The following is a 144,179-nucleotide window of genomic DNA, read 5'->3' on the forward strand; positions in this document are numbered from 1 at the left end:
AAAGTCATATTCTCCGATGAAGCCTCTTTCCGATTGTTTGGGGCATCTGGAAAAAGGCTTGTCCGGAGAAGAAAAGGTGAGCGCTACCATCAGTCCTGTGTCATGCCAACAGTAAAGCATCCTGAGACCATTCATGTGTGGGGTTGCTTCTCATCCAAGGGAGTGGGCTCACTCACAATTTTGCCCAAAAACACAGCCATGAATAAAGAATGGTACCAAAACACCCTCCAACAGCAACTTCTTCCAACAATCCAACAACAGTTTGGTGAAGAACAATGCATTTTCCAGCACGATGTAGCACCGTGCCATAAGGCAAAAGTGATAACTAAGTGGCTCGGGGACCAAAACGTTGACATTTTGGGTCCATGGCCTGGAAACTCCCCAGATCTTAATCCCATTGAGAACTTGTGGTCAATCCTCAAGAGGCAGGTGGACAAACAAAAACCCACTAATTCTGACAAACTCCAAGAAGTGATTATGAAAGAATGGGTTGCTATCAGTCAGGAATTGGCCCTGAAGTTGATTAAGAGCATGCCCAGTCGAATTGCAGAGGTCCTGAAAAAGAAGGGCCAACACTGCAAATACTGACTCTTTGCATAAATGTCATGTAATTGTCGATAAAAGCCTTTGAAACGTATGAAGTGCGTGTTATTATATTTCACTACATCACAGAAACAACTGAAACAAAGATCTAAAAGCAGGTTAGCAGCAAACTTTGTGAAAACGAATATTTGTGTCATTCTCAAAACTTTTGGCCACGACTGTACACACAGGAGGATGGCACACGTAGTGACAGGGTTAATTTTTTTAAATTTTATGTAACTTTGGAGTGTGTGACGGGTGTCTTGACGGACAGACAGGCTGGAGTGACGGGTGTCTTGACGGACAGACAGGCTGGAGTGACGGGTGTCTTGACGGACAGACAGGCTGGAGTGACGGGTGTCCGGATGAGGTGATGATGACAGGACTGATCTGTCAATGACTGGGGCAAATCAGGCACAGAAGAGTGGCAAATCGGAACTGAAGGGGTTAATTACGTGTGAGGCAGGGGATGAGGCACAGAACTGATGATGATAGATGAGGCACAGAACTGATCTGTGTCACTGATTGGGGCACAGAAGAGCGGTGTTTCCACACTGAAGGGGTTAAAACTCTGTGGCATGTGGATTCTGACAGTAGCTCGTTCTCTGATCGCTTCCCTGACAGGAATTGGGACGATCAGAGAAAGAGAACAGCGTCAATGCGCTACGATTGTCCATTACTGCAGACAGACCAATCCCAGCGATTGCCGGACAGTGAGCGATGTGATTCGTTCCCGCCGGCGTCACTTGTTGCCTAGCAATCCCTGCGTGTCGGCTTCACTGAACTGTCAGCGCATTGCACCGTGCGGTGACAGTGTAACCACATCACGTACATGCACGTGGAAATGCGGTAAGGCACCACATTCCCCCACGTACATGTATAGGATATTGCGGGAAGGTGTTAATCAGATTATGAGAATGGAGGAATTTAGGGCTGAGGAAGCAAGCTCACACGATGTCTTTCTAAAGCATTGGCTGCTGTGGTCTGAGTTCAGGGCATCCCAGCGGTATACTCGATGGGTCGAATGGGGTTCGTCTTTTAGAGTGTTAATGAGTCACATGCTTTTGACATTTTTTCAAAGATACAGCAGTCGAAAATTAAACCTCAGGTTATTTTACTATGAGGCTGCTGGGATGTTCCACCGTCTGTTCTATTCCTTCCCTTATCTGTTTTTCCCTGGTGTCTCTTTCCCTTGTGAAGTAGCGTCTTACCCTCCAAAATTTCTGCCTCAGTTTTAATTTACAGTCTTTATGTGCTGGCCGAAATATGTATTCTTGACATACTTTTGATATTATACACTGCTCAAAAAAATAAAGGGAACACAAAAATAACACATCCTAGATCTGAATAAATTAAATATTCTTCTGAAATACTTTGTCCTTTACATAGTTAAATGTGCTGACAACAAAATCACACAAAAATAAAAAAAATGGAAATCAAATCCAGACCTCCATGGGTTGAAAATTTTGGAGTCACACTCAAAATTAAAGTGGAAAAACACACTACAGGCTGATCCAACTTTGATGTAATGTCCTTAAAACAAGTCAAAATGAGGCTCAGTAGTGTGTGTGGCCTCCACGTGCCTGTATGACCTCCCTACAACGCCTGTGCATGCTCCTGATGAGGTGGCGGACGGTCTCCTGAGGGATCTCCTCCCAGACCTGGACTAAAGCATCTGCCAACTCCTGGACAGTCTGTGGTGCAACGTGACGTTGGTAGATAGAGCGAGACATGATGTCCCAGATGTGCTCAATTGGATTCAGGTCTGGGGAACGGGCGGGCCAGTCCATAGCATCAATGCCTTCGTCTTGCAGGAACTGCTGACACACTCCAGCCACATGAGGTCTAGCATTGTCTTACATTAGGAGGAACCCAGGGCCAACCGCACCAGCATATGGTCTCACAAGGGGTCTGAGGATCTCATCTCGGTACCTAATGGCAGTCGGGCTACCTCTGGCGAGCACATGGAGGGCTGTGCGGCCCTCCAAAGAAATGCCACCGCACACCATTACTGACCCAATGCCAACCAGTCATGCTGGAGGATGTTGCAGGCAGCAGAACGTTCTCCACGGCGTCTCAAGACTCTGTCACGTCTGTCACATGTGCTCAGTGTGAACCTGCTTTCATCTGTGAAGAGCACAGGGTGCCAGTGGCAAATTTGCCAATCTTGGTGTTCTCTGGCAAATGCCAAACGTCCTGCACGGTGTTGGGCCGTAAGCCCAACCCCCACCTGTGGACGTCGGGCCCTCATATCACCCTCATGGAGTCTGTTTCTGACCGTTTGAGCAGACACATGCACATTTGTGACCTGCTGGAGGTCATTTTGCAGGGCTCTGGCAGTGCTCCTGCCGTTTCTCCTTGCACAAAGGCGGAGGTAGCGGTCCTGCTGCTGGGTTGTTGCCCTCCTACAGCCTCCTCCACGTCTCCTGATGTACTGGCCTGTCTCCTGGTAGCGCCTCCATGCTCTGGACACTACGCTGACAGACACAGCAAACCTTCTTGCCACAGCTCGCATTGATGTGCCATCCTGGATAAGCTGCACTACCTGAGCCACTTGTGTGGGTTGTAGACTCAGTCTTATGCTACCACTAGAGTGAAAGCACCGCCAGCATTCAAAAGTGACCAAAACATCAGCCAGGAAGCATAGGAACTGAGAAGTGGTCTGTGATCACCACCTGCAGAACCACTCCTTTATTGGGGGTGTCTTGCTAATTGCCTATAATTTTCACCTGTTGTCTATCCCATTTGCACAACAGCATGTGAAATTGATTGTCACTCAGTGTTGCTTCCTAAGTGGACAGTTTGATTTCACAGAAGTGTGATTGACTTGGAGTTACATTGTGTTGTTTAAGTGTTCCCTTTATTTTTTTGAGCAGTGTAGTATGTATATGCAGATTTCTAACAAAAACCTTTTGATTATAAAAAAAAAAATATAAGAAATAGTACGGAATGAACAACTTTAATGGTCTTCCAGGGCTTTGTGGCATAAAAATGCTTTATGTGATAGCTTCTTTAATCTGATTCACTGCAGTTGTCAAAGCACACAAACCTGCTGTCTACACACAATGCAGGAGGGAGGTGCGGCCCTACAATATGACAAACTTTACATTCACATTTTGAGGTCATATCGCAGTTTCTGCAAAACAGCTACAACATTAAAATAATAATTTACTTATAATGAAAACCTTAAAAGCATTTGAGGAATCCGTTATTTATTCACAGTAAAAAAAATTAAAAATAAAGTCTATAGGAGTATGTGCATGTCTAAACTGAGAAAAAGGAAAACGCTAAAACAATAGTTACAGACAAAAGCTTGCTTAGAAAACAGGGAGAATGGATTTATAAAATATGTGGTTGAAGAGGGGCATTCCTTAAAAGAGGAGTCTATTTTTAGTATCACTATAGGGGAAGGGTTCTTTTACAGAACAGAAATTTTACAGAACGCTGTGTTTACAGGAGATTAGATTTAGCTCCAAAAAACATGACCAGATTCCACCACACAAAGCAGAAACCTTTACCAAAAACCCCTGGCAATCACTTTTCAGCCAGCCTCTGGTAGAATTTTTTTTATTTTTTTTCAAATCACAGCATGCTCTGAGGTGTGGCCATTTTCACATAAACGTCCAAATGGGGAAAAAAGTATAAAAAACAAAAACAAAAAAACATGATTAAACAATGCCACCCCAAAAAATGCTTGTATAAAAACACATGAACAAAATGGTGGTTTTTTAAAAGCCAAAAAAACACCATAAAAAGTAAAAAAGTGTAGTGGGGCAAAACCCTAACTACAAAATGTGTTTGGGGCCTGACAGGGGTTTTTAACATTTATTACTGGCTTTATACACCTGTACAGATTCTATACATCTTCATCATCACTGCAAGCTGCTTCAGCAGCAACGCAATCGTCACTTTCCATCGACAGGTCTACTTCAGTTCCAGCACATGGGTCTGTGGAGGAAACAAGCAGTGATATTATAACAACATGCAAAAGTCAAATGTAATCACAAGATTCATTAGTCCTGCGATGGCGAACCTCCGGCCCTCCAGCTGTGGTAAAACTACGACTCCCAAGATGCCCCCTTGCTTGGCTGTTTTCAGAACTCCATAGAAATGACTGGAGTATGCTTGGAGTCGTAGTTTCGCCGGAGGTTACCCATCACTGGGATTCGTCAGTCAGATTTTCTCTACGGACAGCTTCTTCCCTATAGGAAGTATAACGGATGCAGCTCATGAATACATCTGGCTTCATAAAACAGCACTGTGACACAAGAAAGTCTGAAATCTTTGCACATTGCTCACAGGGTCCCTAAAGCTATAAAATGGTGTCCTTGAAGTTGGTTTCTTTAGTATGACACTTACTGTCATTTGCCGGGTTTGTTGCGGATAGCTTGTTTGAGGCGTCACTGTCCTCACATATGTTTGTTGGTGATCTTGAAGCAATGGATGAGGTGTCTGGATTGTTTGGCTGATTTCTGATAGGCGAGTTTGGCTGGCAGTCTGCAGGAGATGTGGGACTGGAGATGCATTGCACTGGTAATGAATGAACTGGAGAACCTGCTGCTGAATTTATTCTTTCATATTCAATCGTATTTGTTGCTTGGGGCAGAAAAGAATTTGTTTGCTCTGAAATGAAAAGTGTAAGATATCATAGATGGGTTAATTTTTATCCCTCCAAATCACAGTCTCCGTGTAAACAACAGCAAATAAAAACAAATGAGCAGGATCTCTAGTAAACTGCAGCCCACGTCTGTGACGAGGATTTGCTACAAACCTTCCTCAATTTTCATATACAGACTCTGTGTGCTCATTAAACAGCCTCTGTCACCATGATCAACCCTATTAAACCAGATAAACTGCGTGGTAGGGCTGATTAAACATACAAACGAAAGGTATCGTTTTAAACAGCTGCAGAGATGTCTGTGCTTTTAAACAGTGTATATGATATCATGGTATGACAGCTCTAGGATGAATCTTACGTCTTTCCTGATACTCCTACATAATACACCTATATCTTGTTCAAGATCTGTTTCTTAGTGCAAAGTTTGAGCCAAGTGTCGCAGATATGAGAGTAATGATTAGTATTGAGCAAAGCGAGCTTCGGATGCTACATCCTAAGTCGCTTCATTCAAAACTTCGAAATAATAATGTACGGAGATCCGTCTCCATACAGTATTAAAATGTATGGGCTCCGATGAGCCGAAGTAAGTTATTTGCGAAGTAGAGAGTTACTTCATTAAATAACTTCGGCAGTTGGAAAACAACTTTAAAACTTGAAACCGAACTCTGCTTCGGTACCGACTAGTTAGTGAAACAGATTTCCGCTGAATTTTCTGCCACAAAATCTGCAGTGTGACGGCACGCTAACTTGGCTGCAAGATAGGTGTATTTATACTATTTGCATTATGACCGCAATATCTAGACCACCCATTGCTCAAATGATCGTACAATTCATCTGGGAAAGTCTTCAGGTCTTTTCACTTTTTCCATATTTTGTCATGTTGCAGCCTTTAGTGCTAAAATAAAAAAACTAAAAAATTCCCCCCCCCCCCCATCATTCAGCACTCAATGCCCTATAATGACAAAGTGAAAACAGAACGTTTAAACTCTTTGCTGATTTATTGAAAAATAAAAAATATTGCATTGTCACAAGTATTCAGACCCTTTACTCAGGACTTGAAGCACCTTTGAAGCAGTGATTACAGCCTCCAGTCTTCTATGATGCAACAAGGTTTGCCCACCTGATTTGAGATTTTCTGCCATTGTTCTCTGCAGATCCTCTCAAACTTTGTTAGGTTGGATGGGGACAGTCAGTGGACAGCCATTTTTCAGGTGCCCTTCAGAGATGCTCAATTCAAGCCAATCCTCTGGCTTAGCCACTCACTCAAGGGCATTCACATAACTATTCCTAAGCCACTCCTTGGTTGTCTTGGCTGTGTGCTTAGGGTCATTTTTTGGAAGGTGAACCTAAGGCCCAATACTTTGCTCCATTTAACTTTCCCTCAACCGTGACCAGCCACTGGAAAACACCCCCCACAGCATGATGCAACCACCACCATGCTTCATTGTAAGATTGGCGTTGGTCATGAGCAGTGCTTGGTTTTCTCCCACCATTTACGTTTAGAATTGAAGCCAAAAAGTTAAATATTGGTTTTGCAAACTCCAGGCAGGCTTTCATGTGTCTTTTACTAATTAAAGGCTTCTTTCTGGCCACTCTGGCATAAAGCCAAAATTGGTTGAGTGCTGCAGTGATGGTTAATCTTCTGAAAGTTTGGTCAATCTGCACACAGGATCTCTGGAGCTCAGCCAGAGTGACCATTGTGTTCTTGGTCATCTCTCTCATCTTTCCCCTTTTCCCCTAATTACTTAGTTTGGTAGGGCAACTAGCTCTAGTAAGAGGCCTAGTCCAAACGTCTTCCATTTAGAAATTACAGAACCAACTGTGCTCTTGGTAACTTTCAGTGCAGCAGACATTTTTGGACCCTTCTCCAGATCTGTGCCTCCAAACAATCCTGTCTCTGCGAGACCTTACATAGACAGAGGTGTGTCTTTCCAAATCATGTCCAGTCAACTGAATTGACCACAGGTGGCCTCCATTCAAGTTGTAGAAACACCTCAAAGATAAGGAGACATGGGAGTCCCACAGAACTAAATTTCAAGTATCATAGCAAAGAGTCTGAATACTTTTGTCCATATGATTTTTTTTTTCCAATTTAATACATTTTCAAACATTTCTAATATTCTGTTTTCACTTTCTAATTATGGAGTATTGAGTGTAGATTAATGGGGAGAAATTGACATTTCTTGTATTCTAGCACAAGGCCGCAACATAATACAGTGTGAAAAAAGTGAAAGGGTCCGAAGACTTTCTGAATGCATTGTAAGTTAGGATTCTAGTAAATTCTTTTTACTTATTTATAACAAATTATGAAAGAAAAAGAAAAAAAAAACTAAAAAAAACGGAGGTCTAAGTCTCTCTACAGTGGAAATGTATAGCCAGCCATTGCTTCTGCAGGCCCCTTGGTGTTAAAAAGGTGTGTCTTATAGTCCAAAAAATACTGTAATATAAAAATAAGCAGATGACAGCAAAAATGCTTAAATGTAAAAGTCAGAAAAAAACATTACATTATCCATCACATGGTAAATGAGAACAATGTGACGGAAGCTGGATCTTTACACATGGCTGCTGCCAGCAGCATGGATGTTGATCAGTGGCTTGTGTCACCATAGCCTAGGATAGGCCATCATTAGTTGAACATATATGTTAAAGCAGCATTCCCACGAAAAAAATAAAAATCATTATTCTTTGACCTGTTAGAAAGGTACATGAACTTTAGTAAAGTTAATCTCTTTACCAGTGGCTGTAGTTGTGAGTTATAAGCTCCCTTCTGATCCTCAGCTGTGTCATGTGACCAACACTGACTCTCCAACTGACACAGGACAGGAAGTCAGTGACTTCTCTATTCATTCCTATGAGACGACCATTAAGGCTCCCATATGAATAGATGGAGAAAATGGCTTCCTGCCCACACATAAGATCTTGTGGTGTTTGGGCAGGAAGCCAATTTCTCCATCTATTCCTATGGGAGTCTTAATGGTCATCTCATAGGAATAAATAGAGAAGTTACTGTTGGTCACATGACACAGCTGAGGATCAGTAGTGACGTTATAACTCACAAATGCAGTCACTGGAAAGACAACCTTCACTACTGTTTACATCATGTACCTTTATAACAGGTCAAAGAATAAACAGTTTTGTTGGAGTGCTCCTTTAAGACCACAGTAACCAAGCGATGACATGATATGTTTACTGCTAATTTTCTTCATGAAGAATTAACATTTTGTATGGTTTTGAATAAAAATGAAATGATTGAAAGAGTAGCCTATGCAAAGATGGATCTCTGTTTAAATTTCATGTTGCTGTAAAAAGCAAGACTTTCATTTTACTTGTAAAGTGCATGCATCCAAAGGAATAATGAACATAAAACATCAGTTGTGTCAAACTTACCATGATCATTGTGATTATCAGAAGACCCCACAAGTTCCTCAGGTGAACTGTGCTCCGCTTCTGTGCAGAACTAAACACAAACAAAATATACTACAGGAAATATTTCCACAGAATATTATAATAATGACAACACCCCAGTATAATACTAATAAGGAGACCTGTGAAGATGGGGCTTGGATAATGTGAAAATGTGTAATTCCATCATTTTTATGTCAGTAAGGCTCAATGATCATGGTTTCTAATTGGCGGTTTTAATATCCCTAGCCTGAGGAGTTTAGTTCTGTGCACATCAAATGACCGCTATCTAAAGAGGGGCATGTTTACAATTAAAGGGGTTGTTCCACTAATATGAAATGTATCCTATCCAACAGATATCGCTGTTCTATCACTTTGTCCAAATACCACTATTTATAAAAACTTAGGGCTCACTCAGATGATTCTATCCATTTTGCAAATTGCGGATCCTGGCCACGTGTGTTCCACATTGCACGGAACAGAACAGCCAGCCCTATGATACAAATGCCTATTCTTTTCTGCAAAAACAGACAAGAATAGGACATGTTCTATATTTTTTGCGGTACCACAGAATGGAAGTACGGAAATGAATGGGTCTGCATCCGTTCCACAATGAGTATTGAAATGAATGGGTCTGCATCCGTTCCACAAAATTGCAAAACGGATGCGGACACAAATATACGGTCATCTGAATAAGCCCCATTCTAATGTTATTAGCCTACTGCGGCAAATCAGTTTTGATTTCAGTTGCTGTTGGCTATGTCCTGTAGTGGAGCTGTGTAATACAGGATGCACAAGCTTCTCCTTCCCTTCAATAACTACTCCTCTACGTGCAGTGTCAGGGATAGATAACAGACAGATAAACATAATGATGACTTTTTCACTAACAAATGATAGACATTAGCAGAAGTTACATCTGTTATAAATCAAGTTACACAGGGCATTTTCAATATGTGGAGGTAGAAAATAAACTGGTTAGTCTCACATGCCCTGATTCAAGTATGGGTGGATAAAACTGCAAATTAGATCAATTTGGAGGGGGGAAAAAACAAAACAAAAAAACAACCTAAGGCCTGTTTCACACTGGTGTTAATGTCCTGCTAGAACCATTAACACCAATGTGAAACAGGCCTGAGGAGGAATGAGAGCTAGAGTACTTGATGAAAAGCTTTAGAGCACGGGTGTCAAACACAAGGCCCGCGGGCCGAATCCGGCCCGCCAGACCTCGTCATGTGGCCCGCGCAGCCGCCGCCGATATGCGGCAGGCGAGCGAGCTGGCGGCGGCGGCTGAGCACAGGGAGATGAGCGCTTCCATTGTGGAAGCGCTCATCTCCAGTCATCTGTATCGCCGTCCTCAGGACAGCGATACAGATGCCTGCCTGTGCTGCGGTAGGGAGAGGCGTGTCCCTTTCCCTTCCTCTGATAGGCTGCCGGCCTAGTGCCTGCAGACTATCAGAGGCCGGAACAGGCGACGCGATGACGTCATCGCGCTGCCTGAGCCATACAGCGTGGGACACAGGCCAGAAGAGGCCTGCATCGCATCACTCACATGGAGGTAAGTATGTGTTTTTTTTTATTATTTTTATTATGTACAATACTTTTACTGGCAAAGGGGGGGCTGTTTGTTATTACTGGCGGCAAAGGGGGGGCTGTTTGTTATTACTGGCGGCAAAGGGGGGGCTGTTTGTTATTACTGGCGGCAAAGGGGGGGCTGTTTGTTATTACTGGCGGCAAAGGGGGGGCTGTTTGTTATTACTGGCGGCAAAGGGGGGGCTGTTTGTTATTACTGGCGGCAAAGGGGGGGCTGTTTGTTATTACTGGCGGCAAAGGGGGGGCTGTTTGTTATTACTGGCGGCAAAGGGGGGGCTGTTTGTTATTACTGGCGGCAAAGGGGGGGCTGTTTGTTATTACTGGCGGCAAAGGGGGGGCTGTTTGTTATTACTGGCGGCAAAGGGGGGGCTGTTTGTTATTACTGGCGGCAAAGGGGGGCTGTTTGTTATTACTGGCGGCAAAGGGGGGGCTGTTTGTTATTACTGGCGGCAAAGGGGGGGCTGTTTGTTATTACTGGCGGCAAAGGGGGGGCTGTTTGTTATTACTGGCGGCAAAGGGGGGGCTGTTTGTTATTACTGGCGGCAAAGGGGGGGCTGTTTGTTATTACTGGCGGCAAAGGGGGGGCTGTTTGTTATTACTGGCGGCAAAGGGGGGGCTGTTTGTTATTACTGGCGGCAAAGGGGGGGCTGTTTGTTATTACTGGCGGCAAAGGGGGGGCTGTTTGTTATTACTGGCGGCAAAGGGGGGGCTGTTTGTTATTACTGGCGGCAAAGGGGGGGCTGTTTGTTATTACTGGCGGCAAAGGGGGGGCTGTTTGTTATTACTGGCGGCAAAGGGGGGGCTGTTTGTTATTACTGGCGGCAAAGGGGGGGCTGTTTGTTATTACTGGCGGCAAAGGGGGGGCTGTTTGTTATTACTGGCGGCAAAGGGGGGGCTGTTTGTTATTACTGGCGGCAAAGGGGGGGCTGTTTGTTATTACTGGCGGCAAAGGGGGGGGCTGTTTGTTATTACTGGCGGCAAAGGGGGGGCTGTTTGTTATTACTGGCGGCAAAGGGGGGGCTGTTTGTTATTACTGGCGGCAAGGGGGGGCTGTTTGTTATTACTGGCGGCAAAGGGGGGGCTGTTTGTTATTACTGGCGGCAAAGGGGGGGCTGTTTGTTATTACTGGCGGCAAAGGGGGGGCTGTTTGTTATTACTGGCAAAGGGGGGCTGTTTGTTATTACTGGCGGCAAAGGGGGGGCTGTTTGTTATTACTGGCGGCAAAGGGGGGGCTGTTTGTTATTACTGGCGGCAAAGGGGGGGCTGTTTGTTATTACTGGCGGCAAAGGGGGGGCTGTTTGTTATTACTGGCGGCAAAGGGGGGGCTGTTTGTTATTACTGGCAAAGGGGGGGCTGTTTGTTATTACTGGCAAAGGGGGGGCTGTTTGTTATTACTGGCAAAGGGGGGGCTGTTTGTTATTACTGGCAAAGGGGGGGCTGTTATTACTGGCAAAGGGGGGGCTGTTATTACTGGGGGCTGTTATTACTGGCACAGAGGGGCTGTTATTACTGGGGGCTGTTATTACTGGGGGCTGCTATTACTGGCAAACGGGGGGCTGTTATTACTGGCAAAGGGGGGGCTGTTATTACTGGCAAAGGGGGGGCTGTTATTACTGGCAAAGGGGGGGCTGTTATTACTGGCAAAGGGGGGGCTGTTATTACTGGCAAAGGGGGGCTGTTATTACTGGCAAAGGGGGGCTGTTATTACTGGCAAAGGGGGGCTGTTATTACTGGCAAAGGGGGGCTGTTATTACTGGCAAAGGGGGGGCTGTTATTACTGGCAAAGGGGGGGCTGTTATTACTGGCAAAGGGGGGGCTGTTATTACTGGCAAAGGGGGGGCTGTTATTACTGGCAAAGGGGGGCTGTTATTACTGGCACAGAGGGGCTGTTATTACTGGGGGCTGTTATTACTGGGGGCTGCTATTACTGGCAAAGGGGGGCTGTTATTACTGGCAAACGGGGGGCTGTTATTACTGGCAAAGGGGGGGCTGTTATTACTGGCAAAGGGGGGGCTGTTATTACTGGCAAAGGGGGGGCTGTTATTACTGGCAAAGGGGGGCTGTTATTACTGGCAAAGGGGGGCTGTTATTACTGGCAAAGGGGGGCTGTTATTACTGGCAAAGGGGGGGCTGTTATTACTGGCAAAGGGGGGGCTGTTATTACTGGCAAAGGGGGGGCTGTTATTACTGGCAAAGGGGGGGCTGTTATTACTGGCAAAGGGGGGCTGTTATTACTGGCAAAGGGGGGGCTGTTATTACTGGCAAAGGGGGGGCTGTTATTACTGGCAAAGGGGGGGCTGTTATTACTGGCAAAGGGGGGGCTGTTATTACTGGCAAAGGGGGGGCTGTTATTACTGGCAAAGGGGGCTGTTATTACTGGCACAGAGGGGCTGTTATTATCTCTAAATACTTATTATGAAATCTTTCTCATTAGGATAAAACACCTCATCAGCTCCACCGAGCCCCCGGCCAAAGTGTGGAAGTGGCGTCCGAGATCCCCAAGGGCCAAGCCAAGTAACTGTAAGTTTTCCGGCCCTTTGAGGGTGACTAAACTGCTGATGCGGCCCCCGATGAATTTGAGTTTGACACCCCTGCTTTAGAGTGAAAAGTCCTCATATGAAAACAAACACAAATCAAGGGAATACAGAAGAATATTCACATACAGTTAGAACTAAAGATAACAGAACAAAGGGAGACTTACTATTTCTTCGAGTTTTAGCTCTTTGTATTTCGTTAGTGCAACGGAGAACAATTCTTTAACCTTTTCCGCAAATGCTACATCAGACTCATTTGCAACTGCAAAGGTTTTCTAACAAAATAAAACCATTCATTCAAGACATAGGTTTTAGAAAATCATACAGTTATACGTCACAAAACATATAAAAGATTATTTCCTGTAGTATTTACGCTATTCAAAGACAGCAGCATTATGTAAAACTTACCGTAAGAAAACTATGATATGAGCTATGAACACTATGGAAAACGTGGTCTGTTCTGCTTGTACTGCAGTGCAGACATAAATTCAAATATACCCTTTTGTCCTATACTTAAAGAACGTTATGAATATGATAATCGGTCATCAGTATCTGATCAGTGGGAGTACGACACAATCGGGAACCCCACCAATGAGCTGTTAGAGAAGGCAGTGGCGCTAGCAGTAGTGCCACTTCCTTCTCTCTGCTTTCCCTAGGCCAGTGACGACCAGTTCATTGGTCACGTGGCATAGGTGCAGCTCAGTGAATGAGGCCGAGCTTCGATACCAAGCACAGCTGCTGTGCAATGTATGGCACTGTGCTTGGTGAGCACTGAGAAGGCCACGGCACTCACAGAAGCGCTAATGTATTCTCAAACAGCTCATTGGTGGGAGTCCTAGACTTTTGACCCCCACCCTTCATATATACAGTACAAAAATCCCTTTTAAACTGGAATATATCAACAGAAAATGATATACATATTTCTGCTTTCATTTGGTATTTTAAAAGAGACTACCCAAACAGTATTAATTCTTTGAGGCACATTTGCACACAGTTTGTGACTGAAGTCGGCAGGAAGTTGTTCAAAAAAATCTTAGAAAAACTAACCACAGATTTTCTGTGGATGTAGGCTTGCCCAAATGCTTCTGTCTCTTCATGTAATCCCAGACAGATTCGATGTTGAGACCAGGGCTCTGTGGGGGCCATATCATCATTTCCAGGAGATTTGCTCTTTTTACATTGAAGAAAACTTTTTTGACATTGGCTGTATGTTTGGGGTCATTGTCCTACTGCAGAATAAATTTGGAGCCAATAAAAAGCCTCCCTGATTGAGAACATGAGGGTTAAGTATCTGCCTGTATTTCTCTGCATTGAGCAGACCATTAATCCTGACCAAAACCCCAACTCCATTTGCTGAAATGCAGCCCAAATTTGCAATACACATCATACTTACTTATCTTCAAAATCAGAAGATGTCCAGCAGTGCCATCAGCTCAGAACTCACAGAAACCAGTGTGACCCAGGCATGCCCATCTAATGTTTGGAGAGGTCTGGCCAGAAGTGGTCTCAACTCAACTATGCATGAAAACTGCGGTGCAAAAAATGGCAGTAGGTGCTCTGTACTGATGAGCCAAAATTTTAAATATCTGGCTGTAACAGAAAGAAGTTTGTTTGCCCAAGCATGGCGGAGGTTCCTTGCAAGTTTGATACTGTATTTAAGCAAATGGAGTTTAGGATTTGGTCCAGACTAATGGTGTCCTCAATGCTGAGAAATAAAGGCAGATACTTATCCATCATGCATTACCATCAGAGAGGAGTCCGATTGGCTCCAAATTTATTCTGCAGCAGAACAACAACCCCAAACATACAGAATGTCATTATGAACTATCTTCAGTGTAAAGAAATCATGGAAGTCCCCCCCCAGAGCCATGATCTCAACATCATCAAGTCTGTCCAATGGCAGCGGACTGTATCACAGCGAGGAAAAAGGTGAGCTGTTCTCGGGAGATTTACCAAATATCACAAGAACAGCTCAACTTCTCCATGGCTGTGACGCAGTCTGCTCCGACTGGATGGTGTCACAGACAGGGAGGAGATGCCCACTGAGGAAACTAGATGTCTTCTACTCCCTGTACAGATGGTCCTAATTAACATACAGGGCACCAAAAACTGTGGAGGACACAGCAGAGGGGTATTTATAAAAATAAAAAAGCGTTTGCATCTACTGTGGCCTAAACATACCAGTTTGTGCTACAAAAACCCATGAAAGGTCCTTTAAAATGGTCCCTGTTGTTTCAAGAAACTTTGCAGAAATCATCAGTACAGGTAAATAAGAAACTTTGTAACATCTTTGCAGAAAAAAGTGTTTTTCTCTGCTAAATCCTTCTCGAGAGACCAGGCTGGCTGCCAGCTCACTGACACTGGGTTCAGACCTGAGCGTATTTGATATGCGCGTTTAACGCGCGTTTTTGTCCATAGTCAACGCACGTATTACGCGCGTTTGTGTGATTGACAGCAGTGTCCTATGGCCGCAAACGCGCGACAAAACGCCCCAAAGAAGCTCAAGAACTTGTTTATGCGTCGGGCGTTTTTCAGCGCGTTCGAACGCGCTGTAAAACGCGAAAATGTGAACCAGTCCCATAGGGAAGCATTGGTTTGCATCGGTTATGCGTTTTACAGCGCGTTTGAACGCGCTGTAAAACGCGCAAGTGTGAACTTAGGGTGAAGGATTAAATTACATGCTGGCCATAGAAGTTTAAGAGGGGAGGAAGCCTGAAGAGGGGAGGGTTTATTTAACAACTTCATTACCGGAGTGTTTATCCCCCTTCTTTACCAGGCCAGTTTTTCAGTTGTAGCAATGAGTCTATCTTACTGCAAATAACAGATTCATTTCTGAGCTAGCCTACATTTATTTGATATTAATTTTTCTCTGGACACCTTACACCTTTCTTTTGTGCTATTAGATGATGGAAATAATATATATTTTTTAAATTAAGATTTTTTTTGGAAAATTATGAAAAAAAAAAAAAAAGTTTTTCCTTTCTTATAATTTTTTTTTTATATTACAAAAGGTTTCAAGACAAAACATTTCTAAAACCATTACCGTACTATTGTACTCTGAAAATAAGCACTATTTATGTAATTTATCTACTGGTGGGGCCGGCCGCAAGACTTCAAAAGACTGAAGCGCATTTTGGTATTTGGCGGCCTATTTTCCTATTGCTGGTTCTATAGCACCGTACTGCCAGAAAAATGTTGTACAGTGTCAAAACGCTATAAGCCCCTTGAAAGTTACTTTTTTGTTTATGTCATTCGCCTAAGGTATTCATCTTGGGGAAATTTTTACATTTTAAGGTTTATTTTTATTATACATTTTTTGTATATTTTAAAAACAGAAAAAAAACTGCTATATAAAACATAGCCAAAACAAATACCTAGATTTTTTAAATAAACAAATGTGTGTAGGTTTGTATATTTTACAAATACAAATTCCACTATACTATTGCTAAAACTAATAAATATATATTTTATATGAATGAAAAAGGTACAGGATGTTTGTATTGGTGTCTAATTACTATTGCTAATACTGGTAACTATTGTTATATCTCTTACATATTTTTTTTTTTTTTTAAGTGAATGCCACAGTCAAGGAAGAGGTTAATTCCCAGCCTGCAGGCTGACATTTCATTTTTAAAGCCAGCAAGTGGCGCCTTACATAAGAAAAAGTGCTCCCTGCCGGCTTTCAACTTCCTCAATGTAAGGCTACTTTCACACTGGCGTTTTAGCTTTCCGTTTGCGAGATCCGGTCAGGGCTCTCACAAGCGGTCCAAAGCGGATCATTTTTGCCCTAATGCATTCTGAATGGAAAAGGATCTGCTCAGAATGCATCAGTTTGCCGTCTCCATTCCGCTTTGGAGGCGTTTTGGTGTCCGTCTGACGAAACTGAGCCAAACGGATCAGTTCTGACACACAATGTAAGTCAATGGGGACGGATCCGTTTTCTATAACACAATCCGGCACAATAGAAAACTGATCCGTCCTCCATTGACTTTCAATGGTGTTTAAGACGGATCCGTCTTGGCTATGTTAAAGATAATACAAACTGATCCGTTTAGAGCGGATGCAGACGTTTGTATCATTTGTATTTATTTTATGCAGTTATATAGCGCTACTATATTCCATAGCACTTTACAGACATTAGCATCCAACTGTCCCAAATGGTGCTCACAATCTAAGGTCCCTAACAATATGTCTTTGGAATGTGGGAGGAAACCGGAGTACCCGGAGAAAACCCACACAAACACGGCGAGAAAATACAAACTCGAGTCTGAAAGCCTTAAGCCTCATGCACACGTCCGTGAAACACGGACCGTGTGATACCGGCCAGTGTATCACTGTACTGCGGCGGCAGCAGGAAGCGCACGGCGTCATAGCAACCAATGGCGCCGTGCGCTCCTGCACTCAGAAGAAATCCAGGCCGGTATCACACGGTCCGTGTTTCACGGACGTGTGCATGAGGCTTTATACACGCTTGTAGCAGAGTGCTACAAGCGTGTATTACAAGCACACCGCTCCAGCTGGCCACAGCACATCTCCCTGTGACTGCAGCTGTCTAATGACAGCGTGATCACAGCAATCTGGGCCGGTACGGGCATCCGGCAGATCGCGATGTAACCCGCCGCTTTTATACGTAGGGTTACAGATAGTAGCCTACCGCCACGGCATAGAAAGTCGTGTGGCGGTAGGAAAGTGGTTAAAGAGACAGACATAGAAAGTTGGTCAATCTGCAACTAATGTACGAGTACATACCAGAAGTTTGAACACGTCTTCATTGCTTTTTACTGGCGTTATATGAAATGTCTGTAAAATACACACAAAGGATATTCTTCTTCATATCTTGCAGGATAACGCTATATTTTAAAAATACAATAATGTGACTGACAAAATGAGACAACACATGACATGTTGTAAGCTGTAACCATGGTGGCACACAAGTATGTATAGGAAAAACGGTATAGTAAAATAGTTAGAATACCAATGCAGGTAATTTGGCAAAGTAGTTGTTTAACCCTTTTCTGACACAGTCATTTCTCACCTTCCTGACCAGGGCTATTTTTGCAAATCTGATGCGTCACTATATGTGGTGATTACTGAACTGCATTAAAATAACTTAAATGTTTTTACTTATCCAACCGATTCTGAGACTGTTTTCTCGTGACACATTTATTAAAAAGTTTACGCCACACTTGTGGCATAAAAAAAATAGCACATTATGGTGCATGCTATATGTGCACCATAATTTGAGTCTTTTTCGGCTTTAGAAAAGTGGTGACAAAAAGGGACAGGAGTTAGCAGGAGGGGCTTTGCGCACCCCGACAAATTTAGTATAACTTTCGCCAGAAACTGGCTGGAGTAGACTTCAGTTTTTGGCTCAGGGCAGAGATGAGCCTAATTTATTAAGAGATATCTGCCTCTTAATAAATTAGGCGCAACCCACGCCAATGCAAGAAGATCAAGAGTTTTGATAAATCTTCCCCACTGTACTTCATGTTAGTGATAAATCTGGGTCGGTTTTACATTTATGTATGGAGAATTTGGAAAAAGTCACAATTTTCTACATTTGAATGTCTCCGCTTTTAAGGCCTCATGCACACGACCGTTGTTTTGGTCCGCATCCGAGCCGCAGTTTTTGCAGCTTGGATGCGGACCCATTCACTTCAATGGGGCTGCAAAATATGCGGACAGCACTCTGTGTGCTGTCCGCATCAGTTACTCCGTCCCGTGGTCCGCAAAAAAAAGATAACCTGTCCTATTCTTGTCCGTTTTGCGGACAAGAATAGGCAGTTATATCAATGGCTGTCCGTGCCGTTCCGCAAATGGCGGAATGCACACGGACGCCATCCATGTTTTGCGGATCTGCAATTTGTGGACCGCAAAACACACAACGGTCGTGTGCATGTAGCCTAAGACAGATCGCGATACCTCAAAATATCTACCTTATGTTGGCATAATTTTGTAAATGTTATTACATTTTTTTAGGATGTCAGAAGGCTTACGATTTTAGAAGCAATTTTTCAAAACCAACTTTTTTGAAGACCCATATCAGTTTTGAAGTCACTTTGAAGGGCTTACATAATAGAAACCACCCCATAAATTACCCTATTTTAGAAAAAACAACCTTTAAGTTATTTAAAACTGAATTTACAAGCTAATTAAAGGGGTTGTCTCACTTCAGCAAATAGCATTTATTATGTAGAGAAAGTTAATACAAGACACTTACTAATTTATTGAGATTCTCCATATTGTCTGCTTTGCTGGCTTCATTCATTTTTCCATCCCATTATACACTGCTGGTATCCAAGGGTAAGGCCTCATTCAAACATACGTGGATTTTCACGGACCACGGTCCGTGAAAATCCATCTTTCTGAGTGCACGGCGTCATTGGTTGCTATGACGATGTCTGCTTCGTGCCGCCGCTGTACAGTAATACACTCGTATGATAAGAGTGTATTACTGTACAGCGGCGGCACTAGGTGCAGGGTGTCATAGCAACCACTGACGCCGTGCGCTCGTGCACTCAGGACGGGTTTTTACGTATGTGTGAATGAGGCCTTATGACCACCCGTGCAGTCCAGCAGCAGTAGCTGTGCTTACTACACACCATAGGAAAAGGCAGTGCAGTGAGATGGAAAAATGAATAGATACCGAACAGCATATATAGTTTTAGAGTAGGTCCTGCCTGACTGAGACCACCTTGACGCTGGTAGGCGGGCACAGGTGTTTTAGGGTCCATTCACACGTCCGTGGTGTATTCCGAATCCGCAAATTTCAGATCCGCAATACACACGGGCAGCACCCCCATAGAACTGTCCATTCTTGTCCGCAATTGCGGACAAGAATAGGACATGTTCTATTCTTGTCCGCAATTGCGGACAAGAATAGGACATGTTCTATTTTTTTGCGGAGCCGTGGCCTGGAAGTTTGGGGCCGCGCTCCGGAAATGCGGAACATAGTGTGCTCTCCGCATCCCATTCTGCCCCATTGAGAATGAACGGGTCTGCACCCGTTCCCGATATTGCGGAACGGATGCGGACCCATTTTCGGATGTTGAATGGAGCCTTAATCAAAGTATACTGGCTGAGAGTCTCAGATTTTAGCATATCAGAATGAAGGCTTAGTCTATATATAATATTTACATCTACTGTGTACATTATTTTCAATGATTTTTTATTTTTTTTTTAAGAAATGTAGCCATGCAAATCTGCATATTCATTTATTTCATTGTGCAGGATTTTTTTTTTAAATCTTTTTTTGTTTCCATGGTTACAACCACTCTGCAACACATCAGCAGTGGTTGTGCTTGCACACTAAAGGAAAAAGCACTGACTTCTCTGGTGGCCATAACCATTGGAGTGCATAGGCTAGTGCTTTTTCCTGTAGTGTGAAAGCACGACCACCACTGCAAGCAGTGTATAATGTGAATGAAAAAAGAATCCAGCTAGCAAAGGAAGAAATATGGAGAATCTCAATACATTAGTAAGCGCCTTGTATTAACTTCCTCTACATAATAAATGCTATTTGCTGAAGTGAGACAACCCCTTTATATTCTATGAAACGCCTGTGGAGTCAGTACACCCCTCGATAAATTCCTTTTAGATAGTGTTGATCGAAGAGAGCCTAGGGTAATTTTGTACGGAGATCCATCTCTGTACAGTATTAGAATGTATGGGCTCCAATGAGCCTAAGTAAGTCATTCGCGATTTCGTTGAATAACTTCAGGAGTTGATTTTTAAAGTGAAAACAAAACTTTGCTTTGGTTCAGACTAGTATCTCGGAACCAAAGCAGAGTTCGGATTAAAGTTTTTAAGATGGTTATCGACTTCAGAAATAACTTACTTTGGCTCATCGGAGCCCATACAATGTAATACTGTACGGAGACGGATCTCTGTACAGTATTATTACCAAGTTTTGAATGAAGCGACTACAGATGAAGCATCTGAAGCTTGCTTCGCTCAACACTAAATCTAGAAACACGTGGCTGTGAAAATGAAAAATTTCTTCTAAAAAATAAATATAAAAAATGTTCCCCCAAAGGGTGACAGAAGAAACAGGACCCCACAAATTTGTTACCTTCGGTAACGCCCCATTTGGAGGGCAGATTTTCCAGGAATAGTTTTCGGGCGCCATTTCGCAGTTGAAGAAACCCTGAGGTACCCCTAGAGTGGAAAACCCTTAAAAAGAGACCTCATTTTGGAAACCACACCACCCAAGCACATTTTTTTAGGGGTGTAGTGAGCAGTTTGAAACTAACAGTTGTTTCATAAAATTTTGAAACACTTTCTAGGGCTTCCAGGTGCCATGCAAACCCGAGAACACGTCGTGGGAGCCGACAGAGAGAGGAAGCACCCTCATTCTGTAAGCATCTTAGATGCTGTGGTCAGCACTGACTGCAGCATCTAAGGGGTTAATCCACCCGCACTGGCGTTTTCAGCAATGCTGGCGGATACAGCCAGGCACCAGTACTGAAATAACACAGCTCTTGTGCCACCCCAATCAGCACATCTTATATACGGTCAGTCACTTCCCACTGCGCCATACATGTGCAGTGGATGTCGGGAAGGGGTTAATAACCCTATGGTGTCCAAATTGTGAAGTGGGAAACAAATAGAAGAGGTAAGTCAATACTAAATTAGCTCTGCATTAATTTTCTCATCAGGGTATATTCACACAACAGATTTGTCCACCTGAAAATCTGCAACAAAATCCAAGAAATCAGAGCCCAACCTTTAGATTTCTGCCATGGATTTAACTGCACATCCATGTCACTTTGCAATGTGGATTTCAAATCTACAAAGCAACACAAACTCCCATTGGAAACAACCAGACGCGGATAAGCATGTGAAACACTCACCAAAAAGTGTGAAGTTTCTGCCATGTGAACATACCCTTAAAAGTGATCTGAAGAGTGAATATTTATGCTAATGGAATGAGTGTTCTAGACACCTTTCTTCACAATTCTACACAGCAAAAGATATTATCCAGTTTTCATACCTTTCTTGATTCTTTATGCCTGGTCTTGCCACTCTTTGAATGATGTTTCTTGCTGTAGTACAGATTTTAAAATAAGCCTTATTCAGTAAGCAGTGTGACATATGGTAGACATCATGTTATGTACTGAATATACAGAACAAACTTTAGTTTAGAAAGTCATGCAGAATTCTACTAGATTCCACTTGTCACCTATTTGTTGTCAGACCAACATCCTGAGATTTTAATATACAAATCATTTACATCAGATTATTGTGAGAGAGTATCCTATAGAAACATAGAATGTGTCGGCAGATAAGAACCATTTGGCCCATCTAGTCTGCCCAATATATCTGAATCCTATTAATAGTCCCTGGCCCTATCTTATATGAAGGATAGCCTTATGCCTATCCCATGCATGCTTAAACTCCTTCACTGTATTTGCAGCTACCACTTCTGCAGGAAGGCTATTCCATGCATCCACTACTCTCTCAGTAAAGTAATACTTCCTTATATTACTTTTAAACCTATGCCCCTCTAATTTAAAACTGTGTCCTCTTGTGTAGTTTTCTTCTTTTCAATATGCTCTTTACCGAGTGATTCCCTTTATGTATTTAGCAGTTTCTATCATATCCCCTCTGTCTCTTCTTTCTTTCCAAGCTATACATATTAAGGTCCTTTAACCTTCCGTGTAAGTTTTATCCTGCAATCCATGTACTAGTTTAGTAGCTCTTCTCTGAACTCTCTCTAGAGTATCTATATCCCTCTGGAGATATGGCCTCCAGTACTGCGCACAATACTCCAAGTGAGGTCCTCACCAGTGTTCTGTACAGCGGCATAAGCACTTCACTCTTTCTACTGCTTATACCTCTCCTATACATCCAAGCATTCTGCTGGCATTTCGTGCTGCTCTATTACATTGTCTCCCACCTTTAAGTCTTCTGAAATAATTACTCCTAAATCCCTTTCCTCAGATACTGAGGTCAGGACTGTGGTCAAATATTCTATATTCTGCCCTTGGGTTTTTTACGCCCCAGGTGCATTATCTTGCACTTATCCACATTAAATTTCAGTTGCCAGAGTTCTGACCATTCTTCTAGTTTTCCTAAATCCTTTTCATTTAGCGTTTCCCTCCAGGAACATCAACCCTGTTACATATCTTTGTGTCATCAGCAAAAAGACAAAACCTTACCATTGAGGCCTTTTGCAATATCACTTATGAAGATATTAAACAAAATTGGTCCCAGTACAGATCCCTGTGGAACCCCACTGGTAACATGACCTTGTTTTGAATGTTCTCCATTGACTACAACCCTCTGCTGTCTGTCACTCAGCCACTGCCTAATCCACTCAACAATATGGAGTCCATGCTCAATGACTGCAGTTTATTGATAAGTCTTCTATGTGGACAGTGTCAAAAGCCTTACTAAAATCTAGATATGCGATGTCTACTGCACCTCCACCGTCTATTATTTTAGTCACCCAGTCAAAAAAATCTATAAGATTTGTTTGACATGATCTCCCTGAAGTAAACCCATGTTGTTTTTCATCTTGCTAATCCATAGGATTTTAGATGTTCCACAATCCTATCCTTTAATAGGGTTTCCATTAATTTGCCTACTATTGATGTCAGACTCACTGGTCTATAGTTGCTCGATTCCTCCCTACTACCTTTCTTGTGAATGGGCACGACATTTGCCAATTTCCAATCTTCCGGGACGACTCCTGTTACTAATGATTGGTTAAATAAATCTGTTTAATGGTTTTGCCAGCTCACCCACTAAGTCTTTAAATAATTTTGGGTGTATCTCATCAGGCCCCTGTGACTTGTCTTCACTATATAGCAATCGCATCGCTCTGACTGGACTCGGATGAGGTGATGTGTGACTAGCTGGGCTCTGTGACAGTTGAGAGAGGGGATGTCAGATTGCTGGGGGTCTGACTGAGCTGAACTCCAGCAATTTCAACGATGGGGGGCACAGAGTGACGTGTTTGAATGGATACACATGTTGATCCACTGCTCCTTTCACTCAGGAGCTGAAACTCAAACTGAAACTGTATTCGTAAGGTTAATACATTTACATTGATAACCTTTGCTTAAATTACATGTAGCAGTCAAACCCTGCTAACATTAATAGTATATCATAACAAAATATATAACATCATTGTAGTTGTTTTGCTATGCATGTCCCTTAAAGGGAGCGTCTGTCTCCAAGTTTTCATGTTTTGGACTACTTATATAGCGTTCTTGCACACACACACACAAGTATAACAGTACCTTTGTTGTTTTTGTCCCATCTATTAAGGCAAAAAAAAAAAAAAAAGTTTATAAAGTTCATGCCGTGGCTCATTGTCCTCTGCTGGAGAGCTGTGGCATTAACCAGCTCACGAGCACTACCCATGCCTGTACCTCTGCCCATAGTGAGCAGAGCACTACCCATGCCTGTGCCCGGCAGTGAAGTGTGCAGGCGAGAACTGAAGAGGATGACACAAGATCATTACAGGGTGGGCCACAGGATACAATGGGGAGGGGTTGGGCGTGCAGATCACAGAGGGGTTTGGGCACTTGCAGCCAGAACACTGCCCCTGCAAACTCGTTTTTTCAGCCTTTCTTAGATAGGACAAAAACAACAAAGGCACTGTTATAAATGTGTGTGTGCGCAAGAACGCTATATAAGCAGTCCAAAACTATTCAATTCCTCACAAATTCCAAGATAATAGTTTGCTGTGAGTGGATTGTAGCTTTCTTTACATCCAGGACGAAGTGCAGAGCCACCTTAAAGCAGGGCTGTGGAGTTGGTAGATAAATGGTCTGACTCAGACTCCTCAGTTTTGGGTACTCCGACTCCTCTGTATTTAATATGCAAATGAATTTTATACATTCCTTGAAGGAAAGAAAGGCAACATTCATGTCATTACCACAGAACTACTGGCTAGGAAGCTGCTGCCTTCTCCTTTGTGTGCTGAAGATCGGGCAGTGGGAGGATCCAGGAAGGGGCATTTATTGTAAAACATGATTTCCCTAGTAGAATCCCATAGTCATGTTTAAAGTTAAGCTAACAATCTGAGTTTACAAGTTTTATAGCCTTAGCTGAATGACAGCATTTTTCAAATGGTTTACAGCTTGAGTCTTGTGCTACTAACTATCCATTCCGTCACTTATACAAGTGTCTCTAGTCCTGCAAAAAACATATTTACTTAATCAGTTATCAGTGAGAGGCTAGGTTAACCATGGGCGTTGCGTTCCCTGTAACAGCGGAACACAACACAATGGAAAGTATAAGTATTGCCGCTCTTAACTGTGCGTTGCGTGCCATATAGTGAAGCATATGAAAAGCATGCTTCTTCATGGTCACTTAACGTGTTCGTTTTGCGGTAACGTGACGCCCTGCATGCATTGGCCTTTATTCTTACAGTAGAGAAGTACCGTATTTTTCGCAAAAGTGGGGGAAAAAATAGCAGTGCGTCTTATGGGGGCGAGTCCTGCGACCGTCCGGTGAATAGGCTGAGGGGGAGGAGGGGCTGGGGGCCGGCATCTGTTTCTGTAATGGCAGCGGGGCCCGGTGCAGTCACTGTATTCTACTACACCGGGCCCCGCTCTCTGTAGTATACGGTAATCATATCTAACTTGTGGGTATTGTTTAAGTATTCCAATCATCTTAAATCTAGCGCTGTACTACTTACTACTAACTTATTGGCAGTCAGGAGGCCGGGTAGGCGCTCGTAGCGTAGCTCACTAAGTCACGCACCTTCTCCGCCCACTTTATAAATGAAGCAGGCACCGGGCCCCGCTGCCATTACAGAAACAGATGCTGGCCCCATTCACTACACAGGGACACTGTTATGGGGGGGGGGGGGGGGGGGGGGGAATCTGTGGATGACACAAAATAAGATGCTATATATGTGTCATCCACAGATGCCCCCATAACAGTGCCACCCACAGATGCCCCCATAACAGTGCCACCCACAGATGCCCCCATAACAGTGCCACCCACAGACCACCATTAGTTCAAAACCCACCAAAAGCACACCTTTTGGTTCAAATTTTTTTTTCTTATTATTTTCGTCCTCAAAAACCTAGGTGCGTCTTTAATAGGGCGAAAAATACGGTAATTATTATAACTTTTTGTGAATTGGGACATTTAAACTTGTTTTTTTTATTTTTTTATTCCAATTTAAATCTAGTCGGAGTCTGTTCATTTTTTGCCGACTCCAGGTACCTAAAATTGCCTCCTACTCCAACTCCACAGCCCTGCCTTAAAGGGCCACTAACGTTTCACACAGATAATGTGCTCTCTCTCCTCACTACAGAGGATGGTATTAAGACTGGCCCACAGACTTCTAAGGAGAAAGGAGAGAGCATGCTTTCCGCACTTTTCTCTCCACGAGCTCTAGATATTTTCTAGATTTTGCGAAAAGTTAGTGATCCTTTAACCCCTTCGGGACCCTGCCATTTTTAGCAAATCTGACATGTCACTTTATGTGGTGATAACTTTAAAACGCTTTTACTTATCCAAGCCATTCGGAGATTGTTTTTCTTGTCACATATTATACTCATGACAGTGATAAAATGGAGTCAAAATATTTCATTTTATTTATAAAAAAAATAAAGAATACCAAATTTACCAAAAATATGGAAAAATTATCAAATTCCAAATTTCAATTTCTCTACTTTTATAATAGATAGTAATACCTCCAAAAATCGTTATTACTTTACATTCCTCATATGCCTACTTCATGTTTGGATCATTTTTGAAAATTACATTTTATTTTTTGGGGACGTTAGAAGGCTTGCAGTTTAGAAGCAAATCTAAAAAATTTAAGAGAAAATTTCCAAAACTTTTTCAGAACTAGTTCAGTTATGAATAGACTTTCTGGTGCTTACATATTAGAAACCACCATAAAATCACCCCATTTTAGAACTACACCCCTTAAGCTATTCAAAACGGATTTTACAAACTTTGTTAACCCTTTAGGTGACCCACGAGAATATAGGAAAATGGAATGGAATTTCAAAATTTAAACTTTTTTTAGCAGATTTTAAATTATCATCTATTTTTTCTGCAACAAATCAGGGTTAACAGCCAAACAAAACTCAAAATATTTTACACTGAATCTGGAGTTTACAGAAACACCCCTGTGTGCTCAAAAACGGAAGTATGGGCGCACAGCAGGCTTAAAGGGACACTGACAGGCCTTCTGAGCATAGTTAGCTCTTTATATGCCCCCCTAGGTCTTATAATAAGTTCCCAATTCATATAAGTATTATCCCTGTGCGCATTATAAAACGTTAAAAATAATCTTTATAATCACCTCTCCTTTCTGCCCAAAGGGGGAGGGGGGCGTTCTTTGCGGCGCATTTGTGCCCAGCCGCGTCCCAACTGCCGGATCCTTAGACACGCCCATCTCATTAGTATTCACTTCGCTGGGCGGTATTTCTCAGTCCCCGACATTCGGAGATCATGCGCATGCGCCCGGCAACCTCGCTCGCCGGAATCACATTGCGCCAAGTGAATACTAATGAGATGGGCGCGTCTAAGGACCCGGCAGTTGGGGACGCGGCTGGGCACAAATGCGCCACAAAGAACGCCCCTTGGCAGAAAGGAGAGGTGATTATAAAGATTATTTTTAACGTTTTATAATGCGCACAGGGATAATACTTATATGAATTGGGAACTTATTATAAGACCTAGGGGGGCATATAAAGAGCTAATTATGCTCAGAAGGCCTGTCAGTGTCCCTTTAAGAGTGGAAGGAGCACCATATGGCTTTTGGAGAGCGGATTTAGCTGGATGGTAATTGGGAGCTATGTCGCATATGAAGACACCCTGAGGTGGCCCTACAGTGGAAACCCCCAAAAAGTGACCCCATTCTTGAAACTACACTCCTCAAGGAATATTTTAAGTTGTGCAGTAAGCACTTTGAGCCATCAGGCGTTTCACAGAATTAAGCCTCATGCAGAATTCAGTGTTTCACGGACGTGTGCTATATGTGTTCTCCACGGACAGCACACTTCCCTATTCATTTTAAAGTGTGTATTCACACATCAGTGTTTCAGCATGGTCCGTGGGTCCGTTTTTTTTACTACGGATGCATGCTCTATTTTGTCCGTGTTCACGGATCCATCACGACCATTATAGTCTATGGGTCCGTGAAAACCACGGAAGCCATCCGTGTTTTCACAGATCATTAACAAGAGATTCTTTGAAAAATTATTTTTCAGCTGTTGAGTGTTAGTGAAACACGAATGCAACACGCACAGCTAAAAACAGACCCACGGACCCAACACGGACCTGTCACGGGAGAAAACACGGATTGAACACTGTCCATGTTACCACTGACCCAAAACTGACACCGACGTCTGCATGAGGCATTATAAAACGCTTGGCTGTGAAAATGAAAAATTACAAATTTTTCCTGAAAAAGTTGCTTTACACCCACATTTTTCACTTTCACAAGGGGTAACAGGACAAAATGCACCAAACATTGTTACCCATTTCCCCCCAAATATGGCAACACCCCATATGTGCTCAAAAAATGATATATGGGCGCACAGCAGGGCTGTAGAGTCAAACAGCTAAATATGGATTTTGCTGACATAAATTGGCTGACATTGATTTTAGGCGCCATGTCGCATTTAAAGATTCCCGAGGTCCCCAGAAATTAAAAAACCCTAAGAAGTGACCCCATTTTGGAAAGAGCACCCCTGAACTAACATTTTAAGTGGTAGAAATGGTACTTTTCAGCAAACCGATATCTCACAGAAGGCAAAAACACTTGTTAAAAGGATTTCAAAGCACACATTTGTGAAAAAAACAAATAAATTACAGGCAGACCAATTTTCTTTTCACAAGGGGTTAAAGGAGAAAATGTAGTATGTGTTCCCCATTTTTTCTCCATTCAGGAAACACCCCATATGTGCTTGTAGCCTGCTCTATGGGTGCAAAGCAGGCAAAAAGCTAAATGTGAATTTGGCTCAGCAAACTTGGTGTTTAGGCTACTTTCACACCTGCGTTCAGGTGTCCGCTCGTGAGCTCCGTTTGAAGAGGCTCACGAGCGGTCCTGAACGCAGCCGTTCAGCGCTAATGCATTCTCAGTGGAGGCGGATCCGCTGAGAATGCATCCGCCTGCCAGCGCTCAGCCTCCGCTCCGCGAGCGGACACCTGAACGCTGCTTGCAGCGTTCAGGTGTCCGCCTGGCCGTGCGGAGGCGAGCGGATCCGTCCAGACTTATAATGGAAGTCAATGGGGACGGATCCGCTTGAAGATGACACCATATGGCTCAATCTTCAAGCGGATCCGTTCCCCATTGACTTTCAATGTAAAGTCTGAACGGATCCGCTCAGGCTACTTTCAGACTTAGAAAATTTTCTAAGTTATAATGCAGACGGATCCGTTCTGAACGGATGCAAACGTCTGCATTATAGGAGCGGATCCGTCTGGATCCGCTCCGAACGCTAGTGTGAAAGTAGCCTAAAGTGGTCAATGACAGGCCTAACTTTGAACAGACGGTCAAATGTTGGGTCGTTTTGGGGTGGGCACTGTGCATTGTCGTTGTAGTGAAGGAATTTCCTAATTGACTTAAAATCGCTTCCGGGTCATAGTCTTTCTGTAAATTGGAGTCTGGTAGACAACACCCATATGCAGCACGAGTCCCCAAAACTTCATCATCTCTGCTGCACTTACTGGGGTCCAACCTAGGGGTCTAGTGTATGGCGATGTAGGGTTCGGATCAATAAATTGTTGGGCATATAAATTGGTTTGGACCACCATTAAATTTACAAAATCTTCAGAGAATAAGATTTTGAAAAAATCTAGTTCAGTGAAGCCCGCACAGTCCATCTGTATTCCGGAGCTGCCCTCTAAATCAGGAATTTGGGGCTGATAATTGTCAGGGGTGGGGTCCATAAGGGTTCACTCTGGGGAGCTGCCTCCGCTGCTACCCTGGGGCGCCTTCTAGAGCGTCCCTCATCAGCGGATGATGATGATGATGATGGGGTAGAGGAAAGTGGCATCCTCTTCTCCCTCACTGGCAGACTCAGTATTGGAGGTATGTAAACCTTTATTTCGTGTGAGGGGTGTGTATTTAAATTTAGAAGAAAAAAAAAAAAAAGTGTAATATTTTTATATATATATATATATTTGCTGCACACACACACAAAAAAAACTTGCAGTGCAAACTGAGAAGACGCGATCAGTAATGGACACTACAGAGTACTCAGTGGTTGCAAAATGCACGTACGCAGATTGTGTCAAACTTTACAATTCTAAACTGACACTAACTGAAATATATTATATATATATATATATGTGAGAATTCTGGGTATTTATGCAGTCATAATCAGTGCACATTCATAATTGACAATTAGCAAAACTTTACAAAAAACAGAGTATCAATACATATCATAAATATATATTTATGATATGTATTGATACTCTGTTTTTTGTAAAGTTTTGCTAATTGTCAATTATGAATGTGCACTGATTATGACTGCATAAATACCCAGAATTCTCACAGTATTGTATTGCTTGAAAATGGTCCCAGCAAGCGGACCGAAACGTCGCATGGGTGAATAAAGGGTCTCACTTTTTTCACTAAACGGATGTGCCGCGGTGTCTTTCTTCATCTACATTGTACACCTTGGTAAGGTGTTTCCACTGCTGGCACCCTAACATCTAATACTGAGGAGTGCTGCCTTGAACTTCCATTTCTATATATATATATATATATATATATATATATATATATATATATATATATATATATATATATATATACACACACACACATACACACACACACACACATATACAAATATATGCACTATTATCTGTAAAGATAATACAGATATCATCACTGTACACTGTATTGTTCGCCCTATAAGACGCACCTCGGTTTTTGAGGAGGAAAAGAAACAAAAATATTTTGAACCAAAAGGTTTGCTTTTGGTGGGTTTTGATATAATGGTGGTCTGTGGGTGAGGCACTGTTATGGAGAGGGGGGGATCTGTGGGTGAGGCACTGTTATGGAGAGGGGGGGATCTGTGGGTGAGGCACTGTTATGGAGAGGGGGGGGGATCTGTGGGTGAGGCACTGTTATGGAGAGGGGGGGGGGGATCTGTGGGTGAGGCACTGTTATGGAGAGGGGGGGGGATCTGTGGGTGAGGCACTGTTATGGAGAGGGGGGATCTGTGGGTGAGGCACTGTTATGGAGAAGGGGGGGGATCTGTGGGTGAGGCACTGTTATGGAGAGGGGGGGGATCTGTGGGTGAGGCACTGTTATGGAGAGGGGGGATCTGTGGGTGAGGCACTGTTATGGAGAAGGGGGGATCTGTGGGTGAGGCACTGTTATGGAGAGGGGGGATCTGTGGGTGAGGCACTGTTATGGAGAGGGGGGATCTGTGGGTGAGGCACTGTTATGGAGAGGGGGGATCTGTGGGTGAGGCACTGTTATGGAGAGGGGGGATCTGTGGGTGAGGCACTGTTATGGAGAGGAGGGATCTGTGGGTGAGGCACTGTTATGGAGAGGGGGGATCTGTGGGTGAGGCACTGTTATGGAGAGGGGGGATCTGTGGGTGAGGCACTGTTATGGTGGGGGGGGGAATCTGTGGATGACACTTATCGGGGGATCTTCCTGTAAGTATAGAGTCCTTAAAGGGGTTGTCTCACTTCAGTAAGTGGCATTTATGATGCCGAGAAAGTTAATATAAGCCACTTACTAATGTATTGTTATTATTCATATTGCTTCCTTTGCTGGCTGGATTCATTTTTCCATCACATTATACACTGCTTGTGGTGGTCGTGCTTGCACAATATAGGAAAAAGCACTAGCCTATATGCGCTCCCATGGTCCCGGCCACCAGAGAGGTCGATGCTTTCTCGTATAGTTTGCAAGCATGACCACCAGTGATGGATTGCAGGGTGGTCTGTAACCATGGAAACGAGCAGTGTATAATGTGATGGAAAAAATAATCAAGCCAGCAAAGGAAGCAATATGGGTAATAACAATACATTAGTAAATGCCTTGTATTAACTTTCTCTACATGCTAAATGCCACTTACTGAAGTGAGAGAACCCCTTTAAATATCAGAAATAAGGGTCTGCTATGAAAATACTTAATTCTTTGAGGGGACGGGGGTGTATGCCATCTGGTCCTGGCGATTTGTCTATTTTAATCTTTTAAGACGTCGCTGTACTTCTCCCTGGGTCAGACAGGGCACTTAATGGGGAATTTACTTTTACATTCTACATTTCATCTGTTTATTTTTTTCAGTGAATACAGTGGAGAAAAAAAATATTTAATAGCTTTGCTTTCTCCTCATTGCTCTCTGCAACTCCCCCCTCATTACTCTGTAGAGGGCCAACACCTTCAGATTTAAACTTTTTACCATTTATATAATTGAAGAACATTTTAGGGTTAGTTTTGCTCTCTTTGGCAATTAATCTCTCAGTCTCTAGTTTGGCTGCTTTTATTTGTTTTTTACATATTCTATTTTTTTATTTATAGTTTCAGTGCTTCCTCACTACCCTCCTGTTTTAGGGATTTAAAAGCTTTCTTTGTCATTTATTGCTTTATTTACAGGCTGTGAGCTGTGCGCTGCGATTGGCCAGCGCTGCAGCCTAGGAGGGGGAGACGCCCACAGGACAAGGGCAGACACCGCCTACTATAACTTAGTGAGTAAAGATACCGGAGGGGATAACGGGAGAACGGAGCGGCGCCCAGAGATAATAGTAAGTGCAGTGAGATCCCCGGGCGCCGCTCTCCATGGCAGCATACTTAGTTCAATGTTTTTCAAGGTGAAAGGTCCTCTTTAACCTTTTATTCCCATAATGTATGTACCGTATTTTTCGCCCCATAAGACGCATCTCCCCCCCCCCCCTAAAAGTGGGAGGAAAATGCCCCTGTGTCTTATGGGGCGAATACTAATGAAAAGGAAGCGCTCATTAGTACCGGAGGACCGGGAAGCGGTGAAGGCTTTGTATTCGCCGCTTCCTGGTCCTCGGCTGTCGGCTGCGCAGTGTGACTGCGCTCTGTGATCTCATGCTGTGCGCAGCCTTCACAGCACAGCCGGAAGACAGAGCATGCTGGAGGAGAGGAGCGGCAACATCCAGGAGCAGGAGAGGTAAGTGGTTTATTTAGGTTATTAAACATGAGGCGCTGGGGCAATATAAGAGGCAATATGAGAGGCAATGGGGGGCTACAAAGGGCTGATATGAGGCAATAGGGGCTATGAGGTCTGATTTGTGTCTGAGGTCTGATTGGGGGGTCATTCACATGACTTGTTGGGGTCTTATTAACATTGGGGGTCTGATCTGAGGTGTAATGGAAAATATTTTTTTCTTATTGTCCCTCCTCTAAAACCTAGGTGTGTCTTATGTGCCGGTGAGTCTTATAGGCTGAATAATACGGTACCTCTCAAATTTAGATTTTAGGATGCTTTTAAAAATATCCCATTTTGTGGACTTTGTCCCAGTTAGTTAGGCCTATAGCCTCTCTCAGTTGGCTAAAGTTAGCTTTTTTTGAAGTTTGGTATTTTCGTCCCTCCTTGAAGAAACACTCTTTTGAATGACAATTGGAATGTTATTACTTTATGGTCACCATTTCCCAACCTGCACATCTGTTGTTCTATCAGGTCTATTGGTTAATACAGAATCCACAATAGGTTCCAAACGAAGCCTCCAATGCAAATGTGAACAAATCTGAAAATGATATCCAATCAAAGCAATGCTCAGTGATCTAAACAGAGCAGCTGCCCAAATCTCTCTGGTAGCCTGCAACAACATATTCATTTAACTCCCAGAGCGCTGCCTAGACTAGGCACAAATATCTCACAGCTGAGAGCACAAATACATAGTGTAAGGACATGCTTTCAAGCCTCTGCATGTAAATAAGCATGTTCTTATTCACCTACAGCAAACTAAAACCTTAAAAAGATGGTGGGAAATTGTGTAATGAATCTAATTTACATAAAACTAGAAAACCTGTTAAAAAGCGCAGGGTTCTGATAATTACACATTTTTTTATGCTAGTTAGGTAAGAAACAGACTGATATATAAATACGCTTAAAATAAGTAAAATAAAAGTATTTCTTAGTGAACACTAAAATGATATCCAGAACTAGAGCTACCCCATAAGGTTGCATTTTATCCACAAAAACTCAATTGCAATGTAAATATAAATAGATAAAAAGAAACTGATTTACCTGGTGGATTCCTTTGCTGTGCTGTGAGCAGATTCCGCCTCTGCCAAACACAAAGCAAAATACAATGAACAAAAAGGGTTATTCACTACCGTCATAAATACACTGCTCAAAAAAATAAAAGGAACACAAAAATAATACAGATCTGAATTAATTAAAATATTCTTCTGAAATACTTTGTTCTTTACATAGTTGAATGTGCTGACAACAAAATCACACAAAAATAAAAAAAATAAAATCAAATTTTTCAACCCATGGAGGTCTGGATTTGGAGTCACACTCAAAATTAAAGTGGAAAAACACACTACATCAAAGTTGGATCAGCCTGTAATGTCCTTAAAACAAGTCAAAATGAGGCTCCGTAGTGTGTGTGGCCTCCACGTGCCTGTATGACCTCCCTACAACGCCTGTGCATGCTCCTGATGAGGTGGCGGACGGTCTCCTGAGGGCTCACATCCCAGACCAGGACTAAAGCATCTGCCAACTCCTGGACAGTCTGTGGTGCAACATGACGTTGGTGGATAGAGCGAGACATGATGTCCCAGATGTGCTCAATTGGATTCAGGTCTGGGGAACTGGCGGGCCAGTCCATAGCATCAATGCCTTCGTCTTGCAGGAACTGCTGACACACTCCAGCCACATGAGGTCTAGTATTGTCTTGCATTAGGAGGAACCCAGGGCCAACCGCACCAGCATATGGTCTCACAAGGGGTCTGAGGATCTCATCTCGGTACCTAATGGCAGTCAGGCTACCTCTGGCAAGCACATGGAGGGCTGTGCGGCCCTCCAAAGAAATGCCACCCCACACCATTACTGACCCAATGCCAACCGGTCATGCTGGAGGATGTTGCAGGCAGCAGAACGTTCTCCACGGCGTCTCAAGACTCTGTCACATGTGCTCAGTGTGAACCTGCTTTCATCTGAAGAGCACAGGGCGCCAGTGGCGAATTTGCCAATCTTGGTGTTCTCTGTCAAATGCCAAACGTCCTGCACGGTGTTGGGCTGTAAGCACAACCCCCACCTGTGGACGTCGGGCCCTCATATCACCCTCATGGAGTCAGTTTCTGACCGTTTGAGCAGACACATGCACATTTGTGGCCTGCTGGAAATCATTTTGCAGGGCTCTGGCAGTGCTCCTCCTGTTCCTCCTTGCACAAAGGCGGAGGTAGCGGTCCTGCTGCTGGGTTTTTGCCCTCCTACGGCCTCCTCCACATCTCCTGATGTACTGGCCTGTCTCCTAGTAGCGCCTCCATGCTCTGGACACTACGCTGACAGACAGAGCAAACCTTCTTGCCACAGCTCGCATTGATGTGCCATCCTGGATAAGCTGCACTACCTGAGCCACTTGTGTGGGTTGTAGACTCAGTCTCATGCTACCACTAGAGTGAAAGCACCGCCAGCATTCGAAAGTGACCAAAACATCAGCCAGGAAGCATAGGAACTGAGAAGTAGTCTGTGGTCACCACCTGCAGAACCACTCCTTTATTGGGGGTGTCTTGCTAATTGCCTATAATTTCCACCTGTTGTCTATCCCATTTGCACAACAGCATGTGAAATTGATTGTCACTCAGTGTTGCTTCCTAAGTGGACAGTTTGATTTCACAGAAGTGTGATTGACTTGGAGTTACATTGTGTTGTTTAAGTGTTCCCTTTATTTTTTTGAGCAGTGTGTGTGTGTGTGTATATATTTTATATATTTATTTATAATATATATATATATATATATATAAAAAAGTGTGGCAGCACCAATTTACAATATACAATGGCGGGTGCTATGGCCACAGTGGCACAGTAAGGCGACGTTTCGGCTCAAAACACAGAGCCACTGAAAAAGGCTCTGTGTTTTGAGCCGAAACGTCGCCTCACTGTGCCACTGTGGCTGAATAAAATTTCCACTTTTTTCTATTGGATGTGCTGTCCGTTTTCCTCTAATATTAAATTTTATATATATATATATATATATATATATATATATATATATATATATATATATATATATATTTATTATTTTTTAGGGGAGACACTAGCAAAAAAAAAAGGCAATTCCATCAAGTTTTTTTGGCTTTGTTTTTACAGCTTTCACTGTAATCTAAAAGACATGACAACTTTATTCTTCGGGTCAGTACCATTACCGCGATACCAAGTTTATATAGTTCTTATTATGTTTTCTGGTAAAAAGAAAAAAAAAAAAGAAAAAAGAAAGAAAGCAGTCAGTGTGAAAAGGAAGCCTATTCTGAAGAGAAAATATTACGTCTAACTGCTTTTTTCTAATATACTTTATTACAGAAAATAGGATTTTTGTGACTAACCTGTAAAATCCATTTCTCACTGAGTACATTGGAGCCACAGGAGACTGGTTATAGCTGCTGCCATTAGGAGGCAACACTAAGTGAAGAAAAAGTGCTAGCTTCTTCCCTCACAGACACTGAGCTAATGAGTTTGTGACAAGCAGTAGGAGCAGCCAGGTGAAGCCAACAGAAGATAAACCAGTGAAAACTCCAGACAGGTCATATCCACAAACAGGGAAACCTATCCTGAGAACAAGGAAAAACAAGTAGACGAATTTCTCATTAATTCAATGAGAAAAGGATTTTACAGGCGAGTCACAAAAAAAAAAAAATCTTAGTTTCTTGCTTGTGTCATTGTGGGGAAGGGAAGTTAACAAGAGCCCATTGAATGTTCCAAAGCAGTCCGGGGTAAGGAGAGGAGCAGAACCCAGTGAACGTGGATTCCAAGAGGAACATGCCATAAAAAATAAAATAAATGGAGTAACAGGGTCTAACATCTCAGAAGAGTGGCTCTGAACCCCGCATGGAAGGAGGGAAGACAAGTCACACCAGTGGAACAGCAGAACTCAGATCATGCCCCAGTCTGAGTGTGGGTCAAACAGCTTGCCCCAACAGATACCCGTCGAATGACAGCCCAAATGACCAAGCCACCAACCAGAGAAAGGACTGTAGTAGAGTTTCCAAAAAAATGAGTGAAAGACAGTCATGGAACCCCGATGGACAATCTTTAAGGGAATAATTCACCCGCCAGGGGGGAGACTTGTTTAAAAACCCCGAACCAACCCCGCTGGCAAAATAAATAAAATTAATATCTATCTATCTAAACCTGGAATATCATGAATAGGATTAGAAAATCTCTCCATACCCTAAGAAAGGTGAACATGAGGACTAACCAAAATCGCTGAAAGGAAGTCCAGTGGGAATCCCAGGGAGAATGGAGCCTGCAGGGGACCAGAGTCTGCACATGAGGAATTACTGGTAGTTGTCACGCAGGTCACCAGAGATAGAAGTGCTGCAGATTATCCCTCCAACCATAGCGGAGATAGGACTGCAGAAAAGATTACACGCTGGTGGGCTGCTGGAAGACACTTCAGGAACAGGAGAAGAAGCAACAGGGTGATCTCCAGGGGGACTGCAGAATAGACAGCAGGCCAAAGCAGAGGCTTGCCATAACTGTGTGGGCATCAGCCTCTGGAGGACAGTACAAACAAACGGAGTAGGCTGTAGTTCAAAAGGCAACCTGCAGACAAATACATCGAAGAAAAACTGATGCATCATTGCTGAAAAGGGAGGACCCTGCATGCAAGCAAAAGATGTACAGGAAAGGCCAGATGGGCATGACCGTAATAATCCGCTAACCTCAAGTTTGAGGAAATAAGATGAAGGACCGCTTGAAGACCTGAAAAACTGAGACCTAATAAAGCCCTTATTACCCCCAGAGGTAGACTAACATGCCTCAAGGGCCTGGATCTGTGCTATGCGAGATATTTGGGAAGTGAAAAAGAAAACTTGCTGCTGGGAACTCAGTTAAGTTTAGGACCAAGGACAGAAGGGGGATACATTCTTCAGAGAGATTCCAACAGTGAAAGGGGTAGAGGATTCTGAATTGATAGGAGAGGAATATATGTGCAGGCAGCAGTGGGACAACAGCTGGACTGTCAGGTAAGCCCATCAAAGAAAATATAGGAAAAGCATCGCTAGAGCCAAGTGACACGACTACTGCAAGGATGGCCTGTATACAGAGGCGTCCCCTCTTATCAGCAAAAAGGCAGATAGAAAACGTCCAAATGTTCTGGAGGGGGAGAAGCATGTAGATAGACATGTGCCCAGGACGATACCAAGGAGAAAGCAGGAGCAGATAGAAGCCTGTACTCAGGGACTATGCAGTGTTATTAAAGTATATTACCTAGTAAGAAAAATACTCTGCAGTGTCCATACACGTAAGGCTGATGAAAGAAAGAAAGAAAGAAAGAAAGAAAGAAAGAAAGAAAGAAAGAAAGAAAGAAAGAAAGAAAGAAAGAAAGAAAGAAAGAAAGAAAGAAAGAAAGAAAGAAAGAAAGAAAGAAAGAAAGAAAGAAAGAAAGAAAGAAACAAAGAAAGAAACAAAGAAAGAAACAAAGAAAGAAACAAAGAAAGAAACAAGACAACTACTCTAATTACTAGACCACATAACTGCCCAGCGTGCATCAGGGACTGAGCTCACTCATTGGTGCGGTAACAAGCGACTGCCCAGAGACTGGATATAGCAGCGGAAATGCCTCCATCCGATGCAAATAAGAAGTATCTATGCTCGACAGATATGGCCTCTTAACTGCACAACCAGGGTGGATTTGATTTAAATCACGATTTAAATCACTAGTCAGTAAGGATTGATTTAAATCATAGTTTTCTACATAAAGACTAAATCTTGCTGGTATAACTTATAATATGCAAGTAGATGAAGATTTAAACAACTTTTCATATTAGTTTAATTAGGTTGATTCTGCATTCATAGGTTTGTTGAAGTTAGCATTAAGGTATTTTTCTCAACTCTGTTCATGTTATAACATTTTTGCTGTGAAGAAGAGGCATGTGATCTCTGCTGAGTCAAGTCAAAAGTAAACCAAGCATCTGTGATAATATCTTGTAGGCAGAGAAACTGCCCAATAATCTTACAAAAAACTCTGGAAGAGCATGACATTGTGAATGGATTAATGGAATTTATTTACCAAAAAAATTACACATATAGAAACATAGAATGTGTCGGCAAATAAGAACCATTTGGCCCATCTAGTCTGCCCAATATACTGAATACTATGGCCCTATCTTATATGAAGGATGGCCTTATGCCTATCCCATGCATGCTTAAACTCCTTCACTGTATTTGCAGCTACCACTTGTGCAGGAAGGCTATTCCATGCATCCACTACTCTCTGAGTAAAGTAATACTTCCTGATATTACTTTTAAACCTTTGCCCCTCTAATTTAAAACTGTGTCCTCTTGTGGCAGTTTTTCTTCTTTTCAATATGCTCTTTACCGAGTTGATTCCCTTTATGTATTTAAAAGTTTCTATCATATCCCCTCTGTCTCGCCTTTCTTGCAAGCTATACATGTTAAGGTCCTTTAATCTTTCCTGGTAAGTTTTATCCTGCAATCCATGTACTAGTTTAGTAGCTCTTCTCTGAACTCTCTCCAAAGTATCAATATCCTTCTGGAGATATGGTCTCCAGTACTGAGCACAATACTCCAAATGAGGTCTCACTAGTGCTCTGTAGAGCGGCATGAGCACCTCCTTCTTTCTACTAGTAATGCCTCTCCCTATACACCCAAGCATTCTGCTAGCATTTCCTGCTGCTCTATGACATTGTCTGCCTACCTTTAAGTCTTCTGAAATAATGACCCCGAAATCCCTTTCCTCAGATACTGAGGTTAGGACTGTATCACTGATTTTATATTCTGCTCTTGGGTTTTTATGCCCCAGGTGCATTATCTTGCACTTATCAACATTAAATTTTAGTTGCCAGATATTTGACCATTCCTCTAGTTTTCCTAAATCCTTTTCCATTTCGTGTATCCCTCCAGGAACATCAACCCTGTTACAAATCTTTGTGTCATCAGAAAAAAAGACACACCTTACCATCGAGGCCTTCTGCAATATATATTAAACAATATGGGTCCCAGAACAGATCCCTGAGTTACCCCACTGGTAACAAGACCATGGTCTGAATATACTCCATTGACTACAACCCTCTGTTGTCTGTCCCTCAGCCACTGCCTAATCCACTCAACAATATGGGAGTCCATGCTCAATGACTGCAGTTTATTGAGAAGTCTTCTATGTGGGACAGTGTCAAAAGCCTCTACATACAGCCTTATTCTACATAATTAAAAAACTAATCTTTATTTCATGATGGAATAACCTTTGGATGGTAATATATTTTCCTCAAAAAGCATTTTATATAAAAAAATCTGATTTAAAATCAAAAAAATCTGATTTAAAATCAAAAAAATCTGATTTAAAATCAAAAAAATCATTGATTTTTATCCACCCTGTGCACGACTATGCCACACTTACTGTGGTAAACAGCGCTGAGCAGAATTTGGCAAAGCAGAGGAGACTCGCCACATACAACCAACTGCTCCTCCAATAAAAGGGGATACTGCTGTATGGTACATGTAAGTCCTGTGTGGACTGACAAACAAAATATTGAGATGGTGCAAGAATGCCGCTTAATGAGGATAGAAAACAACTGTCTAGGTATATGCCAAAGCGCTCTAAGTTTTCCAGATAGTGCCTCTAGCAACAGCACAATCCCACTGTAAACTGACAGATAAATGTATGCGCCAGGAAATGTCAGCATCCGGGAGCAGTTGCAACAATCTACCTATTGATGAGAGTAAGGGCCATCTAGTGAGTGGCAAAACTGCATTTTGTGATAGCGATAGCATCACTCCAGTAACTGAAAGTGGTGTGTTGGCTTTTCAAAAAGCAGAATGTCATAGGCTTGACTGAAACAGATTCTGATACTAGTGTGGGAATTCCATCCTAAAAGTAAGTAATGCACATCAGTACAATATATGGTTGTTAAATACAGCAACTAGCATAGGGCAATTATTTCACCCTGTAAATGGCCTGAAGCACCTCAGAAGTGCGTGGGATATCTAGTGCCGCAGTAAGGGGATGATGGCAGTATTCTAGCACTTGAAGTGAAAGATGATGCTGTCTGGGATGCATAAGAACTACACAGGCTTGCCAAGTACAGAAGAAAACTTGGAGGACCTTTCATGTGTTTTTATTAATTGAGATAAATACATTTACTTGTGGACCCCCACGATCGAATAGTTATCTGATGCCACCCTGCCTGATTTTTTTTTAAATACCGCTTCTGCGCCCCCCTGTACTTTTTGCACTCAGTATGCCAATGCTCCGCAACGGTACAGGGAGGAGGAGATGCCAGGGCTTCTCAATGGGCGTTTCCTTCTCCCTGGCTGTGCTGCGATCCAATCACACTGGAGAGCGTCAGTTTTTTTCTCCTTGGCTGTGATGCTCTCCACTGTGATTGAATCGCGGCACAGCCAGGGGGAAGGAGACGCCCATTGAGAAACCCTGGCATCTCCTCCTCCCTGTACTGATGCTCAGTATTAGCATACTGGATAGGGGATCAACAGGATAGGGGATAACTATTCGATCGTGGGGGTCCTACTGCTGGGACCCCCACCGATCACGAGAACGGGGGCCCCATATCCCCTGCAGCTCCCTAGAAATGAACGTGGCCAGTTGCACACGCATGTGGCCGCTCCATTAATTTCTGTGGGAGTTCAAGAGATAGCGGAGCGCTGTACTTGGCTATCTCTGGAACTCCCTCAGAAATAAACAGCAGTTACACACATGTGTGACCAGCTACCCTGTTCATTTCAGGGGGACTGCAGGGGATACGGTGCCCTCATTCTTGTGATCGGTTGGAGTCCCAGCGGTAGGACCCTACAAACTAATATCCCCTATCCAGTGACTTCTATTAACTGGAATATTTCTTTAAAGTGTGCCTTTAAAAGCTTACAAATTAACTTTAATCGAAACCTATTCTAAATGTGATTAAATTTAACTTTGTAATATGCTTTTATGAGGTGTGTGTGTGTATATATATATATATATATATATATATATATATATATATATATATATATAGAAGAAAAAGTGGTTTATTCACCCATAATATGGCAAGTCTGACTTGCCATATTAGGGGTGAATAAACCACTTGCTGATTTTATCACTATCTTGGAGTGCAGTCCTACTTCTTTGTTCAGGGGTCTATTTTGCTCAGGAATTTTTAATAAATATATATATATATATATATATATATATATATATATATATATATATATATATATTTATTAAAAATTCCTGAGCAAAATAGACCCCTGAACGCTGTGAACGGAAGTACAGATTTACCAAAACTGCACAGAGTACTGTACAGTCAAGAGCTCAATAGCACATGGCTGCTCCTGCCTGTACCAGTGCTGCATTAGTAGAGTGGCACAAGCAGCAGGAGCAAAGTGCTATGGAGGTCCTGCCCTGCGCTCTATCCTGTACAGATATGTTACGCAGGCTTCCCCTCTGTTCCCTGTTAGCTACAGAGCGCAGGGGAGAATAGGACTGCCAGAACTTACAACCTATAATACATATATAGGACATAACACCTACTGTTAGTGCTAAGCACTGCCTGTCTCTTCCCTGCACTCAGTAACTAACAGAGAAGTGCAAAAAAAGAGCGATATGTACAAAGCTGCAAGTCATAGAAGACACATATAACCAGGGGATGGGGTTACAACTTGTCGTCTTCTGCATTCAGTACACTGATAAATATAGTAAAAATAAGCATTTCTCTAATAAAGTATATTATAAAAAAGCTTTATATTCCTGTCCCTACACTACAGTAAAAATAAACCACAATGTCAGTTACACTTTAACCACCTCAGCCCCCAGTGCTTAAACACCCTGAAAGACCAGGCCACTTTTTACACTTCTGACCTACACTACTTTCACCGTTTATTGCTCGGTCATGCAACTTACCACCCAAATGAATTTTACCTCCTTTTCTTCTCAATAATAGAGCTTTCATTTGGTGGTATTTCATTGCTGCTGACATTTTTACTTTTTTTGTTATTAATCGAAATTTAACGATTTTTTTGCAAAAAAATGACATTTTTCACTTTCAGTTGTAAAATTTTGCAAAAAAAACGAGATCCATATATAAATTTTGCTCTAAGATTATTGTTCTACATGTCTTTGATAAAAAAAAAAATGTTTGGGTAAAAAAAAAAATGGTTTGGGTAAAAGTTATAGCGTTTACAAACTATGGTACAAAAATGTGAATTTCCGCTTTTTGAAGCAGCTCTGACTTTCTGAGCACCTGTCATGTTTCCTGAGGTTCTACAATGCCCAGACAGTACAAACACCCCACAAATGACCCCATTTCGGAAAGTACACACCCTAAGGTATTCGCTGATGGGCATAGTGAGTTCATAGAACTTTTTATTTTTTGTCACAAGTTAGCGGAAAATGATGATTTTTTTTTCTTACAAAGTCTCATATTCCACTAACTTGTGACAACTTTTCCCAAGATATTTCTCTCACCCAGCATGGGTATATGTAAAATGACACCCCAAAACACATTCCCCAACTTCTCCTGAGTACGGAGATACCACATGTGTGACACTTTTTTGCAGCCTAGGTGGGCAAAGGGGCCCATATTCCAAAGAGCACCTTTCGGATTTCACTCGTCATTTTTTACAGAATTTGATTTCAAACTCCTTACCACACATTTGGGCCCCTAGAATGCCAGGGCAGTATAACTACCCCACAAGTGACCCCATTTTGGAAAGAAGAGACCCCAAGGTATTCGCTGATTGGCATAGTGAGTTCATGGAAGTTTTTATTTTTTGTCACAAGTTAGTGGAATATGAGACTTTGTATGAAAAAAAAAAAAAAAAAACAGAAATCATCATTTTCCACTAACTTGTGACAAAAAATAAAAAATTCTAGGAACTCGCCATGCCCCTCACGGAATACCTTGGGGTGTCTTCTTTCCAAAATGGGGTCACTTGTGGGGTAGTTATACTGCCCTGGCATTTTCCAGGGGCCCTAATGTGTGGTAAGTAGGTAAATGACCTGTGAAATCCTAAAGATGCTCTTTGGAATATGGGCCCCTTTGCCCACCTAGGCTGCAAAAAAGTGTCACACATGTGGTATCGCCGTATTCAGGAGAATTGGGGAATGTGTTTTGGGGTGTCATTTTACATATACCCATGCTGGGTGAGAGAAATATCTTGGCAAAAGACAACTTTTCCCATTTTTTTATACAAAGTTGGCATTTGACCAAGATATTTCTCTCACCCAGCATGGGTATATGTAAAATGACACCCCAAAACACATTCCCCAACTTCTCCTGAGTACGGCGATACCAGATGTGTGACACTTTTTTGCAGCCTAGATGCGCAAAGGTGCCCAAATTCCTTTTAGGAGGGCATTTTTAGACATTTGGATACCAGACTTCTTCTCACGCTTTGGGGCCCCTAGAATGCCAGGGCAGTATAAATACCCCACATGTGACCCCATTTTGGAAAGAAGACACCCCAAGGTATTCAATGAGGGGCATGGCGAGTTCATAGAAATATTTTTTTTTTGGCACAAGTTAGCGGAAATTGATATTTTTTATTTTTTTCTCACAAAGTCTCCCGTTCCGCTAACTTGGGACAAAAATTTCAATCTTTCATGGACTCAATATGCCCCTCACGGAATACCTGGGGGTGTCTTCTTTCTGAAATGGGGTCACATGTGGGGTATTTATACTGCCCTGGCATTCTAGGGGCCCTAAAGCGTGAGAAGAAGTCTGGAATATAAATGTCTAAAAAATTTTACGCATTTGAATTCCGTGAGGGGTATGGTGAGTTCATGTGAGATTTTATTTTTTGACACAGGTTAGTAAATTTTGAGACTTTGTAAGAAAAAAAAAATAATAATTCCGCTAACTTGGGCCAAAAAAATGTCTGAATGGAGCCTTACAGAGGGGTGATCAATGACAGGGGGGTGATCAATGACAGGGGGGTGATCAGGGAGTCTATATGGGGTGATAACCACAGTCATTGATCACGCCCCTGTAAGGCTTCATTCAGACGTCCGTATGCGTTTTGCGGATCCGATCCATCTATCAGTGGATCCGTAAAAATCATGCGGACATCTGAATGGAGCTTTACAGGGGGTTGATCAATGACAGGGGTGTAATCAATGACAGGGGGGTGATCAGGGAGTCTATATGGGGTGATCACCACAGTCATTGATCACGCCCCTGTAAGGCTTCATTCAGACGTCCATATGCGTTTTGCGGATCCGATCCATCTATCAGTGGATCCGTAAAAATCATGCGGACATCTGAATGGAGCTTTACAGGGGGTTGATCAATGACAGGGGTGTAATCAATGACAGGGGGGTGATCAGGGAGTCTATATGGGGTGATAACCACAGTCATTGATCACGCCCCTGTAAGGCTTCATTCAGACGTCCGTATGCGTTTTGCGGATCCGATCCATCTATCAGTGGATCCGTAAAAATCATGCGGACATCTGAATGGAGCTTTACAGGGGGTTGATCAATGACAGGGGTGTAATCAATGACAGGGGGGTGATCAGGAAGTCTATATGGGGTGATCAGGGGCTAATAAGGGGTTAATAAGTGACCGGGGGGGGGGGGGGGGGTGTAATGTAGTGTAGTGGTGCTTGGTGCTACTTTACTGAGCTACCTGTGTCCTCTGGTGGTCGATCCAAACAAAGGGGACCACCAGAGGACCAGGTAGCAGGTATATTAGACACTGTTATCAAAACAGCGTCTAATATACCTGTTAGGGGTTAAAAAAAAACACATCTCCAGCCTGCCAGCGAACGATCGCCGCTGGCAGGCTGGAGATCCACTCTCTTACCTTCCGTTCCTGTGAGCGAGCGCGCGCGTTCACAGGAAGTCTCGGCTCGCGCGAGATGACGCGTATATGCGTGACTCTGCGCAGGGCTGCCACCTCCGGAACGCGAATCTGCGTTAGGCGGTCCGGAGGTGGTTAAAGAGAGCCCGTCACCTCTCCTGATATGTCTGTTTTAGTAACTACTTGTAATCCCCATGAAATAATTCTGGAGTATCTATTCTCATCATTGTTGTGATGTTCCTTTATTATTTCTACCAGACGTTTATGAATACATTTCCAGAAATCTAGAATAAAGCTGTAATTGGGTGTTACTAGTTGAGGGTGTGTCTATGCACAGTCTGACACTAACTCAGTCAGTTCTGCTAGTGTCAGACTGTGCAGGGTAGTTACTACAGATATATCAAGAGAGGTGACAAGGTCCTCTTTAAATGCTTTCCTTCCTCCCTCTACTGGGATCTGTCATGTTTTTGACAAGTATTAAAAAAAGATAAATAAACGATTGTCACTGTGCAGACAAAAAGGCCCATTTTATACTCTTCAAGTTCTACCAAATGGACCTCGACCAATGAAAACACTATATAATCTACCTGGGGCAGAGTTGGAAGATGAGCCGCTGGATACTGGAGACATTGGTGCAGTCTGATCATCCTCAGGCTTTTCTGTTCTAGTTTTCTTCTTCGGGGTTAGATCTGACGTTGTTATGGTAGCTGAAGAAAATAATCTTATCAATGTTACCACCACACTGTATTTGAGATGAAAAAACTGTTTATATCAGTATATCACACATTGGTAGGAGTAATATGGGACAAAACTGAATATTGTTTCTGATCATGATCAATTCAATCTTCATGTCATTTTTTAATATCCTTGTGAAGGCAGGATTTTACATGTGAAATAAGGCTAAATAAAGCCAAAATATGTTCTCTCTACATTGCAACAAACACATACTCTATATGCATGCAACAGCTGGATGGTGAAGCATGCCTTTGGATGAAAAATGATAGCGTTGTAATGGACATTAATGTAGGAAATGGTGTTAGTAGGAAAAGATGCATACTGTTATGGATTGTACTACACACATAAGACAGCAAAACGTAGATGATAAAAATAGAGAATTATTAAATGGGTTGCTCGAGTTATGTAAAAAAATAAATACAACACTGTAAATCTAATGGTCTGCAATATACACATAAGCTAAGCTTTAGGCACAAAAAAAAAAATCTATTTCCTCATTTCCCTAGTTCTGTTCTGGCCCTTTGTTGACATGCAGTTGCAGAGCTGTGGAGTGTGTAACAATTAATATTTGTGGGTGTCAACAAAGACTGCCTTTCCCCCCCTCATGCTTTACAAAGGGAGTGACAAAGTGCTGCCCTGAGTGAAATGTCTAACTGCTGGGATACTCATGTTGTATGTGTAGGACTACAAGTCCCAGCTATACAGTACAATGACATTGCTGATACACACAGGATCTTCCCCCTACCTGTTCTTATGCAATGCTCTGCAGATCTCCTCCAGTCTGTCACCTCTGTGTCTGCAGGGTAAGGAGAGAAGATCCTGTGCCCAGCATTTGTCTGTTCACTGCCTGCAGCTGCTCAGCAAAGCTTCCAACCCAGAGTCTGTGCTGCTGATGGTAGGGGTTAAACTTTGCTAAAGAATCCAGTGGTAGGGGAGACCGGGCAGACAGCCACGGCTCCCAGTGAACGGGGGTGACCTGCTCCTTGTGTACGAAAGATCATCAGAGCAGGGAGAGAAGCTGTCAACACAGGTCTAGTGACACTCAGTGAAATATGAGAAAGGGGCCACTGCAGATAAAGTAAGTAAATTGTAAACCCCTTACATAGAAACATACAAAGAACAAAAAAAATAACTTGGGCAACCCCTTTAACTGAAAATGAGTATGGAAGAAAACAGATGGAAGTCTAGGGAATGGTACCTGGACTTGATGGGGCAGACTCTGAAGCAGATGAATCACAAGATGCCGGGGAAGCTGGATGATCATAGTCGTCATTTGTTTCATCTAAGATAACCATATGGCTTGTGGCAATGGTGTCTATTGTTTGGAAATTGTAACCAATAAAAAAGAAAGTACAAAATAAAAAAATAACAACATCTTACCTAAATGTAATACATTTAAATTTTTTATATTTATTACTTAAATAAAGCGCATTATCACAAGCTTAAAAGCACTGTCAAATCTCTACATTTCCACAGTGAGATGGGACTAAGTGCCTACCCAAGGTGGTCAGGCTTACGGAAAATGCCCAGCAAGCCTACACTCCGCTGTTTTCAGCTCCCGGTTTATGGAACCCACATAGAGTGCTGTGCTACACTGTTTGCATAGCTCCCATTAACAAAGACAGCAGAGCACCAGCCTGCTCAGCAGTTTCCATAAGCCAACCCACCTGGGTTCTGCGCTGAATCCAATCTCGCCATGGAAAAGGCACAATGGAACAACCTCTTCCATTAAACATAGAAAGAGCACAACAAATATGCATACAAATATCCCAGCCCTTCGTTCATTAATTTCCTCCTCTTGCTTGAACTATTTTTTGTCACATCTCATCATGTAAGTAAGTCAGATAGCACTTAGATAGAACATAAACCATATTTATTGGAATACAATTTCTGAAATTCAGACTGCAGTATATGTAGAATAACAGCTCACCCTCTGATTATGCTGGATAAGGTGCTCTATCTATATGACTTCACCCAGTCACAATTTACAAAAAATTTTAATGGGGTAGATAGGCACACTTCATCTGGAATGGCCCAGAGACTTCTGTACTCTTCAAGCTGTTTATTAAATATTCAATATTGTAAACATGCACTCTTCCAGCAATGTTGGCAGCACTCATACATCTATTTTGAAAAGACAACCTCCAAACATGACGATGAGCACGCACACTTAACTTCTTTGGTCGACCATGGGGAGGCCTGTTCTAAGTAGAACCTGTCTTGTTAAACCGCTGTATGGTCTTGACCACCATGCTGCAGCTCAGTTTCAGGGTGTTGGCAATCTGCTTATAGCCTAGGCCATCTTTATGTAGAGTAAAAATGTTTTTGTTTTTTTTTTAGATCCTCAGTGAGTTCTTTGCCATGAGGTGCCATGTTGAACTTCCAGTGACCAGTATGAGGGAGTGTGAGAGTGGTACCACCAAATTTAATACACCTGCTCCCCATTCACACCTGAGTAACACTAACGAGTCACATTACACCAGGGAGGTAAAGTGGCTAATTGGGCACAATTTTGTCAATTTTTACATAGGGGTGTACTCACTTTTGTTGCCAGCGGTTTAGACATTAATGGCAGTTATTTTACAGGGATTCTATCACCAGGTTTTGGCCTATAGAGATACGGACATGCACGGCTAGATCGCCCCTAGCATGTCCGCAATATATCTGTCCTATAGGGCTGTGTGCTTTTAATTTCTTTAAAAAAGGATTTTTATAGATATGTAAATGAGTCTTGTATGTGTCCAAGGGGCTGTACTAACCTTACTGGAGCCCAGCCACGCCCGCCTGTGAAGGAGCCCAGCACCGCCTATGTCCTCCGACATACAGTTGATGAAAGGAGGAGATTCGGAGGACATAGGCGGTGCTGGGCTCCTTCACAGGCGGGCGTGGCTGGGCACGGCTGGGCTCCAGGAAGGTTAGTACAGCCCCTTGGACACATACAAGACTCATTTACATATCTATAAAATCCTTTTTTAAAGAAATTAAAAGCACACAGCCCAATAGGACAGATATATTGCGGACATGCTAGCGGCGATCGGCTTTAGAATATACCATCGGATCTGAGTTTTCTCCAATCCGATGGTATATTTCAACTTCAAGCGTCACCATAACCATGGGAATGCCTCTGTGTTAGATCCGATTGTATATTCTGAGTTATCACGATCGTGAAAACTCAGATCTGAAAAAGCTAATAGTATTATTTTCCGTTATAACCATGTTATAACGGAAAATAATAAAGTGAAGTTCGGGTCCCCATTGACTTTAATGGGGTCTGGGTTCAAGTTCGGGTCCCGGCGAACCCGAACTTCACCGGGTTTGCTCAACACTAGTGGTGACCGAGCAGTGGGAGTAGAGCAGTGACGCAGCCGCGGTGACAGAGCGAAGGAGGCGTAGTGTAGTGACAGCGTGAGGAAGAAGAAATGACAGAGCTGGAGGGGTGGAGCAATGTAAGGTTCTGTCACGTCTCCGGCTCGGGGGGGGGAGGAGTAGTGACAGAGCCGTTACAGAGCCAGGGGCATTGATAGAACTCAACTCTGCCAGCATCCCTCAGAGGACCCACTTTCTGCAGGTGTTATCAAACTGGGAAGGTGAGGGGGGTCCTTTCCATGCCACATCAGAAGCTAATGCCTAAACCATCTAAAAAGGTACGGGTAGTAATGTGCAAAGAGCAAGATTGTGCACTAAACTAATTGCTGTGATCACATTAAGGCCTCGTTCACACCAGGCAGTGCGTTCCAGACGGATTCTGTCCAGAATGCACTGCACCGCATAGCGGCCGGCTAACTATATTGCTAACTATATTGTGGGGCAGGAGGGGGCGTAGTGGTCTGTTGAAGTGATTGGCACCATAACCATACCCAATGCCATTCACTTCAATGGATCGTCACACCCCCTCTTGCCCCACAACATAGTGAGCCGGCCGCGATGTAGTGCATTCTGGACAGAGTGATCTGGTGTGAACGAGGACTATTTCACACCACAAAGACTGGAACGCAAGCCAGCCACCTCCCTGCATAAGGAAGCGTGGCGGTGCATTGAAATATGGTTTTGATTTAAAATGATTTTTTGCTTCAGGACAAGTAGATCGAGCCTCCGCTTTAGACCTTCGACAATTTTTTTATTTCCACACCCCTGACTGTTATACAAGCTGTACACAGACTACGTTATATTGTGTCAAAGTGTCAGATCTTCAGTACCACCAGTGTTGTATAGAATAAGTCAATCAATAGGTTGTTGTCTGTCACATATGTAGTATACCAACCTGCTAAGCTGTGATCATCCAGCCATTACATAATCCACCAATAATAAGTAATACCATTGGGGTGGCTATATAACTGACAGATACCGTACTTTTATCGTCTAATACGGCCTCAATTTTTCTTTCCTATATATATTTTTTTTTTTTCTAATTGCTTTTTAACTTTTTTTTTTGTTTCATGTATTATATATACTCTGCCTGTCCCAAAAAAGAAAAAAAGTCGCCAAAAAAAAGAAAAAAAGCCTTTAGCTTTGATTACAGCACGCATTCGCTATGGCATTATTTCGATAAGCTTCTGCAAGGTCACAAGATTTATTTAAATCCAGTGTTGCATTAATTTTTCACCAAGATCTTGCATTGATGATGGTAGCGTCTGACTGCTGCGCAAAGCCTTCTCCAGCACATCTCAAAGATTCTCAATGGGGTTAAGGTCTGGACTCTGTGGTGGCCAATCCATGTGTGAAAATGATGTCTCATGCTCCCCTAACCACTCTTTTACATTTGAGCCCGATAAATCCTGGCATTGTCATCTTGGAATATGCCCGTGCCATCAGGGAAGAAAACATCCATTGATGGAATAACCTGGTCATTCAGTATGTTCAGGTAGTCAGCTGACCTCATTCTTGAAGCACATACTGTTGCTGAACCTAGACCTGACCAACTATAGCAACCCCAGATCATAGCACTGCCCCCACAGGCTTGTAGAGTAGGCACCAAGCATGATGGGTGCATCACTTCATCTGCCTCTCTTCTTACCCTGATGCGCCCATCACTCTGGAACAGGGTAAATCTGGACTCATCAGACCACATGACCTTCTTTCATTGCTCCAGAGTCCAATCTTTATGCTCCCTAGCAAAATGAAGTCTTTTTTTCCTGGTTTGCCACTTATTAGTGGTTTTCTTACGGCTACACAGCTGTTCAGTCCCAATCCCTTGAGTTCCCTTCTCATTGTGCGTGTGGAAATGCTCTTACTTTCACTATTAAACATAGCCCTGAGTTCTACTATTGTTTTTCTTAGATTTGATTTCACCAAACGTTTGAGTGATCGCCGATCACGAACAGTCATGATTTTTTTTCCTGACACATTTCTTCCTCGAATACAATGGGTCCCCACTATCCTTCCAGTTTTTAATAATGAGTTAGACAGTTCTTAACCCAATTTTAGAAGTTTCTGCAATCTCCTTAGATGTTTTCTCTGCTTGATGCATGACAATGATTTGACCCTTCCCAGACTAACCTCTTTTCCACGACCACGAGATGTGTCTTTCGACATTGTTGTTTAAGAAATGAGAAGTCACTCATTGCACCAGTTGGGGCTAAATAACTTATTGCCAGCTGAAAGATAATCGCCCATGCAGTAATTATCCAATAGGAGGCTTATAACCATTTGCATAGTTAAATCCAGGTGACGACTTTTTTTTGGGACAGGCAGTGTATTTTTAATGGTTATGTATGTATTTCAGATATGATCAATTTCAAGTGGAGAGTGCATATTTAAAATACTGCATATTTAATAAAACAGCTTGAAGAGTACAGAAGTCTTCCAGATGAAGTGTGCCCATCTACTCCATTAAATAATTTCTGAAATTCCTGACATCCTCTAAATTCCTGCAAGTAAATATGTAATTCACTATGCTTTTAATAACTGGAAAACATTGTTATGCACTTAATAAGAAATATATGCATTTGTCATCATAAAATGTTAGAAAAGCTCTATATGCATGTCCTGGAAATGCAGAGAATCATGTGCAAGTCTGAATGGGAATAAAAGCCAGTCTCGCAGACTCCTCTCTCCTCCCATTGCAAGCATGGCTACATGCTGGAGGTAACTGGTGAGTTGGCTATGAGTCTGACCTTGCGCTCGTGTAATTCGCCCACTGGCTCCTGGTGTTGCCCATATGGCACAGGTAGGCGAGTGTTAGGTCCCGAGCTATTTGAGAAACCTTGGCGCGGTGTTTGGGCTCAGACATGTCCTCCACAGTAGGATATGTTGGCTAATCTCTCAATTTTAACATCAGTATGAGGATTTAGTAAGACCACAGAGTGCACCTGTCTTTGCTAATGTTATTATATTGTTAAACTGGTTATCACATCCACATAATTGCCATCTTGTGTAGGATGTCTATTGTGGTACTTGTGGTTCGCTGCAGGCATCCTCCACTGTATGCATTTTTGTTGAGGATTGCCATTAGTTGCTAATGGCAATCCTCAACAAAAATGCATACAGTGGAGGATTTGCTCCCCTATATACACATACACAACTGCATATGGGTTTGAGCACTTCCTGCCTGTTTTTTTTTTATCAGATTATTTCTTTAAAATTGCTCAATAAAAACAAAGAGAACAAACAAAACAAACAAACATTCTCCCCTCCCCACCCCTCCCTCCTCTGGTCCCAAATGTCCTAGATCGGAGGAGAAGATCTCCAAAAGTCTCTGAAAAGAAAAATCCGATCATGAAAAAGCAGTAGTATCTCCAATCCGCTATTAACCAGATACACAGTTCACATTGGTGTAGTACATATATCAAATCTTCCGTTCGACTCATATGATAGCATATTACAAGGTAAAGTAATAAATCACATGTAGTACATCAGCCCCTCAAAAGCTAGAACCTTATCCCACCCATATCCACAACGTCCCACCTGCTTCCTAGGAGCACCGGCACCAGGTATCCAGAGGGATAACACCCAAAAGCTCTTGTAAGACCGGGGCAGTTCAGTCACCAACTCTCACTCAGATCAACCTACAATCTCTAAATTAATCTATAATATTATAGTGAATTATCGTAGGTATGTGGAACCTCACTCCCCGAAATGTATGGTAGCCGTCATGGCACCTAACAGGTAGAATTTAGCGTAGGAACCAGTCTAACAGAGATCGCCTTGACGCTCGGCAGACGGGCTCAAATAATTTTGTACAAAACGATTTGCCAAGTATCTCGTACTTATAGTGTAGCACTTGTTATTATTATGCAATTTTGTACTCTATATTGCAGTTAATTGTCGCATTGCATGTTTCTGTCTTACAATATTATAGTGTTGCATCCATCTGCCCCAAATCTTCTCAAACTTTTTGAGGTTGTTCCTCTTTTGGTATACAAATCTCTCCATTTGCAACAGGGTGTGAACCTTATTGACTAGTTCCCTAACCTTAGGAGGGTCAGCGTCCACCCAATGATACGCTATCACCTTCCTTGCCTGATACAGTATGCGAATAATCGCTAATTTATGTTCAGCAGGTAATGATAAAGTTTCAACACATCCAAGTACACACAACTTGGCGGTGAATGCAATTTGTGTCTCAAACACCTTTTGTAGTACATCTGTCACTCCCCACAAAACCTCCTGAGCCTTGGGCAGTTCCATATAAGGTGTATCAGCGTATCATTGGGTGCACCACACCTGGGACTCTTCCTGCCTGTTTAACACCACGCCATTTTTTCTGTTGGAATAAAAGAAGCATTTAAAAAGTGTAGCTGTTATATTTAGGGATGAGCGAATCTACTTCAGATGAAACATCCGAAGTCGATTTGCATAAAACTTTGTTCCAATACTGTACAGAGCAAGAGCTTCCTAAATTAAATTTGTACGGGAAATGTTTTTTTACAGGACAAGTTAATTTAGGAAGTTATTACCCGAAGTCTCGCGAGATTTCGCAAAGCAATAACTTCGGCTCATCGGAGCCAATACATTCTAATACTGTACGGAGCTCCTGCTCCGTGCAGTATTGGAACAAAGTTTTATGCGAATCGACATAGGATGTTTCATCCGAAGTAGATTCGTTCATCCCTAGTTATATTCAATGCCTTCCTGGGTATAAATAACTTTTCACAGGTGCCCGAAGCCTGCCTCTGCTATGGGAAGAATCATACTTACCTGCTCCCTGGCACTGTAGTACTGCGCACTGGCTCCAGTGTTTCTTCTGGTCTGTGACTTGTTTACTTCCTGTCAGGGGTGATCATTTTCTCCACTGCAGCCAATGACTGGCTTCAGCAGTGACGTGTCCACAAGAAGGACATCACCACTTAAGGCTACTTTCATACCAGGTCTTTTTGCGGATCTGTCATGGATCTGCAAAAACGCTTCCATTACAATAATACAACCGCATGCATCCATCATGAACTGATCCGGTTGAATTATGTCTTCTTTAGCCATGACGGATCAGTCTTTAACACTATTGAAAGGCAATGGGGGACGGATCCATTTTCTAATGTGCCAGATTGTGTCATAGAAAACGGATCTATTCCCATTGACTTACATTGTGTGCCAGGACGGATGCGGTTGGCTCCGCTTAGTCAGGCAGACAGCGTTTTGGTGTCCGCCTCCAGAGCGGAAAGGTGACTGAACGGAGGCAAACTGATGCATTCTGAGCGGATCCTTTTCCATTCAGAATGCATTAGGGCGAAACTGATCCGTTTTGGACCACTTGTGAGAGCCCTGAACGGATCTCACAAACGGAAAGCCAAAATGCTAGTGTGAAAGTAGTCCAAACCAGCTATTGGCTGTAACGGAGCAGATGATCATGTCCACTCAGGGGACCAATTAAACAAGCCACAGACCAGAAGATATACACACCAGAGTGGCGGGGTGCAGGCAGACTGTTCCTGTGAAAAGTTACGTATTCCAGGACAACCCCTTTAATGCCGTCTTCCTGCTCTGTTCAGTAGTTCTGAGATGACTGCAGGCATTTACAGTAGTGAACTTCCTTCTAGAAGAGGAACTTACTACTGAGTATGTGCAGCACAGTTTCAGGCATTGTAACTAAGGGCCTTGGAGCAGTATGGAGATACCTAGTATAAGGACAGGAGGTGAGAATTAATTTTCTATCACCACTAGAACCCCCTTTTTAACACGCTCTTTGATAAATAGGGAACTTAGATTGGTGGAACATAAAATATATTTATGATTAACATTTGTAAACTTTTCTAACCTCCTGTGAAAGTTAAAGGGGTTTTCTGGGATATTTTTATTGATGACCTACCCTCAGGATACAGTAGGTCATCAATAACAGATCAGCGGGGGTCTGACATCTGGCACCCCTACTGATCAGCTGGTAGAAAAGAAGGCAGTGCCAGCACACGTTTACCTGCTTGTCATCAACATTTCAGCAGTTAGCAGGTGTAATTACAAGAAGCCGTCCCATTCACCTCTAGGTTAGGTCATCAATAAAAATATCCCGGAAAACCACTTTAATAAATTAATTACACAATATTAATAATGAATAAAAACTTTTTAAGCTGGAGTTGGTACACTTCTAGTGACTAGCTGTGACTGACTCCACAGCCCTGATTTATCATTCATTTCTAGGACTACTGTTTCTTTAAATAAACGGATATTTGTCCTTCTGCTTTAATCTAAAGATTAAAAAAAACTATTTGTTCTTTTTCTGCTGATAAGATTACAAATATGTCCAAATGAAAGTAATGCAAGTATTTTTCGCTTGATAAGACGCACCCCAGATTTTAGAGGAGGAAAATGAGAAAAAAATATTTTTCATCAGACCTCATATCAGATCCCCATAAATATCAGGACATCGCATCAGACCTCCCATATCAGCCCTCCATATCAGACCCCCTAACAGCCCTTTTCTTTCAGACCTCCATCAGACCTCAGATCAGCCCTTTTCATTAGACCCCCATCAGACCTCAGATCAGCCCTCGTCTTTTATACCCCATCAGACCTCAGATCAGTCCTTGTCTTTCAGACCCCATCAGACCTCAGATCAGCCCTCGTCTTTTATACCCCCATCAGACCTCAGATCAGTCCTGGTCTTTCAGACCCCCATCAGACCTCAGATCAGCCCTTTTCTTTTAGACCCGCATCAGACCTCAGATGAGCCCTTTTCTTTCAGACCCCCATCAGACTAATAGAAAAAACTTCCTTACCTCTCCTACGCCACGGCTCCGCTCCGAGTCTAGCGTCGCACTCGCCCGTCTTCTCCGGCCCGCGCTTCACTGTCACCTGACTCCCTGCAGTCTCAGGTGATAGTGTGTGCACTACGTCCTGATGCAGTACGGGGTCAGGACAGTGGAGCGCGGGCCCTAGCAAGAAGACCAGGGAGGGTGAGTATTGGAAGCGCTTGCAGTGCTTCTTCCCCACTCCCGGCACCTAATGCATACTAGTCAGCGCTTCCATAATGGAAGCGCTCACTTGTATTCGCATTATAAGATACACAGCCATTTCCCCCTAGTTTTTTTTTTTTTTTTGGGGGGGGGGGAGGAGGGGGAGTGCGCCTTATAAAGCGAAAAATACAATATTTTTTAATGGTTTGCACCATTACAAGATTAAGTGTCTAATCGGCAGGGGTCCAACCGGCATAGCCCCCGGCAATCACAAGAACAGGGGCCCATGTCCCTCCATTTGAATGCAGCAGCACACATACATGTATGCCTGCCGTTTCATTCGCCTCTATGGGAATGATAGATAGCAGACTTGGATATCATGACTGTTCCATAGAGTTGAAAAGAGCGGCGGACACGTGTGCTTATCTGCCACTAGATTCAAACAAAAGGTACACAGGTGCAGTTCTCATGTTTGCCAGGGGCCACAACAGTCAGACACCTGACAATCGCTTATCTCTGTGGATAGGGGATAAGTTCTTACTATGGTACAACACTTTAAGACAACCTAGACTATTCAAGAGCCAGGGTTTAGTTGCGATTTGGTTTTCCCTACTAAATATATTCACCCAAAATCACATTGTAACGGGGAAAAAAAAGAAATAAAGTCATGCAAGATACCCCTTGACACATTGAAGGCAGAATTAGGTTGCTTAGGGAAGTTAGTGGTATGGCAGAGAAGCAAAAAGCCATTATTCTAAGCTGGAACCTTGTAAGATAAGCACACTGCCATGCAGTGTAGATGTGCTAAAGCATAACCATACCTTTCTTGTAAAAACCTGGCCCCTGGCCAGAAAAACATTTTAAAGTGTGAGGTTAAACTACTTTGGTAAATAATTAAACAGTATGAGTAATGGTGCAGTGTTCTGCTGCACTATCACTGTGCAATTACCCTTAACCTGCCAGGGTGTGTGCAACCCATAAATAATTATTGCCTGCAGAATAACAAAATGCCATGAACCAGAAATCGTGAAAAGGGGGGGGGGGGGGGGACCGAGAAAAAGAGGGTTAATCAAAGATATTTTGGGTGGGGACCCAAAATATATATGATATAAACCAAGGGCGCCAAGAGGGTGGAGCAGATGGACTTCAACCAAAAAGAAAGAGAAAGGTAGTGAGGGAAAAGTCTGCTCAAATGGTCCAGGTGCAGGAAAAACCTTGAATGTGAATTGCAGTAGAAGTATGAGGTATTAATGTGGGAACCCATTAATTATGGTGCCCACATTTACCACAAGAAAAATAAATAATTGGACCACATCTAGGCACCACTCCCGTAGGAAGAATGTACAAAAAATATGAATTGGTATTGGAGAAATGGTAATGTAGGTGTGATATAAGTAGCAACTGACTAAGGTAGGCGACAAAAAACAAAAAGGTTACAGATAACACCTATTAGGAGGAAAGTATACGTCACCACTATTTTAAAACCACCAGCGGCACCCATGAATATAAAAGGTCCCAGATGGGATAAAATACTGGTGACAAGTAAAGTCTTGTAAGAACAATATATGTAATAAAAGCCAATAAAATAAAATAGAATAAAATGAAATGAAAAGAAATACAACTCACTTCACTGGGGAGGATGTCTGTAGGATGAAGCTCAAGACACCTGCAGACAGCCGGACGATTCGATCCAAGTGTGACAGGAATGATGGCAGCAGACTAGGCAGCTTCCGATCCAATTCCTTTGTAAGTGTTTTAATGTAATTGTACCACTCCTGAAGAAGGGAGTTTATATATCTATACCACAGGTGGTTATACACATTAAAGCGGTTGCTCCTAATAGGTGTTATCTGTACCTTTGTTTTTTGTCACCTACCTTAGTCCTTTGCTACTTATATCACACCTACATTACCATTTCTCCAATACCAATCCATATTTTTTGTACATTCTTCCTACGGGAGTGGCGCCTAGATGTGGTCCAATTATTTATTTTTCTTGTGGTAAATGTGGGTTCCCTGATTATTGGGTTCCCACATTAATACTACATACTTTCTACCGCAATGAACCAGAAATCTCAGACAGACATTTAACAGAAGTATCGGTACTGAACTTTCCTGAATCCAGAACCACATGCTTACCTGAAGCAGATGCAGCAGTCTCCATGTCTGAAGAGTCACAAGAAGCAGGTGAAGCAGGGTTATCATTCGGGAAGTCTTCTTCAGTCTGATCTAATACAACCATATGCTCCAGAGGAAAAGTGTTCTCATCACCTTGAAGGACAAAAGTAAAAAATAAACAGGTCACAATTGAACCTTAATCTGACATTGACTAGCAATAAGTAAGTGTGCCATGCTGCATTTTGTGGTCCATTCACATGTCTTCAAATGTTTTACGGTCCGCAAATTGAAGATCCACAAAACATGCACACCGGCCATGTGCGTTCCACATTTTACGGACCGCACATGGCTGGCACTTAATAGAAATGTTTTTTTCTTGTCCGTGTCTGCGGACAATAGTACAAGTTCTATTTTTTGCGGAACAGAAGTGCGGATGCAGAACGGAAGTACAGATGCGGACAGCACACAGAAAATTAATGGGTCTGGATCCATTTTGCGGACATGTAAATGGACCCTTACAGTGGTGGTATCAACGATGGCATGATGACTACATTCCTATACAATTCACTAGAAATGAAAGGCTGCACCCCCTATGGCTTTTTCTTACCACATCACCACCCTTTTCATCTAGGCACTGGTTGTGTTCGCTGCATCCAAAGCCTTACTGATCAATTAGTGATGGAACATCCTAACCATATGGCTATAACCACATTTAATGGATATGTAACGGTTTTAACTGTATGAATGCAAGTACATGAACTACTGTTAACAAAGCTGTCACACTAAAAACATATATGGATAGTCCAGCCTAGGGGGAAATAAGTCACACACTACAAGCTAAAAAGATTGTCGTTCATTACCTTTATGAGAAGGATCACAAATATTTCTCTGCTGTATAAAAAAAATTAAAATAATTACATTAACAAGGGATTTGCAAAAACTGCCCATTTCCTTTTTTTTTTCACCATAAATAGAAATTAGGGAATATGTAATATATCCAGCAAACATTGATTAAACTTTAAAACGATCACATGGAAAAAGTCACAACACAATACAAAATGATAGGTCTTTATTCACATGTGTATATATGCAGTAGGGTCAAAACAAAACTTTATATTGAGTGATGCAACGCTTCCTATGTGATGTGTTGGACTTTGGGTAGCTAGTACCAGATTATCTACACTGAATAACCAAGCAGTGAGAGAGATGTGCTGCTGGTTGTTTCAAACTTTGTGCCCCCCCATCACTCACTCTAAATTCACTGCTAGAGAGACAGGTTAGAAGCTTACTGAGAGATAAGGTTACAGTTGCAGCCTGTAGAAGTTTATGGAGAAGGGAGAGGAGGCAAGACACATACAGATAAGGCTACTTTCACACTAGCGTTCAGAGCGGGTCCGTCTGATGTCTGCTCAGACGGATCCGCTCCTATAATGCAGATGTTTGTATCCGTTCAGAACGGAGCCGTCTACATTATAAAACTTAGAAAAAATTCTAAGTGTGAAAGTAGCCTGAACGGATCCGTCCAGACTTTACATTGAAAGTCAATGGGGGGCGGATCCGCTTGAAGATTGAGCCATATTGTGTCATCTTCAAACGGATCCGTCCCCATTGACACACGTTCAGGTGTCCGCTTGCGGAGCGGAGGCTGAACGCCGCCAGACTGATGCATTCTGAGCGGATCCGCGTCCACTCAGAATGCATTGGGGCTGGACGGATGCGTTCGGGGCCGCTTGTGAGCCCCTTCAAACGGAGCTCACGAGCGGACACCCGAACGCAGGTGTGAAAGTAGCCTAAGGCTGCTAGTTTAAGTGTGTGGCTGGCCTAAGTGCTGAATTCACAGCAACATTGCTCACAACTGCTGCTTCTTCTGAAGGTGTCCTACAGAGAAAAAGGGGGGCAATATCTCCTCGAAGTGTGCAGTGTATGGCAGATATTATAGCAGCTAATATGCAATTACTAGCTCAGGGAAAACTGACAAGTAGAGATAGAGCATGCTGGGAGGAAAATGGTGAAAAGGGCAGAACATAAAGCACATATAATGGTCAGATATATTGCTATTCTTCAGGTACACACGTTTCTTAAAGCCATCTTAAAGGGGTTGGTCCACAAAAAATATTCTACAGTTTTCAAACCAGCACCTGGATCTTTTGTAATTGCATGTAATTAAAATGTTAGAATAGCCAATTCAATAAAATGTATCTGTATAGCGCCACCCGCTATTTGTTTTTTTGCTTATTTCTTTGACCTGCTCATTGAGATGGCCGCACATGCTCAGTTTCATCCTTCAACTGCCTCCTGAGCTGTGATAGGGACAGCATGGACACGCCCCCTTAGCTGCAGCAGAAAAGACACTCCCCTTGATCTGTCAGCTTGATAGAAATCTAGCAGAGCAATTCATGGGGAGATCTCTGGATCCATGCGAGTTACAGGACTAGTTTTAGCTTGGTTAGAAAGAGATTGTCATGTACTATATGATGTCTGATTTTCATTTTTTACATTAGTAATGGGAGAACCCCTTTAAATGACAGGTACACTTTAATTACTAGAAATTGCCATAACTGTACTAACAGATGTGGGCAACTGCATTCAGACCCTGTCTTTTGTCTTCTGGTTCTCTATATAAAAAAAGTTTTATATGCTGTTGTGTGTGTTTCTATCCTGGAAAAGATAATGATGGCTTTTATCCTCATGATTGGTCATCATTACCACATCAGTGGGGGTCACTGCACTCTCCGGAGCTCTGGTGAGTGATAAAGGCTCCTGGCAGCTTTCCAAGCACAGCGCCGTACGTTGTATAGTAGCAATGCTTGGTATTGCAGCTCAGCACCATTGAGTTGAATGGGGCTGAGCTGCAACTAGGCCATGTGACCAACGTACAATGAGGTCAAAGGCCTAGGAAGAGGCTGCAATGCTCAAGGTCTGTTCTAACAGCTAAATCGGTGGTGGTCCCGGGTGTCACCCCCCCACAGATCTGATACTGATGACCTATCCTGAGGATAAATCATAATATATATTTTCCTAGATAACTCCTTGAAGCATAGGGGAAGCACATAGGGGTGTGACAATGAGTTCAAGCTAGATAGGAAGTGTATGATGAATACCAGATACAATGTAAACTATTGTTTACTCTGAATCTTCAAAACATAAGCTGCACGGTACTTGAGCTACTGATAGTTATAATTTATAAATACTGATTTTTGGGAAGGAGACCTTTCTGACTATCAATCAGGCCCTATGTAAGCCACTTCCAACATCTGCTGCATATGTAGAACACTTACAGAACAAGCGTCAGTTGATAAATTACAACTGCATACAACTTGACATGCAATGCAGATTTTAAATCCACAGCATTTCAATTTCTGCAGCGGTTTTCACCCTTTGCAATGTAGATTTCCACAATATAATCAACACCATTTGGTGTGGATTTAGTGGTGGGAAATCTGCTGCAGATCCAGCAGGCGGCTGCACCCTAAATCACTACTTAGGGTGAAGTATTAAAAGAAACTTACATGTTTTATTCCCTGTACATGTTGTTCTAGCTGCTTCCTGGAGGTACATGCAATTCTGCAAACCTACAGAGAAGGAAGATTACATCACTACTTATGAAGAACATGGAATACAAGCCTGACAACAAGATAATACAAAGATGTTTCACATTTTTGGTTGCCTTCATATTCAGATTTTTGGTGCAGATTCAGAACACAAATTTAATAGCAGTACATTGAAATTAATGTCAAGAACCATTAACATGCAGTTAACTTTCAGCTGCAGGGTTGAGGACATGCCAAGGATTTTCAGATCTAAAGCATGCCTAGTATGATACGGATTTGCTGTAGGGAAAAAATCTTTATATTGCACATTTTGCCACATATTTGGCAGGCAATTTGCAGCAGAACAAACCAGTGATATCTGAATGTACTCTTGTAGGCTTTGTCCACATTCACAATTATTTTTATTGCTCCAATGCATCTAAAATAAAGATTTTCTTGTACTCTTAAAGTGGCTCTGTCACTCGGATCAACCCTATATAACCAAGGATATTGCCTGGTAGGGTAGCCGACGCTGATTAAAACAATACCTAGCTTTTGTCTATAGGTATTACGGTTGTGGAGAAATTTGAACTTTTACGAGTATGCTTATGCGGTTCGAGCACTGCTCCAGCAACGCCCCTCATAGACACAAACAATAGTAAATTGCCAATAAAGACTACATGTAAAGTAGCTTAAATTTGTATTTCAGATGAATTGGTACAAATTTGGCTGCACAGGTGACAAGCCTTTAGGGGTCAATTTACTAAGTGTTAGGCCCCTTTCACACGGGCGAGAATTCCGCGCGGATGCGAGAGTTTAACGCATTGCACCCGCACTGAATCATGACCCATTCATTTCTATGGGGCCGTGCACGCGAGCAGTGATTTTCACGCATCACTTGTGCGTTGCGTGAAAATCGCAGCATGTTCTATATTCTGTGTTTTTCACGCAACGCAGGCCCCATATATGTGAATGGGGTCGAGTGAAAATCGCAAGCATCCGCAAGCAAGTGCGGATGCGGTGCGATTTTCACGCACGGTTGCTAGGTGACTATCGGGATGGGGACCCGATCATTATTATTTCCCCTTAAAACATGGTTATAAGGGAAAATAGCATTCTGAATACAGAATGCTAAGTAAAATACGGCAGGGCGCCCAGGTATAACAGTAAGTGCAGGGGGATCCCTGGATCGCTCTACGCGTCTGTATAGTTAGTTTAGAGGTTTTATTATGGTGAAAGGTCCTCTTTAATCCACTTGTTCACGCAGCCGGCATATCTTCTGTCTAACTGTGAGCAATAGGACCTTTGATGACGTCACTACGCTCATCACATGATCCATCACCATGATGGACCATGTGATGAACGCAGTGACATCAAAGGTCCTATTGCTCACAGTTAAAGACAGAAGAGATACCGGCTGCGCGAACAAGTGGATTAAGGTGAGTTACATTTTTTTTCTTTTTAACCCCTCCAGCCCTATTTTACTATGCATTCTGTATTCAGAATGCTATTATTTTCCCTTATAACCATGTTATAAGGGGAAATAATACAATCTACAAAACACCGATTCCAAGCCCGAACTTCTGTGAAGAAGTTCGGGTTTGGGTACCAAACATGCGTGATTTTTCTCACGCGAGTGCAAAACGCATTACAATGTTTTGCACTCGCGCGGAAAAATCGCGCATGTTCCCGCAACGCTCGTGTGAAACCAGCCTTAAAAGGATACAAACTCTTTGTCTGACTAGGACACTTCTAACAAACTTGCTGTGCTGGACTGAGGAGGTGGACTAAACTCTCAGCGTGCACTCGGCCTGTCTTGAATTTGTGAACCAAGCAGCCACAAAAGTAAGGAAAAAAAGTAACACACACACACACACACACACACACACACACAAAATTTACAGATATGCAGACAGGAGAGAGGAAAAAAAAAAGGAGAGTTTATATATACTTATTTAGGTTCTTAGTGACTGGATGACCAAAGACTATTCACATCTTGTCCCCAGTCAGTCACAGAAGGAAGTTTTGAGTTACTTTTGGCCTTTCACCACTTGTACGATTTTAGACTGACATGTTGAATGCTGGAACTATTAGTTTTTTATATGCGATACAGATTTAACCCCTCTGTTTTGAAAATTATGTACAGTCTACATCAGGGCTCGACAAATCCCAGGTGCCAGGTCGCCATGGCGATCAGGAATTTTGTTCTGGCGCCTGGGTATTTGCCCCTGCTTGAAAATAGGCCCAGCACACCAGCAGCCAGGCGCAGTACCACTTTAAGTTTAGAGTAGACGCGGCGTCATGCAGGAGTCCGCATCTACTAGGCTCGCCCCTCACCCTTCCCACCCCAGACTACAGTGAAGGACACTTCTCATCGCTGCGGCGCGTCTCCTTCACAGAACTGTGGCGAGTGGCGGTACGATAGGGGGCGGCCCCCCCAACATTGGTGGACAGTGCGCCCTCCCCCCATCATTGGTGGCAGCGGCAGCTCCAATCTGTTACCATGGCAGCCAGGACGCTACTGAAGTCCTGGCTGCCATGGTCAGTTAGTCAGTAGAATACTTACATGCGCTGTGGCTGCCTGGCGCTCCTTCTTGTAACTCACAGGTCTGTACGGCGCATTGCTTATAGCAATGAGCCGCACAGACCTGTGTAAGTATACTGCTGCAGACTAGCTGACCATGGCAGCCAGAACTTCAGTAGCGTCCTGGCTGCCATGGTAACCGACCGGAGCCCCAGCATTACACTGCCGGGACTCCGATCAGAACTGCCGCTGCAACCAATGATTGGGGGGGGGGGGGCGCACTGCCCTCCAATGATTTTAATACTTGGGAAGGGGGGGGAGGGGAGAGAGAGGGCGCACTGCCCACTAATGATTTTTTAATACAGGGGAGGGGGGTGCACTGCCCACCAATGATTTTAATACTGGGGAGAGAAAGGGCGCACTGCCCACCAATGATTTTAACCCCTTAAGGACACATGACGTACCGGTACGTCATGGGTTTAAAACGCGAATTGCGGCGCGGCGGGGGTTAATCGGAACAGGAAAATTTCACTGATACAACTGGTATAAGGTATACGTTCCACCTATCAAAATTATATCACTGTCGTTTGGAACGCTATATTACTGTTAAAACTAATACTTTATTAATTAAACACAAGGGAAGGGAAGGGGAACTACCTATATTAAAATACTAGGACACCATCTAACCAGTGTTCGGTCGATGATTAGGACCTATGGAGCCGCCAATAGCGGTACACGCGGCTATAGATGGGGTCACTAGAAGTGCCGCAACTAGTGCTGTACTGCAGGCTGGATCATAAGGCCATGGGGCCGTGCTGGATCCAATCCACCAGAAGTATGCACTGTGGCGCGGTCAAAGTGCTCTGAACCACTACCAGCTAATAGTGCCCTAAACTAAAGTTAAAATGGACTAATCCATTGATAAACATCTGCCTGCAGAAGCCGACCTCAATGAGAACCATCCGTTCAGGGTGAATCAGATGTCTGAGTGTCGGCTCTGCAGGCACGAATCAAGGGACACTAGGCTAAGCTGGGTGGAACAGAAGGCTTGATTGCAATTGCTCATCAACTGCAGAGGGCTGAGAACCGCAGACCTCAACTGCAGTGTGAGCACAAAACAAGCAGTATGATCATTGATTTATCACCACACCACGCTCGACGCGTTTCACCATACTCGGCTCGTCAGGAGCATAAAACTGTGGTTATGTGGACAAATGGTCAGAGCTGCTAAGCCTCCGTGACAGAGGCTGCAGCTGTCAATACGAGGTGGCCGAACGCGGCTGCTCAAGTGCACGGAATATAAGGAGAGTCCTCCTCCCCTCTGCTGAGTCACACCTTCAGGGCGGCCAATGAAATTGCAAGAGGCGCGGCATCGCCGCATCATCCATCCCGCCCCCATTGTACCGCCCCCTCTATGAGGCGGGCCCAGATGAATGTCACAACATTCATACATTAGAGATAGAGCTGATACATACGGCGGCTTGCTAATCCGGCGGCACAGTACAGCAGCGATCGGGATGAGGACCGCTGAGTGGTCATCAATACCTCATGTTGAGGACATCAATCAGTAATGGTCAAAACAGCACCACAGGGTCACCTTTTAAAGGGACCCTGCAGCCTTATTGATCCCAGGTGGTAACACAAAAATAAGTCAAATATTGAGTGATACTCCCTCTATGAGTAACAACAGGGGAAAGGGGGGGGAGGTTCTAGCAATACAATATGGTATGATCAAACCAAAACTAGTGACTGCATCCCCATTTTATAACCCTATTAACTCATAACCCCACTTCAGGGGCCCAGGTGATCACACTTTTTTATTATTATTGACTTACTGATGATAAGCTGTCTAATATATACAGTAATACTCCTGAGACACAGGGATCTACTTATGTTGATACCCCCGCTGCACCCTCTGTCATGGAGTTTAGAGAAAACACGCAAAGGAGTTATACTCATTCAATCCATGAGGTTGGAGTGCATACAGGCGGTAGATCCACTGTGTCTCTTTTTGTAATAGACGCCTATCAAAGTCTCCTACTCTTGGCGATCTTCTAACCACCTCCACAGCCTGAAATTTAATGACATCCGCATCACCATTATGTACAGTTGACATGTGCCTGGCGATAGGGGTATCAGCCCCTTTGCGGATGTCATTTAGGTGTTCTGCTACTCTTCTGCGGAATTCCCTTGTGGTTTTACCCACATATTGTTTTCCGCACACACAGGTAGCCAAGTATACCAGGCCTCTCGTTTTACAATTTACAAAAGATCTAATAGTAAATCTCCGTTCAGTGACGCTGCAAATAAATGTCGCGCCAGTCTGGATTGCAGGGCAAGCCACGCACCCGCCACAACGGAAGGTCCCTTTAAGGCTGGTACTCAGCCAAGTAGGTGTAGTAGGAACCTGAAAGAAGCTGTGGACCAGGCGATCTCTCAAACTGCGTCCACGTCTGTATGTGATCAGAGGTGCGTCGCCTATCATATCTCCAATATCTGGGTCTGATTTTAAAATACCCCTATAGGTCGTCAACAACTCTCTCACTGTGTTATGTGCTTCATCATACGTGGCTATGATGCGCAACTGCTCTGTTCCCAATGATCCTGGTCTAGGGGTAAGAAGGGCATCCCGATTTTGGGCCAACGAGTAATGGTACGCCTTGGCCAGTACATGTTGCGGGTACCCCCTACTCCTAAACCTAGTTTGTAGATCACTAGATGCCGTTCTGAAATCCGACATACTAGAGCAGTTGCGCCTTACCCGAAGGTATTGCCCTTTTGGAATTCCCCTCTTCAGGGGCAGGGGGTGGCAACTGTCCCATCTAAGGAGGCTGTTGGTTGCAGTCTCCTTGCGGAACAGTCGTGTGCCAATGTTGCCCATCCTGTCCCTGAAGACGGTCAAATCCAAAAAATTGATTTGAGATTCCTGGATCTCTGATGTAAAGAATAAACCCATAGAATTTACATTCAGGTCTGAAACGAACCGATTGAAGTCCTCCACACTCCCCGACCATAAAATCAGCACATCATCTAAGAAGCGTAACCACAAATTAATGTGGTCAGCCCATCTCTGATTATCCGCGAACACAACTTCCCGTTCCCACCAGCCCAGGTAGAGATTGGCGAAGGTCGGCGCACAAGGGCTCCCCATCGCCACTCCCCTGAGCTGGTGGTACATACGGTGGTCAAAAATAAAGCAGTTGTGCTCAAGGATAAACTTCATTAGTTCAAGAACAAATTCGTTATGCTGCCAGCAATGGGTGCCCCGTTGGCTGAGAAATGAGGCCACAACTCCACACCCCCTGTCATGGGGTATGGAGCTGTACAGGGCCTCAACATCCAAGCTGGCCAGCATAACGTTCTCACCAAGATGAATTCCCTCCAATTTTTTGATCACATCCATCGAATCACGTACATACGAGGACAGGGACACCGCAAAGGGTCGTAAAATCCTGTCCACGTATGTGCTGATTGGATGTGTCAAACTCCCAGTCCCTGAAACAATGGGACGTCCCTTTAGTGGGGAGAGTCCCTTGTGCACCTTGGGTAACCCATAGAAGCAAGGGATCTGGGGATGTTTGGGGAACAAAAAATCAAACTCAGACCTACTAATAAGGTCATGCTCGTGTGCTGTATCCAAGAGACCCTTCAGTTGCCTCCTGAAAGTCTCAATTGGATTTATTTCCAGCACACGGTAACATGAATCATCACTGAGAATGTTAAGACACATGGTCTTATACTGTTCACAGTTCATTACGACAATGTTCCCTCCCTTGTCCGATGGTTTAATGACAAGGGAGTTGTCGCGTTCCAGTGAGATTAGGGCATCAATCTCCCTCTTCTGGAGATTGGACCCAATCCCCCTGGATGTGTCCAGCATTCTCAATTGATCTGTAACGACCTTAAGAAAAATGTCAGGTGGTGTACCATCACTTAGGGGTGGGTTTTTTGTGGATGCAAGTTTGAGATCCGTAAATGGACCCTCACCAACTTCCCTCTCCTACCCTGTGGTGCTGTTTTGACCATTACCGATTGATGTCCTCAACATGAGGTATTGATGACCACTCAGCGGTCCTCATCCCGATCGCTGCTGTACTGTGCCGCCGGATTAGCAAGCCGCCGTATGTATCAGCTCTATCTCTAATGTATGAATGTTGTGACATTCATCTGGGCCCGCCTCATAGAGGGGGCGGTACAATGGGGGCGGGATGGATGATGCGGCGATGCCGCGCCTCTTGCAATTTCATTGGCCGCCCTGAAGGTGTGACTCAGCAGAGGGGAGGAGGACTCTCCTTATATTCCGTGCACTTGAGCGGCCGCGTTCGGCCACCTCGTACTGACAGCTGCAGCCTCTGTCACGGAGGCTTAGCAGCTCTGACCATTTGTCCACATAACCACAGTTTTATGCTCCTGACGAGCCGAGTATGGTGAAACGCGTCGAGCGTGGTGTGGTGATAAATCAATGATCATACTGCTTGTTTTGTGCTCACACTGCAGTTGAGGTCTGCGGTTCTCAGCCCTCTGCAGTTGAGCAATTGCAATCAAGCCTTCTGTTCCACCCAGCTTAGCCTAGTGTCCCTTGATTCGTGCCTGCAGAGCCGACACTCAGACATCTGATTCACCCTGAACGGATGGTTCTCATTGAGGTCGGCTTCTGCAGGCAGATGTTTATCAATGGATTAGTCCATTTTAACTTTAGTTTAGGGCACTATTAGCTGGTAGTGGTTCAGAGCACTTTGACCGCGCCACAGTGCATACTTCTGGTGGATTGGATCCAGCACGGCCCCATGGCCTCATGATCCAGCCTGCAGTACAGCACTAGTTGCGGCACTTCTAGTGACCCCATCTATAGCCGCGTGTACCGCTATTGGCGGCTCCATAGGTCCTAATCATCGACCGAACACTGGTTAGATGGTGTCCTAGTATTTTAATATAGGTAGTTCCCCTTCCCTTCCCTTGTGTTTAATTAATAAAGTATTAGTTTTAACAGTAATATAGCGTTCCAAACGACAGTGATACAGTGATATAATTAATCGGAACAGGATGCCCGCTGAAATCATTCAGCGGGCATCCTGTCACAACGCCAGGGGGGGGGGCGATCAGCGATCACAGCAAACTCCAGGTCAATTCAGACCTGCGGTTTGCAGCGCTTTCTGCAGTTTCTGATCCCCGCAATCAGAAACGTTAAAATGCCCAAAGAAAAAAATTTTCACCCCCTCCTGCACCCCTGAATGATTTTATGCCAGCGGGTGGTGCAGGGGGGTGGATGTTGCAGGCGATGCGGGAGGTGCGGCAGGCGGGATCGCAATCCCCCGCCCGCCTCCTCTTGAATATTCATTGGCGGCCAGTGGGTATACCAGAGTGTCAGCACATTGCTGACACTCTGGTATAAATGGCTGACATCTGTGCTTTGATGTCAGCCGTTTAATCCTTTCCATACCGCGTACGGACCGCTGTATGGAAAAGGTTAACAGTCAGGGAGCTCCCTCCCTCTCCCATCGGGGGGCTGCTGTGCCTTTGCAGCCCCCAGACAGGATAGTGCCCCCCTCCTTCCCCTTCTCCGTCTGCTCAGTTGTGGCACACGGGGAAGGTTCCCATGGCAACAAGACTCCTTCTCAGGCATCCTGCTGTCCATGGTGCTGAACAGATCTGTGCTAAAGGCATAGTTCTGTTCAGACAAAGTGTAAGTAAAATACAGTACAATACACTATATAGTGTACTGTACTGTATTGTACAGACATCAGACCCACTGGATCTTCAAGAACCAAGTGGGTCTGGGTCAAAAAAATGTTTAAAAAAAAAAAAAAAAAAAAAAAAGTGAAAAAAGAACACATTTATCACTGAATAAAAATCAAAAAAATAAAATACACTACACATTAAGTATCGCCGCGTCCGTAACGACCTGATCTATAAAACGGTCATGTTACTTTCCCCGCACGGTGAACGCCATCAAAATAAAAAAATAAAAACTATGAGGAAATTGAAATTTTGCCAACCTTACTTCCCAATAAAGGTAATAAAAGTGATCAAAAAAGTTGCATGTATGCCAAAATAGTACTAATCAAACAGTCATCTCATCCTGCAAAAATCATACCCTACCGAAGATAATCGCACAAAAACTGAAAAAACTATGGCTCTTAGACTATGGAAACACTAAAATATGATTTTTTTTTTTTTCAAGAATGAAATCATTGTGTAAAACTTACATAAATAAAAAAAATTGTATACATATTAGGTATCGCCGCATCCATGGCAACCTGCTCTATAAAAATACCACATGATCTAACCTGTCAGATGAATGTTGTAAATAACAAAAAAAAAAAAAAAAAAAACTGTGCCAAAAAAGCCATTTCTTGTTACCTTGCCTCACAAAAAGTGTAATATAGAGCAACCAAAAATCATATGTACCCTAAACTAGTACCAACAAAACTTCCACCCTATACCGTAGTTTCTAAAATGGGGTCACTTTTTTGGAGTTTCTACTCTAGGGGTGCATCAGGGGGGCTTCAAATGGAACATGGTGTCCAAAAAATGAGTCTAGCAAAATCTGCCTTCCAAAAACAGTATGGCATTCCTTTCCTTCTGCGCCCTGCCGTGTGCCCGTACAGCAGTTTACGACCACATATGGGGTGTTTCTGTAAACTACAGAATCACGGCCATAAATAAGGAGTTTTGTTTGGCTGTTAACCCTTGCTTTGTAAATGGAAAAAAAATATTAAAATGGAAAATCTGCCAAAAAAGTGAAATTTTGAAATTGTATCTTTATTTTCCATTAATTCTTGTGGAACACCTAAAGGGTTAACGACGTTTGTAAAATCAGTTTTGAATACCTTGAGGGGTGTAGTTTCTTAGATGGGGTCACTTTTTTGGAGTTTCTACTCTAGGGGTGCATCAGGGGGGCTTCAAATGGGACATGGTGTCAAAAAAAACTGTCTAGCAAAATCTGCCTTCCAAAACCCATATGGCATTCCCCTCCTATGTCCTCCCGTTTAGCCAAACAGTAGTTTAGGACCACATATGGGGTGTTTTTGCAAACTACAGAATCAGGGAAACCCATATTGAGTTTTGTTTGGCAGTTAACCCTTACTTTATTACTGGAAAAAATGGGTTAAAATGGAACATTTTCCAAAAAATAGAAATTCCTAAATTGTTTCTCCATCTGCCATTAACTCTTGTGGAACACCTAAAGGGTTAACAAAGTTTGTAAACCCAGTTTTGAATACCTTGAGGGGTGTACTTTCTTAGATGGAGTCACTTTTTTGAAATTTCTATTCTAGAGGTGCAACGGGGGGCTTGAAATGGGACATGGTATAAACAAAACCAGTCCTGCAAAATCTGCCTTGCAAAACCCATATGGCGTTCCCCTCCTTCTATGTCCTCCCGTTTGGCAAACAGTAGTTTACGACCACATATGGGGTGTTTCTGCAAACTACAGAATCAGGGCAACCCATATTGAGTTATGTTTGGCAGTTAACCCTTGCTTTGTTCCTGGAAAAAAATTATATTGGAAAATTTTGCCCCCCCCCCCCCCAAAAAAAAAATAAAAAATATCGAAATTCTTACATTTTATGTCCATTTGCCATGAAATCCTGTGGAAGACCTAAAGGATTAAAGTTTGTAAAATCAGTTTTGAATACCTTGAGGGGTGTAGTTTCTAAAATGGGGTAATTTTTGGATGGTTTCTATTACGTAAGCCTCACAAAGTGACTTCAGACCTGAACTGGTCCATAAAAAGTGGGATTTGGAAAATTTCTGAAAAATTTCTGAAAAATTAAGAAATTTGCTTCTAAACTTCTAAGCTATGTAACATCCCCAAAAAATAAAATATCATTCCAAAAATGATACAAACATGAAGTAGACATATGGGGAATGTAAAGTCATCACAATTTTTGGGGGTATTACTATGTATTAGGCCTCATGCACACGGCCGTGTTCCGCGGTAACCCGGCCGGGATTCCTGCAGACAGCAGGAGCGCACGGCGTCATTGTTTGCTATGACGCCGTGCGCTTCTTGCCGCCGCTGCTGTACAGTGATACACTGGTATGATCTATACTATAGATCATACCAGTGTATCACTGTACAGCAGCGGCGGCATGAAGCGCACGGCGTCATAGCAACCAATGACGCCGTGCGCTCCTGCTGTCAGCAGGAATCCCGGCCGGGTTACCACGGACCGCTCTCGGCCGCGGAACACGGCCGTGTACATGAGGCCTTACAGAAGTAGAGAAACTGAAACTTTGAAATTTGCTAATTTTTTTAAAAAAATTGTAAATTTGGTATTTTTTTATGCAAAAAAATTTTTTTTTTATTTTTTGATCCAATTTTAGCAGTGTCATGAAGTACAATATGTGACGAAAAAAAACAATCTCAGAACGGCCTGGGTAAGTAAAAGCGTTTTAAAGTTATCAGCACTTAAAGTGACACTGGTCAGTTTGCAAACAATGGCCTGGTCCTTAAGGTGAAATAGGGCTGTGTCCTTAAGGGGTTAATACTGGGGGGCGCACTGCCCATCTAGGATTTTAATACGACTGGAGGGGGAGGGGTAAATTTAAAAAAAAATAATAATCATTGGTGGGCACCAATGATTTTTTATTTTTTATTTATTTTATTTGTTCCACCATAAGAAAAAGTACAGACATTTGGGTACAAAATCATTCAATAGGTGTTACAATTTTTCATTTTCCATACAAAAGAAAACAACCCCCCCAATGCCCCCTCCCCCCTTCCTCCCCATAACGTCACCACTCAATAGTCACCTTTATTACTCAGTATAGAAACTAAAATAAACAGTTTGACTTAGCGCCAGCATATATTGTATTATCCTTCAATTTCCCTGACCATCCCGATTTTCGAGAGACAATCTCCCCAGCGTCCCTTTAAGAGCTTCTAAGCTGTACCACTCCGTATATCTGAACGTTTGCATAAGCCTCGCTATCTCCTCCTGGACAAAGCTATTTGCAATAAAAGTCTTCCATCTTACAAAAAAACATTTAGTTTTCTTGTCTTTGTTCAATTCTGCCTCTGACTTATCCAAATACATAAAATGTGTCATCTGTGTTTTCACCTCTTGCAACTGAGGTACCTCTGATTTCAACCACTCCCGCATCAAGCATTGCAAGGATACCACCAAAGCTGCATCCACTAAAATGTGAGGATGAGAGTTTGCATCTCCGTGATCATGAAACAGAAGAACCTCAGGGGCCATTCGTAAGTTATAACCCAGTTTGTCTTTAATCCAACACCTGATTTGTTCCCAAAATCTTTGCACCTGAGGACATAACCAGATACAGTGTACAAGATCGGCTTTGTCTAACCCACATTTCGGACAGGCCACTTAAAAAGTTGAGCCTTTAGATTGATGCACTCGGCCATCTATGCCTTTTACATTTGCTAGGAAATCTAAAGTGTGTTTCTCTCCATATTTCACACGGCACCGCCTTGCATACTCTGGCCCATCCCTGTAAGATTTGTTCAGCTGTTACCGTGATATTGAGCTTTTTTTCCCATTTTCTGAAAAGAGCTTGTGCGGAGGCTTTGTTACTTGATTCTCGCAGTCCCTGGTATATACAGGTCCTTTTAAAAAAAATTAGCATATTGTGATAAAGCTCATTATTTTCTGTAATGTACTGATAAACATTAGACTTTCATATATTTTTGATTCATTACACAAGCCTTTTCTTGTTTTAATATTGATGATTTTGGCATACAGCTCATGAAAACCTCAAATTCCTATCTCAAAAAATTAGCATATCATGAAAAGGTTCTCTAAACGAGCTATTAACCTAATCATCTGAATCAACTAATTAACTCTAAACACCTGCAAAAGATTCCTGAGGCTTTTAAAAACTCCCAGCCTGGTTCATTACTCAAAACCGCAATCATGGGTACGACTGCCGACCTGACTGCTGTCCAGAAGGCCATCATTGACACCCTCAAGCAAGAGGGTAAGACACAGAAAGAAATTTCTGAACGAATAGGCTGTTCCCAGAGTGCTGTATCAAGGCACCTCAGTGGGAAGTCTGTGGGAAGGAAAAAGTGTGGCAGAAAACGCTGCACAACGAGAAGAGGTGACCGGACCCTGAGGAAGATTGTGGAGAAGGACCGATTCCAGACCTTGGGGGACCTGCGGAAGCAGTGGACTGAGTCTGGAGTAGAAACATCCAGAGCCACCGTGTACAGGCGTGTGCAGGAAATGGGCTACAGGTGCCACATTCCCCAGGTCAAGCCACTTTTGAACCAGAAACAGCGGCAGAAGCGCCTGACCTGGGCTACAGAGAAGCAGCACTGGACTGTTGCTCAGTGGTCCAAAGTACTTTTTTCGGATGAAAGGAAATTTTGCATGTCATTCGGAAATCAAGGTGCCAGAGTCTGGAGGAAGACTGGGGAGAGGGAAATGCCAAAATGCCTGAAGTCCAGTGTCAAGTACCCACAGTCAGTGATGGTCTGGGGTGCCATGTCAGCTGCTGGTGTTGGTCCACTGTGTTTTATCAAGGGCAGGGTCAATGCAGCTAGCTATCAGGAGATTTTGGAGCACTTCATGCTTCCATCTGCTGAAAAGCTTTATGGAGATGAAGATTTCATTTTTCAGCACAACCTGGCACCTGCTCACAGTGCCAAAACCACTGGTAAATGGTTTACTGACCATGGTATTACTGTGCTCAATTGGCCTGCCAACTCTCCTGACCTGAACCCCATAGAGAATCTGTGGGATATTGGGAAGAGAAAGTTGAGAGACGCAAGACCCAACACTCTGGATGAGCTTAAGGCCGCTATCGAAGCATCCTGGGCCTCCATAACACCTCAGCAGTGCCACAGGCTGATTGCCTCCATGCCACGCCGCATTGAAGCAGTCGTTTCTGCAAAAGGATTCCCGACCAAGTATTGAGTGCATAACTGAACTTAATTATTTGAAGGTTGACTTTTTTTGTATTAAAAACACTTTTCTTTTATTGGTCGGAAGAAATATGCTAATTTTTTGAGATAGGAATTTTGGGTTTTCATGAGCTGTATGCCAAAATCATCAATATTAAAACAAGAAAAGGCTTGAACTACTTCAGTTGTGTGTAATGAATCTAAAATATATGAAAGTCTAATGTTTATCAGTACATTACAGAAAATAATGAACTTTATCACAATATGCTAATTTTTTGAAAAGGACCTGTACAAGAAATGGAAAGTCTGGAGCTTCCACCTCCCAATGTAAACACCAGGGAATTACCCATACATTCACCGGATACATCTCTCAGTCTATCTTTACAAAAGAGGGACATTTGAGAGCATGTGAACTGCCTAGATCATACTTCTGACAGAACTCCTCATAAGTAAGGTATCTTTTCTCAGGAATGTGAACAATATCTAGTAAGGTCCTGATGCCTTTTGCTCTCCACACTTCGAACATTTTGTTCATGTCCCCCTGTGGGAATTCTGGATGTCTCCACAAGTGCATAACCCTAGAAGCCAGGAATGGTTTTTTCGCTAGCTTACGTACCTCCTTCCATGCTACCACTGTATCACGGAAAATAGTGGAATGTTTGAGATTCCTTGCCATAAATTGCCTCCTCGTATGGAGTATATTAACTAACGGCCATGGGCTGGCTAAATGGGTCTCCAGATCAAAATTAGAGAAGTGGCTAGTCCCATGTATCCAGTCCAGACAATGTCTGAAGAGACACGCCAGGTTGTATATTCTAATATTTGGCACATTCAACCCACCTTTATCTCTTGGTAACATAAGCTTCGTCAGTGCAATACAAGGCTTTTTCCCCCGACCAAAAAAACCTGGGTTTTCTACTGAGTTAAGACCCTGGATATCAGAATGACGTAAAAGTACAGGAACCGTTTGGAGAGGATATAGCAACCTAGGGAAGCACATCATTTTCAGTACATGGCTCCTACCTGTCAAGGAGAGTGGAAGATCTCTCCACCTGTTAAGGTCATCAGCAATGCTTTTAAACAATGGAGGAAAGTTCAGACTATAGAGGGACGAAGGGGATTTCCCAATCTTAATGCCCAGGTAAGTGATGTGGGAATTACTCACTGAAACGTTCCTGCAAGAGTCTGGAAGCATTTCCTTCAGTCTTATAGATGTTAGCGGTAACCTCACCGACTTGTCTAAATTAATTTTGAAACCCGAAACTGGCTCAAAAGAATCCAGGAGCTGCAGAACCTTTTCTAGATAATCAACCGGGTCCGCCATGAATAATAATATATCATCTGCAAAAAGGGATGAATATATTTCTTTCTGGCCCACTCTTATTCCTCGAAAGACATCTCCTCCCTCTAACATTCGAGCCAGTGGCTCAAGTGCCAAGTTAAACAATAGCGGGGAGAGGGGACATCCCTGACGTGTACCCCTACATAGCGGGAGGGAGGGGGACAAGAAACCCGGGATTGCTATTCTCGCTTTAGGCTCGGTATATAAGGCTGTGACAAAGGTTCGGATTGGACCACTGAATCGCATCCTGTTTAGAATCTCCTCCAGCCAATCCCATCGCACATTATCGAATGCCTTCTCCGCATCGATCGCCATCAGGGACGGACACGGAGAAGGACACACCCTGCCCTGAACTGCATCTAATACCGCTAAGACCTTCCTGATGTTAGAAACTGCTGACCTGCCCTTCGTGAATCCCGATTGAGGAAGTGAAATTAATGTCGGCATAATGTGGGAGAGTCTATCAGCTATAATTTTTGCCCCTATCTTGAGATCTACATTGATCAGAGATATTGGGCGGTACGAAGCGGGAAGTAAGGCATCTTTCCCTGGCTTGGGGATCAGCTTAATATATGCTAGATTATCTGTTGCTGACAAGGGGTTACCCGTAAGCATCCCATTAAAAACCCCCACTAAACGGACCTTTCACATCATCTCCCAACATCTTAAAAAATTCCCCTGTGTAGCCGTCTGGGCCTGGGGCTTTATGCAGATGCAGACCCTTAATGACCTTAGTGACCTCATTTTCGGATATTGGAGCATTTAAGGATTCTAATTGACTATCAGAGAGGGATGGTAATGCCACACATTTAGATAGAAAAGAGGATAAAGGAGTCTTGGCTCCTGGATCTTTATACAAGTTCCTATAATAATCCCCCAGTATAGAGGCTTTTTTATCAGGTTTATCATGGACCACTCCTCTGGTGTCAGCTAGTTTTAAGATGTGGGATTGACGCCTCGAGTTTCTAATGAGATTGGCTAATAGTTTACCCGACTTATTGCTGCCTCTAAAAAAATCTGTTCTCTAGGCCATGCATATCACATCTCATCTTCCTCTCGTACCACAGATCATAGTCTTTCTTTGCCAATTGCCAGACCTTCTTAGATTGTTCAGAAGGAGAGGTCTGGTAAGTGGTATAGGCAGTGCGTAGAGAAAGACTGAGGGCCTGCAACTGCTGTGTTATCTTCTTCTTAAGTCCCCTCACATATGCTATAATCCTTCCTCGAAGCACAGCCTTGGCAGTGTCCCAGAATAGAGAAGTTATTTTCACTGGATATATTATCCCCTCTGAATTCCAAGTACCACCCCCTAAGAATGTCCCTGAAATTGTCATCGTTATATAGATAGGAGGGAAATCTCCAGATGATGTCCTGGCCTTTCGGTTGATGTTCTGAGAAGACTACAGAAATCAGAGCATGATCCGAAATTATCAAGTCATGTATGATTGGTTCCGCTACCCTATATTTTAGGTTGTCTGATACTAGTAGGTAATCTATCCTGGACCATGACTCATGTGGTGACGAGTAAAAGGTAAACTCTCTACCATCTGGATTCATAGATCTCCAGGTGTCTGAGAGGGCCGTATCTCGCAAAAACGGCTCTAAGACCTTGTCATGCACATGAGTTAGTTCATGGCGATTATTCGCCCTCCTTCTATCTTCTGCTGTATTAAATACAGTATTAAGATCCCCTCCCACTATTCGATTCTTAACATGATCTCTATTCAACTTAACTCCCAGATCAGCAAAAAATTGTTTGTTCTCTGTATTCGGGCCATAAATGTTATAGATTTTAAGTTCTTCTGAGTTTATGGTAAGATGCAATATACACCACCTTCCCTCATTATCAGATTCAATCCCCAGAATATTGTAGGCCAGATTTTTGTGGAAAAGGAACAAAACCCCTGCCTTATGATTTACTGCAGATGAGCCCACCACTTTTCCCACCCAAGATTTCTCCATTCTATGAAAATCATCCTCCATCAAATGTGTTTCTTGCAACATTGCAATGTCAGCCTTCAAGTGTTTTAATCGCTTTAAAATCATGTTACGCTTTTGGGGCGAGCGTAGCCCTTTAACGTTCCATGACACAATTTTCATAATGGTCACAGAGAGTAAAATATATTTCAAAGGCGACTATCGGTGGTTGACTAAACATTTCCCCATTTTGCACTCCCTTTCTCCGTTCCCCCCTTCCCTCCCCAACAATAGTAAATCTTAGTAAACATAACTTAACACAAAGCAAAGAAAAGCACAGATCAAGGTATTGCTTCCATTCTAGCTTCCCTAGACTTCACTTTTTTCCACCTGTGACACTCGTCACTTCTCAACCTTCCCTTCTCACAATATCTACTCTATGCTGAACTTCCACAATAGAGATATCACATAAAACAAGAAAATAATAAGGCATAACTGAGTTTGCATAGGAAAAGTAATTCTCTAGTTATCACCACCAGAGTCTCGATGAAAAATCTGTTGATCCCTCCAGAAAGTCCTTCTCTCAACGAACTCCGACACTTGTATTCCCCCGTTCAGTGTCTGAGGGAGGTCTGTCTGGAACTTTCCTTACAGCGTTCCGCTGGCCTTGGGTCACTGGCCCTATTTTTCCTTCCAAGGCCATTTCCGCCTCTTCCGGAGAGGTAAAACTTGTACTGGAGCCATCCAATTTAAACACCTTCAGTATGGCTGGGTATAACAGGGTGAACCGGATCCCCCCATGATGAAGTTGCGTGCACAGTGGTGAAAAGGCCTTGCGTTTTTGCGCGACTTCTATTGAATAGTCTCCAAAAAGTAAAATTTTCATTCCCCGTAGTATGACAGGTTCCTTCCGTGCTTTAAAAGCTCTGAGGAGCGACTCTTTATCAGTGTAATCCAGATACCTCATTACCACTTGCCGTGGCCGGTTGTTCTGGCGGTCTATTTCAGCTCGGGGAGGCCCCACACGATGAGCCCTTTCCACTTTACATTTTCGTGCTATGCCCAGAGCTTGCGGTAGTTCGGTGTCACAAATACTTGCTAATTCACCTGGCGGAATATTTTCTTGGAGTCCCACCAGCTGCAGGTTGTTACGCCTGGACCGATTTTCAAGGTCCTCTAGCTTATCCCATAGGCGTTTATTATCTGCTAATGCGGTTTGTAATTTCTGTAAAACTGATTCTGTGGTGTCCTCCATGACTTGGATGCGGCCTTCCGCTTCATCTAGCCGACCCTCATGTTGCTGCACTGCCTCCTGCAACTGGTGCATCACATTAGCAACCGAGGTCGCCAGTGTCTCCCGCAAATCCGGGGCAAGGTGCGTAGCCACTTCCACTGCTAACTCCTTGTAATCAATCCGGTGTATCAGCGCCTGTACCTCCACCTCACTCGCTTTTTTGCAGACAATGCCCGCATCCGGCAATTTAGCAGAAGCCTCAGTTTCAGGCGAGATAGGCGCCATTGCTGGGAGGGCCGGGACCTCTGAGCGCGCGGGAGAAGTTGTTCTGCCTCTGGTTTTCTTGCCCATACTGGTCAGGAATCGATCCATATGCTTCAACGGGTAATTGGATGTCAGTCCGTTGTCTCGTCCCCGACACACATAGGCAATATGAGCTGTTTTAATCTCTAGCACTGCGGAGCTCTCGTGCCTGACTCCTTCACATAGTGGCGCCGGAACCGGAAGTCCCCACCAATGATTTTAATACAGAGGAGGGGAGGGGGGGGGGGGTCCTAACTTTTTTAGCTGGCTCCTAGATTCCAAAGAAATTTGTCAAGCCCTGGTCTACATCCAAATATGAAAATTTCAAGAAGAAAATCGTTCAGGGAAGTGTGCGACTTCTTGTTGGTCTGTAAATATAGTAATTTAAAGAGGACCTTTCACCTGGAAAAACATTGTGAACTAAGTATCCTGACATATACAGCGGCGCCCAGGGATCTCACTGCACTTACTATTATCCCCGGGCGCCGCTCCGTTCTCCCGGTATGTCCTCCGGTATCTTCGCTCAGTAAGTTATAGTAGGCTGAGACTGCCCTTGTTCTGTGGGAGTCTCCTTCTCCTAGTCTGTAGTGCTGGCCAATCGCAGCGCACAGCTCACAGCCATTTTATTTTTTTTCTCCCAGGCTGTGAGCTGTGCGCTGCGATTGGCCAGCGCTACAGCCTAGGAGAAGGAGACGCCCACAGAACAAGGGCGCCGCTGTATATATGTCAGGATACTTAGTTCACAATGTTTTTCCAGGTGAAAGGTCCTCTTTAAATGTCAAATGGACCACTGGTTAAGACTGTGGGCCAATGTTCCCATGTATAGCCAGATTCAGTTCTGATAATTCCAAAATATTAGTCTGGACAAACATCATACAAGCACAGTTCTTCACCACTTGACAAATTCAGTCCATAGAACTCACATAAATTGATGTATCTGTAAAATTTCTACTAATCCTAGAATCCAGTATTGATTATTGCTACAATTCAACTGTCATGCCTGTCATTTAGTGACCATTTGTGCAAAAAGTTTCTAGCAAGCTAGCATTTATTACCTTGTATCTCTTATGCAAGCCACTGTATTTATCACCTATCACCCTGGTGACATCATCAACTCATAACAGTTACCTTTTTCTAAGATCAACTCAAGGATATGCAGCATCTCTAATGATCCTCCACACCCAGACTTAATGTGGCATCACTGGTATGCTGAGGTTATTAGTTAGCATTGCAGGATGTATATTCATGTATACTGATATGCTGTACTGCATGTGACTTGTATGTCATGCACATGTTTGCATAGCTGATCAACATAGTAAGCACATTCTCCTTTTTGTTCCTCATTTTCATGGAAGTTACTCCAGAGTCATATATCCCACTCACACAAGGACAGGAGAAAGAATCAACATCAGAAACAACAACTATGAGCGTTGAATTACAGGGAGAATCACCAAGTGTAAGGATACATTCACATGACAGTGAAAAAACATCCGTACAAATATGGCAAAACTGTCCATTTTTAATAGACTTTTTTTCACGGATGCCTTTCTGAGAAATGGTTGTTAAAAACAGTCCCCTTCAAGTGCATGGGGCCTGTCAGTCACTGAAAATGGCCGAAATAGAACATATTCTATTTTTTTACATCCATCATTCACTGGCCATTTGGCAGGAGTGCTGCCAAAACCTTTGTGTATATCATAAAAAAAAAAAAAATGAAATGCCATATGAATAACCCCGTAGACTACCATGGTTCTTAAAACATTGCTGTCACATGTCCATTTTTCACTGTTGTGTGAATGTAGCCTAATTGGTTAAAATAATCACAAGTGAGTATGTGAAATGGTACATATTTATCGCTTAGGCAAGTCATGTAAAGTAGTGTTCCCCAACGACCGAGTCGAGGCGAGATGGCGCACGTGCACGGCGCAGCACACACCATGCTCTCATCTGCAGCGGCACAACAGGAAGGAGGGAGAGTGTTCCTTCCCACTGTGATGCCAGCCAGAAACTGACACCAATAATAAGGCTGATGTCCGGAACGGAGGTTGGACTGTAAGGATTTCAGCCACTGCCCCACCAATGAAAATAAAAATGAGGGACCACGGGGAGTGTCATGGAGGAAGGAAGGAAGGAGAAGAACCTGGGATCTCATTTTCTCTTCCTTCCATGTGCGCGGCTGTAGAGTGTCACAGAGTAGTCAGACATCCAGTCCAGTTACCACCAGTCCCTTCTCTAAATTACACCTGCCGTCAGTCGGTTTTCTGCAGCCAACTCAGGGACAGTTACTATGCCAAGCACCCCTGAGCTGAGAAGAGGTTGAACAGCCTGGACTTCAGACTGATACATATTGCCGCAAACCAGCAGAATATTTTTGCTGTTGCTGATGTATTTAGCCAACAGAACAGTAGCCAAGCTGGACACACTTGCATCCGGTTCTCTCATGAGAGCAGGACCGCACTCGGAAAATACACTCAATGACAAAAAATAAACACACCAATAAGATTATTGGGGAAAATTGAAAGGAAGCTTTAGTACCATGTTGGTCTGCTTCTAGCCTGGATACAAGATGAGATATGGTTAGGCATGGAAGCACACAGGTTTTGTATGGTATCCTGCAGCACATTTGCCCACAGATATTGCAACTTGGCCTGTAGATCCTGCACAATTGTAGGCTGCCAAAGCTGGCATGCCAGCTGGTCCCATAAATGCTCAATTTGCCATAAATCTGGCGACCAGACAGGCCAAGGAAGTGTTGCAACCAGGTGGAGATATTCCTGGGAAACCCTTGTGTGTGTGGGTGAGCATTACCCTGCTGAAATGTTCCTTGTATCACTAACAGTGGTGACCGACTGCCATATGCTATGGCTCTACAGATCGTCACAACAGTTGGGGCAGTGTGTTTCTCCATAGCAAAGGCAGGACTGAAGAGCTTACCTCAAGGGCTCCATACTTGAACCTAACCATCTCCAGATACCAAAAGGAAACTGGATTTGTCGTTAAAGACTATATGGTTTTAGTTTACAGCAGTCTAGGTTTCTCATGGCAGGACATAAAATTTGGTGTCTTGGCACCAATTACCTTCTGCTAAGCTCCTAGAAATGGTCCAAGCAGAGACAAGTGTAATGAACGTGTCACCTGTGTCTGGAGGATGAACCACAAAACTGTGGGAGCTGCTTGTGCTTGTAGGCAGATTACACAACTCTCCAAAAGTGGTCTGTCTGGTCTGCCCAGAGCCTGTTCATGTGTGTATGCCCTCGCATAGCCAAGATGTAGGTCAGAATTGCCTTGATGGCGGGCAAATCATCAAAACAACCACTCGTAGAGACATGTCTACCAGTCAACAATCTCTCACCAACAGGTAGACTACCCAAAAGTAGCCTCTGAGAGCTTTTTATAGGACAGTGGGGGAAGCACTTTTATACCCTCTCGTGGTAAGATGCAGTGTCTAACCAGACCTGCAATCATTTACATTTGTTTGAGACTGCATGCCAGGTTTTGCAGCAAACTGACAGTTCTATCTGGGAGCGCTATTTTCATTGTCAGCATAAATGACTTTTCATTCACTGACCGCAAACAAATATCAAACATAGTAATGAATTGAAACCCAAAGAGAACTCCTTTAAATTCCTCTATATTTTTAATACTCATATGTCTGAATTCCCGCAGATTAAGCCTTTGACTAGAAATATGTGTCATTTTTGTTTGGTTTGTGGCTGTGGAGTTTGTGATTCTTCTAGCCCCTGACTGCATTTCGGCTTACAAGTACTGTAAGTCTTCTACACTGTAATCAGTACTCCCATATTAATGTATGTCCTGATAACAGTGGGAGGGTTGCAGTGACCGACAGACACCCTCTCCCAGCAAGAAAAGTATTCTCTTGGTCATCGAAAGTGGGGAGGGAGTTGTTGCCCCTTTAATACTGTAGCAACATATTTTATGCTCCCATTTAGTAGCTGGACAAGGAATCTTGTTGTGCAGCTCAGCGTCTGGAGGACTAGCTCATACGTGAATTACAGATAACTGCTTTCAATGAACACCATAAAGCATCAGCAAATGTGCTGGTTATAAGTAATGGGTTGACACAACTGTACAACCTCCTCTTATGCCTAAATGTAGTTCTGTCCTTATGGCAGATTTACTCACGTGACATTCATAGCGCCCCCTTCCCTAAAATACAAAGAGAAGAATAAACAGACAGAATAAACATAAGTACATTATTCTATGAATGCACTGAAAGAGCAAAACACAAATGCCAGTGAGGTTTTCTTTTCTCTTTCATCCCTTTATAATTCCCACTCAACAAAAGTTCCCCTCGACAGTCTTCAACCATAGGAGACAGCCAGGAGCGATAGCCTTAGGGTGGGTTCACATCACGTTTTATGCCTTCATTTGACGTATACGTTACAAAAAAAATAATAATAATATCCATACTAATAAAAGCCCTGTGTGAGTGCTCAGGGCTGGTGTCCATGTCCCGATTATTGAAGTGCGCATGCGCGGCGCACGGCCAATCAACACACGGCGCAACACACACAGCCCGCACTGCCCACACTAAAAGACAAGGAAAATGGCAAAAGGCAGGAACAGAGCTACACAGTGGCGTACTAAGGGGGGCGCGGGGAGCTGATGTCCTGTCACTCACCGCTCAGCCTTCAAGCCTCCCCTCCTTCAAGCCTGCGTCGCTCTGAATGGCTAAGCAGGAAGACTTCTCCCCGCTCCACCATTCAGCCTGCAGGCACGGATCGCGCTGCCAGCAAGTGTGTGGGCAGGGCCTGCAGCCATTAAATCTGCATAAGCTCCGCCCCCATACAGTGCTGCATAGTGGTCCGTGGCATTAATACTGTGAAGGGGCACTATGGAGATTTCTACTATGGAGGGGGCACAGAGGGCATTACTAGCACAGTGGGTATTACTACTATTAAGGGGGCACAAAGAGGGCATTACAACTCTGAAAGGGGCACAGAGAGGGCATAACTACTTTGAGGGGGAACACATCTGTACAAAACTACTGTGAGGGGGTACAATTTTTTTAAAGTAGGGGGGTGCCAGAGAAAGGACCCCTAGGCACACCACTGGCGCTACAGCCCGACGAAAATAACCTGACAAGTATTCATAAAGGGAGAGTGCAAACAAGACAGTAAAACACGTTAATATACCAACTGATGTCAGTATGCTTTGTAATAAAAGCCCTGTGTGCGTGCCAATAATAGAACTGCGCATGCGCTGCGCGCTTACCAATCAACACACGACGTTCCACTTGCAATCGTGCTGCCCACACCAGTGCCACCAGCCAGTGCCAGCATTCTCAGCTATAGCAACACTCAGTGCCAGCAGTCTCAGCCACAGGTCAGTTCCCTGGTCATTTAATATAGAGTGTTCCTACTAATGTTTATGTTCTAGCACCCGTTATTGTAACGGGCTTAATGTCTAGTGTAATATATATATATATATATATATATATATATATATATATAGCTACACAGCATGTTCTTGTATCTTGAACAGTCCGGTATGGCATCAGTCTGAGGCATCCGTTTAACATGTACGTTTTTTGTATACGTTAAAAGGGTGGGAAAAACGTCATGTGAACCCAACCTTAGTGACAGTTCAATTGTACTGATGCAAAAATGTCTTAAAAGTTTATTCTCTAAGATGGCTGAAATGTATTTACAGTGCACAGATGTAAGCTAAATATTAATTTTATTGGGTCTGCTAATTAACAAGCAAGCGTACTTACATAGAAAGCAGTTATGTAACGATCAGCACTTAATGCTCCTCTGCGCTTTCGTGGTCGATACATTGTCCTTTTGAGGAAGCAGTATCTAAAAACAGAAAATTACGATTACTTACCGGTAATTTGATTTTCCAGAGCCCATGACAGCCCCACAAGAGAGAGAGAGGATCCACCCCCAGAGACAGGAAACCTGCGGACACTCTCCTCCCAATTCAGTGTGATATCCAAGCATCGGAGGAAGGCCGCCATATATGTTAGAGAAACATTTACACACATACATATACAGTCGTGGCAAAAAGTTTTGAGAATTACATAAATATTGGAAATTGGAAAAGTTGCTGCTTAAGTTTTTATAATAGCAATTTGCATATACTCCAGAATGTTATGAAGAGTGATCAGATGAATTGCATAGTCCTTCTTTGCCATGAGAATTAACTTAATCCCAAAAAAAACTTTCCACTGCATTTCATTGCTGTCATTAAAGGACCTGCTGAGATCATTTCAGTAATCGTCTTGTTAACTCAGTGAGAATGTTGATGAGCACAAGGCTGGAGATCATTAGGTCAGGCTGATTTGGTTAAAATGGCAGACTTGACATGTTAAAAGGAGGGTGATGCTTGAAATCATTGTTCTTCCATTGTTAACCATGGTGACCTGCAAAGAAACGCGTGCAACCATCATTGCGTTGCATAAAAATGGCTTCACAGGCAAGGATATTGTGGCTACTAAGATTGCACCTCAATCAACAATTTATAGGATCATCAAGAACTTCAAGGAAAGAGGTTCAATTCTTGTTAAGAAGGCTTCAGGGCATCCAAGAAAGTCCAGCAAGCACCAGGATCGTCTCCTAAAGAGGATTCAGCTGCGGGATCGGAGTGCCACCAGTGCAGAGCTTGCTCAGGAATGGCAGCAGGCAGGTGTGAGCGCATCTGAATGCACAGTGAGGCGAAGACTTTTGGAAGATGGCCTGGTGTCAAGAAGGGAAGCAAAGAAGCCACTTCTCTCTAAAAAAAAACATCAGGGACAGATTGATCTTCTGCAGAAAGTTTGGTGAATGGACTGCTGAGGACTGGGGCAAAGTCATATTCTCCGATGAAGCCTCTTTCCGATTGTTTAGGGCATCAGGAAAAAGGCTTGTCCAGAGAAAAAAAAGATGAGCGCTACCATCAGTCCTGTGTCATGCCAACAGTAAAGCATCCTGAGACCATTCATGTGTGGGGTTGCTTCTCATCCAAGGGAGTGGGCTCACTCACAATTTTGCCCAAAAACACAGCGATGAATAAAGAATGGTACCAAAACACCCTCCAACAGCAACTTCTTCCAACAATCCAACAACAGTTTGGTGAAGAACAATGCATTTTCCAGCACGATGGAGCACCGTGCCATAAGGCAAAAGTGATAACTTAGTGGCTCGGGGACCAAAACACTGACATTTTAGGTCCATGGCCTGGAAACTCCCCAGATCTTAATCCCATTGAGAACTTGTGGTCAATCCTCAAGAGGCGGGTGGACAAACAAAAACCCACAAATTCTGACAAACTCCAAGAAGTGATTATGAAAGAATGGGTTGCTATCAGTCAGGAATTGGCCCAGAAATGGATTGAGAGCATGCCCAGTCGAATTGCAGAGGTCCTGAAAAAGAAGGGCCAACACTGCAAATACTGACTCTTTGCATAAATGTCATGTAATTGTCGATAAAAGCCTTTGAAACGTATGAAGTGCGTGTAATTATATTTCACTACATCACAGAAACAACTGGAACAAAGATCTAAAAGCAGTTTAGCAGTAAACTTTGTGAAAACTAATATTTGTCATTCTCAAAACTTTTGGCCACGACTGTACATACAAATACTCATTATATAATATATATATATATATATATATATATATACACACACATACATATATATATATATATATATATATATATATATACATATATACATATATACATATATACACACACACACACACACACACACACATAATTTTTTTTTTTTGCTGCTACACCCAAGTGAATATAGGAACACCAAATCCGGGAGGGAATATAAGGGTGCTGTCACAGGCTCTGGAAAATCAAATTACCGGTAAGTAATCATAATTTTTCCCTTCACCCATGACAGCACCACGGGAGACTTAACAGAGGAACAAATCAAGGTGGGCGAGTAGAAAGAAGTACCTTTTCACCAAAGGAAGACCCCGAAAGGAGAATTTAAGTCCAAACGGTAGTGCCTATAAAAGGTTGAAGGAGAAGACCAGGTGGCAGCTTTGCAAATATCCTTGATGGGGACCGAGGATCTATCTGCCCAAGAGGTAGCCACTGCCCTGATAGAATGTGCTCTGAGACCCATCAGTGGAGATAAACCCGAAGACAGGCAAGATAAAGAGATAGCCGAAACAATCCACCTGGCAATGGAGCTTCTTGAAGCTGCGCCTCCCTTATTCACTCCTTGGAATAGAATAAAGAGTGAAGATTTGCACCATTCTTTTGTATGGGAAATATAGTAAAGCCCTTCTGACATCAAAGCAGTGAAGGGATTTCTCTTCCTCAGAACCAGGATTTTTAAAAAGGGTAGGAAGAGTAATCTTTTGTGATCTGTGAAATTTAGAAGCGACTTTCCGTAGAAAAGCCGGGTCAGGACGAATCACAACCTTGTCCTAAAAAATTGTGGAATACGGAGGGGGGGGGGGGTTTAATGGAGATAGCCTGGATTTCATTTATTCTGCGGGTAGATGTTAATGCAACCAGGATACATAGTTTCAGGGTGAGACATTTTATGGAAATGGAATCTATATCTATAGGTTCAAATGGGGGACAAGATAAGGCTTTTAAGACTACATCCAAATCCCAAGGAGGAGGCCTGACTGATGACACCAAAGAAGATCTGTCAACCGCTTTAAGAAACCTAGATACCCATGGACATGCTGCAATCTTCTGATTGAATAGAGCTGACAGGGCCGCGACATGTACTTTTAGGGTACTACCTGCTAGACCCAGGTCTAACCCTTTTTCGAGGAATTCTAATACCAAGTTTATGGGAGCAGAGGTGGAATATCATTAATTGAATTTGTGAAAAGGTTAAAAATGTCTGCCATACCCTAGTATAAATGGCGATAGTAACCTGCTTCCTACTTTTAATAAAGGGTCGAAATTAGGGCCTCAGAAAAAAAAAAACCTTTTCCTTAGCATGTACCTCTCAAGTTCCAAGCAGAGGTTCTTTATGTGAGGATGTAATACTGGTCCCTGGCTCAACAGGCCCCAAATCTCTGGAAGCACCCATGGGTCCGAGACCGTCAGGATCCGGAGCCACGTGAACCAAGATCTTCTCGGGCCAAAAGGGGGCAATGAGGATCACTCTTGCCCTCTCTTCCCGGATTTTCCGCAACACAAGGGGAATTAAAGGAAAGGGAGGGAAGGCGTAGGCAGGTGAAAATCCCACTTCTGAATCAAGGCATCTATCCCACAAGGGGATCTGGTTTGATCTAGAGAAAACATTTTTTGGACTTTGTTCTGGTGAGTTGCGAATAAATCTATGTCTGGATGTCCCCAGAGGTCCGTTATCTTTTTGAAAACTGATTGGTCGAGAGACCACTCGGTTTGAGACAGGATCTGACGACTTAGAAAATCCGCCCGTTTGTTTTCGATGCCCTTGATATGGACTGCCGAGATTGAAGTACATACTGTTTCTGCTAGATTAAGGATTTTGTAGGCTTCTTGCATTAAAGTGCTGCACTTTGTGTTACCCTGTTTGTTCAAGTATGAAACTACCGTCTTGTTGTCCGTTAGAATTGTTAAATCTCTTCCCCTTATCCTGGGAAGGACAGAGTTCATTGCTAGCCACACGGCCATCAGCTTTTTCAGGTTGGAGGACCCTTTTTCTTGGACACTTCCCCAAAGGCCCTTAAAGGGAGACTTCCTGAATATGGGCTCCCCATCCCCATGGGCTTGCGTCCGTGGTCAGACAAATTAGTTCTTCCATTTTCCATGGAACGCCCTCGATTAGATTTCTTTTTTCCAGCCACCATGTCAAGTTCTGGAGGGTGTGGGTTGATATTTTTTATCTTTACCTCTAGAGAGTTGCTCTCTTTCCATTGGGACAAGATCTCCCATTGTAGTCCCCTTGAATGGAGCTGTGCCCATCGTACTTCTGGAATACAAGATGTAAGAGTCCCCAGGATAGACATCCCCTTCCTTATTGAAATTACAGGGTTTATGATCAGGCCCCTGATTCTTTATTGGATGAGACTCACTTTTTCCTTTGGCAAAAAACATCTCGAGGGACGAATCCAGAATTAATCCCAGATAGGATTGCTTCTTTGTGGGACGTGGTTTTGGTTTTTCCTGATTTACTATCCATCCTAAAGTGTTTAGGATATTTACTACCTCTGCCACCGCAGCTCTGCAAGCATTTTCTGTGTTTCCAACAATTAAAAAAATAGTCTAGGTAGGGAATGAAAAGAATATCCCTTTCCCTTAGATGGGCTGGCATTTCTGCAATTATTTTTGTGAATACTCTTGAAGCCATAGATAGGCCAAAAGGGAGGGCCTGAAACTGAAAATGTTCTAACTGACCCCCTACACTGACAGCGACTCTTAGGAACTTCTGATGGTCTGCAAAAATTGGGACGTGGTAATACGCATCCTTGAGGTCCAGTACTGCCATGAAGCATTGAGGCGAAAGAAGGTTTATGGCTGATCTGATAGTTTCCATTTTGAATTTCTTGAACTGGAGGAACCGATTTAACTTCTTTAGGTTTATAAAATTGTTTTTAAAGACACGTCTGGTTTTTCTACTAGAAATAGGGGGGAATAAAACCCTTCGCCTTTCTGTTGCTCTATTGCCAGGATTAAAACTGATTTTTCTATTAGATTTTTTACTTCTTTTTCCATGGCAGATTTGCCTAGACTTGAAGTTTTGTAATAAAAAATCTTGCTGGGGGGGGACCAGACAGAATTCTAATTTTAACCCGCTGCGGATTGAGTCTAGAATCCAAGAACTTGAGGAAATTTGGGTCGATTCTATAAAAAAAAATTAAAAAAAATTGTAGTCTGCCCCCCACTGGATATCTGGAGTCATTGTTGGTTTTGTTTATTTTTCTCCCCAAAGGACTTGTTGAAGAAGTAGTTTCTACCCTTCCTCTGGTTCCTAAATTTGTAATCTCAGGCTTTTCTCTAGATTCCCTCTAAAGGTACGAAAGGACCGGTTAAAGAGGACCTTTCATCAGAATCAAGTATGTAAACTGAATATACATACATGGAGAGCGGCGCCCAGGGACCCCCCTGCACTTACTATTATCCCCGGGCGCCGCTCCGTTCTCCGGTGATAGCCTCCGGTAGAGTCATAGTTAGGCTCCACCCATTTGAGCCTGCCGGCGTCTCTTTCTCCTATGCTGTAGCGCTGGCCAATCGCAGCGCTCAGCTCATAGCATGGCTAAGAGCTGAGCGCCGCGATTGGCCAGCGCTACAGCATAGGAGAAGGAGACGCCGGCAGGCTCAAATGGGTGGAGCCTAACTATGACTTTACCGGAGGCTATCACCGGAGAACGGAGCGGCGCCCGGGGATAATAGTAAGTGCAGGGGGGTCCCTGGGCGCCGCTCTCCATGTATGTATATTCAGTTTACATACTTGATTCTGATGAAAGGTCCTCTTTAAATCTATTTCCAGAAAAAGAAAAATTTTGGAACCCCGGAAACTCTATTTTTATCGGTCGCCTTATCTAATAGATCGTCCAAAGTGGGACCAAACAGGTGTTCTCCTTCGCATGGAACACCACAAAGTTTATTTTTAGACAGGAGATTGCCACCCCAATTTTTTAGCCATAGTGCTCTACGTGCAGAGTTTAATAATGCAGCAGATTTGACCGCCAATCTGACGGAATCACCGGAAGCATCAGCTAGGAAGTCCGCTGCTTTCTTAATTGTTGGAAGGAAAGCAATAATCTCTTCCCTGGGAAATCTATATGCCTCCTATGCTCCTTTTAAAAAGGTATCAGCCTTTTTATCTAAGGAGTCTTTTAATATCCCCATATCGTGGAATGGAAGTGCCGTTTTCCCAGAGACTTTAGCGATAGCTACATCTATTTTTAGGGCTTTATCCCATGTAGCGGAGTCTTCCTCTTTGAATGGATATTTACGCTTTAAATTCTTTGAAATAAACAAACAAACACTCTCCTATTAGGCTTTTTCCATTCCCCTTTGATTAAGGCTGAAACATTTCTGTGGACTGGAAATGTGTTAGTGTTTGGATTCTAGGGCCCTCAAACATGATGTCCTGAATAGATCGGGCTCTCTCGTCTCCTCAATGCCCATGGTTGAGCAAATCGCTTTCAGGAGTTTCTCTGTGTCCTCTAAGGGAAAACAGGGTCTTCCACTAATCTCGCCATCTTCAGAGAATTCTGAAGAATTTTCATATTGTTCAGAGAGTGTATCTCTTCCTCCTCAGGGTCAGAAGATATAGGCTTTAGGGTCTTTCTCCCCCAGTCCCTTCCTAGATGATAGTGTAGAGTTGACTTCGGATCTAACCAGGGTCTGTAGACATTTATAAAAGGAAGGAGACTCTTCCGCTACTGTTCTATCTATGCAAGATTGACACATCTATTCCCAATCTGAGGACAACACGGATTTACATATGGCACATTCTTTGTTCTTTTTAGAAAACACTTCGGCGCCCCTGCCTCCAGCGCATCAAGTGATGCCACCAGGCACCTCTCGCTCCAGCACACTATCACCCCCTCCGGAGTTTAGCTGTGCCTCTGCTGTCACCGTGCGCACCAGCTGATGCCGCCTTACTTACCCTGGAATCGCAGGTATGAACAGAGCACCCCCAGAGAAAAGGACCTGAAAGGAAAAAACTGCAGGCTTCCCCAGAGACCGGAAACCACACCGAATTGGGAGGAGTGTGTCCACCCTTTTATTTTCTGCAGGTTTCCTGTCTCTGGGGGCGGATCCTCTCTCTCTCTCGTGGTGCAGTCATGGGTGAAGGGAAAAAAAAATATTAATATATCTTTGTTTGAAGGTGCCTCTTACCATTTTTAGGGATTTTCCGATTTTATTATGGCTTAGGAATTTTATGTCATAAATGCCTGATCAGTGGGTGACAACCACCAATATCAACAACAGCTGGAGGGACCTGAAGAGTTACTGTCTATTGAAGTCTATGGGACATGCACAGCCTGCCTATGTATGTTTGGAGGGTGACTATGGATGTGTACCCAACTGTATGTCAGGACTAGACAGCTCCATCCTTCACCGCTCAAATTTATACACTATAAATTTTAAAAACTATGTGGGAAACACCAGTAAAAAGGAGGATCCAGCAATAATTTAGAAAGGACACTAATGGGGACATTTACCAAGACCGGCGTTTTAGATGCTGGGCTTAGCCCATGTCCGCTGGCTTGATGCACCTAAGGCTACTTTCACACTTGTGTTAATTCCGGTTTGGAGATCCGTTTTGTTTTGCTCATCAGGATGCATCCTTTCTGTTAGGATGTGGTTGTGTGAAATCAAAACGGAAAAAAATGGGTCAATGGGTGACTGATTCAGTTTTTTAGGATCCTAAAAAAAAAATATTTAATCTGTCACCATTGACTTGCATTGTTTTTAGTGACATATCAAGTTTGTTCTATGACCGGACACTAAACTGCAGCTTCACCATTTTTGTGTCCGGTCACAAAATGGAATGCTGCCGGAACAGACATCCTGAACGGATCTCTTTCTATTCAGAATGCATGAGGACTAGACGGAAAAGTTTTTTTTTTCCGGTTTTGAGATCCACAACAAAGTGTGAAACAGGCCTAAGTTATGTAGAGGCGCTGCCGCTACATAAGTTAGTCGCAGGCTGTGCGTCCTGCTTAAAGCTACACCAGCTCCCTTTCTGGCGTAGCTTTAAGTCATTTTCTATGCCAAAAAAAAGGCATAGAAAATGAAAAATGAGAAGGGCTGGTCAACCTATGCCTTTCCAAGCCACATTCCCTTTTTCCATCACCTCGGAAAAGTCACTGTTTCGGCCGCAAATCCCCGTTGTGACCGAATCTGCAACAAAAGCAAGTTAAAAAGGCATACTTCACATCATAAATGACCCCCTAAATACACTGCTCAAAAAAATAAAAGGGAACGCTTAAACAACACAATGTAACTCCAAGTCAATCACACTTCTGTGAAATCAAACTGTCCACTTAGGAAGCAACACTGAGTGACAATCAATCAATTTCACATGCTGTTGTGCAAATGGGATAGACAACAGGTGGAAATTATAGGCAATTAGCAAGACACCACCAATAAAGGAGTGGTTCTGCAGGTGGTGACCACAGACCACTTCTCAGTTCCTATGCTTCCTGGCTGATGTTTTGGTCACTTTTGAATGCTGGCGGTGCTTTCACTCTAGTGGTAGCATGAGACGGAGTCTACAACCCACACAAGTGGCTCAGGTAGTGCAGCTTATCCAGGATGGCACATCAATGCGAGCTGTGGCAAGAAGGTTTGCTGTGTCTGTCAGTGTAGTGTCCAGAGCATGGAGGCGCTACCAGGAGACAGGCCAGTACATCAGGAGACGTGGAGGAGGCCGTAGGAGGGCAACAACCCAGCAGCAGGACCGCTACCTCCGCCTTTGTGCAAGGAGGAACAGGAGGAACACTGCCAGAGCCCTGCAAAATGACCTCCAGCAGGCCACAAATGTGCATGTGTCTGCTCAAACGGTCAGAAACAGACTCCATGAGGGTGATATGAGGGCCCGACGTCCACAGGTAGGGGTTGTGCTTACAGCCCAACACTGTGCAGGACGTTTGGCATTTGCCAGAGAACACCAAGATTGGCAAATTCGCCACTAGCGCCCTGTGCTCTTCACAGATGAAAGCAGGTTCACACTGAGCACATGTGACAGACGTGACAGAGTCTGGAGACGCCGTGGAGAACGTTCTTGTGACAAACTGCCATTTGCCACTGGGCATTGTAGAGGACTTATGGCTAGCCTCCTACCCTACGACTATGGCCCCGGGACATGTTGCCCTTCAGGAACAGTGTGACAGAACTGTGCCGCATGTCTGGACTGTTGGTGGGACCGAACGCGGTCAGCGGTGTATGCTAGGGATTCTGTGGAGCTGGAATCGGATGCGCAGATACACGAACGCCGCTCACCCTTACCTTCTTCCATACTGAACTTTCAGCTCCAGAGACTAAGTCCCGTTCGAAGATGGTCGTTTTTCTGCATGAAATTGACCGACCGCACAGCCCAAATCTATGGAACTGTTTTGGGCAGGAAATTGTGCTTGCAGTCGGTCATAAAGGACTTCCACTAAACTTTTGATCCGCTGGAGGGATTTGTGTGATTTTTGGAAGTGTTTATGTTTGATGTATGCCGAGTTTATGGAGATGGGATGTATGGTTTTAAAGTTACAGTGTATGTTTAAAAACTGTATTTTTACTGTCTGTGATAGTTATGTTAATCCATAATTATATCCCAGACAGAAGGGAGGATTTTGTGTATTTGGGTGGTGATTCCTCTCCTATTGTTCCAACATGTGTATTGGGGATTTCCTTTGTCCTGGGAGATAATTGAATTGCTCTTCGGGTGTCTCCAGGGCAGAGAGGAGGAAACCATGATGCATTGTGGGGACCTGCATAAATACCGGCGGGTAGCCCTCAATAAAGAGTTCGGTTCAGTTCATGTTTTTCTAACCCTTCAAAACGGAGCCTCGTCTCGTTATTGGAGGGAATTGCTGTATCACGTTGGGGATTGCTATGCTCTGCATATTCCCTGGAGCAGAGATCTTTCCCACACGGTCCTGAATGCTGGAGGTTCATTCAGGGTGAAAGGAAGACGGCGCGGCTCCAGTTAAGCTACGGCGGTTGTGGAGTCTGCGGAGGTTGTGGTGTCCAGTGCGGTGCTTGTGGTCCTCGGCGCAAGCTAGGAAGCGTCCATTAACGGAAGGGGATCCGTTACATTGGTGGCAGCAGTGGGATGGCTTCCCTAGTGCGAGGAGCAGCATCCTGGGAACACCAAGCAAAACTGGAATATTGGTATAGTCACGTACGGTTTGACGCTATACTGAAGAGGCGGTTGGCTATCTACGGGCCCCTCCTAACAGAGGAACTGGTACCGGAAGTGAGGAGAGAACTGGCGGAGTATCTGCAGCAGGAAGCAGAATATCGGGCAGAGATAGCGAAGTATTCCGTCCCTGCGCCCCAGCAAAAACGTGAGTTACAGGGGGCCGAAGGTGTCGTCCTTCCCCCCCCCAGCGGCAGTGTGTACCCCAGGGGGCCGAAGGTGTCGTCCTTCCCCCCCAGCGGCAGTGTGAACCCCAGGGAGCTGAAGGTGTCCTCCTTCCCCCCCAGCGGCAGTGTGTACCCCAGGGAGCTGAAGGTGTCGTCCTTCCTCCTCAGCAGCAGTGTGTACCCCAGGGGGCCAAAGGTGTCGTCCTTCCCCCCCAGCAGCAGTGTGAACCCCAGGGAGCTGAAGGTGTCCTCCTTCCCCCCCAGCGGCAGTGTGTACCCCAGGGAGCTGAAGGTGTCATCCTTCCTCCCCAGCGGCAGCCTGTGTTTCAGGGAGAGGAGCGAAGCACCCTCTCTCCCCAGCGGCAGCTTACCATAACAAGGGGAGACACCAATCGCCCAGACGGCGCAGATGGGACCGTGGTCTCTGCGCCTGACCTACCGGGATGCTGGACAGCCTGTCCAGATCCCCCACTACCCTCACCAGGACAACAGGAGGAGGGGGTAAGTACAAATTCCCCTCCCCAGTTAACTCCTAACGTGGCCTCAGGGTTAACAGAGGCGATGTTAACCCCTGCCGACTCCCATGTTCCTCTGGCTACTGAGCCGGACTATGGTCTCAGCACACCAGCAGAAGAGCTGGCAGCTGGGCAGAGTGCAGTCGGCCTCTGCCCTCCCTCAAGTCCCCACAGCATGTTGCCCCATCACCACAGCAAAATACCCAGGTGCAGTAACTGTTTCTTGTGGGTGGGTCACCCTTGTACCTGTTTCTTGTGGGTGGGCTACTCGGGCATCTGGTTACTGTGGGTTGGTGGATCGACTAACGGAGGCACTGACCGACAGAAGGTCAGGTGCCTGGTTAGTCTTCCCCCCAAAGGGGAGATGTGTGACAAACTGCCATTTGCCACTGGGCATTGTAGAGGACTTATGGCTAGCCTCCTGCCCTACGACTATGGCCCCGGGACATGTTGCCCTTCAGGAACAGTGTGACAGAACTGTGCCGCATGTCTGGACTGTTGGTGGGACCGAACGCGGTCAGCGGTGTATGCTGGGGATTCTGTGGAGCTGGAATCGGATGCGCAGATACACGAACGCTGCTCACCCTTACCTTCTTCCATACTGAACTTTCAGCTCCAGAGACTAAGTCCCGTTCGAAGATGGTCGTTTTTCTGCATGAAATTGACCGACCGCACAGCCCAAATCTATGGAACTGTTTTGGGCAGGAAATTGTGCTTGCAGTCGGTCATAAAGGACTTCCACTAAACTTTTGATCCGCTGGAGGGATTTGTGTGATTTTTGATGTATGCTGAGTTTAAATATGTAATTTTTATGGAGATGGGATGTATGGTTTTAAAGTTACAGTGTACGTTTAAAAACTGTATTTTTACTGTTTGTGATAGTTATGTTAATCCATAATTATATCCCAGACAGAAGGGAGGATTTTGTGTATTTGGGTGGTGATTCCTCTCCTATTGTTCCAACATGTGTATTGGGGATTTCCTTTGTCCTGGGAGATAATTGAATTGCTCTTCGTGTGTCTCCAGGGCAGAGAGGAGGAAACCATGATGCATTGTGGGGACCTGCATAAATACGGGCGGGTAGCCCTCAATAAAGAGTTTGGTTCAGTTCATGTTTTTCTAACCCTTCAAAACGGAGCCTCGTCTCGTTATTGGAGGGAATTGCTGTATCACGCTGGGGATTGCTATGCTCTGCATATTCCCTGGAGCAGAGATCTTTCCCACGCGGTCCTGAATGCTGGAGGTTCATTCAGGGTGGAAGGAAGACGGCGCGGCTCCAGTTAAGCTACGGCGGTTGTGGAGTCTGCGGAGGTTGTGGTGTCCAGTGCGGTGCTTGTGGTCCTTGGCGCAAGCTAGGAAGCGTCCATTAACGAAAGGGGATCCGTTACAGTTCTGCTGCCTGCAACATCCTCCAGCATGACCGGTTTGGCATTGGGTCAGTAATGGTATAGGGTGGCATTTCTTTGGAGGGCCGCACAGCCCTCCATGTGCTCGCCAGAGGTAGCCTGACTGCCATTAGGTACCGAGATGAGATCCTCAGACCCCCTGTGAGACCATATGCTGGTGCGGTTGGCCCTGGGTTCCTCCTAATGCTAGACCTCCTGTGGCTGGAGTGTGTCAGCAGCTCCTGCAAGACGAAGGCATTGATGCTATGGACTGGCCCGCCCGTTCCCCAGACCTGAATCCAATTGAGCACATCTGGGACATCATGTCTCGCTCTATCCACCAACGTCACGTTGCACCACAGACTGTCCAGGAGTTGGCAGATGCTTTAGTCCAGGTCTGGGAGGAGATCCCTCAGGAGACCGTCCGCCACCTCATCAGGAGCATGCACAGGCGTTGTAGGGAGGTCATACAGGCACGTGGAGGCCACACACACTACTGAGCCTCATTTTGACTTGTTTTAAGGAAATTACATCAAAGTTGGATCAGCCTGTAGTGTGTTTTTCCACTTTAATTTTGAGTGTGACTCCAAATCCAGACCTCCATGGGTTGAAAAATTTGATTTCCATTTTTGAATTTTTGTGTGATTTTGTTGTCAGCACATTCAACTATGTAAAGAACAAAGTATTTCAGAAGAATATTTAATTAACTCAGATCTAGGATGTGTTATTTTTGTGTTCCCTTTATTTTTTTGAGCAGTGTATTTTTCAGCATGACAATAACACGACTCTTAGTTTATAAGCAACATTTCCAGCCAAACTGAGGATGCCATTTGCAATAACTCAATTTCAGAGTAAATAAGCTTAATATATGTAGTGCAACCTCACTAAATTATACTTGTGATACAGAAGCTAAAATGTAGCTGTTTGAATGAGGCGACAGACAAACACAGGTTAGCTCTCTTCCAAAAGTGCCACATAAAGGAAAGGAGTCACCAAAAATTACCTGTCAGTTAAAGGTGTTATCCCATGATATATATATATATATATATATATATATATATATATATATATATATATATATATATATATATATATATCTCTATCAGACATCATATAGTAGATGGAAATCTATTTCTAAGGACTCAAGTGAATGGGTCCGCATCCGTAATGCGGGGTGCACATGGTCAGTGCCACATGTATTGCAGACCCGTCGTATGCAGGCCGCAATACGGCCATGGCGGGGCAACGGCCGTGTGCATGAGCCCTAACAAAGCTAGAACCAGTCATGTACCTGACATGGATCCAGAGATCTCCCCATACATTTCTCTGCTAGATTTATATGAAGCTTGAAGCTCAAGGGGAGTTTCTTCTCTGCTGCAGCTAAGGGGCCATGTCCATGTTCTCCATATCACAATTCAGGGGGAGGCTGGAAGAATGAAACTGAGCATGTGCGACCTGCGATAGGTAGCACCTGAAAACCATTCCAGCAAAATCCACTCTCCAAAAGCCAAATGGTGTTCCTTCTCTTCTGAGCCCTGCCATGTAACCATACAGCAGCTTACATTTTTGTACCCACTTCTTAACTTTATTAAAGGATAGAGCTCAATAATAAAAAGAAAACAAAAAAAACTTTATTTAGATCTCTGATTAAAATATCAGTTTCGAATGGCTGTCTGCCTATTTTACACTGAGCAAAAATATAAACGCAACGCTTCCGGTTTTGCTCCCATTTTGCATGAGCTCAACTCAAAGATCTGAAACATTTTCTACATACACAAAAGACCCATTGCTCTCAAATATTGTTCACAAATCTGTCTAAATCTGCGTTAGCGAGCACTTCTGTCTAATCAGCACCTTGATATGCCACACCTGTGAGGTGGGATGGATTCTCAGCAAAGGAGATGTGCTCACTAACACAGATTTACACAGATTTGTGAACAATATTTAAGAGTAATGGGTCTTGTGTATGTAGAAAATGTTTCAGATCTTTGAGTTCAGCTCATGCAAAATGGGAGCAAAACCGAAAGTGTTGCCTTTATATTTTTGTTGAGTGTATATATAGCAGTGGGAAAGCTTAATATAACCACCAAACACACAATCACACCCTATTCATATCAGGTGTAGGTTGGTGGCTCATTTTTTGTGGTTCCCACTTCTATGAGGGCAAGGGCTATTTGGCACACTTGACCAGTACTTGCCCAATTATGATCAGCTGTGCCTAACTCTGGGCACACTTGAATCAATGGCAGCATAGGTTTGCTACTTGTAACAAGTGTGCCCTGTGTTCAGTCACTATTTAATTAGTCCTCAATACAAATCAGGCTACAAAAAAAAGGTTCACGCAAAGAGGCTATCCTTTGTCCTCTCTTAAGAGGGCATACCAGCATGCAGTTGGTTGCAATAGGGAGAGTCTGTTGTATCCCAAAAAACGGGACACTGATGATGAGCAAATGAGAATTATTGAACATTCAACTTGGCACATAAAGAGGTACGTGAGATACTTCAGGATTCATGGGGTATCCTGAAATCTGAACCGGTTGTGGGAGAGGGGGCAACTTGAGGGACAGATTGATCCATAGTACATTCAGGACCCCACCAATGACCCCTGGCTCCCAAAAAAAACATGTGGCACCTTTAGGTGTGGCAACTGTATTGCATGCAAAGCTATGAAAGGAAATACAGTTATAGGCTCTGTGACGGGATGGAACTACAGTATTAGATCATTCATTGAATGTAAAACGATAGGCGTAGTGTACGTAGCCACCCGCATTTGTCAAAAACAATATGTAGGTAAAACCAAGAGGGAATTTAGAAGACGGATAGTGGAACACCTATCCAACATTACCAAGCAGGACTATAGCACATGTACTGAAACATCATGCAGGAAGGTCTGATTGCATACGTTTAAGGGATTGAACATGTTAAGCCGTCACCAAGAGGAGGGGGCATTGATAACCTTCTGTTACGCAAAGAAGCAGAGTGGACATTTAGACTCCATACTGTAAAACCTAATGGACTAAATGAGTTTATATCATACACCTGCTTGATATGAGAACTAATATGATGGTATCTGTTATAGGGAAGGTGTGTATCCATCTTTAGTGCACTTCCCTAGGCTAGAAATGATGAATATCTAGGAGTCGGGGCTTGTGATGCATGTCCCTCATCCTTATATCTTTATTTCTCTACTTGATGTTTGCAAATTAATGTCGCTGTTTCCAGATGTGGACTGTTTGGTAATTGAGCCACGCTGGATGTGTATACAGTGATATTTTTCGATATTGGACAGTTTATTTCTCCTACATTGGTGTTTACTGCATTTGGGCATTCGGCCACATTTTTAATCAGACTAAGGGCTCGTTCACACGAACGTATTTTGCGTTCCGTATACGGACCGTTTTCTGCATTCCGCACTCTGTGTGCTGTCCGCATCCGTTTGCTCCGTTCCGTGGCCCCGCAAAAATTATGAGTCCTCTCCTATTCTTGACCATTTTGCGGACAAGAATAGGCATTTCTATAATGGGCCTCCTGTTTCGTTCCGCAAATTGCGGAAGGCACACTGGTAGCATCGTTTTTTTGCGGAGCCGCAACTGGCGGAACGCAAAAAACGGCACGGTTGTGTGAACGAGCCCTAAGGCTACATGCACACGACCGTATGTGTTTTGCGGTCAGTATGCCATCAGTTTTTTTGTTTGCGGATCCATTGTAACAATGCCTAAAACGGACAAGAATAGGACATGTTCTATTTTTTTTGCGGGGCTACGGAACGAACATACTGATGTGGACAGCACATGGTGTGCTGGAAGAAAATAGGTTCAGGAGCAGCACAACATGCGGCTTATGTAGAGCAGTGATGGAGATCATGCAGCAGCTGGGCAAGAGATCGCAGATCCAATGCGATCCACAGGAATGTAGAAAAAATAGAAGGCACAGCAGCATGTCCAGCATTTCTTCTTTATTGGTCGATAACTTCACAGCATAGCATAAAAACAATGGCAACGTTTCGGCTAAAAGTAGCCTTTGTCAAGCATATGTTACAACTAAAAGAACCAGCATATAAATCTAAAATACTGGTACCTCCCACAATCATGGTGATCCAATCGACGGCAATATTAAGTGACTCACCTACATACCATCAAATCACAATGCTACTAAACCACACTAATCAGCTAATTCAAATAAGTGTCTGTTGATACAACATGTTCACCTGTATGAAGTGATCGCATGTAGACATCAGCATGGTGGCTGGAGTCCCAATGTAGAAGGTGCGCATGTCCATAGGCGTCATCACAGAGCGGCCGATTCGCATCGCGACGTCGCGCCCACTTGTGACGTAACCATCAGCGTGATAGCTGGCGTCCCAATGTTAAAGGTGCGCATATCCATGCGCGTCATCAGGGAGCGGCCGGCTGGCGTCACGACGCCGCACCTACTTGTGACGTAACAAAATGACGCATAACAGAGGCGGCAGCGTGGTTACCAATAGAATACGTCCGCACCGCTGACGTAAGCAAATGGCGTGCAGGACGTGTTTAGAAAAATACAACCACATAGCCAGGATACTTTATGTAGCGTGATTTTGTTTATAATAGAAAACCACCATGTCGATGTATAGGCGCGTTCCCATCTACGGCCGAATCTTTTTCCGAATGATACAGATTTTTGTGCCAAATTCGAGGCGGTGAGTAACATATACTCTTTTGACCTGATCTTGCTCAATATTGACTATCTATGTAAAGAGGTTGAGAATATCAAGAGGACTGTTGCTGATTTGAATGCACAAATCCAGGTTCCCTTACGTCCTAACCAGTGGCACAAATGGGGTATTCTGCCCCTGTGGACTGGTTAGGACAGGTGGAATTTTAATGAAACAATCAAAAAACACTGGCATGCACACGCCCTCCCTGCCCCCAATAAAGAGGGGTGTGACCCTCCAACCCATGTGTTTTTTTCTGTCCTGCGGACAGGACGGGACGGGAGGTGCACTCCTCCATCCCTGTGGTGGAGAGAGTGTTTGTTTTTTCCCCCCTTTTTTTGTTTAAATCTCGGGGGTCTTTTGTGTTCCCTTGGGAGCGGCTCCGCTCCCCCGGTGCGGCGGAGGATGTCCTCCGGTTTATGCCGCTCTTTGCCGCCCTTGTTGAGAGCCCTGCTACTGTGGGGCTTACCTTTTCTGAGCTGGGTGCTGGAGCAGCGGTGGCGGCGTTCCGCATGTTCGGCCGGGCGCCGCCTTCCTGCGGAAGTGACGTCAGGTGACGTCACTTCCGGGTTTTCGCTCCGGCCGATTGAAGGCAATCCGTGCAGCAAACAGCCCGTTCTCTCTCTGTACCAAAACAGGTAACGATTCGAACGTGGATGAGGATGTTGGGACTAATGTCTTCAACCGCAGAGGCGGTACCTTAGGCATTATGGCACCTACGTCCGCTCCAGTCGGAAGTATTAGCCAAGTTGAATCACAGTCCGGTGGGACTCAATTCCGTGCTCTCCCTGCCTTACAAAGTCCGATCCTCTCTGAGGTGGTGGTCCCACCTCACGGACGGCAAGTCCCTGTTCCAACCCTCTTGGATCATACTTACTTCAGACGCATCCCTAGTAGGCTGGGGTGCGCATCTTCAAGACAAAACAGTCCAGGGAACTTGATCACCTCAGGAGAGGTTATTGTCATCGAATCTCCTGGCGATCAGAGCAATCAGACTAGCTCTTCTTCATTTTGCTCCCATCATGCGAGGGAAGGCAGTGAAGGTACAGTCAGACAGCATGACCGCTGTACTGTATATCAACAAGCAGGGAGGCACGAGGTCACAAAGTCTCCTGAGAGAGATAGCGGTGATTTTGGATTGGGCAGAACTGAACCTCACCCACTTATCAGCCGTTCACATTCGCAGAGTTCACAATGTGATTGCGGATCGTCTGAGCCGAGGTCTTCCAACCGGAGAATGGCCACTTCATCCAGAGGTCTTCAAGGAGATAACGCTCAGGTGGGGCATGCCAGAGATCGATCTCATGGCAACGAGGTTCAACACCAAGGTGGAGAAGTATTGCTCCCTTTACAGGGAGGACAACCCGGTGGCAATAGATGCGCTGTCAATCCCATGGAGGTTCAGGCTGGCCTACATCTTCCCTCCAATTTCCTTGATACCAAGGGTCTTGATGAAAATCAGGCAGGACCAAGCGTCAGTTATCGCCATTATCCCATACTGGCCGAAAAGAGCTTGGTTTACCCAACTCTTACAGATGAGTCGGGGTCAATTTCTGAGGCTTCCCCCAGAGAGAGTACTGGTGTCGGGGGGCACCCAGGTCTCCTCAAATCTTCAAATGTTCAACCTGACGGCCTGGAGGTTGATCAGTCCCTTCCAGGGATAGAAGGGCTATCGGGGTCTGTCTTGAGAACCCTGGAGCACTCCAGATCAGAAGCTACCAATAAGGCCTACTCCAGAATCTGGAAGATCTTTTCATCCTGGTGTACAAGACATCAGCAAAGATCCGCTGAAGCTTCCATCCAGATGATCCTACAATTTCTTCAGGACGGTCTGGACAGGGGGGCTATCACCAGCTACCCTTAAAGTGCAGATTTCAGCAATCTCTGCTTGTCTCAACAGAGCTATTTCTCAAGACCCCCTTATCAAGAGGTTCCTGAAGGGAGCCTCAAGATTAAAGCCTACAGTAATCAGACCTATCCCGGCCTGGGATTTGTCGGTCGTGCTCAGGGGGTTATCATCTCCCCCCTTTGAGCCCCTAGAGGAGGCGGGATTCAGGTTCCTGACCTGGAAGATCACCTTCTTGTTAGCTGTGACCTCTGCAAAACGAGTTGGGGAACTCCAGGCTTTTTCTGCCTTTGAGCCATATACGAAGTTCCTACAGCAGGGCTTGACAAATTTCCTTGGAATCTAGGAGCCAGCTAAAAAAGTTAGGAGCCAGGCGAAGCCGCGTCATAAAGCCCCTAGTAGGTGCCCCCCTCCCACTTCTCCATAGAGCCCCCCAATAATGCTGTATACCATGTTACATATACCGCCGCTCCGTCCCCGGACCCTATTGACTATAATGGGGATGGGGGCGAAGCTCCGGCACAGCATGGCAGTTCGCGGTGAGAGGCCGCCGGACTAAAAAGTTGGACATGCAGTACTTTTAGTCCGGCGGCCTTTCACCATGCACTGCCGTGCTGCGCCGGAGCTCCACCCCCATTATAGTCAATGGGGACGGAGCGGTGGTTCGGCGAAACAGCGGAAGGACGGATCCGACAGGGTGAACAGCCTGCCGGATCCATCCTGCCGCAAGTGTGAAAGTACCCTTAGGCCTTATTCACACGTCCGTTGTTTCTTTCCTGATCTGTTCCGTTTTTTGCGGAACAGATCTGAACCAGATCTGGTCCCATTCATTTTCAATGGGTCCTGAAAAAAAATCAGACATTGAGCTGTCCGTTTTTTTCAGGACCCATTGAAAATGAATGGGTCCGGATCTGTTCCGCAAAAAACGGAACAGATCAGGAAAGAAACAACGGACGTGTGGATAAGGCCTTAGTTATATAGCTACTGAATGAGACAGAATAAGGGATGCCTTTAACATATAGATCTCCTTGAGAAGCCAATTTGATCCTAAAGGGTTAATTCAAACTAATCTAAACTGTCCTGTCACTTCTCTTATCTCTCTGCTCCTGTCCCTTAATCTTATCACTGCTGCAAAAGCATCAGCCACAGCCTCAGTGTAACCTGTTCTAGAGTCTGACTGACTGTTCTTTTAACTTAAAGAATCGAATGAGTCTCTAACTAATCAAATCTTTAGATTCTTTTAACCTGTGACTCATTCGATTCTTTCTTACTTAGACTCCCTGTACTTGTGTCAGTGACTCGGACTCAGAGCTGCTAGTGCTTGCCTTGCCTCAGCGCTGATTGGTTGGTGGGCGGGGAGGGGAGGGGCTGGCAGAAGCAGCTTCCACTCTAGGATCAGATTACACTCCTCCCGAGTCCCTCCCCTCCCTGCTGCCAGCGTCTCTGCTATTGTGTGCTGTGACGGAGCTGCTTCAAACGGTGCTGCCTCATGACAGAACGGCAGCTCCGCACCCATCGCCCGGGCACCTTTGAAAACGGGCTGACAAATACCCAAGCACCAGGACTAAATTCCTGGTCGCCATGGCGACCTGGCGCCTGGGATTTGTCGAGCCCTGTCCTACAGGATCGGGTACTTCTAAAAATTTTACCTACCTTCATCCCAAAGGTTCCTTCCTTTGACAATATCAATCAGGTGATCTCCCTACCAACTTTGGCTCCACCCCCCTCCTCTGAGGAAAGAGGGCTCCATACCCTCGATATTGCGAGATGTCTTAGGATTTACCTGGAATGCTCCAAGGTATTTAGGAAGGATGAAAACCTCCTTATCCTTTTTTCCGGTACCCATAAGGGGAGGAAAGCCTCTAAGCCCTCCATCAGTCGCTGGATTAAAGAGGCAATTCGGGAGTCTTATATGTCTCAGGGCTCCGAGCCCCCTGAATTTGTAAGGGCCCACTCTACTCGAGCAGTGGCCACTTCTTTTGCAGAGAGAAGCTCGATCCCATTGGACGTGATCTGTAAGTCAGCTTCTTGGAGTTCTCACTCCACTTTTATCTCACACTATAGAGTGGATACCAGAATACATAGTTATTCCTCATTTGGCCGGACAGTGTTATCTTCCGCCAGGCATGAGGACCCTCCCATGGGGGTTTCTACTTGCTAAATCCCCATTTGTGCCACTGGTTAGGACGTAAGGGAATCGTTAATTTCTAACAATAATTTGTTTTCCCTTAGTCCCAACAGTGGCACACAAATTCCCTCCCCCTATATTTATTAATGGAGATTATGGTTGTCTACTTGTAATTACACATGGGTTGGAGGGTCACACCCCTCTTTATTGGGGGCAGGGAGGGCGTGTGCATGCCAGTGTTTTTTGATTGTTTCATTAAAATTCCACCTGTCCTAACCAGTCCACAGGGGCAGAATACCCCATTTGTGCCACTGTTAGGACTAAGGGAAAACAAATTATCGTTATAAATTAACGAGTCTTATTAGCGCTGATGAATTTATGGCACATACTGACAAGATTGTGCAACAGGTCCAACGCCACAAAAGTGAAACCGAAAGGGTTAAAAAGGGAAAAATGGCATAGGGATCTTGAGGACTATCAACTGGGGAAAGTGTACAACTGCCGCAATCAACAGTCTCAAGGCAGGCCTAGGAGGAGGCGCAACAAAAGATTTGATCATAGCCATTTTGGTTTTTCCACCTGGAAGCATCATTGGCCTCACAAAAGGGAAACCGCCACCGAATCAAGCGATGCCTATAAGATCAACCAGATGCAACCCGAAGAGATAACACAACTTGTTGTGAACATTTAGTCAGTAACACTCACTCCTGAACAAATACAGGTACTGGCCCGTGGACTCAGTTTCGCTCCCACCATCGAGAGGGACTGGTTTTCTTTAGAGTTAGATTTGCAACGTTTCTTCAGAAATTTACGTTTGAAAAGTTTTTTTGCCTCAAGAAAGACCGATAATAAAATGTCTGTAACTGGTAAAAATTATAACGATGCTTTACTAACATGTAATGAATTTCAACTTAAGAAACCCAGTGTTTTTTCACCTCCTCATACGAATCATGTGGTGGAATCCTATATACACATTGTGCATAGACAGATTGAATCTTTGAAATCCACCTGTCAGGGTAGAAGTAACCTTTCTAAATTAGAGCGTCAGGCCATCACGTCATTGGAAGGGGACACCCGCATTACCATTAAACCTGCTGACAAGGGTGGGGCGGTGGTCGTCATGGACACTGCGATGTATATTGGTGAGATAGATAGACAATTACAAGATTTTGAAGTCTATATGCGATCTGGGGACCCTAAGTGGGATATTATGCGTGACATCGGGGTGATACTAGGGGAAGCACTACAAAACTCAATAATTGATGATGGTTTGTGTCAATACCTTACGGTGCTTCACCCTGTTCACCCCGATGTTATACATACTCCCCAAAATACACAAGAGATTAAGTGACCCACCGGGTCGACCGATTGTTTCCGGTAGGGGCTCAGTCTTTAATCCATTGTCTATTTTTCTCGACAGATTATTGCAGATCCGGGCGACCTCCGCCCCATCCTATGTCAAGGACACTGGGCATTTTCTATCTAAACTACATGAGTTACAACTGCCTGCCCAATTTTTATTGGTCAGTTTTGACGGTGTGTCTTTGTACACATCCATTGACCATGCTTATGGGCTTGGTGTAGTCGATGTGGCCCAACATGGGACTCTCCCCGGGGGTGTGCCGGTTTGTCCTCCGTCTCTTGGAGGTGGTCCTGAGGAGGAGTTATTTCCTCTTCGGGGACACCTTCTATCAGCAACAGCGGGGCGTGGCCATGGGGTCCAATATGGCCCCAACTTACGCTAACATCTTCATGGCCGAGGTGGAGGACAGACTGGTATACCATTCACCTTTTTTTTGGGAGGGTCCTGTGTTGGTGGAGCTACATCGACGACATCTTTATGATCTGGACAGGTACAACGGATGAGTTGGATGAGTTCCACTCACATTTAAAAGAGGGTGTTCCAGGACTGCAGTTCACAGTTACGTCTTCAACTAGTGAATTGCAGTTCCTTGATGTACGGGTTTATGTGATGGAGGGTCTTTTAGCTACGGACCTCTATCAGAAACCCACTGATAGAAATACTCTCCTTATGCATGATAGCTATCACCCACGTAAAATGCTTGATTCCATTCCCTGGAGTCAACTATTAAGGGTTAGAAGAATTGTCTCTGATGAAAATGTGTGCACACAGAGGGTGGATGCCATGTGTAAACGTTTTGTTGAACGTGGCTACCCAAAGACCCTACTCGATAGAACTAAAACACAAAGTTAAGTTGGTTGGCAGAGACTCTGCACTTCAGAAATCTACAAAAGCCAGATCCGTAGCTAGGGTTCCTTTTGTCTCCATCTTCGGCCGGGACAGTGGTGATATTGCCCACGTCCTTAGAAAGGAATGGCACATACTCCAAAGGGGGTTGCCGGAGATTGAAGAATTCAAGTCCCCGCCGATGATGGCATACAGGAGGAACCCTAGCCTACGGGATAAATTGGTTAAGACCGATGTTGGTGACCAGTCTAGGACTGTACAAAAATTGCTTGCTCCACGTAAAAATGGCACCTATCCATGTTTATCTTGCTGCAACTGCGGAAGTCCGGGAACGTATTAATAAGCACAAAAGCACTATTCGCAAGAAGAACATGGATAAGCCAGTTGCGAAACATTTCGTCGAGGCAGGACATTCTGTGAACCAACTACGCTTCAGGGTGATAGACAGTGTGGGTTTCCTACGGAGAGGGGGTGACAAGGATGCGATATTGAGAAAAAAGGAACTCAAATGGATCTATACGCTGAGGTCCTTACAACCGTTTGGGCTCAATCTTGAGTTCAATGTGGCAGGAATCAGCTAGACTCATCTGTTATATAACATTGTTTTTATGTTAACATAGTACATAGTAACATAGTACGTAAGGCCGAAAAAAGACATTTGTCCATCCAGTTCGGCCCGTCATCCTACAAGTTGATCCAGAGGAAGGCAAAAAAACCCTGTGAGGTAGAAGCCAATTTTCCTCACTTTAGGGGAATAAAAAATTCCTTCCCGACTCCAATCAGGCAATCAGAATAACTCCCTGGATCAACGACCCCTCTCTAGTAGCTATAGCCTGTAATATTATTACACTCCAGAAATACATCCAGGCCCCTCTTGAATTCCTTTATTGTACTCACCATCACCACCTCCTCAGGCAGAGAGTTCCATAGTCTCACTGCTCTTACCGTAAAGAATCCTCTTCTATGTTTGTGTACAAACGTTCTTTCCTCCTGACGCAGAGAATGTCCCCTCGTCACATTCATAGTCCTGGGGATAAATAGATGATGGGATAGATCTCTGTACTGACCCCTGATATATTTATACATATTAATTAGATCTCCCCTCAGTCGTCTTTTTTCTAAAGTGAATAACCCTAATTTTGATAATCTTTCAGGGTACTGTAGTTGCCCCATTCCAGTTATTACTTTAGTTGCCCTCCTCTGGACCCTCTCCAGCTCTGCTATGTCTGCCTTGTTTACAGGAGCCCAGAACTGTACACAGTACTCCATGTGTGGTCTGACCAGTGATTTGTAAAGTAGTAGGAATATGTTCTCATCACGGGCATCTATGCCCCTTTTGATGCAACCCATTATCTTATTGGCCTTGGCAGCCGCTGCCTGACACTGTTTTTTGCAGCTTAGTTTGCTGTTTATTAAAATTCCTAGATCCTTTTCCATGTCAGTGTTACCGAGTGTTTTACCATTTAGTATGTACGGGTGACTTGCATTATTCCTTCCCATGTGCATAACTTTACATTTCTCAGTGTTAAACCTCATCTGCCACTTATCTGCCCAAGCCTCCAATCTATCCAGATCCCTCTGTAGTAGTATACTGTCCTCTTCAGTGTTAATTACTTTACACAGTTTAGTGTCATCTGCGAAAATTGATATTTTACTATGCAAGCCTTCTACAAGATCATTAATAAATATATTGAAGAGAATAGGGCCCAATACTGACCCCTGAGGTACTCCACTAGTGACAGTGACCCAATCTGAGTATGTACCGTTAATAACCACCCTCTGTTTTCTATCATTGAGCCAGTTACTTACCCACTTACAGACGTTTTCTCCGAGTCCGAGCATTCTCATTTTATATACTAACCTTTTATGAGGTACAGTGTCAAATGCTTTGGAGAAGTCCAGATACACGACATCCATTGATTCGCCGCTGTCAAGTCTAGTACTTACCTCCTCATAGAAACTGATTAAATTAGTTTGACATGACCGATCCCTCACGAAGCCATGCTGATATGGCGTTATTTGCTTATTTCCCATAAGATGCTCTAACATAGCATCTCTCAGAAAACCTTCAAACAGTTTACCCACAACAGATGTTAAACTTACCGGCCTATAGTTTCCAGGCTCTGTTTTTGGACCCTTTTTAAATATTGGCACCACATTTGCCATGCGCCAATCCTGTGGGACATTCCCTGTCAGTACAGAGTCCGCAAATATCAGAAATAAGGGTCTGGCTATGACATTACTTAATTCCCTTAGGATACGGGGGTGTATGCCATCCGGTCCTGGCGATTTGTCTATTTTGATTTTTTTAAGTCGCTGTTGTACTTCTTCCTGGGTCAGACAGGACACTTTTAATGGGGAATTTATTTCAGCATTCAGCATTTCATCTGACAGTTTATTTTCCTCAGTGAATACATTGGAGAAAAAAATATTTAACAGCTTTGCTTTCTCCTCGTCGCTCTCTGCGACTCCCCCCTCATTACTCTTTAAAGGGCCGACACCTTCAGATTTATACTTTTTAACATTTATATAATTGAAGAACATTTTAGGGTTAGTTTTACTCTGTTTGGCAATTAATCTCTCGGTCTCTAGTTTGGCCGCTTTTATTTGTTTTTTACATGTTCTGTTTTTTTCCTTATAGTTTTTCAGTGCTTCCGTGCTACCCTCCTGTTTTAAGGTTTTATATGCTTTCTTTTTGTCATTTATTGCTTTCTTTACAGTTCTGTTTATCCACATTGGTTTCTTTTTGTTCCTTAACCTTTTATTCCCATACGGTATGTACCTCTCACAATGAGATTTTAGGATGTTTTTAAAGATATCCCATTTTTTGGCTGTATTTTTATTTTTGAGGACTTTGTCCCAGTTAGTTAGGCCTATGGCCTCTCTTAGTTGGCTAAATTTAGCTTTTTTGAAGTTTGGTATTTTTGTTTCTCCCTGTAGAAACGCTCTTTTGAATGATAATTGGAAGGTTATTACTTTATGGTCACTATTTCCCAGGTGTCCCCCAACCTGCACGTCTGTTGTTCTGTCAGGTCTATTGGTTAATATTAAGTCCAGTATGGCCGTCCCTCTAGTCGGGTCCTGAACCAGTTGGGAGAGATAATGGTCTTTGGTTATTGCCAAGAATCTGTTTCCTTTATGAGATATACAAGTTTCAGTTTCCCAGTCTATATCTGGGTAGTTGAAGTCCCCCATAATAACCAACTCATTATGATTTGCCGCCTTGTCTATCTCGTTTAGTAGTAGATTTTCTGTGGACTCTGGTATATTAGGTGGTTTATAGTAGACTCCTATTAGTAATTTATTGTTGTTTTTAGCTCCATGTATCTCTACCCACAGTGACTCCACATGTTCATGTCCATCACTTATATCTTCACGGAGTGTGGGCTTTAGACAAGATTTTACATAAAGGCAGACCCCTCCACCTCTCCGGTTTTGACGATCCTTTCTGAACAGACTGTAACCTTGTACATTAACTGCCCAGTCATAGCTATCATCCAGCCATGTCTCAGTTATTCCCACTATGTCATAGTCCTCCTCACACATCACTAATTCCAGTTCACCAGTTTTATTAGTCAGACTTCTGGCATTAGTATACATACATATGAGAGGTTTATGTATATTTTTTACCCTACACCTTTCCTTCTGAACTGTTCTTGTCCCTCCTTCCATTTCTCCCCCAGTCCCACTACCTTGCCCCCGGTCTCTATCTGCACTATCTTCCCCTTCTATAGTGTAATTACCCTCCCCCCCAGTCCCTAGTTTAAACACTCCTCCAACCTTCTAGCCATCTTCTTCCCCAACACAGCTGCTCCTTTATAATAATTTAAATATACCACATTGAGTAATGGCATGACAGTTGTTACACACCTATTTAGTCACTTGTTTAAATGAGTTGTTTTTTAACTTGATGAATCTTCATAGATGATGCTACATATCATTTTTTGTACCCATGTTCATTTCTATGTGATTTGATTGAGATCGTTAGTGTTAGAAAACCACCATGTCGATGTATAGGCGCGATCCTATTATAAACAAAATCACGCTACATAATGTATCCTGGCTATGTGGTTGTATTTTTCTAAACACATGTCCTGCACGCCGCTTGCTTACGTCAGCTGTGCGGACGCATTCTATTGGTAACCACGCTGCCTCCTCTGTTATGGGTCATTTTGTTACGTCACGAGTAGGTGCGGCGTCGTGACGCCAGCCGGCCGCTCCCTGATGACGCGCATGGATATGCGCACCTTTAACATTGGGACGCCAGCTATCACGCTGATGGTTACGTTATAGCTGAAATGAATGGGTCCGCATCCTATCCACACAAAAAAACGGAATGGACATGGAAACAAAATACATTCGTGTGCATGAGGCCTAAATGTGTACACACCATGTTATAGGTATACACTATCATTTCTAACAATGCCCCTGATCCATTTCTCTTATATTGGTGTTTACTGTATTTGTGTATTAGGTCATATCTTGACCATGCTAAATGTATATACACCATGTGCACACACTATGTTAGGCTAGTTTCACACTAGCAGCAAGGAACCCTGGTAGGCTGTTCCGGCGGGTGAACAGCTTGTCGGACCCGAGCTAAAGCTAGTGCACGCGTGCCCCCGGACTGCCGCTCCTGCCCCTTTGTCTATAATGGGGGCGGGCCAGAGTTCCGGCGGCAGCACGGCAAACATGCAGAGAGGCGGCCGGAATAAAAGTACATGTCCAGGGGCATGCGGCAGCACGGATCCGACAGTCTGTTCACCCGCCGAAACTGCTTGCCACTAGTGTTTAAGTACCCTTAGATGTATACATACTACCAATTTTAACGACCTCCCTTATTTTAGAGAGGTAGTATATGTAGCTATGTCACCACAGGGTATATTGATTATTCACTGGGCGGCATGCTCTCAAGTAATGAATACATTACATTATAAAAATACATAATAATACATTATACAGCAGCAGTTTTTTTTCCACTGTATAACTATTATATCTATTCTTACCCTCCGGCACCTAGCGCTTACAAAGGCAGCAGGAGGAGGAGGAGCACTGCTGTGTGGCTCCGCTGGAGGGAGTGTCTTCTTGCTTATAAGGAGCAGCATAAGGCGGCCACGCTACGGACGTCATAGTGCCGGTGGCTACACTAAGCAGCACGCACCACATCCGAGGCGTGCAGCGCCCGATTAGTTTTTTTTTGCTTTACTACACGCTCCGACTCCTGATGAATTACTGGCAGAGTCCTTTCTATCAGGCTCCCAATACCTGATACCATTGGTCTCCCTTTCAAAGGGGAAACCCCCTTCTGTATTCTTGGGTAAACTGTAAAAAGATGGCAATACCGGATGTTTCGGCAACAAAAATGCATATTCAGCTTCACTAATCAGACACTGTTGCCTAGCCCTGTCCAAAATTTGGAGGACGCGGGTAAGGCTACTTTCACACTGGCGTTTCTGGGTCCACTTGTGAGATCGGTTTCAGGGCTCTCACAAGTGGCCCAAAACGGATCAGTTCAGCCCCAATGCATTCTGAATGGATAAGGATCCGTTGAGAATGCATCAGTTTGCCTCCGTTCAACCTCCATTCCGCTCTGGAGGCAGATACCAAAACACTGCTTTTGGAAAGGCAACAACACTTCAGTGAGCACCGCAGGCTTCTCGGTGCTTACCAAGCACAGCACCGTACATTGTATAGCAGCTGTGCTTGGTATTGTGCTCAGCCCCCAAGAAGTGAACGTGGCTGAGCGCAATACCAAGCACAGCTGCTATACAATGTACGGTGCTGTGCTTGGTAAGCAGAGAAGGCTGCTACACCTAGAGACTCTGCTCTCTCTGCAACTGCTGAGCCCCCAACATTTTTATTGACAGGGCCAGGCAGTGAACTCATTACTTGGTCCTATCAAAGTGGAGAGGACGCAGCAGCTGCAGAGAGAACAAATCCTTTAGGTGTAACAGGAACGCCCCCGTTGCTCCTAGAGGCTCATTTGCATACATTAAACCATTTTTCTCAGCACTATGGGCACATATGAACAGGAGATCAACACAGATGCCTTCAGCTGCCAAGTACACATGTAACAGGTCAGCCAGTTTCATAGGTGCAAATCACTAAAAATAACTGATGCGTTTTTTTGAGCATCAGTTATGATCAGTTTGTGTCACTTCCTGCATGCAGTACTTTTTCTCCCGGCAAAAATAACAGAAGTGACACAAACTGATCAGAACTGATGCTGAAAAAAAAACGCATCAGTTATTTTTAGTGAAAACTGAGCATAACAAACAGATCCCTTTTTTTCTGTTCTTCTGACAGATCATAGAAAGCTAAATGGTGATGTGAACACGGCCTAAACATATCATGAAGTACAATGTGTTACAAAAAACACTCAGAATGGCTTGGATAAGTAAAAGCGTTACAAGGTTATCATCACATCTTTGTATGCAGATTAGGCCCGCTGTCATTTAACGGGGCTAATCCTTGGTTTTTCTGTGCACAGTCTCAGAAGGTAACAAGATAGATAATTACTTCCTGCGGCACCAGAAGCCTGTCCTGAAACCGTTCTCTACATGTGGACAGGGGTTACAGAAAGCCGTCTCTTCATGTCACAAGCACATGCATTGGATATTATGAATTGCACGCGGATTTAAAGGGGTTGTCCGCGCTTTTAATTTTGATGACCTATCCTCAGAATAAGTCATCAATGTCAGTTCGGCGGGGGGTACGACATCCGGCACCCCCACTGATCAGCTGTATGAAGAGACGGCCAGCACAGTGTGCATGTCCGTTCCGTTTTTTTTTTTGCTTATTGGATGCCTTCCCATTCATTTCAATGGGTCAGCAAAAAATGCTGACAGCACACCGTGTGCTGTCCGTATCCGTGTGTTCGTTGCATAGTCCTGCAAAAAAATTAGAGCATGTCCTATTCTTGTCCGTTTTGCCAAAAGATCATCCATGTTTTTTGCGGATCAGTGTTTTGCGGAACGCAAAAAACATATACGATCGTGTGAATTTAGCCTAGGTGTGGAATCTTTGTGAAAGCCTACAAGTGTGAACATAACCTTAGGGTTAAATTAAACCTGCACGAGTCAGGATATGGCTATACGATCACGCAAAATTGTATGTAATGAATTTCAAGGGCGTTTGCTGTGTCTTGCGACAGTCATGAAAAATCCAGCCATGCTGGATTTTGTGTCACAAGCCATGCGCTCCTTATACTCCATAGACTTCAATGCAAGATGTACGCAACAGGCAACTCGTCTGCGTTTTCAATCAAGTCGCAGCTCTAAAACAGTCGCAAATATCCTGGTGTCACTCAAATTTTTGGCGACTTGCTGTCACCTGACACGTTGCCAAACCCTTAGCTGTGGATTTTGGTGCAGAACACATCAGGCATGCAGATTGGTCTGTGGTATAACATGACACTGTGTGTGAATTCACCCTTACAGAAAGGATGAGGTAAAATTTAGGGTTCCCCTCTGGTATTAGGGAGGAATTACAGCTGCAAATAATTAAGAGAAAGAACTAAGTGCACAACTATTAAATATGAACTGTACACCATATTTTCTGTCATTTGTACATGGGATAGATCACTGGAGCCATCGAGAGACATAAGGACAACTCACATTGACATTACACACAGAGGCCAGTCAACCCAAACATGGAACTAAAGCTACTCTCTCTCTAGTGGCCCTAAGCCCCTCACTTTTTTCCCGCTGCACAAAGGGCTCATACAGATACACATCCCCTGAACGACTCACCTACATCAACAGCACTTCGGCCAACTACAGCTAAAAAATGTTCGTCATAATAAAGATACCGCCTCTGTTTCGTCCACCATAGAGGCTGAGCCAATAAAACGTATCCTAACGCCTAAATACACGTGGTCTCCGAAAAAATGGCCGACCTAATATGCGACTGGAACGTTCAACCAATCATTTGACTGCATCAATCCGAAACTAGAGGTAAATGTGCTTCAGGAGGAAATCACGTGATAAGCGAGAACGTCCGGTGTGGTGTATGGGTAGTGTCTAAGGACCTTCTGACGACACGGGGTCATGTGACATTGGAAGCTGAGTTGAGTGACGTTACATTTGATACCTTCGATGTAAAATAGGAAAAGTTTGCGCGCCTGCACCCGGTCGTAGGTACAGGAAATAGCCCGCTGTACAGGAGCCAGGAAGGACCTTTTGCCCCCTAGTGGTCAGGTCCTGAACAGAGGTAGTATTTAGCCAGCTCACCTCCATGCTGCAGAAGGATGATGGAAAGCAGTAAGTTCTACAGAAAGCTATTTCCCATCATCTCTAGTGACCATATTTCCCCCCATGTCCTGAGCTATAATAGTATTTAGCAGCTTTGCAGTGACTTGGCTAAGGCTACTTTACACTAGCGTTTTTTTTCCGGGACAGTTTTATCCTAATGCATTCTGAATGGAGAGCAATCCGTTAAGGATGCATCAGGATGTCTTCAGTTCAGTCACTGTATGGTTTTTGGACAGAGGAAATACCGCAGCATGCTGCAGTATTTTCTTTGTCCATAATTTGGGAACACATGTGAAAAAGATAAATACCGTATCCGTTTTTCCGGATGACAACCGCAGTGACGGATCCGGTATTGCAATACATTTGTGAGATGGATCCGTCTACAAATGGTATCCGTTTGCATACAGATTGCAGGATCCGGCAGGCAGTTCCGGCGACGCTGGTGTGAAAGTACCCTAAATCCCATGTTCTGTAAGGACCTGCTCGGAAAAATTGCAGAAGCTTTTTGTCATGAGTACATTTACTTTTATACAATAAAGTCATACAGACGATAGGTAGAAAATATGTTTTTTATGTTTTTGCCTCACAACTGTTTAAACAATAATGCAAACAAGAAAAAAATATATATAAAGATAGAAATGCAAACAAAAAAGAGATAGAATTTAAAATAAAATATATATAAATAGTTCACCACTGCGTTTTACATCTTCTAGCAGCGTCGCAGACCTCCGTGTGAAGTGGGTTCCATTCACATCAAACAACAGTTTTTTCAACAAAGGGGTTGCGCTGCCTCACATAGGCTGTGGCTTCTGAGTGATGGTGGGGATATCGCAGTTCTTTTCAATGAAGCCGAACACCTCGGTTCCAACAGAAGATAGTTCTTGCCGCAGAACGACCCTTCTGTGGATATTAGAGGTTGGAGCCCTGGGCGGTTCTGTGAACACGGACGATTTTATGTTTGCTCAAATGCCTGTTGATCTTATACTTTTGTGAATATAATAAAACCTGTTGATATATGAAAAATTGGTGGACCTTCACTATGTGCTCCAACCTCTAATATCCACAGAAGGGTCGTTCCGGGGCAAGAACTATCTTCTGGATGTACGGCCTGGGCCCAGATGATAGTCCAGTAGTCCAGGTAAACCTGGTTACTGGAAAATTGATTTTTTTTTTTCCGATGAGTGAAAAGTTGCACAATGCATATTTGCCAGCACAGTGTGGGTCAGTGCTTAGCTCTGGTGGTCCTAGGTTCAAATTCAACCAAAGACAACATCTGCGTGTAGTATGTATGTTCACCATGTGATAGGGCAACACATGGACAAGAACCATCAGTGATTTTGAACCAAAACCAGGTGCAGCTCTAAACACAGAACAGGAACAGATCTTTCCCTTATACCTTATGTCTGTGGAACCTCCAATCCTGGTTTTGGAAATCACTGACCAAAACACTGATGTGTGAATGAGGCATTACTCTGTGTATCGAGAAAATTTCTAGCCAACTAACATAGAAAGGACCCTTTCCATGGCTTATATACTAGGGTGGTCCTTTTCAGTGATGGGATCCAGTCAACTAAGATAGAAATTACTATTTTGCATACTCCAGAAGGACCATTTCCTTGTCTTATCCGCTAGGGTGGTCATTTTCAGTTATGGGATCCAGCCAAAATGACTAATTCCCATAGTCCAGAAATACCTTTTTGAAAAAGTTTCCTACTAGGATGGTCCTTTTCAGTGATGGGATCTAGCCACAGGCAGACTGGGAAATTTTAGGCCCTGGAAAAAAAAACTAAAAGTGACCCCGTGTTGGAGGTAAGTTTAAATAACAGAAGGCAGGGCAGAACACGTAGGCATAGACAGCAGAAGTTGTCATGGCCACTAGTACCTAAATATAGCACAAAATACAGTCCCAGCAAAAAACAAATACCACAGTGCAGCAAAAAATACTGTCTGCTGAGGCATGGCATCCCACTCTTCTCAAAGGGCGGCTCTCAGGTCATTGAGGTTCTGGGGTACAGAGTTACGAGCCTCTACAAGGCGACTCAGCTGATCACATAGGTTTTCAATGGTATTCTGGTCCAGAGAAAATGCAGGCCACTCTGAGGTCATCCAGTCTCCAGCAGCCATTCCCTAATGATGCAACCTCGATGAGCTGGCACATTGTCGTCCATGAAGATAAAATTAGGCCTATGTTCATGCAGAGGCACAATGAATGGATTACTGATGTTATTCAAGTAGTCCTGTAGCTTGTCACTGTACCATTCACAAAGTGTAGGGCAGTTCTGTAATGACTAGACACACTGTAACACCATCACCAAAGGCTCATCTGGTGACAACAGTGGCTGATGCATAGCACTCTCCCACATCTCCAGCATCATTGGCGGCCATCATTTCTGCTCAGCGTGATTTGACTTTCATCAGTGAACAGCACTGAGGCTCACTGGTCCCTTGTCCAGCGTAGATGCACCCTGGCTAATGTAAGACAATGACGCCTGTGGTCAGGTACCCTTGCAGGTCGTCTAGTGTGCAGACCACACTGATGTAAACGGTTTTAAATGGTCTGACGTGACACTTGGGTGCCTCTCACCTCCCTTAAATGTGCCTGGAGTTGTGTGGCCAGTTGTCATCCGGATACGCAGGGCATTGTTCACAATGAAGGACATCCACTTCTATGCCTTTCTGTTACTTTTCCAGTCTGTCTGTATCTCTGTTGCAACCTGCTGATGACACTCTGTGACACTCTAAGCTCAGTGGCCGCTTCCGTCTGAGAACAGCCTGCTTGAAGCCTTGCAATGGCGAGGTACTGTTCAATTGTGAGGTGTCATCTTGGTCTTATGATGTCAAAATGTGAACAGGAGGACTGTGTAAATACCAATTCTAATTGAACCAGGAAACTTATTGGGCAATTCATGGATCAAACACCTGTTGTGAATTTTGCCATTAAGCTCCTTGTTAGAGAACAGCAGTTGGACATGTGCATTCAAAAGTTTAGAGAAGGTCACATCTAGGGATGAGTGAATCGACTTCGGATTAAACATCCGAAGTCGATTTGCATAAAACTGTTCCAATACTGTACAGAGCAGGAGCTCCATACAGTATTAGAATGTATTGGCTCCGATGAGCCAAAGTTATTGCTTCGTGAAGTCTCATTTGTACTGTGAAAAGTCATTTCTCGAACTCAGGTTCGGTTCCAAGGTACCGAACCCAAGTTCGGGAAATGTTGTTTTACAGTACAAATTAATTTATGAAGTTATTACCTGAAGTCTCGTGAGACTTTGCGAAGCAATAACTTCGGCCCATCGGAGCCAATACATTCTAAGGCCGAATGCACACGGCCGTGTTCCGCGGCCGAGAGCGGTCCGTGGTATGACGGGCTGGATTCCTGTTCAGAGCAGGAGCGCACGGCGTCATTGGTTGCTATGATGCCGTGCGCTTCATGCCGCCGCTGCTGTACAGTAATACACTATACGAGTGTATTACTGTACAGCAGCGGCGGCATGAAGCGCACGGCGTCATAGCAACCAATGACGCCGTGCGCTCCTGCTCTGAACAGGAATCCAGCCCGGCATACCACGGACCGCTCTCGGCCGCGGAACACGGCCATGTGCATTCGGCCTAATAATGTATGGAGCTCCTGCTCCGTACAGTATTGGAACAACTTTTTATGCAAATCGACTTTGGATTTTTCATACGAAGTGGATTCACTCATTCCTATTCACAAGTTCATCTGTAAAGGTTAGAGTGCATTTTAGGTTCCTCCTGAAATTTTACCCACAAGCTAAATATCCCTAACTTTTTGCTCAGTAAAAACCCAGCAGGCAAATCTCTATACAGTATGTACCAGGTAGCTATACCTGATATGTTACAAGGTTGCGGTTGTGGGCACTCCTACCACTGATCCCTACTCTACTTGCTTCCTATATTGTGCTGCTGATTGTACAGCCTATCTATATAAGGCCTCCTGCACACGACCGTTTTTTTTTGCGGTCCGCAAAAACGGGTTCCGTTTTTGCGTGATCCATGACCGTTTTTTCGTCCATGGGTCTTCCTTGATTTTTGGAGGATCCACGGACATGAAAAAAAAAGTCGTTTTGGTGTACGCCTGGCCGTGCGGAGCCAAACGGATCCGTCCTGACTTACAATGCAAGTCAATGGGGACGGATCCGTTTGACGTTGACACAATATGGTGCAATTGCAAACGGATTTGTCCCCCATTGACTTTCAATGTAAAGTCAGGAGTAAATATACCATAGGATCAGAGTTTTCTCCAATCCGATGGTATATTTTAACTTGAAGCGTCCCCATCACCATGGGAACGCCTCTATGTTAGAATATACCATCGGATTTGAGTTACATCGTGAAACTCATATCCGACAGTATATTCTAACACAGAGGCGTTCCCATGGTGATGGGGATGCTTCAAGTTAGAATATACTACGAACTGTGTACATGACTGCCCCCTGCTGCCTGGCAGCCCCTGATCTCTTACAGGGGGCTGTGATCAGCACAATTAACCCCTCAGGTGCCGCACACTGGCCACCAATGATATTAATACAATAGAGGGAGGGGGGGCCGGGAGAGGCCGCACACTGTGCCACCAATGATATTACAATAGAGGGAGGGGGGGCCGCACACTGTGCCACCAATGAAAATAATACAATAGAGGGGGGGGGGCCGCACTGGCCACCAATGAAATTAAAACTGGGGAGGGAGGGGGGTCTGCCCCCTCCTGCCTGGCAGCCCCTGATCTCTTATAGGGGGCTATGATATGCACAATTAACCCCTCAGGTGCAGCACCTGAGGGGTTAATTGTGCGGATCACATCCCCCTGTAAGAGATCAGGGGCTGCCAGGCAGCAGGGGGCAGTCATGTACACAGTTCGTAGTATATTCTAACTAGAAGCGTCCCATCACTATGGGAACGCCTCTGTGTTAGAATATACTGTCGGTTCTGAGTTTTCACGAAGTGAAAACTCAGCTCTGAAAAAGCTTTTATGCAGACGGATCTTCGGATCCGTCTGTATGAAAGTAACCTACGGATCACGGAAGCGGATGCCAATCTTGTGTGCATCCGTGTTCTTTCACGGACCCATTGACTTGAATGGGTCCGTGAACCGTTGTCCCTCGAAAAAATAGGACAGGTCCTATTTTTTTGACGGACAGTAAACACGGATGCGGCTGCAAAACGGTGCATTTTCAGATTTTTCCACGGACCCATTGAAAGTCAATGGGTCCGCGAAAAAAAACAGGAAACGGCACAACGGCCACGGGTGCACACAACGGTCGTGTGCAGGAGGCCTTAGCGACAGCCTGCATTTAAAATTTGCAGTGTGTGCAGGTAGCCTTAAAGGCCCAGTCCAGTTACACTTCTCACATGTAATCATGCTTCTGCTTGTCACATGCAGCACAGCAGGAAAGTTGAGTGACATTACATCATATAATGTTACCTTGCTTTCCTGCTGTCTTACATAGCACATGTGCATGAGAACAGTCTGAGAAAGCCAAGTGACACTCCCCTTGTGTTACCATGCCTCTGCACATGTACCATGCAGGCCAGCAGAAAAGCTGGGTGACAATTAGAGTTGAGCGGACACCTGGATGTTCGGGTTCGGCCGAACTTCACAAAAAAGTTAGAGTTCGGGACCCAAACTTGACCACGAACCCCATTGAAGTCAATGGGGACCCGAACTTTTGAGCACTAAAATGGCTGTAAAAATTTTATGGAAAGCGCTAGAGGGCTGCAAATGGCAGCAAAATGTGGTTAAGAGCATGGCAAGTGCTCTGCAAACAAATGTGGATAGGGAAATGACTTTAAATAACATAAAATACGTAAAAATAATAATCTTGATCTAGGAGGACGAGGTCCATATGGAGTAGGAGGTAGAGGAGGCGGTGGATGAGGAGGAGGTAGCTGCTTTTTGGTTTTTAATTTATTTATTTTTTAAATTTGGTTACACCCCAAAACATTGGGAAATATAACCTGATAACCCCCTCCAGTCATGCTAAACAAACGTTCAGACAATACACTGGCTGCAAGGCAGACCAGCCCCTCCAAGGCGTAAAGGGCAAGCTCAGGCCATGTGCCCAATTTGGAGACCCAGAAGTTGCAGGGGGCAGAACCATCAGTCAGTTTGTGTAGGCGTGTGCAAACATACTGCCCCACCATCTCGCACGTCCCCGTGATGATTACGATCCAATTGGATATCTTCTCTATCAACTTTCGATGTTCTTTTATGCGCCTACCATGGTGATCATGGTTAGCGGCGAATCAGGGTTCCAGGCCAGAGAGGGAGCCTGAGAAAGGGATACCACATCCAAGGGAGGTCAATGGATGAAATTAAATGTAATTGAGCAGAAATGTGGGACAAAGTATTGAAGCATAAGCTTCCAAGTTAAGGAGGGGGCGCACGGCAATTACCCACTCCCGACTCGGGGAGGTAGTGACGATAAATACCAATACAGGACTCTTAAGATGCCCTGTTATTTGAATGATTAATTCAAAATTACAGGAAATGTCACTGGGGTATTTTGGATTAGGAAACGTTAGACAGGAGAGGCCCTGCTGCCGCTTTGTTGATTCTAGATAACTTCTGCCTGATCGTACGTCCCTGTGACATCCACGATTCATTTTGATATCTTCTCTATCAACTTTCGATGTTCTTTTCTGCGCCTACCATGTTGATCACGGTTATCGGCGAATCAGGGTTCCACGCCGGAGAGGGAGCGTGAGAAAGGGAGACCTCATCCAAGGGAGGTTAATTGTTTTAAATTAAATATGATAGAGCGAAAATGTGGGACAAATTATTGAAGCGTAAATGTGGGACAACTTGTTAAAGTTTAAGCATTGAATAAAAGGAGGTGGCGCGCATCAATTAACTCCTTAACCCCTTAGGGACATAGCCTTATTTCACCTTAAGGACCAGGCCATTTTTTGCAAATCTAACCAGTGTCACTTTAAGTGGTGATAAGTTTAAAACCCTTTGACTTATCCAGGCCATTCTGAGATTGTTTTTCGTCACATATTGTACTTCATGACACTGGTAAAATGAAGTCCAAAAATTTTTTTTTTTGCATAAAAAAAATACCTAATTTACCAAAAATTTTGAAAAATTAGCAAATTTCAAAGTTTCAGTTTCTCTACTTCTGTAATACATAGTAATACCCCTAAAAATTGTGATGACTTTGCATTCCCCATATGTCTACTTCATGTTTGAATTATTTTGGGAATGATATTTTATTTTTTGGGGATGTTACAAGAAGTTTAGAAGCAAATCTTGAAATTTTTCAGAAATTTACAAAAACCCAATTTTTAGGGACCACTACAGCTCTGAAGTCACTTTGCGAGGCTTACATAATAGAAACCACCCATTCTATAAACTACACCCCTCAAGGTATTCAAAACTGATTTTACAAACTTCGTTAACCCTTTAGGTGTTGCACAAGAGTTATTGGCAAATGGGGATGAAATTTGAGAATTTCATTTTTTTGCCTAATTTTCCATTTTAACCCATTTTTTCCACTAACAAAGCAAGGGTTAACAGCCAAACAAGACTGCATTTTTATTGCCCTGCCTCTGCCATTTACAGAAACACCCCATATGTTGCCGTAAACTACTGTACAGCCACAAAGCGGTGCGTAGAGTGAAAGGTGCGCCGTTTGGTTTTTGGAAGGCAGGTTTTGCTGGACTGGTTTTTTGACACCATGTCCCATTTGAAGCCCCCCTAATGCACCCCTAGAGTAGAAACTCCATAAAAATGACCCCATCTAAGAAACTACACCCCTCAAGGTATTCAAAACTGATTTTACAAACTTTGTTAACCCTTTAGGTGTTGCACAAGATTTAATGGAAAATAGAGATACAATTTAAAAATGTCACTTTTTTGGCAGATTTTCCATTTTAATATTTTTTTTCCAGTTACAAAGCAAGGGTTAACAGCCAAACAAAACTCATTATTTATAGCCCTGATTCTGTAGTTTACAGAAACACCCCATATGTGGTCGTAAACTGCTGTACGGGCACACGGCAGGGCGCAGAAGGAAAGGAATGCCATACGGTTTTTGGAAGGCAGATTTTGCTGGACTGGTTTTTTTGACACCATGTCCCATTTGAAGCCCCCCTGATGCACCCCTAGAGTAGAAACTCCAAAAAAGTGACCCCATTTTATTAACTACACCCCTCAAGGTATTCAAAACTGATTTTACAAACTTTGTTAACCCTTTAGGTGTTCCACAAGCAGGGCCGTTTCTTGGACCGGGTGGCCGCCCGGGGCGCTGTCAGCGAGGAGGCTTCTTGGCCGGTGTAGCGACTGCCACACACTAACGACATGCAGGACAGTAGCGGCCTTCTCTCACCTCCCGGCAGCGCCCTTACTACTTTATAGACACCTTGCCTGTGTCACAACTTGCACACTTCTCATTGCCATCCTCAGGAGAGGGAGAGATGTGCCTGCTGGGATTTGAACCCACGACCTTCTGTATCAGAGGCAAAGCACTTACCCACACAGCTATAAGAGCTACATAGCCACTGCCTGAAAAAATATGAGACTTCTACTGTAGACTCTGTTATAGCTGTTATAGCCAGTGTACAGGGTGGGCCATTTATATGGATACACCTTAATAAAATGGGAATGGTTGGTGATATTAACTTCCTGTTTGTGGCACATTAGTATATGTGAGGGGGGAAACTTTTCAAGATGGGTGGTGACCATGGTGGCCATTTTGAAGTCAGCCATTTTGAATCCAACTTTTGTTTTTCCAATAGGAAGAGGGTCATGTGACACATCAAACTTATAGGGAATTTCACAAGAAAAACAATGGTGTGCTTGGTTTAAGTCGTAACTTTATTCTTTAATTTGTTATTTACAAGTTTCTGACCACTTATAAAATGTGTTCAATGTGCTGCCCATTGTGTTGGATTGTCAATGCAACCCTCTTCTCCCACTCTTCACACACTGATAGCAACACCGCAGGAGAAATGCTATCCGTAGTTTCAGGTGCTGCACATCTCGTATCTTCACAGCATAGACAATTGCCTTCAGATGACCCCAAAGATAAAAGTCTAAGGGGGTCAGATCGGGAGACCTTGGGGGCCATTCAACTGGCCCACGACGACCAATCCACTTACCAGGAAACTGTTCATCTAGGAATGCTCGGACCTGACACCCATAATGTGGTGGTGCACCATCTTGCTGGAAAAACTCAGGGAACGTGCCAGCTTCAGTGCATAAAGAGGGAAACACATCATCATGTAGCAATTTCGCATATCCAGTGGCCTTGAGGTTTCCATTGATGAAGAATGGCGCCACTATCTTTGTACCCCATATACCACACCATACCATCAATTTTTTTGTTCCAACAGTCTTGGAGGGATCTATCCAATGTGGGTTAGTGTCAGACCAATAGCGGTGTTAACTTCACCATTCACATAAAAGTTTGCCTCATCACTGAACAAAATCTTCTGCGTAAACTGTTCCAATTTTTGTTTTGCCCATTCTGCAAATTCAGTGGCCGATCTGGGTCATCCTCGTTGAGATGCTGCAGTAGCTGGAGTTTGTAAGGGTGCCATTGGTGAGTAGCTAATATCCGCGGAAGGGATATTCGACTAATGCCACTCTCCAGTGACATGCGGCGAGTGCCACGCTGTAGACTCTTGCTGAATGAAGCTAGGACAGCCACTGATGTTTCTTCATTAGAGACAGATTTCATGCGTCCACATTTTGGCAAATCCAACACTGAACCAGTTTCACGAAACTTAGCAAGCAGTTTGCTAACTGTAGCATGGGAGATGGGTGGTCTCGTAGGGTGTCTTGCATTGAAATCTGCTGCAATGACCCGGTTACTGCGTTCACCAGACATCAACACAATTTCTCTCCGCTCCTAACGTGTTAACCTCGGCGACATGTCAATGGCTGTAAACAAAGAGAAACTTGTAAATAACTCATGAAAGAATAAAGTTACGTTAAAACCAAGCACACCATTGTTTTTCGTGTGAAATTCCCAATAGGTTTGATGTGTCACATGACCCTCTTCCTATTGAAAAAACAAAAGTTGGATTCAAAATATCCGACTTCAAAATGGCCGCCATGGTCACCACCCATCTTGAAAAGTTTCCCCCCTCACATATACTAATGTGCCACAAACAGGAAGTTAATATCACCAACCATTCCCATTTTATTAAGGTGTATCCATATAAATGGCCCACCCTGTACATCTATGCACATGACAGCTGCCCCAACACACCCTGCACTGCTATATCTCTATATGACAGCTGCCCCATCACACTTAGCGCTGCTATATCTCTATATAGAGATAGCTGCCCCAGCACACCCAGCTCTGCTACATCTATACACATGACAGCTGCCCCAGCACACCCAGCTCTGCTACATCTATACACATGACAGCTGCCCCAGCACACTCAGCTCTTCTATATCTCTATATATCTATCTACTGTATAGTAATACTTAGAGATATATAGATATAGAAGAGCTGAGTGTGCAATATCATAGTGCCATAGCACACTCAGCCTACTATATCTCTATATAGGACAGCTGCCCCAGCTCTGCTACATCTATACACATGACAGCTGCCCCTGCACACTCAGCTCTGCTATATCTATATATCTCTAAGTATTACTATACAGTAGATAGATATATAGAGATATAGCAGAGCTGAGTGTGCAGGGGCAGCTGTCATGTGTATAGATGTAGCAGAGCTGGGTGTGCTGGGGCAGCTGTCATATATAGAGATATAGAAGAGCTGAGTGTGCTATGGCACTATGATACTGCACACTCAGCTCTGCTATATCTATACACTCACCTAAAGAATTATTAGGAACACATGTTCTATTTCTCATTAATGCAATTATCTAGTCAACCAATCACATGGCAGTTGCTTCAATGCATTTAGGGGTGTGGTCCTGGTCAAGACAATCTCCTGAACTCCAAACTGAATGTCAGAATGGGAAAGAAAGGTGATTTAAGCAATTTTGAGCGTGGCATGGTTGTTGGTGCCAGACGGGCCGGTCTGAGTATTTCACAATCTGCTCAGTTACTGGGATTTTCACGCACAACCATTTCTAGGGTTTACAAAGAATGGTGTGAAAAGGGAAAAACATCCAGTATGCGGCAGTCCTGTGGGCGAAAATGCCTTGTGAATGCTAGAGGTCAGAGGAGAATGGGCCGACTGATTCAAGCTGATAGAAGAGCAACGTTGACTGCAGGGGCATAACTAGAAGTGACTGGGCACCACAGCAAATTTTTGTATGGGGCCCCCTCCCCCCCAAGAAAACTACTGATCGTTACACAAAAACAAGCCCTTACATAGACCGAAATATAGAAAAGTAATTTTTTAAAGTAATTAAACTAAATAAAAACTATACAAGTTTTGTATCGTATTGAGCCGCAGAATAAAGACGTCATTTTTAGTGAACGCCGTGATGTCAAAACCTCAAAAACCTTGGCGGAATTGTGTGTGTTTTTTGTTTTATTTTTTTTAACCCACAAAGATTTTATTTTTTTCCTGCTTTCTGATACAAGACATGGTAAATTAAGTGGCGACATTAAAAAAATGCATCTTGTCCCACACAAAAAAAGCCCTCATATGACTATGTGAATGGAAAAATAAAAAGGTTATGGCTAATGTAAAAATGAAAATGGGCCCGATCTTTAAGGGGTAAAAGGTATCAAACTACAATGTTTTATATTGCTTGCTCTTTTTGAGAGCATCAGGGTTTTTGAACATTTTACATACACAGCCCTGCTACACACACAGCTCTGAGTGGCACATTATATATCACTGTGTTGCACATTTTACATACACAGCTCTTCTACACACACAGCTCTGAGTGGCACATTATATATCACTGTGTTGCACATTTTACATACACAGCTCTGCTACACACAGATCTCTGAGTGGTACATTATATATCACTGTGTTGCACATTTTTCATACACAGCTCTGCTACACACAAAGCTCTGAGTTGCACATTATATATCACTGTGTTGCACATTTTACATACACAGCTCTGCTACACACACAGCTCTGAGTGGCACATTATATATCACTGTGTTGCACATTTTGCACACACAGCTCTGAGTGGCACATTATAAATCACTGTGTTGCACATTTTACATACACAGCTCTGCGTGGCACATTATATATCACTGTGTTACACATTTTACATACACAGCTCTACTACACACACAGCTCTGAGTGGCACATTATATATCACTGTGTTGCACATTTTACATACACAGCTCTGCTACACACACAGCTCTGAGTGGCACATTATATATCACTGTGTTGCACATTTTACATACACAGCTCTGCTACACACACAGCTTTGCTACACACAGCTCTGAGTGGCACATTATATATCACTGTGTTGCACATTTTACATACACAGCTCTGCTACACACACAGCTCTGAGTGGCACATTATACATCCCTGTGTCGCATACAGCTCTGCTACATACACCACACACACTACTGTGCTGGATTCACACTATACACCTATCCAGGGCCGGTAGCAAATCTACATTTGGGCAAATTTAGCATTTCTGCCCCTCATGATTCGTCCATTTCTTCCCCCCCCCCATGTGCCAATATCATAGTGCCATCCTCTCTCCCTGCCCCCTAATGTGCCAGTATCAAGTGCCTCTCTCCTCCCCCCTCCATGTGCCAGTATCATAGTGCCATCCTCGCCCCCTAATGTGCCAGTATCAAGTGCCTCTCTCCTCCCCCCCATGTGCCAATATCATAGTGCCATCCTCTCCCCCTGCCCCCTAATGTGCCAGTATCAAGTGCCCCTCTCCTCCTCCCTCCATGTGCCAGTATCATAGTGCCATCCTCTCCCCCTGCCCCCTAATGTGCCAGTATCAAGTGCCTCTCTCCTCCCCCCTCCATGTGCCAGTATCATGGCGCCAATAGCCCCCCCCCCCCTAACTGGTAATACAGCTGTCATAGCTGTGTGGGTAAATGCCTTGCCTCTGATGTGAAGGGTTGAGAGTTCGAATCCCAGGAGAAACTTTTCTGAAAGACATGTTAAATGAGATTTAGATACAAGGGTCTCGTAGCTCAGAGCGTGTGCCTCAGCTTGTCAGCTCTGCAGGGATAGACAGGACACGCTGTCGGGTGCCGGGCCCCCTACCCCGAAGCAGTCACTTCCCCTGCTTCCCCGGTAGTTACGCCACTCGTTGACTGAAATAACCACTCGTTACAACATAGGTATGCAGCAAAGCATTTGTGAAGCCACAACACGCACAACCTTGAGGCGGATGGGCTACAACAGCAGAAGACCCCACCGGGTACCACTCATCTCCACTACAAATAGGAAAAAGAGGCTACAATTTGCACGAGCTCACCAAAATTGGACTGTTGAAGACAGGAAAAATGTTGCCTGGTCTGATGAGTCTCGATTTCTGTTGAGACATTCAAATGGTAGAGTACGAATTTGGCGTAAACAGAATGAGAACATGTATCCATCATGCCTTGTTACCACTGTACAGGCTGGTGGTCGTGGTGTAATGGTGTGGGGGATGTTTTCTGGGCACACTTTAGGCCCCTCAGTGCCAATTGGGCATCGTTAAAATTCCACGGGCTACCTGAGCATTGTTTCTGACCATGTCCATCCCTTCATGGCTACTTCCAGCAGGATAATGCACCATGTCACAAAGCTCAAATCATTTCAAATTGGTTTCTTGAACATGACAATGAGTTCACTGTACTAAAATGGCCCCCACAGTCACCAGATCTCAACCCAATAGAGCATCTTTGGGAGCTTCGTGCCCTGGATGTGCATCCCTCAAATCTCCATCAACTGCAAGATGCTATCCTATCAATATGGGCCAACATTTCTAAAGAATGCTATCAGCACCTTGTTGAATCAATGCCACGTAGAATTAAGGCAGTTCTGAAGGCAAAAGGGGGTCCAACACCGTATTAGTATGGTGTTCCTAATAATTCTTTAGGTGAGTGTATATCTCTAAGTATTACTATACAGTAGATAGATATATAGAGATATAGCAGAGCTGAGTGTGCTGGGGCAGCTGTCATGTGTATAGATGTAGCAGTGCTGGGGCATCTATCTCTATATAGAGATATAGCAGAGTTGAGTGTGATGGGGCTATAACAGCTATAACAGAGTCTACAGTAGAAGTCTCATATTTCTTCAGGCAGTGGCTATGCAGCTCTTATAGTGGCTATGCAGCTCTTATGGCCGGTGAAATCCGAAAGGTGCTCTTTGGAATGTGGGCCCCTTTGCCCACCTAGGCTGCAAAAAAGTGTCACACATGTGGTATCTCCGTACTCAGGAGAAGTTGGGCAATGTGTTTTGGGGTGTCATTTTACATATATCCATGCTGGGTGATATAAATATCTTGGTCAAATGCCAACTTTGTATTAAAAAATGGGAAAAGTTGTCTTTTGCCAAGATATTTCTGTCACCCAGCATGGGTATATGTAAAATGACACCCCAAAACACATTGCCCAACTTCTTCTGAGTACGGAGATACCACATGTGTGACACTTTTTTGCAGCCTAGGTGGGCAAAGGGGCCCACATTCCAAAGAGCACCTTTCGGATTTCACCGGCCATTTTTTACAGATTTTGGTTTCAAACTACTTACCACACATTAGGGCCCCTAGAATGCCAGGGCAGTATAACTACCCCACAAGTGACCCCATTTTGGAAAGAAGACACCCCAAGGTATTCCGTGAGGGGCATGGCGAGTTCCTAGAATTTTTTATTTTTTGTCACAAGTTAGTGGAAAATGATGTTTTTTTTTTCTTACAAAGTCTCATTATCCACTAACTTGTGACAAAAAATAAAAACTTCCATGAACTCACTATGCCCATCACGAAATACCTTGGGGTGTCTTCTTTCCAAAATGGGGTCACTTGTGGGGTAGTTATACTGCCCTGGCATGTTAGGGGCCCAAATGCGTGCAAAGTAGTTTGAAATCAAAATCTGTAAAAAATGGCCGGTGAAATCCGAAAGGTGCTCTTTGGAATGTGGGCCCCTTTGCCCACCTAGGCTGCAAAAAAGTTTCACACATGTGGTATTGCCGTACTCAGGAGAAGTTGGGCAATGTTTTTTGGGGTGTCATTTTACATATACCCATGCTGGGTGAGATAAATATCTCGGTCAAATGCCAACTTTGTATAAAAAAATGGGAAAAAACTTATTTTGCCAAGATATTTCTCTCACCCAGCATGGGTATATGTAAAAAGACACCCCAAAACACATTGCCCAACTTCTCCTGAGTACGGGGATACCAGATGTGTGACACTTTTTTGCAGCCTAGGTGGGCAAAGGGGCCCACATTCCAAAGAGCACCTTTCAGATTTCACCGGCCATAGAGATATAATTTAAACATTTCACCTTTTTGGCAGATTTTCCATTTTGAATGTTTTTTGGCCAGTTACAAAGCAAGGGTTAACAGCCAAACAAAACTCAATATTTATGGCTCTGATTCTGTAGTTTACAGAAACACCCCATATGTGGTCGTAAACCGCTGTACGGGAACACGGCAGGGCGCAGAAGGAAAAGAATTCCATACGGTTTTTGGAAGGCAGATTTTGTTGGACTGGTTTTTTGACACCATGTCCCATTTGAAGCCCCCCTGATGCACCCCTAGAGTAGAAACTCCAAAAAAGTGACCCCATTTTAGAAACTACGGGATAGGGTGGCAGTTTTGTTGGTACTATTTTAGGGTACATATGATTTTTGGTTGCTCTGTATTACACTTTTTGGGAGGCAAGGTGACAAGAAATAGCTGTTTTGGCACCGTTTATTTTTTGTTATTTACATCATGTGGTATTTTTATAGACCAGGTTGTCACGGATGCGACGAAACCTAATATGTATACTTTTTTTTAATTTGTATTAAGGCTGATTTCAGCCTGTATTTGTGGGCAGGGCGTTTGCTCCCCATATATACCTGCCAATTCCTTCCCTCAGGTGGTGTGTCTCACTTGCATCTGTAGGAAGAGCCACACCTAGCTGCCCAGCAAGCTTCACGTCTGTTTTTTCTCTTCAGTACGATTCTCTGCACAGTGCGACATTCCTGAGAGAAGTTTTCGTTCTCAAGAGGAGCCACATCCAGCTGCCGGCACGTGCAAGCATCACGGTTGTTTCAAAAGTTTCGGTTCGCTACACGGTATAGTGCAATACTTAAAGTGTTTTTCCGGTCCGTCACCAGGTAAGTACTTGTCCAATGGAGCGTGCCGTATACTTGCGGCCACGGGTCGGTCTCCCCTTCTCGCGGATGGCGTGCGGTTCATGGTGGAACGCACACGTCACCGCCGGGCCTCCACAGGCATGTTCAGCCGAGCGCCGAAGAAATGACCCTCCTGTACACGTCCACCGCTCGCTCTGCCTTCCGGAGCTCCTACGGTGGCAGGAAATGGGCAGTCGGGGGTAGCTATGTTTAGTTAGGGAAAGAGTACAAGTCTAGGTTCCCCTTGAAAGGCACACACGTCCGTCCACTCCAGGCTCGCACTGGGGGACCGCACATCCCAGTCCTAGCAGGGTCGCAGGCACGGGGGTTCCCCTTCCCCTCCCTGCAGCGGCCATGAGCGCGCCACATGTCCATTCGGAAATATCCGCCCCAGTTTAAAAAAAAAAAAAGGGATAATAAAATCATTGCCCCAGCAGAGACGCTATATAGCAGAGGCGGCACAGGTGGGAAGCAGTGGGCATTATTGCCGGCGTTACGCCAAGCTGCGGCAGCCCAGCTTTCAGCCTGTATCAGGGGCAATTTTGGTGTGCGTATTTACATATATTAATCAACAGCACATGGGCCAGTAAGCTACTTGGTCCCTGCAGGTCAGAATTGTGTCTCGGCATGGAGGCAGGGATTCACTCTGCCAGCAGGTGTCAGGGGTACAAAATTGCGCGTGGCAGGTTCCCCGTTTTCCAAACGCAGGTTTGGCTGGGAAGATTCGTCAGTGGCGCGCGATCAGTTTAGTTACCACATATACCGCGTACTTAAATTACCACTCAGGCCAAGATCAATATTGTACGTCACCTGGATCGTCCAGGCCGTGTTTAATGTTGTATGTCACCTGGATCATCCAGGCCAACTTTAGCGTTGTATGTCATCTGGATCGTCCAGTCCAACTTTAGCGTTGTATGTCACCTGGATCGTCCAGGCCGAGTTTAACGTTGTATGTCACCTGGATCGTCCAGGCCGAGTTTAACGTTGTATGTCACCTGGATCGTCCAGGCCGAGTTCAATGTTGTATGTCACCTGGATCGTCCAGGCCAACTTTAGCGTTGTATGTCACCTGGATCGTCCGGGCCCAGTTCAATGTTGTATGTCACCTGGATCGTCCAGGCCGAGTTTAACGTTGTATGTCACCTGGATCGTCCAGGCTGAGTTTAACGTTGTATGTCACCTGGATCGTCCAGGCCGAGTTTTAATGTTGTATGTCACCTGGATCGTCCAGGCCGAGTTCAATGTTGTATGTCACCTGGATCGTCCAGGCCAACTTTAGCGTTGTATGTCACCTGGATCGTCCAGGCCGAGTTCAATGTTGTATGTCACCTGGATCGTCCAGGCTGAGTTCAATGTTGTATGTCACCTGGATCGTCCAGGCCAACTTTAGCGTTGTATGTCACCTGGATCGTCCAGGCCGAGTTCAATGTTGTATGTCACCTGGATCGTCCAGGCCGAGTTCAATGTTGTATGTCACCTGGATCGTCCGGGCCGAGTTCAATGTTGTATGTCACCTGGATCGTCCAGGCCGAGTTTAACGTTGTATGTCACCTGGATCGTCCAGGCTGAGTTTAACGTTGTATGTCACCTGGATCGTCCAGGCCGAGTTTTAATGTTGTATGTCACCTGGATCGTCCAGGCCGAGTTCAATGTTGTATGTCACCTGGATCGTCCAGGCCAACTTTAGCGTTGTATGTCACCTGGATCGTCCGGGCCGAGTTCAATGTTGTATGTCACCTGGATCGTCCAGGCCGAGTTTTAATGTTGTATGTCACCTGGATCGTCCAGGCCGAGTTCAATGTTGTATGTCACCTGGATCGTCCAGGCCAACTTTAGCGTTGTATGTCACCTGGATCGTCCAGGCCGAGTTCAATGTTGTATGTCACCTGGATCGTCCAGGCCGAGTTCAATGTTGTATGTCACCTGGATCGTCCAGGCCAACTTTAGCGTTGTATGTCACCTGGATCGTCCAGGCCGAGTTTTAATGTTGTATGTCACCTGGATCGTCCAGGCCGAGTTCAATGTTGTATGTCACCTGGATCGTACAGGCCGAGTTTTAATGTTGCATGTCACCTAGATTGTCCAGGTTCAGCTACCACTGATACCATGTGACATCATTTATCTTGCCTCCGGGTCCCGCCAGGATGAGCCAAATGCTGGGCGACATCTGGACCTTCAATTTAGCCATTATTGTTTCCACGCCATATGTCATATTGAGTCCGCCACACCCCACTCCAGGCCATCCGGGCTCGGTTCTTAGTTAGGAGCCTCACGGATGGTCAAGGGGTCTCACGGTCCTTATCCTATCCCCACGGGTACGTTATTCAGTTTACTTTGTTTTCCCCAGATTCCTAGAAGCGTCTCCGGCCATTATCATTCTAAAAACAGGCAAAGCCCCGCAAGGAGATGCCCGACGCGGACCCCACGGGTGCCACAACCCCGGCATACAACACCCCAGTGATGGATTAGAATCTCTGATCCATAACACATCTGATAACACAATCATTAGCCCCAAATATGTCCAGGAATTATAAAGCGTTGAAAGCGTTTGAGAGTTTTAGACTTCTCTATCCTCAGGGCGGCCGCGACGAAATATCTTACTTACTGGCGTTCATAGCCTTCTGCCATTCCCAACAAAAGCTCTCATATAATACTATCAAATTATACCTAGCAGGCCTTCAACTCCATTTTATGCTCAGTAATCCGGGTTCTTCTTCTATCTTGTCCAACCAGGTCATCAAGGCGGCCCTCAGGGGAATACAGGAAAATGCAAAACAGGCTGCCACCCGCAGACAGCCGGTGTCCGGCAAGCTGTTCAGGGATTTGTCTTCTGCCCTGGACGGCGATCCTTTTTGGCCCTTGACCAGCACGGTCATCCAAGCGGCCATGTTTCTAAGTTTTTACGGCTTCCTCCTGCCAGGAGAGTTCACTGGCAGCTCTCCGAGACCCGGCGGTCTTCGCAAAGAACAACTGTCGTGGCACTATAACTATTATGTACTCAGCATTCCGTCAACCAAAACAAACCAGACAGGGCCATCCACTGAAATTAAATATTTCCCTACCCGGAATAATTGGTGTCCAGTCCAGATCCTCAATAAATTATTGTCCCTGTTGCACACAGCGCCTCCTGACAGTCTGCTCCTGCCCTTCAAGAACAAACCCCTCACTTCAAACCAATTCACGTCCCACATCCGCTCTCTGGCGGCAGGTCTGGGGTACGACCCAGGAGCCATTTCGGGTCACTCGTTACGTATTGGGGCGGCATCGTCAGCTTCGAAACACCAAGTCCCCGCTCACGTTCTTCGATCCATGGGGCGCTGGAGGTCATCTTGCTTCAACAGATACATTCCGAATCCACACCGGGAAATTTCTCAAGCTTTTCAGTTGTTGGCGTTATAGGTCATGCGGGCTGGAAGAATATGAATAAACCAGTGTAGACAACATAGTGTACTTGTCTTTTTGCCCTCTCCAGGCTTACCCACGCCCGTGGCTTCCGGCACAACTCAGCCATAGTTCAGGTTCGGCATGCCTTACCCACGTCCAAGACGCATTTAGCCATGCCCATAAGTATTAAGGCTGATTTCAGCCTGTATTTGTGGGCAGGGCGTTTGCTCCCCATATATACCTGCCAATTCCTTCCCTCAGGTGGTGTGTCTCACTTGCCCCTCCCTCCCACCCCTTTTTTCACACACTCCAATAGGGTACGCCCTCTCCAGGCTTACCCACGCCCGTGGCTTCCGGCACAACTCAGCCATAGTTCAGGTTCGGCATGCCTTACCCACGTCCAAGACGCATTTAGCCATGCCCATAAATGTAAGTTTTACACAAAAAAAAATAATGTTTTAGTGTTTCCACAGTCTGAGAGCCATAGTTTTTTCAGTATTTGGGCGATTATCTTGGGTAGGGTATAATGTTTTGCGGGATGAGATGACGGTTTGATTGGCACTATTTTGGGGTGCGTATGACTTTTTGATCACTTGCTATTACACTTTTTGTGATGTAAGGTGACCAAAAAATGGCATTTTTTTACACCATTTTTATTTTTTTACGGTATTCACCTGAGGGGTTAGGTCATGTGATATTATTATAGAGCAAGTTATTACAGACGCGTCGATGCCTAATATGTATACTTTTTTTTTATTTATGTAAGTTTTACACAATGATTTTATTTTTTAAACAAAAAAAAATCATGTTTTAGTGTTTCCATAGTCTGAGAGCCATAGTTTTTTCAGTTTTTGGGCGATTATCTCAGGTAGGGGCTCATTTTTTGCGGGATGAGGTAGCACTATTTTGGGGTGCATATGAATTTTTTATCGCTTGCTATTACACTTTTTGTGATGTAAGTTGACAAAAATTGTTTATTTAGCACAGTTTTTATTTTTTATTTTTTACAGTGTTCATCTGAGGGGTTAGGTCATGTGATATTTTTATAGAGCCGGTCGATACTGACGCGGCGATACCTAATATGTATACTTTTTTTTTATTTATGTAAGTTTTACACAATAACAGCTTTTTTAAAACTAAAAAAATATGTCCATATTCTGAGCCATAGTTTTTTTTATTTTTTGGGCGATTGTCTCAGATAGGGGCTAATTTTTTGCGGGATGAGGTTACGGTTAGATTGGTACTATTTTGGTGGGCATACGCCTTTTTGATCGCTTGCTGTTGTACTTTTAGTGATGTAAGGTGACAAAAAAAATGGTTTATTTAGCACAGTTTTTCTGTTTTACGGTGTTCGTCTAAGGGGTTAGGTCATGTGATATGTTTATAGATCTATAGGTCTATACGGACACGGCGATACCTAATAGGTCAACTTTTTATTTTTCCCCTATTTTTTACAAATTTTTTTTACTTTATTTGGGGAAAATGATTCTTTTGTTTATTTTTACTTTAAACTTTTAACTTTTTAGGGGAAAAACTGCATTTTTTCACCTTTTTTTTTTACCTTTTTTTTGTCACACTTTGGGACTTCAACTTTTGGGGGTCTAATCCCCTTTACAATGCATTCCAATACTTCTGTATTGTAATGCATTGGTTGTATGAGTAATACAGTGAGTATTACTCATACAGCTTCCAGCCTGTGAGATCCAGGGGGATGGATCTCACAGGCTCGTCACAGGAAGGCAGCGCCGATGCCTCAGGAAGGCATCGTGCTGCCTTCCATGCCATCGGGTCCCCCCTACAGCCCCATGGAGACCCGATGGCACCGCCGCAACTTGTAAAAGCCGCAAACCGCAGGTCTGAATTGACCCAATGTGACGGTAATGTACACTACACACAGGGGAAGGGATAGTGACCACTGCGCTCCACCCTCACCCCTGGCCCTGCCTACTTGCCTCGCAAGTCCTAATGACAAGGGACAACTAGACGGCAGTCCCTAACTTAGGATACGTGCTGGGAAGACAGACAAGACAAATAACGGAACGTGAACGGACCGGGTCAATACCTAGAGAGCTATGCAGTACTAAGGAATGAGCAGAGAATAGTCAGGAAAAGCCGAGGTCAAATACCAGGAGAGAAACGAAGTACAACAGGAGTCCGCAAAGAATCGTCAGGTAGAAGCCGGGGTCAGGATACCAGGAGAGATGCGCAGTACAGGAGGAGCAGGCAGAGAATCGTCAGGGAACACAGGATCAGGTAAGTATGCAGGAACAAAACAATCACCAGATACCTAAAATTAACAGGCAACCTGTGGCCAGCAGGCTGCCTGTATTTATAGTGGGGAGTGAGGGTCATGTAACGTGGCCAGCGTCACATGACCAACAGACCGACCAGTCGAGCACCGAGTGATCAGCTCGGCGCTCAAGGCAGACCTAGGAGCAGGGAGCCTCCCAGCTAGCAAAGCCGCCCTGGGAACGAGGTCAAACACAGATCCTCGCTCCCGAAGCTAAGCAGCAGGTCTGCGGCTGATGGGAGACCGAGTGTATCTTCGGCACCCCGTTACAGTACCCCCCCTTTTACGTGGGGCCACCGGACCCAAGACTTCAGGCTTTGGCCTTTCAGGGTGTTCTAAATGAAATTTTCAAACAAGTCTAGGAGCATGAACCTCCCTGGCAGGTACCCAAGATCTCTCTTCAGGTCCATACCCCTTCCAGTGAATCAGGTACTGCAAGGAATTACGCACCTTCCTGACCTCCACTATTTTAGACACCACATACTCAACAGCATCATTAACAAGAACCGGCAGAGACGAGGCTTTTGATGGTACTACTGGTTCAACATATCTTTTAAGTAGAGATTTATGGAACACATTATGAATGTGGAATGACTCGTGCAGCTCCAACCTAAACGATACTGGGTTAATCACCTCCTTGATCTTATATGGTCCAATAAAACGAGGAGCAAATTTTTTATAATCTACCTTGAGAGAGAGATTCTTGGATGATAACCACACCTTATCCCCAACCAGAAAATCTGCGCCCCTTGAACGTTTCCTATTGGCTTTGAGTCTTTGAGCCTTTTCTAGGTTCATTCGAACCCGGGCCCAAACTGTGCACAGTTCAGAAGAGAGCCTATCTGCCTCAGGGTTAGAGGAGGAGACGGATGACCCAGAATGAAAACGGGGATGAAATCCATGGTTACAAAAGAAAGGGAAGATCCCAGCAGAAGAATTAACACGGTTATTCAAAGCAAATTCAGCCAACGGAAGGTATTTAACCCATAATTGCTGGTCATCAGCAACATACGACCTCAGGAATTGTTCCACAGACTGATTAAGGCGTTGAGTCTGCCCATTACTCTCAGGGTGGTAGACGGGGGAAAAAGACGAAATCTGACATCTTTGACAAAAAGCCCTCCAAAATTTGGACACAAACTGCACACCCCTGTCAGATACAATATTTTCTTTTTTTTTTTTTTTTTTTTTTTTTAAGATTTAAAGTTTTTATTGTTTTTCAACATGAAACATGGGGTTACAAGGTTTCAAGATATAGGCATGCAAGCCTTTACAATTACTGACAGTGAAGAGACAGTTATGATGCATTGTATAGATGAAGCAGCAAGGGTCTAAATTATACATTCTGGACATTTTGACACATCCTCTGAGCGACACATAAGAGTGGGGGACCATAATATGAAAACTTACAAGCATTAGAGAGGGAGTGGATTTCGCTAGGTAAGGGGATCTGTAGAATGGGGACCAGGAGAAAACAGACGGTCATGCTTACATCTCTCTAGGCTGGGTTTCTGAAGTTCGACCAGAGGGACTATTTTTTGAGGAATGTCTCGTGAGATCGCATTTCCCAGGAGGAGAGTTCTTCGAACCTGTGGAGCTGGTCCATTTTTTGGATCCAGTCCTCCAAAGTTGGAACTTGTGTTTGAAGCCAGTGGGTGGGAAGTAACAGGCGGGCAGCAATCAACATTTGCATAAAGATGTATGGTGGTTTTATCTTCTGGTCTGCAGGTTGGAGGGATAAAAGAGCAAGCTGCGGAGAGGGTGGTATAGAGGATTTGCAGATCTTATTAGCTGATGCGAAAATCTCCATCCACCATCTGTGTATGCTGGGGCAGGTCCACCAGATGTGTAAGAAGGTTCCTTTTTCCCCACAGCGCCTCCAGCACGCGTCCGAGGCAGATTCTGAGTAAAGTGCTGTTTTGTCAGGCGTATTATACCATCTGGTAAGAATCTTATAACAGTTTTCCTGAATTCTAACGCAGCGTGAAGCACTGTGGGGGTAGCCAAGGAGACTAGGTAGGTTATCAAACGAGAGGACTATGTTGAGGTCTCTCTCCCAGCTGCTCACAAATGAAGGTTTGGCAAGTGTGGGTGGTAGACGTAATTTACTGTAAATTAGTGAAATTAGTTTCCTAGGTGTTGATTGAAGTGAGATTATTGATTCGAACCAGACCATGGGTCGTGTCAAGTCTCCTATGCTAATGTGTTGTTTCAGGTAAGCTCTTAAGTACGTTATGGTAAAGATATCACATGGATGTGGGTTTAAGATGGAGTTTAATGCTTGAGTGTCTAACCATTCTCCAGAGGGGAGAGCTAGAGTGTTTATGTGTATGGGTGAGGACTTAAGGGCCTGGGAGGTTGCGGATTTTAATGGCGATGGAGCTGTATCAACTATATCCCCTACCGTCAGAAGGGGAGAGGGGTATGGTATAGCACAGTGCGAGGAGGAGAACTATTTCCAGGCTTCTAGTGTAGCTTTAATAATTGGGTAGTGGGAGAATTGTCCTGGGAAGACTGTTTGATTGCCAAGCAATAGTGCTTTAGGTGACTTCTTCAAGATATCTAACTCCATTTCCACTAAGAGGGAGGGCGTTGAGGGTCTTAGCCAAGCCACTGCTCGGGTCAGGAGGATAGCTCTGCCATATATTTCGGGGTTAGGTAGCCCGATCCCCCCCGCATATCTAGGCTTGGTGAGTAAAGAGAACGGGAGTCTCGCTCTCTTGCCGTTCCAGATAAATGTCCTGAATTTTTTAAAGATTTGATCATAATATTGTTTGGGGACAGGAACAGGCAGTACTTGTTGTAGGTAAGTTAGGCGAGGGAGGACCAGAGAGGTAAGAAGGTTCTTGCGTCCAAACCAGGAAAGGGTTGGATTAGATCTGGCTAGGTTGTCAATAGCCACAAAGATGGAGTCCCTGAGGGGAATATAGTTGAGAGAGAAGAGGTCATGTATGTTTGGGCTCAATTTGACTCCTAAATAGGTAATTGTTGTCGAGGACCAGTTGAATGGCGAATCTGTCATAAGGAGTTTTCTTGTGAGGTCAGGAACACCCATACAGAGTACTAGGGATTTGCCAGCGTTTATTTTGAAGTCGGAGGCTAAGCTAAAGCTATTGAGGTAATTTTGAATCCTAGGCAAGGAGGTTTTGGGGTTAGTTGTCATCATTAGGACATCGTCGGCAAATGCTGCAACTTTCTGTTCCCTGCCTCCCAAACACAGACCTGAAATCTCCCCATCCAATCTTATGTTTGCGAGTAGTGGTTCTAGTGCTAAAATGAAGAGGAGGGGTGAGAGGGGGCAGCCTTGTCTAGTCCCATTGTTTATTGGGAATGGGGCAGATAGGCTCCCATTGACTTGTACCCTTGCTGACGCCTGCTCATACATGGCAAAAGTGGCTTGTACAAAGGGATCAGGAAGGCCAAACCTCACCAGAGTGTGTTTTAGGTATTGCCAGTTGACCCTATCGAATGCTTTCTCCGCATCCGTACTAAGGAGAAGCAATGGGGAGGAAGTTCTTTTGGCGTGACATAGAATGTTGATTACCCTGGCTGTGTTATCTTTACCCTCTCTGTTGCGGATGAAGCCAACCTGATCCCCGTGTATGAGGGAGGGGAGAAGGATAGCTAGTCTGTTAGCCAACATTTTAGCCAGGAGTTTGAGGTTTGTGTTTAGGAGGGATATGGGTCTGTAGCTGGAGCATTGCTTGGGGTCCTTCCCTTCTTTTGGTATAAGGGAGATGTGTGCTGTGGTCATATCTCTAGAGAGAGGGTGACCTAACAGTGACTGGTTGCAGACTTCCAGGAGGTAGGGGAGAAGTGGCCCCTGGAAGGTTTTGTAGTAAGAAAGAGGAAGGCCGTCTGGGCCTGGGCTCTTTCCTGATGGAGTTTGCGACAATGCGTTTTTAAGTTCTATAATGGTGAATGGGGCTTCCAGATTTCGTTTTTGATCGGGGGAAAGATGAGGTATTTTGGAGGAGTCTAGGAAATTTCCTATGGCAGATGCTCTTTGCACGGGCGTCTCAGAAGGGGGGAGATTGTAGAGGTTGTAGTAAAAGGTCCGAAATTGTTCAGTTATCTGGGAAAGGGAGAAAATAGGTTTGCCATCTGGTGAAGATAGTTGGTGAATAAAGTTGGAGGACCTTCTCCCTTTGATCCTGCTCATCAGGAATTTGGTGGCCTTATCGCCATGAGCAAAAAACTTATGTCTAGTACTCATGTAGTATTTGGCCGCTTTGGATGAGAGGAGGGATTTTAGTTTCGCCCTATTTTCTGATAATTCTTTTAAATGGGGGTCAGAGGCGGAGGATTTGTGGCGAGTTTCCAGGTTCTGGATTTTTTTGAGGGTTTCGTCTATTTCTTTTTCTTGGAGTTTCTTTTTATAGGTACCGATACTTATGAAATGACCTCTGACGACCGGTTTGTGAGCGTCCCATAGGGTGTTAGCGGAAATTTCTGGGCTTTTATTAAGAGAGAAGTAATCTGTTAAGTGTTTGGATATCTGATCTATCGATTCTTGGGAACCTAGTAAGGACTCGTTTAGGCGCCAACTAAAACAAGAGGGGTTTTTTGTGGGGGCTAGTATCTGGATAAAAATGGGGGAATGGTCAGATAAGTGGATAGAACCTATCTTGGATGTGCTACACAAGTGGAGGTGTTCCTTAGATATAAATAAGTAATCTAACCTGTGATAGGTGGCGTGGGTGGCAGAGTAGAATGTGTAATCCAGAGTGTCGGGGTGGTGAGAGCGCCAAGGGTCGACCAGGTTTAAGCTCCAGATATTATTTCTAAT

General features: G+C 44.1%; 1 protein-coding gene and 1 long non-coding RNA gene across 5 annotated transcripts; one reads left to right on the forward strand and one right to left on the reverse strand.

The window, feature by feature from the left end:
* Positions 1-3,784: 3,784 nt before the first annotated feature.
* On the reverse strand, positions 3,785-117,121 carry LOC121001761 (dentin sialophosphoprotein-like). 4 transcript variants are annotated; one of them, XM_040432968.1, is made up of 15 exons: positions 117,006-117,121; positions 86,266-86,350; positions 84,672-84,695; positions 62,315-62,377; positions 59,666-59,696; positions 58,827-58,958; positions 47,565-47,681; positions 46,219-46,338; positions 33,897-33,936; positions 21,719-21,770; positions 17,476-17,526; positions 12,894-13,001; positions 8,588-8,657; positions 4,942-5,205; positions 3,785-4,530 (listed from the first exon to the last, which is right to left on the reverse strand). In XM_040432968.1, the coding sequence occupies exons 2-15, from the start codon at positions 86,326-86,328 to the stop codon at positions 4,439-4,441; spliced, it is 1,227 nt and encodes a 408-aa protein (XP_040288902.1). In that variant the 5' UTR covers positions 86,329-86,350; positions 117,006-117,121; the 3' UTR covers positions 3,785-4,438. The 4 variants fall into 4 exon arrangements, with proteins under 4 accessions (XP_040288902.1, XP_040288903.1, XP_040288904.1 ...); XM_040432969.1 differs by having other exon boundaries at positions 117,010-117,083; XM_040432970.1 differs by lacking the exon at positions 86,266-86,350 and having other exon boundaries at positions 117,006-117,112.
* Positions 4,608-24,235, forward strand: LOC121001762. Its single transcript, XR_005779131.1, has 3 exons — positions 4,608-4,730; positions 19,344-19,347; positions 24,225-24,235. It is a non-coding gene; the product is annotated as an uncharacterized LOC121001762 (long non-coding RNA).
* Positions 117,122-144,179: the final 27,058 nt, after the last annotated feature.

This window comes from Bufo bufo, chromosome 5 (assembly GCF_905171765.1).
Source record: "Bufo bufo chromosome 5, aBufBuf1.1, whole genome shotgun sequence".
Classification (NCBI taxonomy): Eukaryota; Metazoa; Chordata; class Amphibia; order Anura; family Bufonidae; genus Bufo; species Bufo bufo.

Bases quoted from the DNA above. Each gene is read 5' to 3' on its own strand.
- LOC121001761 (XM_040432968.1), bottom strand. From the start codon at position 86,328: ATGTATCGACCACGAAAGCGCAGAGGAGCATTAAGTGCTGATCGTTAC. The intron at 62,378-84,671 runs GTGAGTAAATCT...CCTTCTCTGTAG, and splicing joins GGGGGCGCTATGAATGTCAC to GTTTGCAGAATTGCATGTAC. The intron at 58,959-59,665 runs GTAATGAACGAC...TTGTCCTTCAAG, and splicing joins TTGTGATCCTTCTCATAAAG to GTGATGAGAACACTTTTCCT.